Genomic DNA, 144,179 nt, shown 5'->3' on the forward strand with positions numbered 1-144,179 from the left:
CCGCCTTGGTGCTGCCGACCATCTGGACCTTGCAGATGTTAGCCCTTCCGCATACAACTCCTCCTCCTCTACTTCCTCCACCTCCTCTTGTGCCACCACCTGACTCCGAATTCTGTTTAACATGTGCTCCAGCATGTAAATCACCGGAATAGTCATGCTGATAATGGCATCGTCAGCACTAAACATCTTCGTCGCCATTTCAAAACTGTGCAGAAGGGTGCATAGCTCCCTGATCTGAGACCACTCCTCCAGCGTGATTTGCCCCACCTCTGGATCTCGTTGGCCCAGGCTATACGTCAGAACGTATTGCACCAGGGCTTGTCGGTGCTGCCACAGTCGCTGCAACATGTGCAGAGTTGAATTCCACCGGGTAGGCACATCGCATTTTAGCCGGTGAAGTGGCAGGCCCAACGACTTCTGTAGAGATGTAAGTCGCTGAGCTGCGGGATGCGAACGGCGGAAGTGAGCACACAGCGACCATGCCCTCTGCAGAAGGCCATCTAGTCTGGGATAGTGGGCTAAAAATTGCTGGACAACCAGGTTCAACACGTGAGCCATACAAGGCACGTGTGTGACATTGCCCCGGCGAAGGGCCGCACCCAGGTTTGCAGCATTGTCGCACACGGCCATCCCTGGTTTCAGGTCCAGTGGAAACAACCATTCATGAAATTGGTTCTCCAGAGCTGACCACAACTCCTCAGCTGTGTGACTCACATTTCCCAGACATTTCAAAGTAAAAACCGCCTGATGACGTTGAGCCCTACTGCCAGCATAGTAAGGAGGTGTGCAGGATCCCATCTGCGCAGTTAGAAAGCTTGTGGCATGACCAGACAGGCTTTGGGTGCAGGTGGAAGACCGAGAGGAGGTTGAGGAGGCAGAAGCAGTGGAGGAACTTTGACATAAAGAGGATTGACGCACAACTCGTGGGGACGGCAAGACTTGGACAGCAGCCCCTTGTCCTGCTGTCACCATAGTTACCCAGTGCCCAGTCAGCGACATGTAACGCCCCTGTCCATGCCTACTCGTCCAAGTGTCTGTGGTGAAATGCACCCTGTCACACACAGAGTTTCTCAAAGAAGCAGTGATGTTGTGTGCGACATGCTGGTGGAGCGCAGGCACACCTTTCTTTGAGAAGTAGTGCCGACTGGGCATCTGGTACTGGGGCACTGCGACGGACATAAGGTCTCGAAAATCCTCTGTGTCCACCAGGTGGAAAGGCAGCATTTCTGTAGCCAAGAGCTTGCAGATGGTGAAATTCAACCTCTTAGCTTTCTCATGGCTAGGAGGAAATGGTCTTTTACTTGTCCACATCTGAGGGACCGAGGGCTGGCTATTGTGCTTAGACGGGGTTGATAAGGGTGTCCCCGGCAAACTGCCGGTCTGTGAGGAAGATGCAGGCGGACATGTTAGGTTGCCTTGATCCAAAGGTGGTGCTATCGATGTCGGACAGCACTCAACACCAGCTGGTGTTACCACCTCCAAAGAAAATGATGACCTGCCAATCACGCTGGCTGTTGCGGGTAAAGAGGTGGCAGGTCTGCGCCCCAAAACAGGTGTGACTGCTGTCCCCCCAGTCACAGAGGATGAAGAGGCCGCGGATGCACAAGATATGGCAGACGGTGGTTGGCCCGGCCGGCTAGGCCGCATTGTAGCACACTGAGCTTCCCACTGCAACTTATGCTTCATGTCCATGTGCCGGTTCATGCATGAAGTACTCAAACTATGTATTTTTTTGCCTCTACTTAGCTTTTGCTGACAAATGTTACAGATAACACGAGTTGGGTCATCTTTATCGATCTGAAAAAATGCCCAGGCTATGCAAGGCTTAGCACCCATGCGACCTGAAGAGCCACCACGACTTGTGGTGAGAGGCAGAGTTGTGTTTGAGGATGCAGTTGTTGACGTGCTTCCAGTACTACGTCTCTGTCCAGGAAGGCGCAACCTGACCTTGTCGTCACTAGCATCTTCCTTCACCTCCTCTGCTGACCTCATCTCTTGGCTGACTGTGGGTTGACAGGAAGTGGGATCTCCAACCTCATCATCATCACCCTGTGCGTTATCACACCCGTCGTCCTCAGAGCCAACCTGTTCCTGCCCTGACAAAAAACTAAAGTTGTCGCTCCAATCAGGTATTTGAGTCTCATCATCGTCTTCCTCATTGTCTCCACCAACAGGAGTTACAGTTTGGGAATGAGGGTCTACATTATGGTCAGAACCTTCTGCGTCTGGTCCTGGATCCGACTCATAAAGATTCTGGGCATCAGTGCAGATCATTTCCTCGTCTGGATTCACAGAAGCGCTGGAGTCGACCTCTGATTCCCAGGCTACAGTATGAGTAAACAGCTCTGCAGACTCAACCATCTGTTCTACCTCATACGCAGATGGGCAGCTGGAGATTTGGGAGCTGTGAGGAAGCAAGTGCGATTGGGGTGACACCTTTGAGGACTGGAGTATTTGTGATGTTGAAGTTGATGTGGAGGAGAGCCCACTTAAAGGAGCACTTGATATCCGTTGAAGCACCTGCTGTTTTTGTGCCTCATCTGGAATTTGTAGCGATTGGCGTGGCCGTAAGAAAGGGATCTTATCACATTGTCCGCTAAAAGAAGTAGACAAGTAGACATTTTAGTTTGGCTGGAAGATGGTCTTTCTTCTGCAGATGTTACTGTTGCTTTAACACCTACCCCACGGACACAACCTTTTTTCCCCTTCCCAACACGCCTATTCCCCTTTCCACCAGCAGCAGGCCTTTTTCCACTCATTTTGGTGGTTAACTAATTCACAACTCTGGAGTTGTTTGCACAAAAAAACAATGGATGGGAACCGAGCAGAGCTGAGTGGCCAAACTGTGGTATTAGGCCAAAACTATTGGCTGGGTTAGATGCAGAAAAAAATTATATTCAATTTGCAACCTGATGGAGGTCAGTATAGATGGACTAATAGAACAAGTCCCACACACAGCTAGAAGCCCAAATATTTTTTCAGAGATAGATGCAGAAAAAAAAATATTCAGTTTGCAACCTGATGGAGGTCAGTATAGATGGACTAATAGAGAAAGTCCCACACACTGCTAGAAGGCCAAATATTTTTTCAGAGCTAGATGCAGAAAAAATTATATTCAGTTTGCAACCTGATGAAGGTCAGTATAGATGGATTAATAGAACAAGTCCCACACACAGCTAGAAGCCCAAATATTTTTTCAGAGGTAGATGCAGAAAAAAAAATATTCAGTTTGCAACCTGATGGAGGTCAGTATAGATGGACTAATAGAGAAAGTCCCACACACTGCTAGAAGGCCAAATATTTTTTCAGAGCTAGATGCAGAAAAAAATTATATTCAGTTTGCAACCTGATGGAGGTCTGTATAGATGGATTAATAGAACAAGTCCCACACACAGCTAGAAGCCCAATATTTTTTCAGAGGTAGATGCAGAAAAAATTATATTCAGTTTGCAACCTGATGGAGGTCAGTATAGATGGACTAATACATCAAGTTCCACACACAGCTAGAAGCCCAATATTTTTTCAGAGCTAGATGCATAAAAAAATTATATTCAATTTGCAACCTGATGGAGGTCAGTATAGATGGAGTAATAGAACAAGTCCCACACACTGCTAGAAGCCCAAATATTTTTTCAGAGGTAGATGCAGATAAAAATTATTTTTAATTTGCAACCTGATGGAGGTCAGTATAGATGGACTAATAGAGAAAGTCCCACACACTGCTAGAAGGCCAAATATTTTTTCAGAGCTAGATGCAGAAAAAAATTATATTCAGTTTGCAACCTGATGGAGGTCAGTATAGATGGATTAATAGAACAAGTCCCACACACTGCTAGAAGCCCAAATATTTTTTCAGAGCTAGATGCAGATAAAAATTATTTTTAATTTGCAACCTGATGGAGGTCAGTATAGATGGACTAATAGAGAAAGTCCCACACACTGCTAGAAGGCCAAATATTTTTGCAGAGCTAGATGCAGAAAAAAATTATATTCAGTTTGCAACCTGATGGAGGTCAGTATAGATGGACTAATAGAGAAAGTCCCACACACAGCTAGAAGGCCAAATATTTTTTCAGAGCTAGATGCAGAAAAAAATTATATTCAGTTTGCAACCTGATGGAAGTCTGTATAGATGGATTAATAGAACAAGTCCCACACACAGCTAGAAGCCCAATATTTTTTCAGAGGTAGATGCAGAAAAAAATATATTCAGTTTGCAACCTGATGGAGATCAGTATAGATGGACTAATACAACAAGTCCCACACACAGCTAGAAGCCCAATATTTTTTCAGAGCTAGATGCAGAAAAAAATTATATTCAATTTGCAACCTGATGGAGGTCAGTATAGATGGAGTAATAGAACAAGTCCCACACACAGCTAGAAGCCCAAATATTTTTCAGAGCTAGATGCAGATATAAATTATTTTTAATTTGCAACCTGATGGAGGTCAGTATAGATGGACTAATAGAGAAAGTCCCACACACTGCTAGAAGGCCAAATATTTTTTCAGAGCTAGATGCAGAAAAAAATTATATTCAGTTTGCAACCTGATGGAGGTCAGTATAGATGGATTAATAGAACAAGTCCCACACACAGCTAGAAGCCCAATATTTTTTCAGAGCTAGATGCAGAAAAAAATTATATTCAATTTGCAACCTGATGGAGGTCAGTATAGATGGAGTAATAGAACAAATCCCACACACAGCTAGAAGCCCAAATATTTTTTCAGAGGTAGATGCAGAAAAAAATTATATTCAGTTTGCAACCTGATGGAGGTCTGTATAGATGGATTAATAGAAAAAGTCCCACACACAGCTACAAGCCCAATATTTTTTCAGAGGTAGATGCAGAAAAAAATATATTCAGTTTGCAACCTGATGGAGGTCAGTATAGATGGACTAATAGAGAAAGTCCCACACACTGCTAGAAGGCCAAATATTTTTTCAGAGCTAGATGCAGAAAAAAATTATATTCAATTTACAACCTGATGGAGGTCAGTATAGATGGACTAATAGAATGATGCTATGCCCAAAAGATTTTACTTCACTAGGTGCAGTAAAAAAATTGGTATTCTATACACAGGTGGTATATCTTGCAACACAGATAGGCTACTCCACTGACTAACACACTCTGCAATAGGCCAAAAATGATTAGCTTTGCTAGATTCAGCCAAATGCTGTGAAAAAAACTTGCACAGCACTGGCACAGACCTGCCTGGCAAAAACTGATAGGAACTGATGTAACCTAGTCCTGAAAAGGACTCCAATTACAATTAGTCTTTACTCCCACAACCTACCTATTTAAGAGCACAGACCTCCCTGATAAAAGTCGTAGGAAATGCTGTAACCTAGTCCTTAAAAGGACTGCAATCACAACTATTCCCTACTCCCAAGCTATCTGTAGATTTGTGCGAAAATTGGCTTGAAATTAACAAGGTATAGCGCACACAGCAACAGCGGTGCCGTCTAACACGCAGCTGCAGCAGTGAGAAAATGGTGGCGACGGGGAAAATGGCTTGGTCTTATAGGGCAAGGACATGTGACATACACTGCCAATGACACATGCCCTTGCTTGTGTGAAAAAAAGCACTTTGCTCCGTGTGTGCGCTGCTGATAGGCTGACAGATTGCACCTCCCCACTGTAAATGCGGGAAAGAGAAAAAAAAATGGAGATCTTCATTGTTCCTGCAGAGATCCATCCCCTGCCCCTCCCCCCACCCCGCTGTACACTCAAACTGCGTATTAACATTAATTTTCATCATTACTGAGAAAAAATCCAGTTATGATTTTGGTGCATGAACAGTTATCGAACATAACCTTGAACAGCCGAATTTTTCTCAAATCGTTCGTGTTCGCCGAACGGCTCGAACACCGCCCAAAACAGCTCGAATTTGAGATTGGCGAACAGTTCGAGTAGAACAACGCTCATCTCTAGTCCCAAGCCCGTAGCCTCAGATCTTGTCGGGCGACCTGCAGTCCCCTGGACCCTCTGTGGCCACCTTTTCGGCGATGTAATTGTGGTGGTTGGCAGCTGCACCTTGCAAGTACAGCAGCCTCCGGTTTCTAGCTGAGCCTTGCAGTTCCCCACTAGTTAGGGGCCGGTCACCTCTGCGGCCTGATCCCTCCATGTTCCTGCAGATTCGAGTGCATCCTGCTCTTCTCGTGCCCCTGGGATACCCTCACTCCTGGAGCCTTCCCTCTGCTCCTGTCCTTTTCCAGCCTTTCCTCCTGGGCCTCTCAACTCAGGCCCGCTCCTCTCCTCTGAGCAGAGCTCCTACAGAGCTCCTGCTCCCACTCCTTCTCCTCAGACTGAACACTCTCTCAAGATGGCTCCCCTTTTTATACACCTACTGAAGTGCTCCCCCAAACTACTTCCTCCACCCACATCCACTACATGGTTCCACCCTCCAGCCAGGGACCAGGGACTGTGCTCTCCCTTAGGAGCAATCTCGCCCTTCCCTCTGAAGTGGAGTGTAATGGATGCAAGTGTGTGGGTCCCGGGCAGTACTCCATCCTTACCTGAGAGTGGGATACCACACCTCTGGTTGAGATGCAGTACCTCTGTGGCGACTGAACCCGCAGGGGTGCCACACCAGCATTCTCTCTGAACCTGTCTTTAGTGCTGCTGGTCGTGTCTTGACGGATAAGTGCACCCGGCTGTCCCCTGAAAGTGTAGACTGCCTAACTTTCATCAAGATGAACAATTCATGGATCTCCAAGGATTTTTGCACCCCAATTGCAGACTGTACAGAGTAGGCGATGTTGTCGTTTTGAGTGTGCTGCATTGATCTCTTGAAATTGCAGTCTGTGATATGGCTTCTGTGCCTGCTCTGGCTGCTGCTGCAGGTTTTGGGCCCTAATTTTGGGAAATGTAGAGAATTCTGATTGTGTCTCCATCCATTGGGTTGTCTATAGTGGGAAAGGTTTGGGTCTGCGTTAAACTACTTGTAGTCTGATGACATTGAGGCCACTTTGGTTGTGCTAGGCCCTCATTTAGGGCAATGTGAACACTCCTGGTTAGGTCTCCATCTCCTGGGTTGGCTGTGCTGGAAGAGGTGTGGGTCTTATTTACACTATTTTTACTGTAGTGAAATTGATTAGACATTGCTAGTGTCTGCCACTAATTTTTGAAATGTAGAAAATCATGATTGGGTCTCCATCTATTGGGTTGGCTGTAGAGGAACTGGTTTTGGCCTCCTTTTCAATACTTATACCTTAGTGAAATTGATGCCACTTCGGTGGTGTTAGGCCCTCATTTAGGGCAATGTGAACACTCCTGGTTAGGTCTCCATCTCCTGAGTTGGCTGTAAAGGAAGAGGTGTGGGTCTTATTTACAATATTTCTACTGTAGTGAAATTGATTAGACATTGCTAGTATCTGCCACTAATATTTGGAAATGTGGGGAATCCTGAATGGGGCTCCATCCATTGGGTTGACTGTAGTGGAAGAGGTTTTGGTCTCCATGCATTTCTATAGTTATATTGTAGTGAAACTGAGCATTTGGTGCAGATATTGTTCTCTCCAAACGGGTACGCAAAAGTGATAAACTCTAAATTGATTTTCAATAAACAACCATCATCCGCCCCATAAAACACCTCTGCTGCTTTTTCCTCCTCCTCTGTTACCGTGCCAAGTTGTGTCACGCAGGTGTCCGACAGAACCAGCTTTATACCCGCTGCAGTTAGGCTGAGTGACAGCCCGTCAGCCGTAAGTGAAGCGGACATGTCTGCTGTGTCTATTTCTCTGAGCACACCACACGTTTCTCAATCCACCGTAACAATTCCGCCTGCATCTCACTCACGGTCTGTCGGTTTGTCCGCTTCACCGTACTCCCCCTCTCTCAGCACTGCAGCCAGCCCTCAATCCCGCTGTTGTGGTCACGTAAAAAATTGTTTCATCCTACACATAACAAAGCTAAGAGTTTGAACACCACCATCTACAATCTGTTGGCCACGGAAATGGTGGTCTTAGGCCCTATTTTTTTAAATGTAAACACTTCCGTGTCGAGAGACGCAGAAGTCTCATTGACAGCTACAGAAATCGTTTGATTGCAGTGATTGCCTGAAAAGGTTGTTCAACAAAATATTAAGTTAAGAAGAACCATCATTTCTGTCCGGGCCTATTTCATGAGTTTAATTTTTTATAAATTTCTGTGGAAGCAGGGTTGAAAAGCAATGTCTGACTTTCATTTGTTCATTTTCATAGATTTTTAATTTATTATTACTTTTGTCAGATTAAAGTTATTTCTGTGACCATTGTGGATTATTCTTTCATTAAACGAGGGGTACCAACAATTTTGACCACGTGTGTACAGTGGTGGCCAAAAGTATTGGCACCCCTGCAATTCTGTCAGATAATACTCAGTTTCTTCCTGAAAATGATTGCAATCACAAATTCTTTGGTATTATTATCGTCATTTAATTTGTCTTCAATGAAAAAACACAAAAAGAATTGTCCTAAAGCCAAAATGGATATAATTCCACACCAAACCTAAAAAAGGGGGTGGACAAAAGTATTGGCACTGTTTGAAAAATCATGTAATGCTTTTCTAATTCGTGTAATTAACAGCACCTGTAACTTACCTGTGGCACCTAACAGGTGTTGGCAATAACTAAATCACACTTGCAGCCAGTTAACATGGATTAAAGTTGACTCAACCTCTGTCCTGTGTCCTTGTGTGTACCACACTGAGCATGGAGAAAAGAAAGAAGACCAAAGAACTGTCTGAGGACTTGAGAAACCAAATTGTGAGGAAGCATGAGCAATCTCAAGGCTACAAGTTCATCTCCAAAGACCTGAATGTTCCTGTGTCTTCCGTGCGCAGTGTCATCAAGAAGTTTAAAGCCCATGGCACTGTGGCTAACCTCCCTAGATGTGGACGGAAAAGAAAAATTGACGAGAGATTTCAAGGCAAGATTGTGCGGATGGTGGATAAAGAAACTCGACTAACATCCAAACAGGTTCAAGCTGCCCTGCAGTCTGAGGGTACAACAGTGTCAACCCGTACTATCCGTCGGCGTCTGAATGAAAAGGGACTGTATGGTAGGATACCCAGGAAGACCCCACTTCTTACCCCGAGACATAAAAAAGCCAGGCTGGAGTTTGCCAAAACTTACCTGAGAAAGCCTAAAACGTTTTGGAAGAATGTTCTCTGGTCAGATGAGACAAAAGTCGAGCTTTTTGGCGAAAAGCATCAACATAGAGTGTACAGGAAAAAAAAAGAGGCATTCAAAGAAAAGAACATGGTCCCTACAGTCAAACATGGCGGAGGTTCCCTGATGTTTTGGGGTTGCTTTGCTGCCTCTGGCACTGGACTGCTTGACCGTGTGCATGGCATTATGAAGTCAGAAGACTACAAACAAATTTTGCAGCATAATGTAGGGCCCAGTGTGAGAAAGCTGGGTCTCCCTCAGAGGTCATGGGTCTTCCAGCAGGACAATGACCCAAAACACACTTCCAAAAGCACTATAAAATGGTTTGAGAGAAAGCACTGGAGACTTCTAAGGAGGCCAGCAATGAGTCCAGACCTGAATCCCATAGAACACCTGTGGACAGATCTCAAAATGGCAGTTTGGAGAAGGCACCCATCAAATATCAGGGACCTGGAGCAGTTTGCCAAAGAAGAATGGTCTACAATTCCAGCAGAGCATTGTAAGAAACTCATTGATGGTTACCGGGAGCGGTTGTTCGCAGTTATTTTGGCTAAAGGTTGTGCAACCAAGTATTAGGCTGAGGGTGCCAATACTTTTGTCTGGCCCTTTTTTGGAGTTTTGTGTGAAATGAGCAATGATTTGATTTTTGCTTCATTCTCTTTTGTGTTTTTTCCTTGCAAGCAAATTAAATGAAGATAATAAGACCAAAGAATTTGTGATTGCAATCATTTTCAGGAAGAAACTGAGTATTATCTGACAGAATTGCAGGGGTGCCAATACTTTTGGCCACCACTGTATGTGGTGCTGCTGCTGGAGCCATCAGTTGCTGGCTTTACATAAGAAAACAGCTCCTTTCCTGTCCCATCATATACTGCACTGTGCAGTTGCTCCCACTGCTACTGCCATTAGACAACCACACACCTCCTGCCTGACTATCATGTTATAATGTCTTGTATTGGTTCATTGTCTCTCTTCCAAAAAATTATAAAAATAAACAGAAAACAACCAATTTCTTAAAACATTTTTTATTGCAAGAGATTGATATTTAGGCTAGATCTTTGTGTGGACTTTATCACACAAAAAATCTAAAGGTGAGAAGGGCATGGGATTTCTTAAGTTTGCTATGACATTCAAATGCATGGTAAGTTTCAGTCATGTAGGCAGAAAGAATGCTCTGAGCTCCACCATGGTCAAAGGTGAAGACCTACCAGAAAAGTTGCATCACATAAGTCTTCAAATTTCTGAGTAAAAGCCACTCAACTTATCTTTTATTATAACTTTTTTTTTGTTTTATTATTTTGATACATTAGTATTAGTGTTGAGTGAGTATGTTCTGTCTGAGTATGCTCGGGCCGAGCTCCGAGTATTTACAGCTGCTCGGTGATGTGGTTGAATCGCTCCCGTGTGCATGATTTGCAACTGTTTGGCAGTTTTATTACATGTGAGGAATGTGTAAGAAATAGACATTCCTCCCATGTAATAAAACTGTCAAACAGTCGCAAATCATGCACACGGGAGCGATTCAACCAGATCACCGAGCAGCTGTAAATACTCGGAGCTCGGCCCGAGCATACTCGGCGAAAGGGTTAATAGAACATACTCGCTCAACACTAATTAGTATCTTGTATTAAAAATTCTACTTCACAAAAACCAGTCCCACTTCCCTTGTGTGGATTGTAAAGAATAATGCTTGTTGGGCCTGTTATTCATTCCAAGTTCACCAGAGCTCGGCTTTAGAGATGAGCAAGGACATTTTCAGGACCCTAGTCCAGTGGCTTTATCAGTAGTCCTTGGATTTGGAGTGGTAGCTCTGCAAACCTCCTACTACTTGCCAGCATCCCCAGCACCATTTCTGATTTATTTTGTGGTTCAATAAAAGGTTCGTTATTATTCATCCATTACAGTGTGTTTGTAACACGGGTACTTTAGATGCAGCGACACAGAAACACAGAGCAGCCAATACGGGGTTAATAAACAGGGGAGGTTTATGATAACAGGGTCAATCTCCACGCAGGGAGTAACAGGGGAAAATATGGGGGAAAAACAACGGAAGTAGCAGGCAAAAGTCTATTACTGACCTTTCACAGTTTAACTAGATGTAGGAGAGTCGAACTGGATGTAATCAACAGTTTTTTCACTTAGCTGACTCTGGCTCCTCAGAAGGCAGTTGCCAGCTTGATTTCTTTCAGGCTTCCCCGCCCAAACAATGCTCCGTCTTCTGGCGGCAGCGGGCGGTCTCCGGTTTTACCCGCTGAGCCCCTAGTCCATAACACGGCACCTCACGTGCTCGGCTCCACGGACCCTGTGTCTCTTCTCCCTCTAGTCGGCTTGACTCCTCCGGTCCACTGCACCCTCTCACACTGCTCTGCTGTACAGGACCCAGTTCCCCTTTCCCCCGAAAACGTCCTCGTCTCTTCCTCTCTCTAGCCACGCCACCAGTTCCCAGGTCACCTGACCTCCCAGCTCTCACTCTGGACACGCCCACAGCTTCCCAGTCACCTGACTCCTGCTCTCGCAGTCTGTCTTCCCCCTGCAACCAGAGGCACGGCCCCGGCAGTTCTGGATCCCTTGATCTGAAAGTACTTACACCCTGGTCTTCCCCCTTACATGTTCTCTAGACATAGCGCTCCTCCAACTGACCACAAATATTTTTCCTTTAAATTTCTGATTTATAGACCTAGCACTACAACATTGTTGCTACATAACGCACACATGATGTCCTACCATGAAGAGGTGAAGAGAATTGTGGCAAGTAGGAGGTGGCTCACAGGATTCCAGACCCGACAGCTACCTACCATTGCTGTTGTCACTAGAGATGAACATATCTATTCAAATTATCTTGCTTTGCAGCATTTACCCCCAAAAAACTGATTTGTAGCAAATATTTATTTTTTCTGTATTTTGTGGTAAACCCTGCAATTATGGCAAAATTAATAGGGTTTCCCATAGCAGTGATTACTTTCCTGATCTAACTTTTTTCCCTGTGATAAATCTTTTGTTATTCATTTCTGGCTGCAGTAAAATAATATAACACTTTGGAAAGAAAATACAGACAAGTAGCCCGGAACTGGATGATATGATGGCGAATATCTCCACTGCCACCATGTTTTTTCCCTTGGTGCTCAGATAAGCTGGAACAAATGTAATCCATACACTAGCAAACACCAGCATACTGAAGGTAATAAACTTAGTCTCATTAAATGTATCCGGAAGGTTTCTGGCTAAAAAGGCGACAAGAAGGCTGACGGAGGCCAAAAGTCCCATGTAGCCCAAGACACATGCAAAAAACACGTTGGACCCTTCATTACATTCAATAACTATGGTTCCAAGCTCAGCCATCATGTTGAACTCTTCAAAAGGAGAAGAGCTACATAACCAGACTAAGCAAAGGACTATTTGGATCACTGTACAGGAGGGGACAATGTATACCGGAATTCTCAGCCCGACAAATCTCTTTAATTGACTGTCTGGATTTGTAGCACTGAATACCAGGATGACCGTTATAGTCTTGGCCAGTATTGCCGACAGACAGAGAGAGAATATGATGCCAAACAATACTTGTCGCAGCATACAAGTAACTATATTGGGGCGTCCAATGAATACTAAAGAACATAGGAAACAAAACATTAGCGATATCAGAAGTAGATAACTTAGTTCTCGGTTGTTGGCCTTGACGATCGGTGTATTGTGCTTGATAATGAACAAGCAAAGCACGGAAAATGTGACAGCACAGCAGATGATGGAGATGCAAGCTAGTGATGAACCCAACAACTCATCGTAAGCAAGGAACTGAATGGATTTTGGCACACATTTCTCCTTAGATTGATTTGGCCATTGGTCTCCTGGACATGTTAGACATTTGGAACCATCTAAAATGAAAAACGATTGGAATTTTATATATTTATGGTACACATGACTTTTTACAGAATATGTCAACTACTATAGATATGTACTATCTACTCATGTTGCAAAAGTTATCTTGACTCACACTTGACTCCATGACTCACACTTGACTTATCATGACTCCACCAACTATAACTGATAATAGCTTGACCACTAGTAGAGTCCATCACCTGCTACTTTATGCTGCTGTCAGATCACATAGCAAAATGACGCTGGCAGATTCCTTTTAACCCCTTCACGACCATAGACGTATGTATACATCCAGGTTGGGAAGGACTAACCAGCCTTGGATGTATAGATACGTCCTAGCGAGTTTGCGTGCCCAGCCCCTGCGTGCTCGATTGCCTCCGGGTGTTCAGCGAATCTGACAGCTCACACCCAGCTCTCACTGACAGAAGCAGTGCCTGCACTGCTCCCGACAGTTTATCCCCCTAAATGCGGAGATCGATATAGATTGCAGCACTTTAGAAGACAGGAAGAGGAAGGGGGTGCCCCCTGTCCTCCAATCGGCACACCGGCGAGGTCATCGCGAAGGACTGATCGCTGCCATGGTGACCCGACGTCGTCAAACTATTTATTTAAAAATCACAAAATAATAATAGTAATATATGTGTATTGTACCAATAAATAATTTTTTTTATGAAAAAAAAAGTACATATATTTGGTATCATTGCATCGGGAACGACCCGACCTATAAAACTGTCCCACTAGATAACCCCTTCAGTGAACACCATGAAAAAATCAGTAAAAAACAAGGCAAAAAAACAATGCTTTTTCATCATATCACTGAACAAAAAGTGGAATAAAATGCGATTGAAAAGACAAATGTAAATAAAAATGGTATCTCTGAAAATGTCATCTTGTCCCTCGACAAACAAGCTGCAACACAGCTCCATCAACAGAAAAATAAAATTACAGCTCGCAAATTAAAGCGATGCAAAAATAATTATTTTTTTCTATAAAATAGGATTTATTGTGTAAAAGTGCCAAAACATAAAAAAATTATATAAATGTGGTATCACCGTAATTGTTCTGACCCGAAGAATTAAGTTGTTTTATAGATTTTACCACACGTGCAACAGCAAAACAAAAAACAAGAAAAAAAAATCCTGAATTGCAGTTTTTTATTCATTCTGCCTCCCAAAAATTGGAATAGAAAACAATCATTAATACCAATATAAATCTGATATCGCTGCAATTGCACCGACCCAAAGAATAAAGTCGTCTAATCTCTCTTACCGCATGAGGAACGGTGTACAAAATAAATAAAACCAATTCTTCACCTTCTGTTGATTTGTTCATTCTGCCTCCCAAAGATCGCAGTAAGGCTCGGCTCAAATTTATCCTGCGCTCTACGTTAAGCACTTACACCAGGGTTTCCATATACATCTCTGAAATATGTGATTCAGATGAAACCCTGGTGGAAGATTCCCTATAATGAGGCAGATGGAGTCAATTTCGACGTTGTCTGGCCTAAGATCTGGCATTGTCTGTCTTTTTAGGCGTGCATAAAAGTGTGGCCCGCCACAGTTTTGTGTACTTCTGAAAAGAAGGACACAGATGAACAGAGGCCATACGGAATCCAGAGTAAGTCTGTTGCCTCATTAAGATGAATAGATCCCTCGGGGGTTTCATCTGAATAATGTAATTCGGAGATTTAGATGGAAAACCCGATGTAAGTGCTCAGTGTAGAGCACCAGATAAATGTGATCCCAAATGTTATGTAAAACGTTCCCAATAAAAGCGTCAGCTCAATCCACAAAAAAAGCAAGTCCCCACTCAGGTTCATCATCTGTTTAGAGAAATATAGGGGGCTTCCACTTAACTGGTAGTACAAAGGCTCTGGAAAAGCGATATGGCTCCTCACCCCCGAAAAGAAATCTAGCGAATTCTGAACTCCCAAATTCAAATGCCCCCCTCCCTTCTGAGACCCACAGAGTTTATTTAGAGGTGTTGTTTGTAAAATGGGGTCAGTTATGGGGGGTTCTGCTGTTCTAGCACCTCAGAGGCTCTTCCAGAGGGTCATGGCACCCACAAAGCATAGCATGAAAATATGCGCTAAATTATGGTGCTTCTTTCTTTCTGAGTTTTTCACTGTGCCTCAAAAGTTGTTCCCAATTAAATGTAGGGTATTGGCGTACTCAGTAGAAATTGCACAACAAACTGAGAGGTCCATTTTTTTTCTATTGGCCCTTATAAAAGTTAAAATTTGGGGACTAAAACAATATTTTAGTTTTAAAAATGTAATTATTCTTTCTTCACCACCCAATCATATAAATTTCTGTGAGGCACGTGTGGTGTCAACATGCTCATTGCACCACTACATTGAGAACTGTAGTTTGTAAAATAATGTTATTTATGGGGGGTTTCTGCTGTTCTCGCACCTCAGAGGCTCTGCCAATGTAACATGGCACCCTCAAACCATTCCAGCATAATCTGAACTCCAATTCTTCCCTTCGAGCTTTGCACTGTGCCTCAAAAGTAGTTTTCAATCACATAAGGGGTATCACTGTACTCAGGAGAAATTGCACAACAAATTGTATGGTCCACTATGCTCCTGTTACCCTTGTGAAAATGAAAAATTTGGGGAAAAAACACCATTTTTGCTGGAAAAATTTAGTTTTTCATTTTCACAGTTCACGTTATATATTGCTGTTAAACACCTGGGGGTTCAATGTGCTCACTACACATCTAGATAAATAGTTTCCAAAATAGCATCACTACTGGGTGCTTTCCACTGTTTAGGCACATCAGTGGCTCTCCCCACTCGACATGGCGTCCAGCCAATTTTGCGTTCAGAAAGTAAAATAGTGCTTCTTCCCTTCCAAGCCCTGCCGTGTGCCCAAACAGTAGTTTTGCCCCACATATGGGGTATCATCGTACACAGGATGAATTGCACAACAAATTGTATGGTACAAGCTCTTTTGTTGCTATTGTGAAAATGCAAAACTTGGGCCTTAAAGCAACATTTTTGTGAGAAAATGCGATTTTTTATTTTCACGTTATTTTTGTTATAAACTTCTGTGAAGCACCTGGAAGTTCAAGTGCTCACCACAAATCTAGATAAGTTCTTTGAGGGGTCTGGTTTCCAAAATAGGGTCTCTTGTGGGTGGGTTTCCACTGTTTAGGCACATCAGGAGTTCTCCAAATGCGACATGACATCTGGTCTCGATTCCAGTCATTTTTGCGTTCAAGAAGTCAATCGGTGCTCCTTCCCTTCCAAGCACTGCCAGGCGTCCAAACAGTAGCTTCCCCCCATATATAAGGTATTAGTGTACTCAGTAGAAATTGAACAACAAATTATGGGGTTTATTTTTTTATGTCACCTTTGTGAAAATAAAAAGTTTGGCGCTAAATTACATTTTGTGAAAAAAAGTAAAATGTTCATTTTTTTCCTTGTACATTGAATTAATTCCTTTGAAGCACCTGAAAGGTTAATAAACTTCTTGAATGTGATTTTGAGGACTTTGAAGGATGCAGTTTTTAGATGGTGTCACTTTTGGGTATTTTCTGTCATATAGGTCCCCCAAAGATACTTCAAATGTTGTGTGGTTCCTATAATAATGGTTTTGTATATTTTGTTGGAAACATGAGAAATCTTTGGTCAATTTTTAACTATTCTAACTTCCTAATAAAAAAAAAATTGTTTAAAATATTGTGCTGATATAAAACAGACATGTGTGAAATGTTATTTATTAATTATTGTGTGTGACATACCATATTTTTCGGACTATAAGACGCACTGGACCATAAGGCGCACCTAGGTTTTAGAGGAGGAAAATAAAAAAAAATTTAAGCAAAAAATGTGTTCATGAATCAATTTTAAGGGGGAGGGGGTCATCTGCTGACACTGGTATAGGGGTAATGTCCCCCAATTCTGACAATATCCCCCATCCTGGTATATATGCCGCCCCCTTCCTTTTATACGTGGTCCCCATCCCCATCCTGATATGCCTGGCATCCCTCATCCTTATCCTGGTATGCATAACAAACCTCATCCCTGTCTTGGTATGTATGGCACCCCTCATCCCTGTCCTGGTATGCATGGCACCCCTAATCCCTATCCTGGTATGCATGGCACCCCTAATCCCTATCCTGGCATGCATGGCACAGCAATCCCCATCCTGGTATGCATGGTACCCCTCATCCCTATCCTGATTTGCATGGCATCCCTCATCCCTATCCTGATATGCTTGGCACCCCTCATCCCTATCCTGGCATGCATGGCACCCTCATCCCTATCTTGGTATGCATGGCACCCCTCATCCTTTTCCTGGCATGTATGGCCCCTCATCCTTATCCTGGTATGTATGGCCCCCTCATCCTTATCCTGGTATGTATGGCCCCCTCATCTTTATCCTGTTATGTATGCCCCCCTCAGCTTTATCCTGGTATTTATGGCCCCCTACTAACCTTTCTTCTCTCCGCCAGCGCTGCGTCCTGTCTGCCCGCACTGATCTCTCCATGTGAGTCGCGCATGGCGTCACTGCCATGCACGGCTCACAAGGAGAGATCAGCTGCCGGAAGTCACTGCTCCCCACGCCGGGACTGTGTGCGCGGGGAGCAGTGACTTCATTCTCCTTAATAGTGGCACACAGTGTAGCCGCAGCGCTGCTCCTGCTGCTGCCCGGCTATTGCGTGTGCCCGCTTATTAAAGGGCATGAATATTCACCCCCTCCCCATGTCCATGGGCGTGGAGAAAGGTTGAATATTTATGCCCTTTAACAGCAGGCACAGGCGATTCCGGCAACAGCTGGAGCCATGCTGCAGCTACACTGTGTGCCGCTATTAAGGAGCATGAATATTCACTGCTCCCCACGCCCCATGGGTACCATGCATACCAGGATAGGAATGCGTGGTACCATGCATACCAGGATGAAAGATTTGGTGCCAAGCATACCAGGATGAGGGGTACCATGCATACCAGAATAGGGATGAGGGGTACAATGTATATCAGAATAAGGATGAGGGTCACCATGCATACCAGGATAAGGGATGGGGTGCCATGCATACCAGGATTGGGGATGAGGAGGCCATACATACCAGGATTGGGGGATGAGGGGTGCCATACATACCAGAATAGAGATGAGGGGTGCCATGTATACCAGGATGAGGGGTACCATACATACCAGAATATGGATGCGGGGGTACCATGCATACCAGAATGAGGGATGGGGTGCCATGCATACCAGGCTGAGGGGTACCATACATACTAGGATAGGGATGAGGGCTATCATACATATCAGGATGAGGGATGGGGTTCCATGCATACCAGGATTGGGGGATGAGGAGTGCCATGCATACCAGTATTGGGGGATGAGGAAGCTATGCATACCAGGATGAGGGATTGGGTACCATACATACCAGGATTGGGGGATGAGGGGTGCCCTGTATACCAAATTTGGGATGAGGGGGCCATGCATACCAGGATGAAAGTTGGAGTGCCATGCATACCAGGATTGGGACGAGGGGTGCCATGCATACCAGGATTGGGGATGAGGGGTGCCATGCATACCAGGATTTGGGATAAGGAGTGCCATGCATACCAGGATTGGAGATGAGGGGTGCCATTCATACCAGAATAGGGAAGCGGGGTACCATGCATACCAGGATGAGGGATGGGGTGCCATGCATACCAGGCTGAGGGGTACCATACATACCAGGATAGGGATGAAGGCTATCATACATATCAGGATGAGGGATGAGGAGTGCCATGCATACCATGATTGGGGGATGAGGAAGCTATGCATACCAGGATGAGGGATTGGGTGTCATACATACCAGGATTGGGATGAGAGGTGCAATGTATACCAAATTTGGGATAAGGGGGCCATGCATACCAGGATGAAAGATGGGGTGCCATGCATACCAGGATTAGGATGAGGGGTGCAATGTACATCAGATTTGGAATGAGGGGTGCCATGCATAACAGGATTGGGGATGAGGGAAGTCATGCATACCAGGATTGGGGATGACGGGTGCCATGCATACCAGGATTATGTATGAGGAGTGCCATGCATACCAGGATTGGAGATGAGGGGTGCCATTCATACCAGGATTGGGGATGAGATGTGCCATGCATACCAGGATTGGGAATGAGGGTTGCCATGCATACCATGATTGGGGATGAGGAGTGCTATGCATACCAGGATTGGGGATGATGGGTGCCATGCATACCAGGATTGTGGATAAAGGGGCCATGCATACCAGGATGAGGGATGGGGCCCAAATGCATACAAGGATTGGGATGAGGGGTGCCATGTATACCAAATTTGGAATGAGGGGTGCCATACGTACCAGGATTGGGGATGAGGGGTGCCATGTGTACCAGGATAGGGGATGAGGGGTGCCATGCGTACCAGGATTGGAGATGAGGGGTGCCAAGCATACCAGGATTGGGGATCAGGGGTGTCATGCATACCAAGATAGGGGATGAGGGGTGCCATGCATACCAGGATAGGGATGTGACGGGGCCATGCATACCAGGATTCGGATGAGGGGCCATGTATACCAGGATTAGGATGAAGGGTACCATGAATACCAGGATGAGGGATGGGGTGCCATGCATACCAGGATTGGGGATGAGGGGTACCATCCATACAAGAATGAGGGGTACCATACATACCAAGATAGGGATGAGGAGTGCCATGCATACTAGGATGGGGGTGAGGCACCCATGCATACCAGGATAAGGCTGAGGGTGCCATGCATAACAGGATTGGGTATGAGGAAGCCATGCATACCAGATTGAGGGATGAGGGGCTCCATGCATACCAGGATTGGGATGAGGGGTGCCATGCATACCAGGATTGGGGGTGAGGGGTGCCATGCATACCAGGATTGGGGGTGAGGGGTACCATGCATATCAGGATTCGGGGTGAGGGGTGCCATGCATACCAGGATTTGGGATAAGGGGTGCCATGCATACCAGCATTGGGGGATGATGGGTGCCATGCATTCCAGGATTGGGATGAGGGGTGCCATGCATACCAGGATAGGATGAGGGCAGCACATAACAGCATGGGGGAACAGGATTGGGGAGCATAAATACCAGGTTGGGGGCTGCACAAATACCAGGAGGGGGGCAGCACATACTGTACCAGCATGGGAGACCATATATCAATAAAAATGCTCGCCACCCGGGCGTAGAACGGGTTCAATAGAAAGTATATATATATGTGTGTGTATATATACATATATATATATATATATATATATATATATATATATATATATATATATATATACAGTTAGGTCCATATATATTTGGACAGAGACATTTTTCTAATTTTGGTTCTAGACATTACCACAATGGATTTTAAACAAAACAATTCAGATGCAGTTGAAGTTCAGACTTTCAGCTTTCATTTGAGGGGATCCACATTAAAATTGGATGAAGGGTTTAGGAGTTTCAGCTCCTTAACATGTGCCACCCTGTTTTTAAAGGGACCAAAAGTAATTGGACAATTGACTCCAAGGCTATTTCATGGACAGGTGTGGGCAATCCCTTCGTTATGTCATTCTCAATTAAGCAGATAAAAGGCCTGGAGTTGATTTGAGGTGTGGTGCTTGCATTTGGAAGGTTTTGCTGTGAAGTAAACATGCGGTCAAAGGAGCTCTCCATGCAGGTGAAACAAGCCATCCTTAAGCTGCAAAAACAGAAAAAACCCATCCGAGAAATTGCTACAATATTTGGAGTGGCAAAATATACAGTTTGGTACATCCTGAGAAAGAAAGAAAGCACTGGTGAATTCATCAATGCAAAAAGACCTGGGCGCTCACGTAAGACAACAGTGGTGGATGATCGCAGAATAATCTCCATAGAGAAGAGAAACCCCTTCACAACAGCCAACCAAGTGAACAACACTCTCCAGGAGGTAGGCGTATCAATATCCAAATCTACCATAAAGAGAAGACTGCATGAAAGTAAATACCGAGGGTTCAGTGCACGGTGCAAGCCACTCATAAGCATCAAGAATAAAAAGGCTAGACTGGACTTTGCTAAAAAAACATCTAAAAAAGCCAGCACAGTTCTGGAAGAACATTCTTTGGACAGATGAAACCAAGATCAACCTCTACCAGAATGATGGAAAGAGAAAAGTATAGCGAAGGCGTGGTACAGCTCATCATCCAAAGCATACCACATCATCTGGAAAACACGGCGGAGGCAGTGTGATGGCTTGGGCATGCATGGCTGCCAGTGGCACTTGGTCACTAGTGTTTATTGATGATGTGACACAGGACAGAAGCAGCCGAATGAATTCTGATGTATTCAGAGCCATACTGTGTGCTCAGATCCAGCCAAATGCAGCCAAACTGATTGGTCGTCGTTTCATACTACAGATGAACAATGACCCAAAACATAAAGCCAAAGAAACCCAGGAGTTTATTAAAGCAAAGAAGCGGAATATTCTTGAATGGCCAAGTCAGTCACCTGATCTCAACTCAATTGAGCATGCATTTCACTTGTTAAAGACTAAACTTCAGACAGAAAGGCCCACAAACAAACAGCAACTGAAAACCACCGCAGAGAAGGCCTGGCTGAGCATCAAAAAGGAGGAAACACAGCGTCTGGTGATGTCCATGAGTTCAAGACTTCAGGCAGTCATTGCCAACAAAGAGTTTTCAACCAAGTACTAGAAATGAACATTTAAGTTACAATTATTTAATCTGTCCAATTACTTTTGGTCCCTTTAAAAACAGGGTGGCACATGTTAAGGAGCTGAAACTACTAAACCCTTCTTCCAATGTTAATGTGGATACCCTCAAATGAAAGCTGAAAGTCTGAACTTCAACTGCATCTGAATTGTTTTGTTTAAAATTCATTGTGGTAATGTCTAGAACCAAAATTAGAAAAATGTTGTCTCTGTCCAAATATATATGGACCTAACTGTATATATATTCACATATAAACCTCAGTACAGTCATTCCCAACTCTACTATTACCCAAGAACCTTCTAGCTGTCACAACCAATTGTTTTACAGGCCGATTGGCCACCCGTTACAAGTAACATATGGCTTCAGGGGTGCGGTTTACAGAGCAAAAAGGAACAGAGTTATTACATTTTATATTTAATTAAGAAAGATAGGCAGTGTTTATAAAAAAATGTGCAAAAGATTTTAGTAAATCTGTGACAGAAGCAATCCAATTGGGAAATGGACAGAACCTTCACAGCAAGCTATGTCTGTCTAGGTACTGACTGTTGATCCAGACCTAGGTCCTCCGTTTTATTAGCTGCTAAGTTGCATCCACACACCTTCCTTAATAACATCATGTGGGTCGGATTGTGGGATATTCAGGTTTTGTTAGAATCTTTTGAAAGATGCTGAACATTTTGACACAAACCCCAATATTCATATCCAACCATTGGAGACAGCGGGTCTGCAAACTTAACCTGGGAATGGAAGCTTTGCGCCTGGGAAAGCATAATTCTCCTCCCATGTGTAAACACACGTCAGCCTGGTTGTCATTTTACCAGAAAAGATATCCTGTTCCCCACAATAGATATCCTGTTTTAATCACCTGGGCAGTGCAGGGAGCCGCGGACTCAAAATGGATTTTAATTAGTTTTTGTCACTTCTTAGCTATAGTAAACCCTTAACATAAGTATGACTTACCATTTGGATTGAGGATCTCTCCATCTGAACACGAGACACAATCAAAGCAACAAATCTTCTGTCCCTCTTGTGTAGCTCTTCTAAAACCTTTCGGGCATGGATTATTGCACAAAGAAACTGGGGGCTAAAAAGTAAAAATATAGCAGTAAATTAATCAAAGCATGTATTATGTATTTAACGCACCACTCATCATATTATATAGCACTCAGATAAGAGGAAAAACAGCGACATAAAGTCCCAAAGTTAATAAGTATAACATGTAGGACATGCAAACCACCCAGGAGCAGGCACTTGGAGTAACAAATGGTGAATAACCCACTCACAGTGATCCTAGCCAGTATACAGTTGTGCCTGTGAGAATTTTTACAATTGGGCATTTTAGTAGAAATCCTGATATTTACCTTAAGGGGAACTGGAGCAGTGCTGCTTACTGGGTGGGCGCACATCCACTCCAACGCGCGTTTCGGAGAAACTTAAATGCCCAATTGTAAAAATTCTCACAGGCACCATCTGTTACTCCAAGTGCCTGCTCCTGGGTGGTTTGCAAGTCCTGTCTGTTGTCGAACATGTTTTTCCTTTCCATTTGTTTTCCACTAAGATATGTATTTTGATAAATTATATGTCAATATAAAGTTTCTATTTTTGTATTTATTAAATTTGGAGCTTTATGTCGCTGTTTTTCCTCTTATCTGATTGTTGTCTTTTAGCGATGCCCTTTGTACAGGGGTCCATAGCATATTCCACTGGGGTTTAATTCATCTCTTGACATTATACTTATCTGTTTGTGGTATATTTCAATATTATATAGCACTGTGTACTTACAATTGCTCATTTTGCCTTTCTACTCAGTTAATTATTCTGTTTTCTCTGCTGTATGTATAAACAGGAAGCCTCTTGTCCCTGCCTTTTTCATTCCCCTCTTTAACCCCTGACCCAGCTGCTCCCTCCTCTCCCCTGCCAGGGACTTTTGCAGTGACTCATGACTTGTGCAGGCAAAATTGACCGCCTGTTTGTACATAAAAAAATCACTTCTCCAAAAATATGATATTGTTGCTTTTTCATAGATTAACGTCTTAATGACTTGGCAATGTTTTCAGTTTTGCTCTTTCGTTTTTTCCCCACCCACTTTCAAAAGCCATAACTTTTTTTTAATTTTGAAGATAACATAATTGTATTAGGTCTTGTTTCTGGTGGAAGAGGTGTAGTTTTGTGCAATACTGTTCACTTTACCAAATAATGTGCTGTAAAACATGTGGTGAAATTGCAGAAAAGAGCAATTCCTCACTTGTTTTTGTGTTTTGCTCTTAAATAGTGATGAGCGAGCACTAAAATGCTCGGATACTCGTTGCTCGGGTCGAGCAAATTGGAATACTCGGGTGCTCGACCCGAGCAACGAGCCCAATGTAAGTCTATGGGAAACTCGAGCATTTATCCGGCGGCTTCCCCCTGCGGTCTGCAGAGGGCCTAAAAATTGCCCAAATCGATGGGAACAGTGCTCAAATGACATGAGAACAGCATGGGGAAGACCCCTGGAAGCATCTCTGACTCCCAGATCACTGCTGTCAGCAACGTGGTCAGAGTATTGCGCCACTTTTACGGACTCACAATAAAACATACAAAAACTAAACCAAAATGGATTTTCCTGGGAAATATGCTAAGGAACATCCTTTCCAGGGTAATGACTTGTATATAAGGCAAAATAAATAACCAAAAACAAAAATACTCCTCCACAACTTGGGCTAGGTTCACACGTAGCGTTTTTGATGCGTTTTTGCACTTTTGAATTGCTTTCAACAAAGACAAATGCATTCACCAGGAAATGTAATTTTAACATTTTACAACCTTATCTGGCCATGTGGTGTGTGACACATAATCAGACACATGCATACAGTGCTGAAAAGACATGGGAACAGCATGGGGAAGACCTCTGGAAGCATCTCTGACTCCCATGTCACTGCCTAAAAGTATGCCCATCATAAGTGATCCTTGGCGCATGCGAAGATGCCTCCAGCCATGCACCTGTCGTTACAGACTTGCAACAATCACCGTCCACGTTCTTGTCCCACTGCAGCGTTCAGTTGTACCTACCCCATTCCTTGGAATGCAAGCGCAAGTATGCAGGCAGCCATCCACCCACCCACAGGCTGCAATACTATACTGCCAAATTTTTGACAGCTGCTTGCACTTGAAATGTGGCCTTTTAGGCTCGTGGAGGTGGAAGCTTTTCACAACCTCATGCCGGCGGCGGCCGGGTGTCCATACTCGGTCCCCAGCCGCCACTATGTTTCCCGGTATCGCCTCCGCCTTCCACAAGCACGGGTCCCACAACATTACCCGTGCCCTCCCCAGTGCACTTACTGGGAAAGACCGCCTAACCACAAACATGTGGACAGGTGACTGTGGCCAGGGACGGTATGGAGCCAGTCCACAACTTTTTTTGCTAAGAGTTGTATTTAGCTCGGTGAAAGGACTCGCATAGAGGGAAACCGTATCTACCCTGCGTGTCATTTCTCCCAGGAAGTCCTGTAATTGAGCTTGCTGCAGAAGCAATGGCAGCTCATCCAAAATCAACTTGCACTTGTCGGTGATGCTTTGACACACACACACATCTTTCTTTGCGCATTTAATTTCTTGAATACAGAGTTGGACAATGGCCTGATCTGTAATGCGTTTTGAGAAATAACATGCATAAGCATAGCTGATCCACTTTAAAAAAAAGCAGCCATAGAGTGTCCGGGAACCTTCCCCCACACTTTTCTTAGCCAGGGCTGCTTTTCGGCAGGGTTGGACAGGCTCACCAGAGAACCGAAGACTCCTCCGGCGAGCCCTGGCATCTCCTTCAGGAGAGTTCATAGTGCCGAGGTGAGGCCATGATGAAGATAGAGGCCACCATCTGCTTAGTTTTCTGTTCCTTGGAATGCAAGTGCAAGTATGCAGCCAGCCACCCACCCACCCACAGGCCACAACACTAAACTGCCAGATTTCTGGGTAGCTCTTTGTACTTGAAATATGGCCTTTTAAGCTCGTGGAGGCGGAAGCTTTTCACAACCTCAAGCCGGCGGCGGCCGGGTGTCCATACTCGGTCCCCAGCCGCCACTATATTTCCCGGTATCGCCTCCGCCTTCCACAAGCACGGATCCCACAACATTACCCGTGCCCTCCCCAGTGCACTTACTGGGAAGCACCGCCTAACCAGAAACACGTGGACAGGTGAATGTGGCCAGGGACGGTACGGAGCCAGTCCACAACTTTTTTTGCTGACAGTTGCATTTTGCTCGGTGAAAGGACTGGCATAGAGGGAAACCGTATCTACCCTGCGTGTCATTTCTCCCAGGAAGTCCTGTAATTGAGCTTGTTGCAGAAGCAATGGCAGCCCGTCCAACATCAACTCGCTCTTGTTGGTGGTGCTTTGACACACACACACATCTTTCTTTGTGCATTAAATTTCTTGAATACAGAGTTGGACAATGACCTGATCTGTAATGTGGTTTGAGAAATAACATGCATAAGCATGGCCGATCCACATTAAAAAGCAGCCATAGAGTGTCCGGGAACCATCCCCCACACTTTTCTTAGCCAGAGCTGCTTTTCGGCAGGGTTGGACGGGCTCACCAGAGAACCCGAGACTCCTCCGGCGGGGCTTGGCTTCTCCTTCAGGAGAGTTCATAGTGCCGAGGTGAGGCCATGATGATGATAGAGGCCACCATCTGCTTAGTTTTCTGTTACTTGGAATGCAAGTGCAAGTATGCAGCCAGCCACTCACCCACCCACAGGCCGCAACACTAAACTGCCAGATTTCTGGGCAGCTCTTTGCACTTGAAATATGGCCTTTTAAGCTCGTGGAGGCGGAAGCTTTTCACAACCTCATGCCGGCAGCGGCTGGGTGTCCATACTCTGTCCTCAGCCGCCACTATATTTCCCGGTGTCGCCTCCGCCTTCCACAAGCACGGGTCCCACAGCATTACCCGTGCCCTTCCCAGTGCACTTACTGGGAAGGACCGCCTAACCACAAACACGTGGACAGGTGAATGTGGCCAGGGACGGTACGGAGCCAGTCCACAACTTTTTTGCCGACAGTTGTATTTAGCTCGGTGAAAGGACTCGCATAGAGGGAAACCGTATCTACCCTGCGTATCATTTCTCCCAGGAAGTCCTCTAAAGCTGCTTGCACTTGAAATGTGGCCTGAGCATTACTGCTGGTACTTTTCTGTGGGAATTTGCTTGCTTCCTACCAGCCTGGAATATTTCCAGCAAACTATGGTACGACGTCATGGTATTAGCACTGCCCACAGTACCAGTAGCGAAGTCATCCCCAATTTCCTTCTCAGGAATTTTATTTGGTAGACTGAGTGACTGCCTAAATACATTTTCTCACAAAGGAGCTGAAGATAGAGTGGCAGTAGGTGCAAGTTTCTCCAGCCTGTTAGATATTAGAGGGTGAATGGCAGCACATTGGATCAGTGCTAAGCACTGAAGCCTTGCAGCGCTGGGATCCTGGGTTCAAATCCCAGCAAGGACAACATCTGCAAGGACTTTGTATGTTCTCCCCATGTTTGCGTGTGTTTCCTTCTCAGTAAAAAATCAGACATAGAGTGTCCAGGAACCTTCCCACACACTTTTCTTAGCCAAGACTGCTTCTCGGCAAGGTTGGACGGTCCCACCAGAGAATGCACTGGTGGGCCCTGGCTTCTACCTCAGGAGAGTTCATGATAGCGCTAACTTTGCAGCTGCTGTGGGGCTCTTGATCGGGTGAGAAAGGTTAGCCCTCAGAATCAAATCCTCTGGTGGGCACAATGTTTTTCAATCTGAAACAGCTTCTCAGTGGGAGTTGTATTTCACCACAGCCATATTCTTTAGCTCACTGAAAAGACATGCTGCAGGCACGATCCAGGATACTCCGGGCGAAGGGTGCACTTTTGGACTCTCCCCAGTGAGCGGGTATAGGGCCTCCTGATCCGTGGCTTTTCTCGTTAAGCTTCTGGCCTGCCTGGAACTAGGCCTAGCTTGGTCACTGTCTCTCTCTCCCTTGCGCCTGCAGACCTGGTGGTAGGGCCTTCTTTTGGAGATCACTCTCCCTGGACGTTGGGGCCTCCGTGACTCCTAGCCCTGGTACTGTAGTCAGCGTTTGGCAAACATGAGACCTGTAGTCCTCCAGGGGTTCCGGTGGTCCCTACTGGGTGTAAAGAGTTCCTGTAGGCGTGGACCCGGTGTCCGGTATATATCTCGGGGTGAGCCTGGTATGCTCCTCTGCCCCCTTGCTACTTCTTCCTTCTCCTCTCTTCCTCTCGCCTTCGGCCACACTCAGGGCTCTCACTAGGCTTCACCTTATGCTGTAGGCCTTGGCTCGCCTAAGCACGGCAGCCAGCGTGCTGCCTCTTCGCTGCTCTCTGAGCGTCAGCACGCTCTCAGCTCACTCTGAGCTCTGTTTCTCTCTGTCTCTAAACACTAAACAACTCCCTGAGCTGCCTGGCTCCACCCTCCCTATATAAGTCCCTAACTGGCTCCCTCTGGTGGTCTGAGGTGTTAGGGTGGAGGTGTATGAATGTGTGAGGGCCTCTTGTGGAGAAGTCCATCCATGCACCTTTCTGGGTTCTGTGGCACCAATGCGCAGCAGGGCGCCACAATTGCGCATCCAGTGATTGCAAGGGCTGCCAAAAATTTGGACGCAACCCAATACCCCTTTGAAGAAACATAGAGGACGTTCTCAGTAAAAAAAATGTTCCCATTATAAAGGAGTGGGTCTCCTATAGTATTAATGCCCATGCTGTGACTGCAAGGGCTGCCAAAATTTGGGAAAAACCCCACTAAGAATTTAAAGACTCACGGAGCAGGGCCACAGTAACAAGGTACGACATGTTCCCATTAGAAAGGAGAGGGTCTGCTATACAGTTATAGGATATGCAGTGAGTAAAACGGCTGATCAAATTTGGGAAAACCCCACTAAGAATTTAAAGACACACAGAGCAGGGCCAAAGTAACAAGGTACGACATGTTCCCATTAGAAAGGAGAGGGTCTGCTATACAGTTATAGGGTATGCAGTGAGTCCAACGGCTGACCAATTTTAGGAAAAACCCCACTAAGAATTTAAAGACACATGGAGCAGGGCCACAGTAACAAGGTACGACATTTTCCCATTAGAAAGGGAAAGAGTCTGCTATACAGTTATAGGGTATTCAGTGAGTCCAACGGCTGACCACTTTTAGGAAAAACCCCACTAAGAATTTAAAGACACACAGAGCATGGCCACAGTAACGACAAATTCCCATTAGAAAGGAGAGAGTCTCCCATAGTGTTGGCCTATGCAGTGAATGCAAGGGCTGCCAAAAATTTGGAGGCACTTCAATGACCTTTGGAAGAGACGTGGAGGAGAGCTGTAGCACCCTGAGGATTCGGCTGCTACAGGGGTATTGCACCTCAACCCAGAGGTGTGATATTCCACTCCCGGGTAAGGATGGAGTGTGGAACTGAGCTCAGTTAGCTGCATGCACTACACACATCCCATTTCCGAGGAACAGACCGACGGTACTCCCACTTAATAAATGTGCAGGTACGTCCGAGTCTGTCCTTGGCTGGAGTGGGAGGGGGGGTGGAACATCCCAGTAGTGTAGGGGCAGATAGGGGGAGCAGCCTGGGTAAAGCTAGGAGCTCATTGGGTGCTGGTCACCTGAGCTCACACATAGAGGGAGTATATAAGGTGGGCACCATCTTAGATCAGGGTCAGTCAGTCAGTTGTCAGTCAGCCAGTCAGACAGTCTGTCTGAGAGCCTGAGAAGCAGAGCAGAGGAGAAGGAAGAGGGACCCAGAGGCGCAGGAAGAGGGGACCCCAAGAGCCCATAAGAGAGCTAATAGGGTGAAGGGTCGGCAACAGGGTACCGGATCCCAAGCTGGTGGAGGCTACAGCACTAATCCTCAGCCAGAGACAGGAGGTCGTGGGCAGGATCTGCCACGACCACCCACTAAATCCACCCGGAAGGCAGACCAAGAATAGGGTCAGGGAACCCAGAGACAAGGGTTTACCAACAAGAGGCCCGAGGGAGCCGGACTTAGGTGGATCCCTGGTGGGAACGGCCAGAAGAAGGGAGAGTCAGAAAGGAGCTCAGGACCACACTCCGGAGTTGCCTGGGAGTTGACCGAGTCCAGGACCTGGTGGACGCAGCACGGCTCGGGTGGTCACTGCTGTACACAGTGACCCGAGCAACACCAGTAAGTAAAACCCTGGAACTGCATTTTATGCCTCTGAGTCTCTTTGCTGCACCTTCACAACCACCATCCTCCACGGCTGACCCCCTGAGGCTATACCCCTCCCGTTGGGGGTTATACTACCCAAAGCTGCACACACACCACCAGCCTCAGCGGACCCTGCTGCAGCGGCGGCCGTAGTGACCGCAAATCAACGGGTGGCGTAGTCGACATAAAAGAACATCTAGTAACATCTATAAGGACTGCCACACACTGAGTTTGACACCCTGGGCACGGACCGGGTCACAGCCACTCGGAGACTACAACCCCCATCTGATCCGGCTCCGGGTATTCCCTAACAGCACTGGCCCAGGGGGCGCGTCAGAGCCTCCTGAAAAAATGTTCCCATTAGAAAGGAGCGGGCCTCCTATACTTGTAAGTGTATGGGCTGACAAACATTTACCCCTGGTGGGTATACATGAACATACTGTATAAAAAATTTTTTTACAGGCATCATAAACACCCTTTAAAAAAAATTATGTGGGTGTTGCATCACGGACCACGGTCACCCTGGTGATATGGTGGTGGAGGATGAGGAGAAGGAGGAGGGCAAGAGCAAATAGACAAAATCAGGAAGCGTATACCCATGTGTGGGTGTGAAAAGGTGCACCTCCCAAGAAAAGACACTGGATTTGAGTTTATGTTACGCTGCTATCATTCGGTGGTGTTGAGAAGTCTGGCCCAATCCAGCCCTTGTTCATTTTTAGAAGAGTCAGCCTGTCAGCATTTTCAGTTGACAGGCGGATGCGCTTATCATTTATAATTCCACCAGCGGCACTAAAAACCCACTCTGATAAAACGCTGGCCAGGACCTCCAAGGCATAGAGAGCCAGTTCATTCCACGTATCCAGCTTGGATGCCCAATAATTTAAAGGCACAAAGGAATCACGGAGGACGTTGGTACTGTCGGCATGGTACCCTCTCAGCTTCTTCCCATACTTTGCACTCCTTGTTAGCGTACCCAACGCCTCAGGGCCTGTACGATGGGAGGGTCTGAGAAAACTCTCCCAGAACTTTGACAGTGTTCCCCTGCCTCTGCTGGATTGAAGTTGTTTCTCTCTCGCCTGTACTCCTTGGTTGTCCAACGAAGTGTGCCCTCTGCCGGCAGCGTTTTCAGATGGGAATTTTTTTAATAGGTCCGCAACAAGGGCCTTCTGGTACTGCCCCATTTTTTTAGACCTGTCCGCCTCAGGAATAAGAGATATAAAGTTCTCCTTGTAGCGTGGGTCTAGAAGTGTCACCAACCAGTAATGACTGTCACCCAAAATTTTGAGAACGCGAGGGTCATGGGAAAGGCAGCGTAACATAAACTCAGCCATGCATGCCAGACTACTAACATGCAAGACTTCTGTGTCCTCACCAAGAGGATGACTGACCATGCTCTCCTCCTCCTCTCTGTCCTCTGGCCATCCATGCTGAACAGACGGTATGACAGCTGTGCAGGTATTACCATCTATAGTGCATGAAACTAGCTCCTGTCCTTCCCCCCCTTCCTCCTCTTACTCATTGTCATCCAATCCACGTTGGGATGAGATGAGGCTTGGCTGTGTGTAATCACCCTTTATGGTTCCTTGCTCCATCTCATCATTTTCCGCCTGCAATGCATCCTCTTTGATTGTGAGCAGAAAGCGTTTCAGAAGACAGAGAAGCGGGATGGTGACAATAATTATGCCGTCATCGCCGCTCACTTTCTTGGTGGAGTGCTCAAAGTTTTGGAGGATGGTACATATGTCTGACATCCATGTCCACTCCTGAGGTCTTATGTGTGGAGTCTGAACTGAATACCGATGGCCTTTTTGATGCTGGTACTCAACAACTGCCCTTTTTTGCTCACAAATCCTTCACAAAATCTGCAGTGTAGTGTTCCAATGCGTGGGGACATCACACACCAATCTGTGAGCCGGAAGCTGCAAACGCTGCTGAAACACTGCAAGGGCGGCGGAAGCTGTAGCTGACTTTCTAAAATGGGCACACAGGCGGCGTACTTTAAAAAGCAGATCCGGCAGCTCAGGGAAGGATTTGAGAAACCGCTGAACCACGAGGTTAAGCACATGGGCCAGGCATGGTACGTGTGTGAGCTCGCCTCACCTCAGAGCCGCCACCAGGTTCCGGCCATTGTCACACACGACCATGCCTGGCTGTAGGTTCAGCGGTGTGAGCCACAGATCTGCCTGCTCTTCCAGAGCTGTCCACAACCCTTCAGCATTGTGCGTTTTTTTCACCTAAGCATATTAGCTTGCCGCTTGGCCGAGGCAGTGCTGCAGTGCTTCCAGCTTGTGACTGATCTGGTCATTTCGGAGATGGAGGCTGAAGAGGAGGAGGAGGCTGAGGAGGATGACGTGCAGGAGCTGTAGACCGTGGGGGCAACCCTGACTGACCTAGGGCCCGCCATCCTTGGCATGTTCCGTCCCAAGGTCCGACTGGGTCCCGGCTTCCAATATGTTAACCCAGTGTGCCGTCAGCGAGATGTACCGTCCCTGCCCACAAGCACTTGTCCACGTGTCCGTGGTTAGGTGGACTTTACCGGTAACTGCGTTGTTGAAAGCACGGCTAATGTTTTGCAACACGTGCTTGTGTAATGTGGGGAAGGCACACCGGGAGAAATAGTGGCGGCTGGGGACTGAGTACCGAGGGACGGCCGCCGCCATCAGGTTGTTGAATGCTTCCATCTCCACGAGCCTAAAGGGCAACATTTCGAGCGCAAGCAGTCATGAAATGTGAGAATTTAGAAGTGTGGCCTGTGGGGCGTTGGCTGCATACTTGAGCTAGCGTTTCAAGGACTGGGGTATGGAGAACTGAACGCTGCACTGGGACAAGGATATGGATGTGCTTCCTGATGCTGCTACTTGAGAGTGTGCAACGACAGGTGCAGGGCAGGAGGCGTCTTCACATGCACCATGGACAGGGGATTGGCTTGCAAGCACAACAGCGGAAGAAGCAATGCTGCCACCCGCAGACACTGTATCTGGACCCTGGGGTTCGGCCCACAAAGTCTGGTGCTTCGCTGCCATGTGCCTGATCATGCTGGTGGTGGTCAGGCTGGTAGTTTTGCCACCCCTGCTAATGCTTGCCTGGCCGGTGGTGCAAATGGCCTTTTTGGGGTTATCGGCAAAGTCTTTAAAAAACAACTAGACCTAACAATTGTACTGGCAACTTCCTTTGAGCTGTTGTTACGGGGAATGGTTGCCTGCCTTCTGTCTGCGGCCACCACACTGCTTCTTCCTGCCTGTTGGGGTGCTCTGCCTCACTCCCCCTGTGTGCTGCTGTCCTCGCTCTGCATGTCCTCCTGCCAGGTTGGGTCAGTTACTATATCATCCACCACCTCATCTTCCACTTCCGCACCCTGGTCCTCCTCCTGACTTTCTGGCAATTGTGTCTCATCATCGTCCACCTCTTGTGACACTTTCCCACCGTCGCCTTCGTGTGACCGTGGCTGCTCAAATATTTGGGCATCGCTACACGCGATCTCCTCTTGCCCCGTGTAACGGGTCTGGGAGGCGGAACCTCTGAGCAACTATACAAGGGGGCGGCCCTTGAAAGGAAGCGGGTGGCGCCCAGGGAAGACGGGCAGGTAGTCACAGCAAGTGACAGGGACAGTCTCTGGGTAAACGGGCAGGAGGTCACGGCAAGTGACCGGGACAGTCTCTGGGTAAACAGGCAGGTGGTCACGGCAAGTGACCGGGACAGTCTCTGGGTAAACGGGCAGGTGGTCACGGCAAGTGACCGGGACAGTCTCTGGGTAAACGGGCAGGGGGTCACAGCAAGTGACCGGGACAGTCTCTTGACAGGCGGGTGGTCACGGCAAGTGACGGCAGAGCCTCCAGGTAGGCAAGCAGACAGGTAGCAGGTGAGCGCTCCCAGGTGAGCGGGCAAGAGTCTCTGGACAGGCAGGTGGTCACAGCACGTGACGGCGGAGCCTCCAGGTAGGCTAGCAGGCAGGTAGCAGATGTGCGCTCCCAGGTGAGCGGGCAGACGGATCCATAGACAGACTGGCAGGGCTGGTAGGCAGACTGTCGGACCGCAGGAATAGCAGCAGGTTGACACGAGACAGGCAGGTATCAGACAGGAAACTGGCAGGTAACTGGCAGGTAACTGGAAACGGGACCTGAGGGCTGAAGCAGAGTGATGAACTGTGCTACAACATTGCTCGGGCAATTATATATGGTGAAGTCCTCCGGCCATTGGCCGGGGACTCCTTAGGACGGCGCGCGCGGCCCCTTTAAGAGAGGGGGAGCGCGCGCGCCCTAAGCACCGTGTCCGGGAAGGAGCGCGCGCTGCTAGCAGAGCGGGAGGAAGACGCCGGGCACGGAGCGGAGAGGTGAGGGGAACAGCGTCCCTGCCTAGCAGGAGGCAGGGACGTCGACGCTACACCCCGCTTCAAGTGGACCGGGCGAGAGGCCCGAATCTATAAATGGAAAAGTGAACAGCTCTACAGAGTGTCCAAGTGTGGGATCAGTTGTCTCTGGGTACTCGGCATGGTGGGAGGAAGGAGAATCAGGGTGAGGAACATGTGGTCCAGACTCATGGCTACTGAGACTTGACCGTGTGGAAGACAGGGTGGTGGTGGTGGTGGCTAAGTGACTGGAAGCATTATCCTCTATCCAACCAACAACCTTTTGACACTGCTCTGGGTTCAATAGTGGTGTGCTGCGGTCCCCTAGAAATGGGTACAGGAAGGTCAGGCCAGAAGATGTGTTTGTTGTGGCACAATTTCGGCTTGCCCACGGCCTTGTCCTCGGCCTCTGCATGCACCATTACCATCACGTCCCTTGCCACGTGCCTTGCCCTTTTTAAATGGAGGACAGTATCTTCCACGCTCACTACAAATGACTTTGTTTAGAGCGAACTTATATATAATCCGTGTGATAGAGAAAACAGAGTTTTAAATACCTGGCCTGTAGGTAAGTAGTTTGAAAAGCAAACTCGTGTGAATTGCTTCACTGACACACTAAAGGAAATTTTTAATGGTGGCCGGAAATGGCAGTATTTTCTGACAATGTATATGTGATCCTTTTGACTGAGAAAACAGAGTTTTAAATAGCTGGATTTTTAGCGCTGTAATATGGAAAGAACCTGGCTGTATTCTGCAGTGCCAACAAGCAAATGGCGCAGAAAAACTGTGTTCTCTGGATTGCTTTTTAAGCAAATAATGAGGATTACGATCCAAAGAAAAGTATTCCTGGCCCCTGAGTCCTGGGCCTTTGTATAGAAATATCTAACAGCAGCAGAAGGCAGAATTGGAATGGAGCCTCTTGTGCTATATGCACTGCAGTCTGCTATATACACTGCCTGCCCATATACCCTGCCTGCCTGATATCTCTGCGGATAGATTAGTCCTCAGAAGGACTGTTTGTTAAGATGGATATGTGTAATGTACGGTTTTTCTCCCTACACTACCTAATACACAAGCAAATCTCTCCCTGACTCAGCAGCAGCTCTCCCTACACTGTCTGATTCCGGAGTGACTGTCACGAGCACAGCGGCGCCAGGTCCGATAAAGACCTGATGACGCTGTGCGGCCAGCCAATCACTGTAATGCCACAACCAACATGGCTGCGTCATTACAGTGAGTGGCAGGCAATCCCTGCATGTTCATTGGCTCTCTAAAGAGCGCCAAACATGTAGGGAGGGGACCCGAGTTCCCACCCGAGCAACCCGGAAATACTTGGAGAGCGCCGAGTATCTCGAGCAATAGCGAGCATGCTCGCTCAACACTATTCTTAAAGCATTCCTTGTACTGTGAAAATGACGTGGCAGTATGATTAGGTTTGTATGATTATGACAATACTAAATTTGCAAAATGTTATTTTATTTTAGTTGTAAAAAAAATCTGAAGTTTTGTAAAAAATGTTTTTTTGGCTTCTGTTATTATTTTCTGAGACCCATTAAGTTTTTATTTTCCTATCGATGGAGCTGTGTGAGAGCTTGTGTTTTCATCCTGAGCTAACAGCTTTATTAGTACTAATTTGGGGTACATTCAACATTTTAATAGCTTTTTATTGCATTTTTTGAGTAAGTGTGGTGACTGAAAAACTGCAATTCTAGCATTTTCCTATATTTTTCGGTTTACAGTGTTTACTAAGCAGGTTAATTATTTTTACATTTTGATAGATCAGAATTTTATGGATGCAGAAACACCAAATATGTCTTTTTGTTTATTTTATATTGTTAATTTTTGATGGGAGGAAAAGCAAGGTGATTGAAATGTTTATATTTTTTATTTTCGTATATATTTTTAAAGGGGATCTATCAGGACTGCAGAATTTCACCCCCAAAACCTATTTACATGCGTATATAGCTGTTAGGGTTACATGACAGTATTTTCTCTCATCCAAGAAAATCAGCCCAATTATGCTATTCACACTCTGATCACAGTTTGATTGAGTGTGATCGGAGTGTGGTCAGTGTGATTGGAGTGTGATCCGATTAACTGATGTAGAGCTTATGGAAAAACATTTTTTTACATCTACTCCATTCGGTAAGTCCACACTCAGGTGTCATCCGACTGTGGTTTGATTTTTTTGATGGATCCATTGACTCACATGGCCAAGTGCAATGGAAATCGTGCATCCTGCAATTTTTTTCCTTGGACAGACTCGGCCCAAGGAAAAAATTTGGACATGTGCAAAGCCCCATAGAATAACAATGGTCTGACTGCGATCCCGTACACTCCTGCCCCAGGTTTCTCCCTTTACCTCGGTCTGCTGCCCTCTGCTGAGCTCCATGTCTGGTTTTTCAAGTTGCCCGGTGTGGATCTATGACATCATCTCCCTTGACCTATTTAAGGCCCATAAGGACACACACCTGTGTCTTCAGATTGTGATTCAAGACTCCAGTTTGGTATATCACATTCCTGCTTATATCATGCTAACGTGCTTCATTTCCTGCTGCCCTGTTGACGTCTCTTCATTCGATCTGCTGCTCTCAGGACGCCTGTGTGTGATACCTGGACCTAGGGCTTAGCGGGTCTACTTCGCAAAGAGACCATAGCAGTAGCTTTTTTTGAGAAATGGTAAGTTTGTTCCTCTGTTACTGAGAATTCAGCATTTGACTTGATATGCAAAAGAGGCTGAAGAGCTATTTGTAGATCTGAAATCTCTGTCACTCCAGCTCTATTCCCCACCCAGCGCTGCCTCCTCCTGCTTGACTGAAAACCTCTATGCTGTGTGACTTCAGGCAAAGTAGCCATCAGTCATGAAGAAGGAGGCGGCGCTGGGTGGGGAATAGAGCTGGAATGACAGAAGATTCAGATCTACCATAGCACTTCAGCCTCATTTGCATATCAATTCAGACACTGATTTATCAGAAGAGTGGGCTTGCCATGTAAAGGTATTTCTAGAATTGTCTTTGAAAGAGCTACATGCACTAAATAGTTTGGGGAGTGAAATCCTGCTGACATATTCCTTTTAAAACTTTATTTTTCATTTTTTACTTTATTTTTATTTACCTCAAGGGACTTGAATCTCTGATTGTTTAATTGCTTATACTATGTACATACTAAGTACTGTATGTAGAGTAAATTGCTGTCTCCTTGTCACAACGGTAACTGCATCCCCCCTCAGTGCCCCTTTACTCACCATGCTTTTTCTCCCCGCGTCAGGCCATTCTGCTAGTCTGATTCACACTGCATCTGCTTGTGCCATTCATTAGCCTTAGGGGGTCATGGCCGGTCTCTGCAGGAATTTAACCCTGCTGGGTCCTGCAGAGATTAGTTTCCACGGCCTATCCCGGGGCCTTTATTAGGCAGCTACCCACCCAAATGTTGATTCCTGCTCTGACAGCACACGTGTATGCATTCTCTTGCATTCCACTTCCCGTTAATGACCCTGCCTGTTTACCCATCCTGCTTAACCTCTCTGCTCCTGACCTCAGCTATGTTTTCTGATCCTGTGCTGCCTGCGTGAACCTCGGACTATCTGTATAAGCCTCTGTCTCGCTCCTTTGTATCACGTATTCGCGCCTCTGACCTTTTGGTCAGCTGCTTTAAATCCGGGGACCGCCTTGGAGTGGTACCTGGTGACTACCAGCGGCAAAGCCTATCCTTGCCATCAGAGGCTCTGCCCATGGCACAGTGGGTCCACACCCACTAGCGTTACATTAGATAACCCCAAAAGGATTAACAGACTATTTACTTTATTGTAAGGACACCAATTGGACACAACAGCATAAAAGAAAAATAAACAAGGCAATAATTAAAAAAAACACAATATTATTTTAAAAAAGAAAGAAGGCGGAGGAACATAAACACTATGAACCATGCATGGTTATGTATCAGCAATATAATGAGTAAATATATTCATATATAAAGTGCAAGTGCAAATAGTGTATATAAAGATAATAATATTTAACAAAAGTAAAGGATGAATTTCAAAACTGCAAATGTGAATCATTAAAAAATGAGTGAGAAAAAATTACTGACCCGGGTTCATGGTGGAGATGCTTCCGCCGCCCAACTCTCCAACGCGCTTTTCACACTAGCTAGCTTCTTCATCACTCCCTAATGGTCAGCTGCTGCAGACCCGAGGACTTCCATGGAGTGGTACCTGGTGACTATCAGCAGCAAAGCCTATCCTCACCATCAGAGGCTCTATAAAATACCCGGTAGTCACTTAACTATGTCCTTGCAAGGTAAGCCCGGCCCGTGGAGCAGTGGGTCCACACCCACCAACGTTACATTCCTTTAAAGGAAACTTGTGGCAATGCTACATAGATGCCTAGAGAGGATGCTCATGCATATAATAATAAGACAGCTAGAGCCCACCAAAAAAACAATATAGTTCTCTGTTCGTACAAGGAGGTCTTGAGATCAGGAACCCCCATCAATAATATCCATATGACCTAATGAGATATATTGACAGGGTTTGTTATAAAAAAAAAAACCTTTAATTTCATTACATTTGTGTTATTTTTACCACTTAGCTCAACATTTTAGTTTTACCATCCTCTAGATGACCACAATATGAAAATGTTGTGTATGCATCATGATTAGTGTTGAGTGAGTATGTTCTGTCCGAGTATGCTCGGGCCGAGCTCCGAGTATTTACAGCTGCTCGGTGATATGGTTGAATCGCTCCCGTGTGCATGATTTGCGACTGTTTGACAGTTTTATTACATGTGAGGAATGTGTAAGAAATAGACATTCCTCACATGTAATAAAGCTGTCAAACAGTTGACAATCATGCCAACGGGAGCGATTCAACCATATCACCGAGCAGCTATAAATACTCGGAGCTCGGCCTGAGCATACTCGGACAGAACATACTCACTCAACACTAATCATGATTTAAAACCAAAAGCCAAAACTTACATGACCATGAACGTTCCAAACAATCTTCTCTTCCTCAATCTGCAGTTGATTCCCTTTTTCAATTTTGCCAATGTTAATGTACTGATTGCTACCGTTGGGATAAAGCTGCCAGTTAAGTATATCCAATGAGAGAGGAATGTCTCCATTCTTGTCAAAGTAGATTTGCTCCCCGGCTGTATTTAGAAAGTTTACCTTTTTAACATAATACCACAGCTAAAAGAAAAAAAAAAACATTAAAATGTATGTAATATATATACTTCATTGTTCTATGTTCTAAAGCAATTCTATCACTGAGTTTAATAAGGTTACGACACAATACACTTAGGCTGCGTGCACACAATGCGTTTTTCATGCGTTTATGCTGCGGAATTTCCGCAGCGGAAACGCATCAAAAACGCATGGTAATCCGCACCCCATGGTCCCCAATGGCATTCCGCAATGTCAATGCACATGCTGCGGATTTTTCCGCAGCTTTTCCGCAGCGCAAATAAATCCGCAGCATGTTCATTAATTTTGCGGAAGCGCAGCGGAAGCGCCGCCATTGACTTGCATTGAGACGCATAGAATCCGTGTCTGTACATTTGTACAAGCGGCTTCTATGCGTCTCTATGTGCGGTTAGTACCCAGTTCTGGAGGAGAGAAGACTCTCCTCCAGACCTGGGTACCATTGTGCCTGTAAAAAAAAGAATAAAATAAAAAATAAAGTTTATATTCACCTGTCCGGCGGCACCTGCAGCGCTTCTCCTTCTAGGACCTGAGATGACGTCGCGGTCATGTGACCGCAGGCTGTCTCGCGATGTGCCGGCAACCCGGAAGAAGCCAGGACGAGCGCTGCAGCACACGCCGGGGCATCAGGGGTAAGTATAGCTTTAATTTTTTTATTTTTACGGTCACACTGTATAAATCCATGCCGTTTGCATGGATTTATACAGTGTGACCTAGTAGTCAAGCACTTTCCAAGTGATGCTATCGCCTGGAAAGTGCTGGTCAGTCCGCATGCGGAAACACATGCGTTAACGCATGTGGATACGCATGTGAATCTGCATGTATTCCGCATGTATTCTGCAGGAAAAACGCATGCACAATCTGCATGCGTTTTTTCTGCCAGGGAGATGCAGAAATGCTGCAGAAATTTTCTGCTTCATTTCTGCATCGTGGGCATGTAGAACGAGCAAAAAAGCTTGTAAAAGAACTTCAACATGACGTTTCAAGGATGGAGCGAGACTGCCATCTACTGGCCAGAGACAGTAAAGCGGAACCAAAATATACAAAGGAAGTTGCAGGGAGGGCAGATTCAGAGGCTGGACCCGATCAGGTGACTTCCAGGAAGGAGTTCAGAGAGATAAGAGGCCAGCGCGCCAAACCTGAGGGGTCTTTGGCGCCAAGCAGCCGACGTGCTCCCTGCGTCCTGAGAAACCCTGCGTGACAGGCCAAATCCAGAGGCCTGAGAGGTGCTCTAGCCGGGCACCGGTAAAAGAACTCCGGATCCCTCACAGTTGTGACCCGAGTGCTGTGCCTGCTGATGAGACTAGGAACCTGATCGCGGTGCTGAGTGAGTTCGCGGAACCCGACGTCGGCCGCCGACAGACGAGGCCTGGACTCCCCTATCCAAGACTCGAGAGACTGCCCCCAACAGCCAAGCAGAGAGGAGCTGCATACGTGAGCAGGGCCGTCACTTCCACTGCTCACCCACGGTATCAGGGACAATTGGGTTTAAGTACTCAGGTTGGGAGGGGGACGGTTGGGGCTAAAGTAGCACAACGTGATTTAATTGAATTCATCCGGAAAGAGACTCACGGCCTAGCGGGAATAACCGGTGACCCCCGCTAGGGCCAAAATTAACGGTTAAAGAACTTGTGTGGTGCTTCTCATGCTTGAGGGCATCACCTTACTTTAAGAGACTGCGCCTTATTTTAAGAGACTGCGCCTTATTTTAAGAGACTGCGCCTTATTTTGAGAAATTTCGTATTTTTCTGATATTTCAAACCACTGTTCATTACCCTTGTTGCTAATCCCTTTCTTCAGTATACCTGTTGTATAAAACTGTTTACAAACATCTCTGACTGTTCTCGCCTTGTGTCTCTGTGCGTTGCATTCCGGTACCTGCATTACAGGCACATAGCCTTAGCAGTAAAAAAAAGTATGTTGTGAACTCACCACGTTGCATATACTTGACTCCGCTTATCGTATGAGACCTGCTTCTTCTGCTGGTAGCAGAAATGATAGGAAATGTGGTATGTGAAAGAACAGGTACAACCACTTACTAAAATATAACAATTAGTGTTGAGCGAGTATGCTCTATTAACCCTTTCGCCGAGTATGCTCGGGCCGAGCTCCGAGTAGTTACAGCTGCTCGGTGATATGGTTGAATCGCTCCCATGTGCATGATTTGCAACTGTTTGACAGTTTTATTACATGGGAGGAATGTCTATTTCTTACACATTCCTCACATGTAATAAAACTGTCAAACAGTTGCAAATCATGCACACGGGAGCGATTCAACCACATCACCGAGCAGCTGTAAATACCCGGAGCTCGCCCGAGCATACTCGGACAGAACATACTCGCTCAACCCTAATAACAATGTCAGCACAATTTAGCAATGATTAGTTAAGGCATAGCCATAATGTCACTGTTATACTGATTATATTGATACCTTTGGTGAAGAAATTTGCTCTGTGGTTCTTGCTTAATCAGCATTTAAAATTTTCTTCTAATGCGATTTTTGTGCACTAGGGCGGGACTGTGGGTAGGGTCTTCTCCACCTTCCTTCGGTGTTTCAATGACAAGCCACAGATTTTTCAGTGACCTGACTCCTGTTTTAATGCGCAGATCGAGATTGTGGCTCAATGATGTCTCCATTGAGTCGAGATCTCGACCTGGTCATGTGTCGCCTCCAGAGCCATTTTATTGAAGACAAAAAGAGCAGCTCGTGTAAACTTAAAACAGGAGGCATGTCATTGAAAAATCAGTAACCTGTCATTGAAACAATGTGGTCAGGCAGAAGGGCCGAGCAGGAGAAGACCATACCCAAAGTCCTGCACTTCTCATTAAAAGAAAACTTCTAATGCTGATTAAACAAGCACCGCAGAGTGGACTTCTTCACCAGAGGTGGTACATTATAGCCATATCTTTACATTACTTTGCTAAGTCGAGCTGACAGGTTCTCTTTAAGCCCTATGCCCCATTTAGACTGACAGACCATGACAATTAAATGACTTCTGGTACCAGACATGAAAGCCAATTGATGGTCATTTAATGGAGAGGCAACCAATACTTTCATATGCACAAAATGATCTTTAATACAATCAATCTTCACAAATAAAACATAATGCTTTTGGCAGCACATTCTGTTTGCACCAGACAATGTGCTTCCGATTAATGATAAGCGAACCCATGGATGTTCGGGTTCACCGGGTTTAGGTGGACTTTTTAAAAAGTCTGGTTCGGGACCTGAACTCGACCCCTGACACAGAACTGCATATTGGTCAATGGGGACTGGAACTTCAGTGCTGTAAAATGGCTGTAAAATGGTCAGAGTAAGGGCTAGGGGGCTGAAAAAGGAAGAAAAATGGGAGTAGGAGCAGGATAATTACACTGCAAACAAATGTGGAAAGGGAGATGACTTAAAAGGGTTCTGTCACCATCAAACATGGTAAAATAGGAAGTAAATTAATAACATAAAAATTTTAACAGTGCCCTCACAGAGACTGAGGTTCGCTACAGACAGTCCAGTTAAAAATTTCACCCACAGAGCATGGGGCACAGTACCCCGACAGCTCCAAAATGTCTGCTCCAGTAGCGTTTATTACCAATGTAAAGCTGTTAGTATAATCTTGGATGGAGCAGGCGGTCCGCAGCGAGGCTTTCTACTGGCAGTCCAGTTAAAAATTTCACCCAGAGAGCATGTTTCCACATTTATAACTGTTAGCACCTCACACGCCTCCGGCGTGTCACTTCACTCACCAGCGCTGCAGTCGGTGATTCTCTTCCCCATGCTCTGCCTACTTTCAGGAGGGCTTCCAGCCATGTCCCTAGGGCACGCCCGTGTGAGCTCCCACCATCTTAAAGGGTCAACACGTGCACTTGCTATTACGTGCCCAGCCAGTGGATGTGGGACATTACACATATATTGCTTCTGCCCCACTGGGGAGGTGCCTGAGCAACCTTCCTGTTGTGCAGTCTAAGTTGTTAAGGTTGCTTACCAGTCCTTGCTGCTGCACTCTGGTGCAGATCCTGCCTGCTGCACTCTGGTGCAGATCCTGCCTTCTGCACTCTGGTGCAAATCCTGCCTGCTGCACTCTGGTGCAAATCCTGCCTGCTGTATTCTGGTGCAAATCCTGCCTGCTGCACTCTGGTGCAAATCCTGCCTGCTGCACTCTGGTGCAAATCCTGCCTGCTGCACTCTGATATAAACCCAGCTCGCTGCACTCCGGTGTAAGCCTAGCATGCTGCACCATCCAGTCTGTCCTGGAGTGGCACCTGGCGTTCATTGGGAGCCAAGTCAAACCTCACCATCAGAGGCTCTAGTAAACAGTCCGGTGCTCGCTTAGTCATGCCCCTCCAGGCTATCCGTGGCACAGTGGTTCCACAAACCACGTCCATGAAAGTTTGCTCAAGCCATGAACCCCGCTGGACCCCGGATCCCGCCTGATTAGACCATATACCAAGAGCTCTGCCGACAGAAAGGCGTGCAGGAAAAGTTGTCGATGCAGTTGCAGTCCCTGACTACCAAGTTGGAGGCTTTAAACATCTCTCCAGAGTCCACTCATGCTCAAGCAGCTGTGTCTTCTCCGGAAACTTCTCAGACTGTTTGCTTAGTTCGAGGTTCAGGCCCCCGACTCGCAGCTCCACCACGCTTTGACTGCAATCCGAAGCTCTGCTGCGGGTTCATCAATCAGTGCCGGCTACATTTTGAACTTCTTCCTCTCCAATTCCCATCAGACCGAACTGTGGTACGCCAGAGGTCCGGTTGCCACAGTGGCATTGCCTCCCTCACAAGGGGTGAAGCCATGCCTGGAAGCAAGGGGGGTCCCCTAATCAGGTTTACCAGCATACAACACTTTCCTGGCTCCAGACCAGAAAGGGGAGCTCCTCCCCTTGACAACTGGAATCTGGAGGCGGGGTTAGTAAGAGTGAGTTAAGAGGAGTTGAATACTGGACAGCGACAAGGAAGGACCTGGGGAAGGGAGCTGTGTACAAGCTCGTCCCAGAGGAGAGAAGCGCAGAAGAACCAGACACCAGAGTCTGAGGTTGTTGGGCACTGAAGGTCCAGCAGCAGAAACCGGAGGGCAGGAGACTGCAGGTCTCTTGGCCCCACCAGACGCCCGGTGGCACAGCAGCACCATAGCGCCCAGCACCGACACGTGGGAGCAACACTTGAGGAAGGCCCGAGCTGACTGCCATGCAGGTGAGGAAAAAGAGGTTTTACTCAGGGACGAGGGCCGCAGCATAGCTTCAAGCAGCAGGGCCAAAGAGAATAGCGCAGAGAGAAGGCCAACAACTACACTTGGCGAGGTGGATCCCCAACTTGCTTCCAGGCCGCCCAGACCTCCACTACCAGCTAGTACCTGTGCCCCGGTCTGCTCTGTCAAACCGCAAGTAAAGGTACAGGAAACCGCCATTAATGTGTTGTCTGTTCATTACCTACGCCCTCAGCCCTGCAAGACACTGTCCATGCCGACAACATCTACTCTTCAAATCATCTACACTGCCCTGGAGCTTAGCTCTGCCTGTGGAGAGCTGAACCAACTCTGCTGCATCACCATCAGCTTCAGTGGATCTGCACCGCAGCGGCGGCCCCATATAGCCGCATACCACAGGTGGCATCACAAACATTATCTCTAAAAACTTTATTCCCCTTTTACTTTCCCTTTAATAGACCACCCTGGGTTACGGACCGGGTCACTGCCACCGTGACATCCCCCAGCACCGACCGGCCCAGCTACCGAGTACCCCACGGCCCAGGGGGCATGTCAGAGCAAAGGTAGAATTCCTTATGTTGCACATTGGAAGCGAGGCCCTGTCATGGTTGAAGCCATTATGGGAGAGAGAGGACCCGATCATCTACAATTTACCGGTATTCTTGGAGGCTTTTCGCAAAGTATTTGATGAACCCAGGTGAACCACCTCTTCAGCTTCAGCTCTTCTCCGTTTACATCAGTCCAATTCATCTGTGGGACAATATGCGGTATGCTTCCGCACTCTGGCGTCTGAACTCGGATGGAATAACAAAGCTTTGGTGGTGACATTCTGGGAGGGGCTTTCTAGAAACATTAAGGATGAGGTAGCTGGTCGAGACCCACCAAAAACCTTCGACGACCTAATCTCCCTTGCCATCCTTATAGACCTTCATTTCTGAGAGCATGCCCGTGAGGTGGCACGTGAAAGAGGATCGCGGCGCCTGGCTCCGTCCTTTCAAAGGTCGCTTGTTCCTTTGCCCTTCCCTGTCGAGGCCTCACCTGAACCCATGCAGGTCGACCGCTTTGCCCTCGCCAGTCATGGGTCACTTCATTCGCGCCTGTCCGGTGAAGCTGGAAAACTCCAGCGTCTAGGGTCGGTAGGAGAGGCCTCCATAGATGGAAAAGACACCTCTCAACCCCTGACCCTTACTGTAGCTGTGACAACTAGAGAAGCCCAGTTTATTGAGACAGCGTATTTGGATTCCTGGGCAGCAGGAAATTTTATCCTCCAGGCTGTAGTGGATCGCTTCCAAATCGCAGTTCGTCTGCCCCAAAACTCTCTAGCTATAATATCTGTCGATGGGAGAAATCTCCCGGAGACGGTTCATCTGACTACTGAGCCACTTGAAGGCCATATTTGGATGCTTCATACTGAGAAGAAAGTCTTCTATATTCTTTCCCACATGTCTCACACCTTTGTCTTAGACCTACCATTGCTACGACAGCACGAACCTGTGTTGGACTGGAGGACTGGAGAGGTGCTCCACTGGGGACATTCCTGTCATGAGAATTGTCTGGCTCCAGTATGTCCGGCTAAGGTCCCATCTTCTCCAGTATCGCTTCCTGGTTTGCCATCTTCCTATTGGTCCTTTGCTGATGTATTCAACAAAAAGTAAGCCGAGACTTTGCCACCTCATGAGCCGTATGACTGTCCTATCGACTTGATTCCTGGATCTACACCCCCTAGAGGCCAAATTTACCCTCTGTCACTAGCTGAATGATCTCTAAGTTGTTTGACCGATTAAGGGTGCCAGGATCTTCACCAAATTAGATTTAAGAGATGCCTACAATCTAATCCAAATTTGCCAAGGAGACGAGTGGAAGACGGTCTTCAACACCAGGGACAGACATTATGAATACCGAGTGATGTCCTTCGGTTTCAGTAATGCACCGGCAGTCTTTCAAGAGTTTGTCAATGATATCTTCTGGGACCTGCTTTATTCCTGCGTTGTTGTGTATCTGGACGATATTTTGGTATTTTCCCCAGATGTGGCTTCCCACAGACGAGCAGTTCGGCAAGTTCTTCAGCATCTTAGGGAGAATCAACTCTACGCTAAGCATGAGATGAGAAATGCGTTTTCTAACAGTCCACCCTTCCCTTCTTGGGTTACATTATCTCAGATACCGGACTCAGGAAGGATCCTGAGAAAGTCTCTTCCATCCTTAAATAGCCGCTGCTCGTTGGAGTCAAAGCAATACAGAGATTCCTTGGCTTTGCTAACTATTACCGACAATTCATTCCTCACTTCTCCACTCTTAGGCTGTGTGCCCACGATGCGTTTTTTAATTTCCGCTGCGGATTATCATTGCGGAAAAAAAGCACTACCAATTATTTTACGGAAGTGCTGCATTTTCGCCACCATTGACTTGCATTGGAGCGCATGGATTACGCATCACTGCATCTGTACATGCGGATTCCATGCGTTCCAATGTGCAGATGGTACCCAGGTCTAGAGGAGAGGAGACTCTCCTCCGGACCCGGGTACCATAGAAACTGTGAAAAAAAGAGTAAAACAAAAAATAAATGTTATATTTACCTTCTGACGGCCCACTCTCTCCTTGTCTTCACTTGCCGGCAGCTCGCGATGGACTGGAGGACCTGCGCTGACGTCATAGTCATGTGACGGGTCACGCGACGCTGACGTCGGCAGGTCCTTCAGTGTACCGCGATCTGCCGGCAAGGGAGAACGGAAGGAAGCAAGACTGCGGGGGCCACCGGAAGGTAAGTATAGATTTATTTTTTTATTTTTAAACATTCTTTACGGTCACACTATATAAATCCATGCTGTTTGCATGGATTTATATAGTGTGACCAAGTTGACAAGCACTTTCCAAGTGATGCTAAAATCGCTTGGAAAGCGCTTGTCAACCCACATGCGGAAATGCATGTGAAAAACGCTTCACATCCGCTTGTCCCTGGCAGGAAAAATGCATGTAAAATCCGCATGTACAATCCGCATGCGTTTTTTCTGCCAGGGAGACGCAGAAATGCTCAGGAAAAATCCGGAGCATTTCTGCATCGTGGGCACATAGCCTTACCGCTCCCATCTCTGCCTTACCCGAAAAAGAGCTGATCCAAAGAACTGGTCCTCTGAGGCTGTGGAAGCCTTCTGCTCTCTTAAACGGTCCTTCTCCACCGCTCCCATTCTGCATCGCCCGGATTTGAACAAACAGTTCTTCCAAGAAGTGGACGCATCCTCGTTAGGGTATGGGGCTGTGCTCACTTAGAAATCTTCCTCGGGTCGCTGGGTGTCCTGCGGTTTCTTCTGTAAGGCCTTCTCCGCTCCAGAGCATAACTACTCCATCGGTGACCGGGAGTTACTCGCCATTAAGATGGCTTTGGAAGAGTGGTGATACCTGCTAGAGGGCACAGTCTATCCAGTGATCATCTAGACGGACCATAAGAACCTGGCGTATCTTCAGTCCGCCCAGGGACTTAATCCATGCCAGGCCAGGTGGTCTTTGTTTTTTGCCTGCTTTAACTTTTTGTTACTTTTCAGGTGACAAGAATGTCAGAGCTCATGCCCTCTCTTACTTATTTCTGTCCGGGGACCAAGAGGAGGATCCTCAATTTATCATTGAACCGTCCAAGATGGTTACTGTCGCTCCAGTCAGCCTGTCGCGAATTCCCCCAGGAAAAACCCGTATAGCTGAATCCGAGAAGGAGCGAGTTTTGTCATGGGGCCACTCGTCCAAGGTGGCTGGTCACGCGGGACAAAGGAATAAGCTACAATTGATTTCTCGCTACTACTGGTGGCCATCCATGAGGAGAGATCTATGCTTACATGGCTGCCTGTCCGATTTGAGCCCGCAATAAAGTCTCCAGACGACTTCCCACCGGTTCTCTCCTGCCGCTACCCATGCCATCCAGTCCATGGCAGCATATATCAATGGACTTCATTACAGATCTGCCAGTATCCGAGGGTTGCACCGTCATCTGGGTAGTTGTAGATCGTTTCTCCAAAATGGCACATTTTACCCCTTTGTCTGCTCTACCGTCTGCTCCCGAACTGGTGGACAGTTTCATCAAACATATTTTACGCCTGATTGTGTGTGATCGATGTTCGCAGTTCATTTCCACATTCTGACGAGCTCTCTGTAAGCATCTGGATATCGTCCTGGATTTCTTCTCGGCCTATAACCCTCAGTCGAATAGGCAAGTGGAGCCTGTCAACCAGGTCCTGGGCAACTACATGCGACACTTCATCAATGCCCACCACAATGATTGGGTGAAATTACTTCCCTGGGCCAAGTTCTCGTACAACAATCACGTTGGTGAAGCCTCGGAAGAGTCTCCGTTCTACATGGTTTTCGGTCGGCAACCCGAGGTTCCCCTTCCCGTGATGGTTTCTTCTGATGTTCGGGCGGCAGATATCCTCTCCAAGGATTTTGTAAAGTTGTGGGAGGACACCAAAGCCACTCTAGAAGTATCCTCCACTCGTATGAAGAGACATGCAGACAAAAGACTCCTGGACCCTCCGTGCTTCCGCCCTGGCGACAAGGTATGGCTCTCAGCCAGGTACGTCCGGCTGAAGGTTCCCTCGTACAAGTTGAGTCCTCGTTTTATCGGTCTTTTCAAACTACTGAAGCGATCAACGAGTTCTTCTATAAACTGAAGTTGCCTCCTTCATTATGGATTTCCAATTCTTTCCACGTATCTCAGCTGAAGCCGGTCATCCTGAGCCCCTTGTTCAAGGATCCTAATACCTCACCCACACCAACCGCATCGGATGATGTTTTTGAGGTGGAGAACATCTTTGCCATGAAGAAGGTGAGAGGCAAGACCATCTTCCTTGTCAACTGGAAGGGATTTGGTCTTGAAGAGAGATCCTGGGAGCCTAAGGAGAATATTCACGCTTCAATTCTCCTCTGGAACTTCCTTGATGGCCTGAAGAGGAGGGGGCGTAAAGGGGGGGGTACTGTTAGCACCACGCCGGATCCCTGCTCTGACAGGCAGAGCCTCCGGCGTGTCACTTCACTCACCCGCGCTGCGGTCGGTGCTTCCCTTCCCCGTGCTCTGCCTGCTTCCAGCCATCTCCCGCCATCTTAAAGGGACAGCGCGTGCACTTGCTATTACATCCCCAGCCAATGGCTGTGGGATATTACATATATATTGATTCCTCCCCACTGTTGAGGTGCCTGAGCAACCTTCCTGTTGTGCAGTCTAAGTTGTTAAGGTTGCGTTCCAGTCCTTGCTGCTCTGTGGTGCAGATCCCACCTGCTGCACTCTGATGCAAACTCTGCCTGCTGCATTCTGGTGCAAATCCTGCCTGCTGTACTTTGGTGCAAACCTTGCCTGCTGCACTCCAATGTAAGCCCAGCCTGCTGCACCTTCCAGTCTGTCCTAGTGGGTCTAGCTGCTGCGTGGCCGTTGGTCTGTCCTGGAGTGGCACCTGGCATTCATTGGGAGTCAAGTCTAACCTCACCATCAGAGACTCTAGTGAACAGTCCAGTGCTCGCTTAGTCATGCCCCTCCAGGCTCTCCGCTGTCCGTGGCACAGTGGTTCCACAAACCACGTTCGTGACAATACCTCAGAAGCTGATAACAAATGTCAGCCGCAGACCATGTTTCCACATTTCCCTGGGAAAGTAGATTAAAAAGTTCACACCCAGACAATGGGACACAGTACCCCCACAGGCAAGGTTGAAGAGTACACACAGCAGATTAAAGGCACAGTACTCCCACAGACATGGGTTATAGAATACATACAGTGGCTTTAGGCAAAGTACTTCCACAGATATGATTTACCCTTTCACCCTGAAGCCTGTTTTCACCTTGCTGACCAGGCCAATTTTTTTTAATTCTGAACAGTATCAATTTATGTGGTAATAGCTCTGGAACACTTCAACGAATCCCAGTGATTCTGAGATTGTTTTTTTCTAGACATATGGTTCTTCATGATACTGGTAAAATTTATTTGATATGACTTGCGTTTATTTGTGAAAAAATCAGAAATATTTAAAATTTTTAAATATTTTAAATTTAGCAATTTTCAAAATGTTAATTTTTATGCCCAGTGGTAGATCCGTTCACTGAGCTGCACATGGAGGTGAATGCGGAACACTGTCTCTTTAAATTTCAGTTGGTTTATTCAGCGGCATAAATCAATGCAAAGTTCATGAAAATAAACATAGCCCATCTGGCAGAACGGCAAAACAAAATAAGAAAATGTCCAGCAAAGTCCTTGCAACGGCCTTGGTCCGGCGACTCAGGTTTAGCAAAAACAAATCACACAGTTCAGCTCTGCACAATAACACAAGCTCCTCTCCCTGGAGCTGGTCTCCAGGTACTGAACACTTTCTGAGTCCACAGACTGGCTCTTTATAGCCCCCAAACCACGCCCTGGTGTCACGCCAGGTGTGAGTGCAACACAGAGAGTCACGCCAGGCGTGAGTGCAACACAGAGGGGAAAGGGAAAGGGAGCCCAGACACTAGGGAAAGGGGAAAGAGGTGACCACCTAATCTGGACTAGCGTCACCCTGTCTCCCCCTAAAGTCCCTATACTGCCTCCGCAGCTGTCACCGATCACGTGCCTCGCCCTACTATCCCTGACGTAAGGCTATAGCTGTAGGGGGAAAGAGATGAGCACTAGTCGATCTCCGCTAGCACTCTAAAGACAAAAGGGGAAGACAACACAGAGGAACAACAACTCAGCTTTAGAAGAACTCCAACAGGGCACAGTGTAAGACTCCAGAGAGGACGTGATGCTGATGCAGCCAAGTTCCAAGTAGAAATGAATATAACCAGCGACACCCACCTAGACACACCAGGTATATAAACACCCAGACTAAATGGAGGTAGTCTTTGGGTCCTAAACACAGCCTCCTATCTAGGCAGCTGTCTTCATTGCCAAACGTGGAGATCTCCTGCAAACCATTGCAGGGCGACAGTCTGTCACCTCTGACACACCCGTGACAGTACCCCCCTCTACGAGTGGCCTCCGGACACTCAGGACCAGGTTTCTCAGTAAAAGAGGTGTGAAAAGAGTGAACTAATCTGGGAGCATTTGACTAGCCCAGGGGGATAGGGACGACTCGGTACCCGGGCCTTTTACCTGACCTTGGGGGTGTCGCGGTGGTCGGCTCCCGGGCCCGTACCCTGGGGTCAGCTTTTAAAAAGGGATTATTTGTTAATTTTATGAAAGTTCGTGACACCACCTGTGATTTCTGGTGAGAATCACCAGCGCTGCGGCAGTCCACTGAGGCCGGTGATAATGCAGCTTGATGGTACAGCTCCCCACAGGTGGAGCTTGGCCTCAGGGCAGCGTATGAAGGGGAAATGCAGGACAGGGGAGACCCAGCCGGGCCTATGGTAAGACAGGCAAACACACAGTTCTCTTCAGTACCTTTTACTGGTGGAAATTCAGGCACATGTAGGGTGAAGAGTGCATTTCAGGATCCTCCCCAATGAGCGGATGTAGGGCCTTCTGTTTCTTGCCTTTGCGTAGTAAGTTTCTGACTTGCCTGGAGCTAGGCCTAACTTTGTCTCTGTCCTGCACCGGCTGACCTTGTGGTAGGGCCTTCTCTTGGAGTACACGCTCCCAGCTTGCGGGGCCTATGCATCTCCTGGCTCTGGTACGTATCAGCTTTCTGGTGATCCTGGGACCTGTAGTTCTCCAGGGATTCCGGTTATGCCTTACTGGGTCTTGGAGATCCCGGTAAGCTCGGACCCGGTGTCCGGTAAATTCTTAGGGGTGAGCTGGTTAAGCTCCTCTGCCCCCTATGTTACAAACTCTCCACTCTCCTTCGGCCTACTCGGGGCCCTCACTAAGCTATACACACTAGCGGCAGCTTGCCGCGCTTCACCGATCTTATGGCGCCGGCACGCCTTAAGCTCACTAACCTGAGCTAGGTGACTCTGGACTGGGTTTCAGGACTGCTGGAGGCCTAGACTTCCTCGACAGCAACTTGCATGATCCACGATCAGCTCCTTGCTCTCTGTACGCTCCAGTCTGACTGACCAACTGACTTAACTGACTAACTGACTGGCTCCACCTTCCCTTTATATATCCCTCTGGTGGTCGGAGGTGGAAGGTGGAGGTGTGTGTATGCTGCGGGGGCCTCTTGTGGAGGAATCCTTCAATGCACACTTCTAGGATCTGTGATACCAAGCGCAGCTGGGCGTCACATTCCCCCCTAGCAAAGCTCAGCAATCCCGGGCTGAAGTACATTTTGGAAACAACAATAATAAACATTAACAATAACAGTCTTCCCTTTATGGGAGGTACCAAGCTTAAACGTTACATAGCAAAACATAAACAGATATAAAGCGTCCTCAGAATTCAAGTCTCTTATGGTGAGGTTCCCAGACAGGATATCCATCTCACAGGGTAGAGTACTTGGTAGTTTGAGGGACCTGTCCCAAACCCTCAATGTAGGCCCTGGGGTGGCTGCAGGGCATGGAGATCCTGCATTGGACCTCTGGTAGAGCCTCTCCAGACAGGTTTTCCTTCCGAGGTCACCTAAAGGGGTGCTCCAGGGAGTACAATTATATACAATAAGTAGTTTTTGGGCTGCACACAGTCCTCAGCCACGAAGTTCTTAGATAAACAATAAAGGAAGCTATTAAGCAAAGTGTCCATATCACTTGAATAGTTCAATAATGAAGCAAAGCACAAAATAATGTACATATGCATGAAAATATACAATAATACAGTACAATAATATACAATACTATATAATACCCCAGGGGTAACTTTCTACGTTAATAGAGTTTTAACTTTCTTACTGAGTGTATCTGACTGGGGGTTTACCTCTAGTTGTACGTATAGATCTGCGTATTGCAGTGGTCTGTGTGGTAACAGAGTCTGTATTGTCAGCTACCCTACCAGTTCTACGTGTGACTAAGTTGTAAAACTGCCTTAACCTCTCTCTGGAACTGGCAAGTCTACCATTGGCTGGGCCTTCCTGCTCTACTCCTGCCGGGGATCCTTCGTCCGGGGATTCTTCTTGAGCTGGCTCTTCTGCGGCACTAGGCTCTTCTGCAGCACTTACAGGTTCAACTTGCTGTGGAGGGTCTTCTGGCTGTTCAAAGAATTGGAGTACTGGGATGATTACTGCTCCTCCTATTTGGGGCCAATCTGCCGGGAAATCTCCTAAGTCAGTGTGTATCACTGTTTCTTTAGGCTCCTCCGGTGCGGTGAGAGGCACTTCTTCTTGGGGTTTCAGTAGATCTGGACACAACTTTAGATGATCCCTAGATACAGTTGCTGATGTTTTCCCTCCGTCTCTACTAATTAGGCAGGTCTTCTTTTTGTCAAATCTTGTATTCAACACAGTGTAGGGTTCCCTCTCCCACTGGTCATCAAGTTTGTGGTTCCGTCGCTTCCTTTTCACTACTATTTCACCAGGTGTGAAAGGTTCTGCGGGCGCACTTTTGTTGTAGTGGGCCTCCTGCTTATCCCTCGCTCGAGTGAGACTGTCCTCGACACAGGCTTGTACCCTTCTGTACTGCTCCTGTCTGGTCGTGTCCCAGTCCTCAGTGGTCACATCTGCTTCTGGTTCTACTACACCAAGCTCTAGGTCCATGGGCAACTTCCCAGGTCTTGCACGCATAAGGTATGCCGGAGTACAATTGGTGGAACTCACGGGTATGTGGTTGTACAGATCCACTAGGTCAGGTAGTAGGTCTGGCCACTGATTTCTCTCCTCAAGTGGTATGGTCTTCAGCAGGTCGATGATGATGTTATTCATCTTCTCACAGAGACCATTAGTTTGGGGGTGGTATGGTGTAGTTCCTATTTTCTTACACCCGTAGAGATGGCTGAACTCTTTGAACAGCTCAGCCTCAAAGGCTGGGCCTTGGTCCGTCAGCACCTGCTCAGGGTACCCATGGGGTCTGCAGAAACACGCCTGGAACGTTTTTGCTGCTGTCTCTGCCGTCAGGTCCTTGACGGGGGCGACCACCAAGAACCTAGAGTAGTGAGTGAGGGCATAGGAGTCCAGGGCCACGATCTCCAGGGGTCGAGTCGTCTTGATTGGTTGCAGGGGTGCCTTCTGGCTTCTGTAGTCTTTTCTTCTGAGGCCAAAGGGCCACAGTCTCGGCACCATCGCTCAATGGAGCTGCGCATTTCTACCCAGTAGAATCGACACTTCAGCAGGGTCTCTAGCTTTTTCCAGCCAAAGTGCCCCGTCTGATCATGGTAGGCCTCCAACACCATTTGGATGTCTGTCTTCAGGACCACTATCTGCCATACCATCTCATGGGTTTTTGGATTAACATATCTCCGGCACAGCTTCTCACGGTAGATAAACAGCCGGCATCTCTCGTTCCACAGCTGCTTTGCTTGCAGAGACCCTTCTTTTTCCAGGGAGGAACCTTCTTGGGTTATCAGTTCCTTGATGCGGCTGACAACCGGGTCACTGTCCTGGGTCTCTTTCCAGCTGTGGTGTGGCAGAGGGTTTAACGTCTTCCCACGCTGCCTCCTGGAGGCTTGTTGCTCGTGGATCATCCCATTCCGGTGAAAAGCAGGTAGCTCTATCTCTTCCAGGTCATCCACTTCTTCTTCTGTGTCTGACTGGTGAGGCATCCTGGACAGGGCATCGGCGTTGGCGTTCTTGCGGCCCACCCGATATTTAATTGTAAATTGGTAATTTGACAGCCGAGCCATCCATCGTTGTTCTAGGGCTCCTAGCTTGGCTGTTTCAAGATGGGTTAAGGGGTTATTGTCTGTGTAGGCAGTGAACTTGCTGGAGGCCAAGTAGTGCTTAAATCTTTCAGTGATGGCCCAGACCAAGGCCAGGAACTCCAAATTGAAGCTGCTATAGTTCTCTGGGTTCCTCTCAGAATTTATATGAAACCTCTAACGGATCGATTCATTATAACGAGGGAGTAAAGTTACTTTTGACTTCCTCTAGCCTCTGTTCAGCAGTGCCTTTCTTTTCAGAAGTGCACAAAATTGTGGTTGACCGTGCTTTTATGCATGCTTAAGAAGACAGACACCGCTGGATCATAGTCCAGACAGTGTCCACGGTGTCCCCATCTGCTTCATTATAGGGAATCTTCTTCCAGTTGTTTCTTGTGAATCACGTATTTCAGAGAGTTACATGGAAACCCCGGTGTAAGTGACGCACCCCCTGGGCCACGTGGGGGAACCCAGAACCGGGCCTTTTTGTGGGATGCTGGGGGTTGTAGTCACTGTGGCGGCGACCCGGTCCCGTGGCTCAGGGTAGTCAAACCAATGGCAGTCTATTTATGGGGTTTTTGTGGTTTAATGTCCGACTGCGCCACCCATGGATTGCGGCCAGGATGAACCGCCGCTGCAGGGCAGACCGCTGAGGCTGGTGTTGTGGGTGCAGCAAAGTGTAGTACAACTCCACACGGGAGGAGTATAGCCTCAGGGCAGTGTAGAGTGAAGATGGTGGTTGTGGTGCGGGGCGTCCTAGTACTAGTAGTGCTGACGCGGTGAGAAAGCACAGAGACAAGGTGTTGCAGTTCAGGTTCTTTACTCACAGTTCTCATCCAGGTCACTTGTGCACAGGTAGGACCGCCTGAGCCGTGCTGCGTCCACCAGGCAGGGGGCTCGATCAACCCCCAGGTAATTCCGGAGTGTGGTACAGGACTCCCTTCTATCCTTTCGTCAGCCGTGCCCCACTAGTGACACTACTTCTGTCCAGCTGCCTCGGGTCTTCTCCTGTGAGGGCTGGATGCCCACTTCCCTGACCCTGAGTGGTGTGCCTTCCTAGTAGGTGTAGTGAGTGGTCGCACCAGTAAATGATCACGACCTCCCGTTCTTGGATAAGGATTAGTCACCTCCGCCAACTTGGGATCCGGTACCCTGTTCTGCCAACCCGTCACCCGTAATCTCCTGGGTCCTTAGGGTTCCTTCTGCCTTTGTGTCTCTGGGCCTCTCTTGGTGTTCTGTTCCTTCTTACTTTCCTTTCTGTTCTCCTCTCGGGCCCCGGCCTCTACTCTAGGCCTGGCCCTGGAGCAGAGCTCCTGCAGAGCCTCTCCTCACAGACTGCACTTCTCCTCTGCACGACTGAACTCTCTCTCTGTCCTAAGATGGTGCCCACCTCTTATACCTCCCTCTCTGTGTATTAGCCCAGGTGACTTGCAACCAATGGGCTCCTACCTATGTCCAGAAACCGTCCCCTCCTGCTCCTACATCACTGGGTTTTCCTCCCCCCTCCCCACTCCAGCCAGGGACATGTTCTTTCGTGCCTGCATTACTGTACTAATGGGAGCACCGTTGAGCTGTCCCCCGGAAATGGGGTGTGTGTGATGCATGCAGTTAACTGAGTCCCGGTCCACACACCATCCTTACCCGGGAGTGGGATATCACACCTCTGGGTGAGGTGCAATACCTCTGTAGCGACCGAACCCTCGGGGTGCTACATAAGCGCTCAGCGCAGAGCGCAGGATAAATGTGAGCCGAGCCTTACTGCGATCTTTGGGAGGCAATGTGAACAAATCAAAAGTTGGACAAGAATTGGTTTTATTTTTTACACCATTTCTCGGTATAAGTGATTAGATGACTTTATTCTTTGGGTCGGTGCGATTACAGAGATACCAGACTTATATTGTTTTTTATGTTTGGCTGCTGTCACACACTAAAAGATGTTTTTTTTTTTTTGCAAAAGCTAGTTTTTGCATCGCCATATTTTGAGAACTATAATTTTTCCATATTTCTGCTGACAGAGTCATGTGATGGCTTTTGTGGGACGAAACAGTGTATTTATGGATACCATTTTCGGGCACATAACATTTTTTGATCACTTTCTATTGAGATTTTTGGAAGGCAAAATAGACAAAAACAAGCAGCTCAGGAATTTTTTTTATACCATTCCCCATGTGGTAAAAGTAATAAGGCAGTTTTATTCTTCGAGTCAGTATGATTACAGCAATACCACATTTATATATATACTGTATATATGTTATGTTTTGCTGCTTTTACACAATAGAAACCATTTTATAGGAAAAAGAATGGTTTTTGCATCTCTGTATTCTGATAGCTATAGCTTTTTTATTTCTCCGCTGATGGAGCTGTATGGCAGCTTATTTTTTGCTGGACAAGATAAAATTTTCAGCGTTACAATTTTTAATTACATTTGACTTTTCGATTGCAATTTATTCCACTTTTTGTTCAGCAGTATGATGAAAAAGCATAGTTGTTTGCTACGTTTTTTTATGACCTGGAGGTCATTTTGACGACGTCGGGTTGCCATGATGACCATTTGGCCCTCACGGTGAGGTCGCGAGGGTGCTAATCCTCTCCTAGCCTCCTAAATATTGCAATCTAGGGGCAGTGGGGGCTAAACATTTAGGGGGTTAAACAATGCGGTCACCATTCCTGGCAATGTCAGCCAGGTCTTTGTTATTACGTAAGCTGATCTAGTGGCGACGTTCGCCTGACACAACTCCTGTGCTACGCACGATCGCCATGACGTAGCTTTACGTCATCTGTCGGGAACTCCTATCCGACCATGAGTTCTAGATATGTCAAATGTCGTAAAGGAGTTAAAAAGTTGTAGAATTGATGTTTTTTAGTCATCCTTCCCAAATAGTAGATGAAATTGATCAGAAAGTTTAATATATTCCACAAAGTAGCGATAAAAACTACATAGCTCCATTGATAGTTACATGAAAAACGTACGAGTTTCATCATATTTCAGGAAAATCCTATATTTATTTTAAGATTTCCTTTTAGTAAAAGTACGGTAATATAAAAAAAACACTAACTTTGGATACCACAGCAATCACACTGAGCTGCAGCATAAAGTAGTATCGTTATGACTGTGCAAAAAAAGTTGTGATATTGATAGGCTTTTTCAATTCACTCCTCAAAAGTTTTTTTCTTTTTTTCCAAAATGTTATATGATAAATTTATTTGAAATAGAAATGAGCAAATTAAAAAATTCACATTCTTCCAAATGCAAAGTTTTATGATTCACTTTGCACAAATTTCTGCAAAATGGTGATCATTATGCTGATTTGTGAAGGGCCCCGATAGAGGTGAAAAAAGATAATGCTCATCTTGCCAGTCCCAGAGTGAAGATGGAGAAAGATGGTGTTGCATGTGGTGCAGAATTAAAGACGGGGCTAGAGGAAACTGTGCAAAGAATTACATGGAAGGGTGTGATAGCGGGACAGGGGATTAGTAAGGTGAGTATTACTAGTAATTTTCTTTCACCATATATTTATGTTTGGGGTAAAATAATAATAAGGAACATTTCATTTGCATTGAAGAAATTCAATGCAAATTGAATTTACTTGCAAAATTTGAGCAAACTGTTGAATTTTAATTTTCGGCACACTCACTAATTAATCGGTAGTATCATCGAAGGATGAAACTTGTCATATGAAAAACAAGCCAACAGAAAAAAAAATATGGCTTTTGGGATGAAGCGATGAAGAAATAAGAGGAATAATTAATAAAACAGTCATGGTGTAGGTTTCTTAAAAGTTTCAAAAAAACATTTTAAAACATCTTAAAATGAGTCATTAAATTTATTGACGTACACTCATTGAAACTTAACATCAGCAAAAGATAACACCTAGCTTCTTGTAACCTAACTTACCTGCCAAGGTTTATGACTCAAGACATCTGCACATGATCCATTGAGGAAGGGTCCTTGTCCTGGTGTACATGCATGCATCTGGTGCAATGCTTGGGCGATAGCAAAAACGGAATTATGGATCTTGTAGGTATATCTAAAGTTGTAAACATCATATATATTGGGATCAATACTGTCCACCTTCTCTTCTCCTGTGCACCAAGCACTTGGATCTTCAGATGTATTTAAAGAAGAATAATTATTATAAAGGTTTCCCATTGGCCAAACACAGTCGAAAGCCTCTTCCCAAAATGTCTTGATAAACATGTCATTGGGAAATTTAGAAGGGTGTACACTCTGAAGGAATTCTTTAAAACCTGGAATTTTCCCACTTGGTTGTGCATAGCCTAGACTTCCATTTAAAGTCGTCAATATATTGACTCTTGGGAAGTCGGAAGTGATGGACCAACTGGAAGTGGCAAACCATATTTTATCTGTAATATTGTTAAAAGAGGCTTCCTCCATGAGAGAAATAAGGTTTTCCATTGTGGAATATACAATAATTGCTGTGGCTTTTGAATTCTTGATCACATCTATGATCTGTAAAACTGACTCCATTGAGTTTTGGATTGGAAGAATTTCCAAGAAAGCGACGCAACCTCTATTCTGCTCTACCTTCTTGATTAGTAACTGAGAGCCCGTGCGCCCCAATTCATTGTCCGAAGTTAGGATCCCCACCCAGGTCCAGTTAAAATAACTCACCAAATGAGCCATTTCAATAACTTCATAATCATCATTGGGTATGGTTCTAAAGAAAGATGGGAACTGCAATTTATCACTTAGAATAGGATGTGCTGAGGAATAGCTTACCTTGAAAAAGGAAAGAAATGGAAACAAGTGGTAAAAACATAAAAACATATACTACCATGTAGACAATAGAAAAGCATGTTGAAGTAACTTTTAAAATGGTCTTGATTAACAATACCATACCATTTTTGATCTATAAATCCTTTACAATTCAAAATGTCTACGCGTTTAACAGCTATAGACGCCTTTGAGATTGAAAAAATGATATTATATGTCTTAGTGGTTACTTTGCGCTTAAAAGTTGCATGAAGTTAGAATCTACAATCAGTATTCTTTCAATCATTTTCAAAACTCAAAACACCAGATGTGCATTTTGTAACTTGTTCCCAGCTTCAGATTTTTCATTCATTTTGATGTCCTTCCCAATGATAAATGATGGATATGTGGTATATCTGTCCAGAATGCTGCTGTCTTCACATGCTCTAAAACAGTACATCAAAACAAAATCATTCCTGGAGTAATTTTCATTTAAATGCTTTCCTTCCTATCTACAGTCTGTTTTCTCTGGCCTCCCCGAGACTGTAGATGCTTTACCCCTTCTCCACACTCTGATATATGTACAGTCTTCTTCTCAATCCTGATTACATCACTAACGCTGAAATAAGGAAGGTGTACATAACCATTCCCCTCTTCCAATTAAAGCTAGTATTGATGTTTATGCCAAAGCATTTTTTCATTGTTGAATTAGAGAAGCCATATTTTCTTAATTTTCTTATTGATGTAGCTATATGAATGCTTGTGTGAAGACATGGGGTCTTCCGTGAGCATTATACTAATCAGACAACACAGGGTGAGGGTAAAACAGTGTGGCAATACTTTTTTGAGCCACCAAACAGAAAATAAGCATATAGAGCAGTCCCAGCAAATACCCAAGATGGTGCAAAATTACACAGTCTCACCCTTCCGCTGGCCCACCCGGAATAGAGCAGCTGCGACTTTGGGACTTTCAGAGCCAACTACCTCAACCAGTGCCACCCCGCTTTGGGTGGAGTTAGCGGCAAGCTTATATGAAGCTGAGAGTCCATTGGGGTACAAGGCCAGAAGACCCGAGAGTCCTACCCTGGCTTCTCCGAACATATCCATGGAAACAGGTGACTAGTGTTGAGCCACCCCCGTAGTGTTCGAGTTCGGTTCGGTTCGTCGAACACCCGTGTGTTCGCCGAACTGTTCGTCGAACTGTTCGTCGAACACCTTCGAACACCGTTAAAACCAATGGCAGGCAAACAAAAACACATAGAAACACATAGAAAACACCTTCAAAGGTGTCCAAAAGCTGACAAACTGCTCAGAAGACACAACTAACACATGGAAAAGTGACAAGTACATATAGTCATGCGAAAAGAAAAGAGGTGGAGGAGTAAAAGGAGGGGGAGACACAGATATAGGCATGTCATGCCCTTCTAAAATCCAAAAAGTGAGAAGCCGACACGTTCAGTCCGCTCCTGCCCGTGCCACCTCCGCGTCGCCGGGTTTGTGCCAGAGCCGCGGTGAACCCTGACGGCCAGCAACCCTCTCCCAATACTGGTGCATGTCCGCTGGTGGGTCGAGCGAGCCCCCCTGTGGTGGAGGCAGCTCTAAGCTTTTTAATTTAAATTGTCTCTCTAATTTGAATGAATACACTTTAAATCCATTTACAAGGATCTATTGGAGGGCAAGTCTCATGCCAGCAGCCGCGTAATTCCAGCTCCAGTAGCGTCCACTAAAGCTGCTGCAGTTAAAAAGCTTTTATAAGGATCGAGCTCGGCTGTCCACAGCAAGGCATCCTACTGCCAGTCCCAGCCCCTATGCCTTGGGGTGCCTCCTGATGCTCTTCACTGAGTATCCAGTGGTCCCGAAGCATTTCCTTTGAAAAAATTAAGTGTCCAAACTACAGGTGGTGTAGCTTGCTTATCAGCCGGGATAATCCGCTGACTAGCAGACACTGCTACTAGGCACAAAGTATTTGCTGTGCTAGATGCAGTTAAAAATTTGTAATTAGATACTCTCGTTGGATGCTGAGAAATCATTCCATAGAGTCTCCTGGCACGCCATATATGATTCTCTTAAAAAGCTTGGGGTAGGGGTCTAGGGGACCCTTTTATAGCCAAAATCACGGCCCTGTATCGCAATACGTCACCTAGGCTGAAGATAAATGGAACTGTAGCACCCTGAGGGCTCGGTTGCTACAGAGGTATTGCACCTCACCCAGAGGTGTGATATCTCACTCTCAGGTAAGGATGTAGTGTGGATCAGGACCCGACACCTGCATGCATTACACCACATTGCCGTGGGGCAGGGCGACCAATATGCCCCTGAGATGGGCACGACAGTCCCTGTCCCTGGCTGGAGTGGGGGGAGGGAACACTGAGGAAGGGGAACCCTGTAGTGCAGGAGCAGGGAGGAAGCAGTTCCTGGGTGCATTGAGAAGGGAGAATAAAAGGTGGGCACCATCTTAGTTCAGTGCAGAGAAGTCTGAGCAGAAGTGGCAGGGAGCAGGGGCTCTGCATGAGCTCTGCTCCGGAGGCGGGCCTAGTAACAGAGGCCCAGGCCTGGAAGAGGGAGAAGGAAGGAAGAGGAGCGGAGAAGGCTCCAGGAACGAGGAACGAAGGGATCCCAGGGGTGCGGACGGGCGAGTCGCCACCGCACGCCCGAATCCACCTGCGTGGAGGGGTCAGGCCAAAGGGGGAGACCGGTCCCCGAAACTAGTGGAGGCAGGAAACGACCCTCAGCTAGAAACAGGAGGCTGTGACATTTTATGTGGCGCAGCCCCTCGCTACACCCGCTAGGAAGGCACCACATAGGGTCAGGGAAACTGGCGCCAAGTTTACCAAGAGGAGGCCCGAGGCAGCCGGACAGAAGGGTTGGTAAGAAAGGCCAGACAAAGGACACACAAAGGTGGTCCTGTGAAGCGCTCCAAAGTTATCTGGGAGTTGTCTGAGCCCCTCACCTGGTGAGCACAGTACGACGTGGGCAGCCGTTACCTGCAGACGTGGTCTGGATAATAAGAACTGTGAGTAAAGGCCCTGGACTGCATCACTGACTCCGTGTCGTTACTGCTGCTGCCCTGCACCATCACCCCCATCCTCCGCATACACTGCCCTGAGGCTATACTCCTCCCGTGGGGAGTTATGCTACGCTCTGCTGCACCCACAACACCAGCCTCAGCGGTCTGCCCTGGAGCGGCGGTTCACTATGACCGCAATCCACGGGTGGCGTAGTCGGACATTCAAACATCAAAACCACATAAATAGTTCCGCCACTGGTTTGACCGCCCTGAGCCACGGAACCGGGTCGCCGCCACGGAGACTACAACCACCAGCATCCACCAAAAAGGGTCCGGCTCCGGGTGTCCCAAGGCCCAGGGGGCGCGTCAGAACATTTTCATCACCTTTCACAATCACCAATGGGACAAGGCAGGGATGTTCTCTGTCCCCTCTCTTATACATCCTAGTGACGGAGCACCTGCTCTCATCAATTCGCCATAACCCCAATATTAGGTGGATTGAGGTGGGAGGCACCGAGTACAAGTGCTCTATATTTGCTGATGATGTCCTAGTATATATCACTCAATCACATATATCCATCCATGCTGTTATGGCTGAAATAGATCACTTTGTTACATGATCAAATTTTAAAATCAATGCAGCGAAGTCTGAGGCCCTCGATGTCTCCCTCCCCAAATCCATATAGGATTCCATCCAGTCCAACTTTCCCTTTGCCTGGCCCTCACAGGGTATCAAATACTTAGGAATTCCTATTCATAGAGACCTCTCCCATCTATGTTATCTTAATTTTGGGCCCTTTATTGAACAACTCCATACAGACCACGGTTGGCAAGTTAGAACTGTAAGATTCACTACGTGAACCACTGGTGTTTTGTGGAAAAGCACATGTACACTGTGTTCCAAATTATTATGCAAAAAGTGTTTAGGAGTGATAAGGGAAGAATTTGTTTGTTTGTCAGTTAAACTCATTGATGGTGATGTGTGTCAGGGCTCTTTATATCACTGTAAGCAATTGCAGACACCTGTGCTAATTAGTTTGGCAGGTGTGTCCAATGAAAGGCAAGACTACTTAAGAAGGCTGTCTCACATTATTAAGCAGCCTACATTTTCTGCCAAAATGGGAAAGAAAAAGGATGTGTCGGCTGCTGAGAAGCAACAAATTGTGGAGTGTTTAGGTCAAGGCATGACTACAATCAACATTGTGCGATGATCAGGATAAAGTGTCTTGGCAATCAAGAAGTATGTAGCTGATTCACAGTACACACGTGTGCGTGCTGATAAGGGCAAATTGAGGACTCTTTCCTACAGGCAATTACGTCAGGTTGAAAGAGCAGCGGCAAAAAAGCCTTGTCATAGCAGCAGACAAGTTTTTGAAGCTGCTGGTGCCTCCAACGTCCCCCGAACAACAAGATGCAGGGTCCTTCAGAGGTTTGCAGCTGTGCATACGCCATCCTGTCGACCTCCTCTATCCACTTCACACAAGCAGAAACGGCTCCAGTGGGCCAAACATTACATGAAGACTGATTTCAAAACTGTTTTGTTCACGGATGAGTGCCGTGCAGCGCTCGATGGTCCAGATGGATGGAGTGGAGGATGGCTGGTTGATGGACACCCCACGCAAACACGGCTACAGCGCCAACAAGGAGGAGGTGGAGTAATGTTTTGGGCTGGAATCATGGGGAGAGAGATTGTCGGCCCCTTTAGGATCCCTGAAGGCGCTAAAGATGAACTCCATAATGTATGTGGATTTTCTCAAACAGCACTTCCTGCCATGGTTCAAGAAGAAGAACCGTGTATTTCACAGCAAGATCATTTTTTTGCATGATAATGCACCATCTCATGCTGCACATAAAACATCTGCATCTCTGGCTGATATGGGCATAAAAGGGGACAAACTTATGGTGTGACCCCCATGCTCCCCTGACCTCTACCCCATTCAGAACCTTTGGAGCATCATTAAAAGGAGTGTCTATGATGGCGGGAGGCAGTTCACATCTAAGCAACAGCTCTGGGAGGGTATTCTGTCCTCATGCAAAACAATTGAAGCAGAAACCATCCAAAACCTGACAAATTCAATGGACGAGAGAGTTCAGAAGCTCCTTTCAAACAAGGGGTCCTATGTGAAAATGTAACATCACCTAGAATAAAGTTTTGAGTTGAAAACTGTTTGATTTCAGTTTCTAACAACCTGCTAATGCTTATAATTTCAAAAATGACCATTTTTTTGGTCTTTATTAAAATGAAAAGGTTGATCGAAAAGTTTGGTGGATCTAAGAGTGTGGCAACCCAGTAGTCATGATTACTTCGAATTCTGACAATATGAGGGTCATGCTGCAGGTAGTGCAGCAAGAAGGCACTTATGTGTCTTGTGCATCTCGGAGCCCCAAAATTATTTTCCGGGCTAGATGCAGCTAAAAATTATTATTAATTTTAAATCTGGTGAAGCTTTAGTATAGATGGCCTAATAGGATCAGTGCTGCACACTGCTACAAAGCCCAAATAATTTTCCAGTCAAGATACAGATAAACATGATTAGTAATTTTAAATCTGGTGGAGCTTATTATAGATGGCCCAATAGAATCAGTGCTGCACACTGCTACAAAGCCCAAATTATTTTCCAGCCAAGATACAGATAAACATGATTAGTAATTTGAAAGCTTAAAACGGTTGGTAGGGTGATTTTAACCAATCATCAAGCTTTTACTCTCCCCAGGATGACACAGGGGTAGAAAAGTCGTTTCGGATCCATGATTTGTTCATCTTTATGAACGTGAGTCTGTCTACATTATCAGTGGAGAGCCGCGTGCGCTTATCTGTCAGCACACCACCAGCAGCGCTGAACACACGTTCAGACAGAACGCTGGCTGCGGGGCATGACAAGATTTCCAAGGCGTAAGTGGCTAGCTCCGGCCATTTATCCAGATTGGAAGCCCAAAAAGAGCAAGGGTCCAGTGACACAGTCATGGCTTCAATGTTTACTTGGAGATACTCCTGTACCATCGTCTCTAGGCGTTGACTATGTGTCAGACTTCTTGTCTCCTGTGGCCTTGCAAAGGATGGGCTAAAAAAGTGGTGAAATGATTCCGCAAAATTGATGTTACCAGCAGATACTGTGGTTCTGTTACGGTTTGAGTGCTGAACACTTGACGGTCCCACGGTTGGCAAGTTGGAACTGTGAGATTCACTACGTGCACCACTGGTATTTTGTGGAAAAGCACATGTAAGATTCTGCAACAGTCTCTGCTGATACTCCTGCATCCCTTTCTATGGCAGGAATAATTTCTGCAAATTTACTTTTGTACCGGGGATCTAACAGTGTGGCAACCCAGTAGTCAGGATTATTTCTAATTCTCACAATTCGAGGGTCATGTTGCAGGTAGTGCAGCAAAAAGGCACTCATGTGTGTTGCGCATCCAGGAGCACCAAGTCCCTGTTGTGTTGGTGGCGAGGTAACAATCATGCTTCCTTCCTCTGTCCTCTCCCCCCAACCTCGCACAACAGAAATGTGATCAATAGAGATGAGCGTTGTTCTACTCGAACTGTTCGCCAATCTCAAATTCGAGCTGTTTTGGGCGGTGTTCGAGCCGTTCGGCGAACACGAACAATTTGAGAAAAATTCGGCTGTTCGAGGTTATGTTCGATAACTGTTCGTGCACCAAAATCATAACTGGATTTTTTCTCAGTAATGATGAAAATTAATGTTAATACGCAGTTTGAGTGTACAGCGGGGCGGGGGGAGGGGCAGGGGATGGATCTCTGCAGGAACAATGAAGATCTCCATTTTTTTTTTCTCTTTCCCGCATTTACAGTGGGGAGGTGTAATCTGTCAGCCTATCAGCAGCGCACACACGGAGCGAAGTGCTTTTTTTCACACAAGCAAGGGCATGTGTCATTGGCAGTGTATGTCACATGTCCTTGCCCTATAAGACCCAGCCATTTTCCCCGTCGCCACCATTTTCTCACTGCTGCAGCTGCGTGTTAGACGGCACCGCTGTTGCTGTGTGCGCTATACCTTGTTAATTTCAAGCCAATTTTCACACAAATCTACAGATAGCTTGGGAGTAGGGAATAGTTGTGATTGCAGTCCTTTTAAGGACTAGGTTACAGCATTTCCTACGACTTTTATCAGGCAGGTCTGTGCTCTTAAATAGATAGGTTGTGGGAGTAAAGACTAATTGTAATTGGAGTCCTTTTCAGGACTAGGTTACATCAGTTCCTATCAGTTTTTGCCAGGCAGGTCTGTGCCAGTGCTGTGCAAGTTTTTTTCACAGCATTTGGCTGAATCTAGCAAAGCTAATCCTTTTTGGCCTATTGCAGAGTGTGTTAGTCAGTGGAGTAGCCTATCTGTGTTGCAAGATATACCACCTGTGTATAGAATACCAATTTTTTTACTGCACCTAGTGAAGTAAAATCTTTTGGGCATAGCATCATTCTATTAGTCCATCTATACTGACCTCCATCAGGTTGCAAATTGAATATAATTTTTTTCTGCATCTAGCTCGGAAAAAATATTGGGCTTCCAGCTGTGTGTGGGACTTGTTGTATTAGTCCATCTATACTGACCTCCATCAGGTTGCAAACTGCATATATTTTTTTCTTCATCTACCTCTGAAAAAATATTGGGCTTCTAGCTGTGTGTGGGACTTGTTCTATTAATCCATCTATACAGACCTCCATCAGGTTGCAAACTGAATATATTTTTTTCTGCATCTACCTCTGAAAAAATATTGGGCTTCTAGCTGTGTGTGGGACTTGTTCTATTAATCCATCTATACAGACCTCCATCAGGTTGCAAACTGAATATATTTTTTTCTGCATCTACCTCTGAAAAAATATTGGGCTTCTAGCTGTGTGTGGGACTTGTTGTATTAGTCCATCTATACTGACCTCCATCAGGTTGCAAACTGAATATATTTTTTTCTGCATCTACCTCTGAAAAAATATTGGGCTTCTAGCTGTGCGTGGGACTTGTTGTATTAGTCCATCTATACAGACCTCCATCAGGTTGCAAACTGAATATATTTTTTTCTGCATCTACCTCTGAAAAAATATTGGGCTTCTAGCTGTGTGTGGGACTTGTTGTATTAGTCCATCTATACTGACCTCCATCAGGTTGCAAACTGAATATATTTTTTTCTGCATCTACCTCTGAAAAAATATTGGGCTTCTAGCTGTGTGTGGGACTTGTTCTATTAATCCATCTATACAGACCTCCATCAGGTTGCAAACTGAATATATTTTTTTCTGCATCTACCTCTGAAAAAATATTGGGCTTCTAGCTGTGTGTGGGATTTGTTGTATTAGTCCATCTATACTGACCTCCATCAGGTTGCAAACTGAATATATTTTTTTCTGCATCTACCTCTGAAAAAATATTGGGCTTCTAGCTGTGTGTGGGACTTTCTCTATTAGTCCATCTATACTGACCTCCATCAGGTTGCAAATTGAATATAATTTTTTTCTGCATCTAACCCAGCCAATAGTTTTGGCCTAATACCACAGTTTGGCCACTCAGCTCTGCTCGGTTCCCATCCATTGTTTTTTTGTGCAAACAACTCCAGAGTTGTTAATTAGTTAACCACCAAAATGAGTGGAAAAAGGCCTGCTGCTGGTGGAAAGGGGAATAGGCGTGTTGGGAAGGGGAAAAAAGGTTGTGTCCGTGGGGTAGGTGTTAAAGCAACAGTAACATCTGCAGAAGAAAGACCATCTTCCAGCCAAACTAAAATGTCTACTTCTTTTAGCGGACAATGTGATAAGATCCCTTTCTTACGGCCACGCCAATCGCTACAAATTCCAGATGAGGCACAAAAACAGCAGGTGCTTCAACGGATATCAAGTGCTCCTTTAAGTGGGCTCTCCTCCACATCAACTTCAACATCACAAATACTCCAGTCCTCAAAGGTGTCACCCCAATCGCACTTGCTTCCTCACAGCTCCCAAATCTCCAGCTGCCCGTCTGAGTATGAGGTAGAACAGATGGTTGAGTCTGCAGAGCTGTTTACTCATACTATAGCCTGGGAATCAGAGGTCGACTCCAGCGCTTCTGTGAATCCAGACGAGGAAATGATCTGCACTGATGCCCAGAATCTTGACGAGTCGAATCCAGGACCAGACGCAGAAGGTTCTGACCATAATGTAGACCCTCATTCCCAAACTGTAACTCCTGTTGGTGGAGACAATGAGGAAGACGATGATAAGACTCAAATACCTGATTGGAGCGACAACTTTAGTTTTTTGTCAGGGCAGGAACAGGTTGGCTCTGAGGACGACGGGTGTGATAACGCACAGGGTGATGATGATGAGGTTGGAGATCCCACTTACTGTCAACCCACAGTCAGCCAAGAGATGAGGTCAGCAGAGGAGGTGGAGGAAGATGCTAGTGACGACGAGGTCAGGTTGCGCCTTCCTGGACAGACACGTAGTACTGGAAGCACGTCAACAACTGCATCCTCAAACACAACTCTGCCTCTCACCACAAGTCGTGGTGGCTCTTCAGGTCGCATGGGTGCTAAGCCTTGCATAGCCTGGGCATTTTTTCAGATCGATAAAGATGACCCAACTCGTGTTATCTGTAACATTTGTCAGCAAAAGCTAAGTAGAGGCCAAAAAATACATAGTTTGAGTACTTCATGCATGAACCGGCACATGGACATGAAGCATAAGTTGCAGTGGGAAGCTCAGTGTGCTACAATGCGGCCTAGCCAGCCGGGCCAACCACCGTCTGCCATATCTTGTGCATCCGCGGCCTCTTCATCCTCTGTGACTGGGGGGACAGCAGTCACACCTGTTTTGGGGCGCAGACCTGCCACCTCTTTACCCGCAACAGCCAGCGTGATTGGCAGGTCATCATTTTCTTTGGAGGTGGTAACACCAGCTGGTGTTGAGTGCTGTCCGACATCGATAGCACCACCTTTGGATCAAGGCAACCTAACATGTCCGCCTGCATCTTCTTCACAGACCGGCAGTTTGCCGGGGACACCCTTATCAACCCCGTATAAGCACAATAGCTAGCCCTCGGTCCCTCAGATGTGGACAAGTAAAAGACCATTTCCTCCTAGCCATGAGAAAGCTAAGAGGTTGAATTTCACCATCTGCAAGTTCTTGGCTACAGAAATGCGGCCTTTCCGCCTGGTGGACACAGAGGATTTTCGAGACATTATGTCCGTCGCAATGCCCCAGTACCAGATGCCCAGTCGGCACTACTTCTCAAAGAAAGGTGTGCCTGCGCTCCACCAGCATGTCGCACACAACATCACCGCTTCTTTGAGAAACTCTGTGTGTGACAGGGTGCATTTCACCACAGACACTTGGACGAGTAGGCATGGACAGGGGCGTTACATGTCGCTGACTGGGCACTGGGTAACTATGGTGACAGCAGGACAAGGGGCTGCTGTCCAAGTCTTGCCGTCCCCACGAGTTGTGCGTCAATCCTCTTTATGTCAAAGTTCCTCCACTGCTTCTGCCTCCTCAACCTCCTTACGGTCTTCCACCTGCACCCAAAGCCTGTCTGGTCATGCCACAAGCTTTCTAACTGCGCAGAAGGGATCCTGCACACCTCCTTACTATGCTGGCAGTAGGGCTCAACGTCATCAGGCGGTTTTTACATTGAAATGTCTGGGAAATGTGAGTCACACAGCTGAGGAGTTGTGGTCAGCTCTGGAGAACCAATTTCATGAATGGTTGTCTCCACTGGACCTGAAACCAGGGAAGGCCGTGTACGACAATGCTGCAAACCTGGGTGCGGCCCTTCGCCGGGGCAATGTCACACACGTGCCTTGTATGGCTCACGTGTTGAACCTGGTTGTCCAGCAATTTTTAGCCCACTATCCCAGACTAGATGGCCTTCTGCAGAGGGCACGGTCGCTGTGTGCTCACTTTCGCCGTTCGCATCCCGCAGCTCAGCGACTTACATCTCTACAGAAGTCGTTGGGCCTGCCACTTCACCGGCTAAAATGCGATGTGCCTACCCTGTGGAATTCAACTCTGCACATGTTGCAGCGACTGTGGCAGCACCGACAAGCCCTGGTGCAATACGTTCTGACGTATAGCCTGGGCCAACGAGATCCAGAGGTGGGGCAAATCACGCTGGAGGAGTGGTCTCAGATCAGGGACCTATGCACCCTTCTGCACAGTTTTGAAATGGCGACGAAGATGTTTAGTGCTGACGATGCCATTATCAGCATGACTATTCCGGTGATTTACATGCTGGAGCACATGTTAAACAGAATTCGGAGTCAGGTGGTGGCACAAGAGGAGGTGGAGGAAGTAGAGGAGGAGGAGTTGTATGCGGAAGGGCTAACATCTGCAAGGTCCAGACGGTCGGCAGCACCAAGGTGGCAGGCATGTGAGGGTGGGGGAGATGGTTTTACCAGGGCGCATGGTAGCAGCCAAACTAGTGAGGAAGGTGCAGGAGCCCAGGAAGAAGTGGAGGACGAACTGATGGAAGACTCATCAGATGAGGGAGACCTTGATCACATTTCTGTTTTGCGAGGTTGGGGGGAGAGGACAGAGGAAGGAAGCATGATTGTTACCTCGCCACCAACACAACAGGGACTTGGTGCTCCTGGATGCGCAACACACATGAGTGCCTTCTTGCTGCACTACCTGCAACATGACCCTCGAATTGTGAGAATTAGAAATAATCCTGACTACTGGGTTGCCACACTGTTAGATCCCCGGTACAAAAGTAAATTTGCAGAAATTATTCCTGCCATAGAAATGGATGCACGCATGCAGGAGTATCAGCAGAGACTGTTGCAGAATCTTACATGTGCTTTTCCACAAAATACCAGTGGTGCACGTAGTGAATCTTACAGTTCCAACTTGCCAACCGTGGGACCGTCAAGTGTTCAGCACTCAAACCGTAACAGAACCACAGTATCTGCTGGTAATATCAATTTTGCGGAATCATTTCACCACTTTTTTAGCCCATCCTTTGCAAGGCCACAGGAGACAAGAAGTCTGACACATAGTCAACGCCTAGAGACGATGGTACAGGAGTATCTCCAAGTAAACATTGAAGCCACGACTGTGTCACTGGACCCTTGCTCTTTTTGGGCTTCCAATCTGGATAAATGGCCGGAGCTAGCCACTTACGCCTTGGAGATCTTGTCATGCCCCGCAGCCAGCGTTCTGTCTGAACGTGTGTTCAGCGCTGCTGGTGTTGTGCTGACAGATAAGCGCACGCGGCTCTCCACTGATAATGTAGACAGACTCACGTTCATAAAGATGAACAAATCATGGATCCGAAACGACTTTTCTACCCCTGTGTCATCCTGGGGAGAGTAAAAGCTTGATGATTGGTTAAAATCACCCTACCAACCGTTTTAAGCTTTCAAATTACTAATCATGTTTATCTGTATCTTGGCTGGAAAATAATTTGGGCTTTGTAGCAGTGTGCAGCACTGATTCTATTAGGCCATCTATAATAAGCTCCACCAGATTTAAAATTACTAATCATGTTTATCTGTATCTTGACTGGAAAATAATTTGGGCTTTGTAGCAGTGTGCAGCACTGATCCTATTAGGCCATCTATACTAAAGCTTCACCAGATTTAAAATTAATAATAATTTTTAGCTGCATCTAGCCCGGAAAATAATTTTGGGGCTCCGAGATGCGCAAGACACATAAGTGCCTTCTTGCTGCACTACCTGCAGCATGACTCTCATATTGTCAGAATTCGAAGTAATCATGACTACTGGGTTGCCACACTCTTAGATCCCCCAAACTTTTCGATCAACCTTTTCATTTTAATAAAGACCAAAAAAATGGTCATTTTTGAAATTATAAGCATTAGCAGGTTGTTAGAAACTGAAATCAAACAGTTTTCAACTCAAAACTTTATTCTAGGTGATGTTACATTTTCACATAGGACCCCTTGTTCGAAAGGAGCTTCTGAACTCTCTCGTCCATTGAATTTGTCAGGTTTTGGATGGTTTCTGCTTCAATTGTTTTGCATGAGGACAGAATACCCTCCCAGAGCTGTTGCTTAGATGTGAACTGCCTCCCGCCATCATAGACACTCCTTTTAATGATGCTCCAAAGGTTCTGAATGGGGTAGAGGTCAGGGGAGCATGGGGGTCACACCATAAGTTTGTCCCCTTTTATGCCCATATCAGCCAGAGATGCAGATGTTTTATGTGCAGCATGAGATGGTGCATTATCATGCAGAAAAATGATCTTGCTGTGAAATACACGGTTCTTCTTCTTGAACCATGGCAGGAAGTGCTGTTTGAGAAAATCCACATACATTATGGAGTTCATCTTTAGCGCCTTCAGGGATCCTAAAGGGGCCGACAATCTCTCTCCCCATGATTCCAGCCCAAAACATTAATCCACCTCCTCCTTGTTGGCGCTGTAGCCGTGTTTGCGTGGGGTGTCCATCAACCAGCCATCCTCCACTCCATCCATCTGGACCATCGAGCGCTGCACGGCACTCATCCGTGAACAAAACAGTTTTGAAATCAGTCTTCATGTAATGTTTGGCCCACTGGAGCCATTTCTGCTTGTGTGAAGTGGATAGAGGAGGTCGACAGGATGGCGTATGCACAGCTGCAAACCTCTGAAGGACCCTGCATCTTGTTGTTCGGGGGACGTTGGAGGCACAAGCAGCTTCAAAAACTTGTCTGCTGCTATGACAAGGCTTTTTTGCCGCTGCTCTTTCAACCTGACGTAATTGCCTGTAGGAAAGAGTCCTCAATTTGCCCTTATCAGCACGCACACGTGTGTACTGTGAATCAGCTACATACTTCTTGATTGCCAAGACACTTCATCCTGATCATCGCACAATGTTGATTGTAGTCATGCCTTGACCTAAACACTCCACAATTTGTTGCTTCTCAGCAGCCGACACATCCTTTTTCTTTCCCATTTTGGCAGAAAATGTAGGCTGCTTAATAATGTGAGACAGCCTTCTTAAGTAGTCTTGCCTTTCATTGGACACACCTGCCAAACTAATTAGCACAGGTGTCTGCAATTGCTTACAGTGATATAAAGAGCCCTGACACACATCACCATCAATGAGTTTAACTGACAAACAAACAAATTCTTCCCTTATCACTCCTAAACACTTTTTGCATAATAATTTGGAACACAGTGTACATGTGCTTTTCCACAAAACACCAGTGGTTCACGTAGTGAATCTTACAGTTCTAACTTGCCAACCGTGGTCTGTATGGAGTTGTTCAATAAAGGGCCCAAAATTAAGATAACATAGATGGGAGAGGTCTCTATGAATAGGAATTCCTAAGCATTTGATACCCTGTGAGGGCCAGGCAAAGGGAAAGTTGGACTGGATGGAATCCTATATGGATTTGGGGAGGGAGACATCGAGGGCCTCAGACTTCGCTGCATTGATTTTAAAATTTGACCATGTAACAAAGTGATCTATTTCAGCCATAACAGCATGGATGGATATATGTGATTGAGTGATATATACTAGGACATCATCAGCAAATAGAGAGCACTTGTACTCGGTGCCTCCCACCTCAATCCACCTAATATTGGGGTTATGGCGAATTGATGAGAGCAGGTGCTCCGTCACTAGGATGTATAAGAGAGGGGACAGAGAACATCCCTGCCTTGTCCCATTGGTGATTGTGAATGGTGATGAAAATGTTCTGACGCGCCCCCTGGGCCTTGGGACACCCGGAGCCGGACCCTTTTTGGTGGATGCTGGTGGTTGTAGTCTCCGTGGCGGCAACAGAGCGTAGCATAACTCCCCACGGGAGGAGTATAGCCTCAGGGCAGTGTATGCGGAGGATGGGGGTGATGGTGCAGGGCAGCAGCAGTAATGACACGGAGTCAGTGATGCAGTCCAGGGCCTTTACTCACAGTTCTTATTATCCAGACCACGTCTGCAGGTAACGGCTGCCCACGTCGTACTGTGCTCACCAGGTGAGGGGCTCAGACAACTCCCAGATAACTTTGGAGTGCTTCACAGGACCCCCTTTGTGTGTCCTTTGTCTGGCCTTTCTTACCAACCCTTCTGTCCGGCTGCCTCGGGCCTCCTCTTGGTAAACTTGGCGCCAGTTTCCCTGACCCTATGTGGTGCCTTCCTAGCGGGTGTAGCGAGGGGCTGCGCCACATAAAATGTCACAGCCTCCTGTTTCTAGCTGAGGGTCGTTTCCTGCCTCCACTAGTTTCGGGGACCGGTCTCCCCCTTTGGCCTGACCCCTCCACGCAGGTGGATTCGGGGGTGCGGTGGCAACTCGCCCGTCCGCACCCCTGAGATCCCTTCGTTCCTCGTTCCTGGAGCCTTCTCCGCTCCTCTTCCTTCCTTCTCCCTCTTCCAGGCCTGGGCCTCTGTTACTAGGCCCGCCTCCGGAGCAGAGCTCATGCAGAGCCCCTGCTCCCTGCCACTTCTGCTCAGACTTCTCTGCACTGAACTAAGATGGTGCCCACCTTTTATACTCCCTTCTCAATGCACCCAGGAACTGCTTCCTCCCTGCTCCTGCACTACAGGGTTCCCCTTCCTCAGTGTTCCCTCCCCCCACTCCAGCCAGGGACAGGGACTGTCGTGCCCATCTCAGGGGCATATTGGTCGCCCTGCCCCACGGCAATGTGGTGTAATGCATGCAGGTGTCGGGTCCTGATCCACACTACATCCTTACCTGAGAGTGAGATATCACACCTCTGGGTGAGGTGCAATACCTCTGTAGCAACCAAGCCCTCAGGGTGCTACAGTTCCATTTATCTTCAGCCTAGGTGACGTATTGCGATACAGGGCCGTGATTTTGGCTATAAAAGGGTCCCCTAGACCCCTACCCCAAGCTTTTTAAGAGAATCATATATGGCGTGCCAGGAGACTCTATGGAATGCTTTCTCAGCATCCAACGAGAGTATCTAATTACAAATTTTTAACTGCATCTAGCCCAGGAAATACTTTGTGCCTAGTAGCAGTGTCTGCTAGTCAGCGGATTATCCCGGCTGTTAAGCAAGCTACACCACCTGTAGTTTGGACACTTCATTTTTTCAAAGGAAATGCTTCAGGACCACGGGATACTCAGTGAAGAGCATCAGGAGGCACCCCAAGGCATAGGGGCTCGGACTGGCAGTAGGATGCCTTGCGGTGGACAGCCGAGCTCGATCCTTATAAAAGCTTTTTAACTGCAGCAGCTTTAGTGGACGCTACTGGAGCTGGAATTACGCGGCTGCTGGCATGAGACTTGCCCTCCAATAGATCCTTGTAAATGGATTTAAAGTGTATTTATTCAAATTAGAGAGACAATTTAAATTAAAAAGCTTAGAGCTGCCTCCACCACAGGGGGGCTCGCTCGACCCACCAGCGGACAGGCACCAGTATTGGGAGAGGGGGGCTGGCCGTCAGGGTTCACCGCGGCTCTGGCACAAACCCGGCGACACGGAGGTGGCACGGGCAGGAGCGGACTGAACGTGTCGGCTTCTCACTTTTTGGATTTTAGAAGGGCATGACATGCCTATATCTGTGTCTCCCCCTCCTTTTACTCCTCCACCTCTTTTCTTTTCGCATGACTATATGTACTTGTCACTTTTCCATGTGTTAGTTGTGTCTTCTGAGCAGTTTGTCAGCTTTTGGACACCTTTGAAGGTGTTTTCTATGTGTTTCTATGTGTTTTTGTTTGCCTGCCATTGGTTTTAACGATGTTCGAAGGTGTTCGACGAACAGTTCGACGAACAGTTCGGCGAACACACGGGTGTTCGACGAACCGAACCGAACTCGAACACTACGGGGGTGGCTCAACACTAGTGATCAAGGTCTCCCTCATCTGATGAGTCTTCCATCAGATCGTCCTCCACTTCTTCCTGGGCTCCTGCACCTTCCTCACTAGTTTGGCTGCTACCATGCGCCCTGGTAAAACCATCTCCCCCACCCTCACATGCCTGCCGCCTTGGTGCTGCCGACCGTCTGGACCTTGCAGATGTTAGCCCTTCCGCATACAACTCCTCCTCCTCTATTTCCTCCACCTCCTCTTGTGCCACCACCTGACTCCGAATTCTGTTTAACATGTGCTCCAGCATGTAAATCACCGGAATAGTCATGCTGATAATGGCATCGTCAGCACTAAACATCTTCGTCGCCATTTCAAAACTGTGCAGAAGGGTGCATAGGTCCCTGATCTGAGACCACTCCTCCAGCGTGATTTGCCCCACCTCTGGATCTCGTTGGCCCAGGCTATACGTCAGAACGTATTGCACCAGGGCTTGTCGGTGCTGCCACAGTCGCTGCAACATGTGCAGAGTTGAATTCCACCGGGTAGGCACATCGCATTTTAGCCGGTGAAGTGGCAGGCCCAACGACTTCTGTAGAGATGTAAGTCGCTGAGCTGCGGGATGCGAACGGCGGAAGTGAGCACACAGCGACCGTGCCCTCTGCAGAAGGCCATCTAGTCTGGGATAGTGGGCTAAAAATTGCTGGACAACCAGGTTCAACACGTGAGCCATACAAGGCACGTGTGTGACATTGCCCCAGCGAAGGGCCGCACCCAGGTTTGCAGCATTGTCGCACACGGCCTTCCCTGGTTTCAGGTCCAGTGGAGACAACCATTTCATGAAATTGGTTCTCCAGAGCTGACCACAACTCCTCAGCTGTGTGACTCACATTTCCCAGACATTTCAATGTAAAAATCGCCTGATGACGTTGTGCCCTACTGCCAGCATAGTAAGGAGGTGTGCAGGATCCCTTCTGCGCAGTTAGAAAGCTTGTGGCATGACCAGACAGGCTTTGCGTGCAGGTGGAAGACCGAGAGGTGGTTGAGGAGGCAGAAGCAGTGGAGGAACTTTGACATAAAGAGGATTGACGCACAACTCGTGGGGACGGCAAGACTTTGACAGCAGCCCCTTGTCCTGCTGTCACCATAGTTACCCAGTGCCCAGTCAGCGACATGTAACGTCCCTGTCCATGCCTACTCGTTCAAGTGTCTGTGGTGAAATGCACCCTGTCACACACAGAGTTTCTCAAAGAAGCGGTGATGTTGTGTGCGACATGCTGGTGGAGCGCAGGCACACCTTTCTTTGAGAAGTAGTGCCGACTGGGCATCTGGTACTGGGGCACTGCGACAGACATAAGGTCTCGAAAATCCTCTGTGTCTACCAGGCGGAAAGGCAGCATTTCTGTAGCCAAGAGCTTGCAGATGGTGAAATTCAACCTCTTAGCTTTCTCATGGCTAGGAGGAAATGGTCTTTTACTTGTCCACATCTGAGGGACCGAGGGCTGGCTATTGTGCTTAGACGGGGTTGATAAGGGTGTCCCCGGCAAACTGCTGGTCTGTGAGGAAGATGCAGGCAGACATGTTAGGTTGCCTTGATCCAAAGGTGGTGCTATCGATGTCGGACAGCGCTCAACACCAGCTGGTGTTACCACCTCCAAAGAAAATGATGACCTGCCAATCACGCTGGCTGTTGCGGGTAAAGAGGTGGCAGGTCTGCGCCCCAAAACAGGTGTGACTGCTGTCCCCCCAGTCACAGAGGATGAAGAGGCCGCGGATGCACAAGATATGGCAGACGGCGGTTGGCCCGGCCGGCTAGGCCGCATTGTAGCACACTGAGCTTCCCACTGCAACTTATGCTTCATGTCCATGTGCCGGTTCATGCATGAAGTACTCAAACTATGTATTTTTTGGCCTCTACTTAGCTTTTGCTGACAAATGTTACAGATAACACGAGTTGGGTCATCTTTATCGATCTGAAAAAATGCCCAGGCTATGCAAGGCTTAGCACACATGCGACCTGAAGAGCCACCACGACTTGTGGTGAGAGGCAGAGTTGTGTTTGAGGATGCAGTTGTTGACGTGCTTCCAGTACTATGTCTCTGTCCAGGAAGGCGCAACCTGACCTCGTCGTCACTAGCATCTTCCTCCACCTCCTCTGCTGACCTCATCTCTTGGCTGACTGTGGGTTGACAGTAAGTGGGATCTCCAACCTCATCATCATCACCCTGTGCATTATCACACCCGTCGTCCTCAGAGCCAACCTGTTCCTGCCCTGACAAAAAACTAAAGTTGTCGCTCCAATCAGGTATTTGAGTCTTATCATCGTCTTCCTCATTGTCTCCAGCAACAGGAGTTACAGTTTGGGAATGAGGGTCTACATTATGGTCAGAAACTTCTGCGTCTGGTCCTGGATCCGACTCATAAAGATTCTGGGCATCAGTGCAGATCATTTCCTCGTCTGGATTCACAGAAGCGCTGGAGTCAACCTCTGATTCCCAGGCTATAGTATGAGTAAACAGCTCTGCAGACTCAACCATCTGTTCTACCTCATACTCAGACGGGCAGCTGGAGATTTGGGAGCTGTGAGGAAGCAAGTGCGATTGGGGTGACACCTTTGAGGACTGGAGTATTTGTGATGTTGAAGTTGATGTGGAGGAGAGCCCACTTAAAGGAGCACTTGATATCCGTTGAAGCACCTGCTGTTTTTGTGCCTCATCTGGAATTTGTAGCGATTGGCGTGGCCGTAAGAAAGGGATCTTATCACATTGTCCGCTAAAAGAAGTAGACATTTTAGTTTGGCTGGAAGATGGTCTTTCTTCTGCAGATGTTACTGTTGCTTTAACACCTACCCCACGGACACAACCTTTTTTCCCCTTCCCAACACGCCTATTCCCCTTTCCACCAGCAGCAGGCCTTTTTCCACTCATTTTGGTGGTTAACTAATTCACAACTCTGGAGTTGTTTGCACAAAAAAACAATGGATGGGAACCGAGCAGAGCTGAGTGGCCAAACTGTGGTATTAGGCCAAAACTATTGGCTGGGTTAGATGCAGAAAAAAATTATATTCAATTTGCTGATGGAGGTCAGTATAGATGGACTAATAGAGAAAGTCCCACACACTGCTAGAAGGCCAAATATTTTTTCAGAGCTAGATGCAGATAAAAATTATTTTTAATTTGCAACCTGATGGAGGTCAGTATAGATGGACTAATAGAGAAAGTCCCACACACTGCTGGAAGGCCAAATATTTTTTCAGAGCTAGATGCAGATAAAAATTATATTCAATTTGCAACCTTATGGAGGTCAGTATAGATGGACTAATCGAGCAAGTCCCACACACAGCTAGAAGCCCAAATATTTTTTCAGAGGTACTGTAGATGCAGTTAAAAATTATTTTTAATTTGCAACCTGATGGAGGTCAGTATAGATGGACTAATAGAGAAAGTCCCACACACTGCTAGAAGGCCAAATATTTTTTCAGAGCTAGATGCAGATAAAAATTATTTTGAATTTGCAACCTGATGGAGGTCAGTATAGATGGACTAATAAAGAAAGTCCCACACACTGCTAGAAGGCCAAATATTTTTTCAGAGCTAGATGCAGAAAAAAATTATATTCAGTTTGCAACCTGATAGAGGTCAGTATAGATGCAGAAAAAAATTATATTCAATTTGCTGATGGAGGTCAGTATAGATGGACTAATAGAGAAAGTCCCACACACTGCTAGAAGGCCAAATATTTTTTCAGAGCTAGATGCAGATAAAAATTATTTTTAATTTGCAACCTGATGGAGGTCAGTATAGATGGACTAATAGAGAAAGTCCCACACACTGCTAGAAGGCCAAATATTTTTTCAGAGCTAGATGCAGATAAAAATGATTTTTAATTTGCAACCTGATGGAGGTCAGTATAGATGGACTAATAGAGAAAGTCCCACACACTGCTAGAAGGCCAAATATTTTTTCAGAGCTAGATGCAGATAAAAATTATTTTTAATTTGCAACCTGATGGAGGTCAGTATAGATGGACTAATAGAACAAGTCCCACTGTAACGGGTCTGGGAGGCGGAACCTCTGAGCTACTATACAAGGGGGCAGTCCTTGTAAGGGAGCGGGTGTCGACCAGGGAAGACGGGCAAGAGGTCACAGCAGGTGACCGGGACAGTCTCTGAGTGAACGGGCTGGAGGTCACGGCAAGTGACCGGGACAGTCTCTGGATGAACGGGCTGATGGTCACAGCAGGTGACCGGGACAGTCTCTGAGTGAACGGGCTGGAGGTCACGGCAAGTGACCGGGGCAGTCTCTGGATGAACGGGCTGATGGTCACGGCAAGTGACCGGGGCAGTCTCTGGGTAAAGGGTTGGTACGACCTGTGGCGGCTGATGATAGACGTGAGCTCCCAGGTGAGCAGACGAGAGTCTCTGGATGAACGGGTGGTCACAGCATGTGACGGCGGAGCCTCCAGGAAGATCAACAGACAGGCGGCAGATGAGCGCTCCCAGGTGAGCGGGCAGAAGTCTCTGGACAGGCGGGTGGTCACAGCACGTGACGGCAGAGCCTCCAGGTAGGCTAGTAGACAGGCAGCTGATGAGCGCTCCCAGGTGAGCGAGCAGGAGTCACTGGACAGGCAGGTGGTCACAGCACGTGACGGCGGAGCCTCCAGGTAGACTAGCAGGCAGGTAGCAGGTGTGTGCTCCCAGGTGAGCGGGCAAGCTGGTCCATAGACAGACTGACAGGAGTTGGAAGGCAGACCGTCGGACCTCAGACTAGCAGGCAGGTAGCAGATAATCAGACAGGAATCTAGCAGGTAACTGGCAGGTAACTGGCAGGTAACTGGCAGGTAACTGGCAACGGGACCTGAGGGCTGAAGCAGAGTAGTGAACAGTGCAACAACATTGCTCGGGCACCTCCATTTTGGAGGAGGTGCCTTATATATGGTGAAGTCCTCCGGCCATTGGCCGGGGACTCCTTAGGACGGCGCGCGCGGCCCCTTTAAGAGGGAGGGAGAGCGCGAGCGCGCGCCCTAAGCACAGTGGCCGGGAAGGAGCGCGCGCTGCCAGCAGAGCGGGAGGAGGACGCCGGGCACGGAGCAGAGAGGTGAGGGGAACAGCGTCCCTGCCTAGCAGAGGGCAGGGACGCCGGCGCTACAGTACCCCCCCCTTTAGGCCCCCCCTTTTTTAGGCCAGACAGAAATTTAGCTAGGATAAGAGGGGCATGGATGTTCTCCCGGGGCTCCCACGTTCTCTCCTCAGGACCAAACCCCTTCCAATCTACTAGAAAAAAGGTCTTTCCTCTTACCCTTTTGGTGGCACGAATGTTCTCTACCTCAAACTCGTCCTCAGCAGAAACCGGAGCAGGAGGTGTACCTGTAGACTTGGAAAAAGAGTTAAGTACCACAGGTTTGAGGAGAGATACATGGAAGGAGTTAGGGATCCGTAAGTTGGCCGGGAGTTTCAATTTATAGGCCACCGGGTTGATCTGACTAATGACCTCCAGAGGACCGATGAACCGAGGCCCTAACTTGTAAGAAGGTATCTTGAGTCGGACATATTTAGATGAGAGCCAGACTTTATCTCCAGGATGAAATTGTGGAGGATCCAGGCGTTTTTTGTCAGCGTGTCTTTTCATCCGTTCAGACGACTGAAGGAGTGCGGATCGGGTACTCTCCCAAATGGAGGAAAATTTGCTAACGAGAGATTCCGCAGCCGGGTTGTCCACAGAGGTGGAGACAGGAAAAGGAATCCAAGGATGCTGACCGAAGACTACAAAAAACGGGGATTTGGAGGAGCATTCGCTCTCGTGATTGTTATAGGAGAACTCGGCCCAAGGTAGGAGATCCACCCAGTCTGAATGGTGGGCATTAACGAAGTGCCGGAGGTAACTGGTCAGGTTCTGATTGATCCGCTCCACTTGACCATTGGACTGTGGGTGGTAAGCGGAAGAGAAGTCCAGGGTGACGTCTAGCAGTTTACAAGTGGCTCTCCAGAAACGTGAGGTGAACTGTACCCCACGATCCGACACGATGTGGAGGGGCAGGCCATGAAGACGGAAGATGTGGCGGATAAAGTCTTTAGCCAGCTCAGGTGCAGACGGGAGGCCTGGCAGGGGAATAAAGTGAGCCATCTTGGAAAAGCGGTCAGCGACCACCCAAATGACCGTACAACCGGCAGAGACGGGGAGATCAGTTATGAAGTCCATAGCAATATGCTGCCAGGGGGCAGCAGGCACAGGAAGTGGAAGAAGGCGACCGGCTGGCAGGTGTCTCGGGACTTTGTTGCGGGCGCAGGACACACAGGCAGAAACAAAGTCTATTACGTCCTTGTGCAGGGTAGGCCACCAGTAGTGCCGGGCAATAAGCTGGAGGGTCTTTTTCTGACCGGCGTGGCCAGCTAGTTTAGACGAGTGACCCCAGTGTAGGATCTTCTCCCGATCAGGTACTGATACGAACGTCTTACCGGGAGGGAGACGATTTAGACTCACGGGAGCCACTTGCATTACTCTGGCGGGATCGATGATATGTTTAGGTTCTTCCTCGAGATCGGACACCAGAAAGGATTGGGACAAGGCATCTGCTTTGACGTTTTTGTCAGCCGGGCGAAAATGAAGAACAAAATCAAAGCGAGCGAAAAACAAGGACCACCGGGCTTGGCGCGGGTTAAGTCTCTGGGCATGCTGGAGGTAAGCCAAGTTCTTGTGGTCAGTGTAAATTATTACCGGGTGGAGAGCCCCCTCGAGTAGGTAACGCCACTCCTCCAATGCCAGCTTGATGGCCAATAACTCTCGGTCTCCTATGGAATAGTTGCGCTCAGAAGAGGAGAAGAGTTTGGAGAAGAAGCCACAAGTTACCATTCTCCCGGAAGATGATTTTTGAGTAAGTACCACTCTGGCTCCAGAGGAGGAGGCGTCAACTTCCAGGAAGAACTGCTTGTTGCCATCCGGGCGATGCAGCACCGGGGCGGAAGAGAAGGCCTGTTTTAGGGAAAGAAAGGCCTCCTCTGCTTCGGGCGGCCACTCTTTGGGATTAGTACCCTTACGGGTGAGCGCGGAAATTGGGGCAGTCCGGGAAGAGAAGTGTGGTATGAAGAGGCGGTAGTAGTTGGCGAAGCCCAGGAATCGCTGAATGGCCTTCAACCCCTCCGGTCGAGGCCATTTCTCGATGGCAGACAGTTTCTCTGGATCCACTCGTAGGCCGGTCTGAGAAATAATGTAGCCCAAAAACGGAAGCGAGGTCTGCTCAAAGAGGCACTTCTCGTATTTAGCGAAGAGGTGATTCTGCCTGAGCCTGAGCAGGACCTGACGAACGTCCCTCCGGTGAGTCTGGAGATCCGGAGAGAAGACCAAGATGTCGTCCAGGTACACCACTACGCAGGAGTAGAGAAGGTCCCGGAAGATGTCGTTGACCAACTCTTGAAAGACGGCAGGAGCGTTACAGAGACCAAAGGACATTACCAGATATTCATAGTGGCCGCCCCGGGTGTTGAATGCCGTCTTCCATTCATCCCCCTGACGGATACGAACCAGGTTGTACGCCCCACGGAGGTCCAGTTTGGTGAAGATTCTAGCCCCCCTCAGATGATCAAATAACTCCGGAATGAGCGGAAGGGGGTACTTATTCTTCACCGTGATCTGGTTAAGGCCTCTATAGTCTATACAGGGACGGAGAGAGCCGTCCTTCTTTTTGACGAAAAAGAAGCCTGCTCCCGCCGGGGAGGTAGATTTCCGGATGAATCCCCTGGCCAGATTCTCCTCAATATATTCAGACATCGACCGGGTCTCAGCAGCGGATAATGGATAAATACGCCCACGGGGAGGAGTAGTACCAGGTAACAGGTCGATAGGGCAGTCGTATGGTCTATGAGGGGGTAGTGTCTCTGCTTCCTTTTTATTAAAGACATCAGCATAAGACCAATAAGGAATCGGAAGTCCGGGTAGATTAGCTGGGGTAGGAGAACGACGGACGGGATGGACGGGAACCAGACAGGTCTTATGGCAGTCCTGTCCCCAGCGAAGGACTTCTCCGGTCTGCCAGTCTAGCACGGGTGCATGTCTCTGGAGCCAAGGTAGGCCTAGCAAGAGGGTGTGAGAGAGTTCAGGCAGAACATGAAAGGAGATACTCTCAGAATGCAGCATTCCCACCTGCAGAGTAATGGATTCGGTGATGAGTTAGATGGGGCGTGGTAAGAGACCCCCATCCACGGCAGCAACAGACAAGGGTACAGCCAGAGGTTTGGTGGGGATGCGGTATTTCTCTACCAGGTACTGTGAAATGAGATTTCCGGCTGCTCCAGAGTCAAGTTGGGCTAGTTCGAAATAACGGTTCTCCCCGCAGACGATTGAGACTGACAACAGCAGAGATGGAGAGGATTTATTCTTGTCTAGGTCGACCTCTCTGAGCGAACCTAGACACAGGCGTTTCCCGACCTCTCTGGGCAGGCACGGATCCGGTGCTCCTTACTGCCACAGTAGAAGCAGCTCCCCTCGGCACGGCGTAAGTCCTGACGGGTTTTGACCATCTTGGTCTGGTCGACCTGCATAGGCTCAGGAGAGTGTACCTGGGTAGAGACGGAGGGAGTGACGGGTTTCTGAAAAGTAGGAGCTAGACGTGGTAACCTCCTCTCACGGGTGACTTCTTTGGCACGCTCCTGGAACCGTAGGTCAATCCGGGTGGCAAGAGTTATTAGGTCATCGAGAGTGGTAGGAATGTCCCGACCGGCAAGTTCATCTTTAATACGGCCGGACAGACCCTCCCAGAAGACGGATACCAGAGCGTCGTTATCCCAGGCCAGCTCCGAGGCAAGGGTACGGAACTGTATGGCATATTGGCCCACGGTGAGACTTCCCTGACGGAGGCGTAGCAGTGATGATGCGGATGAGGTCTTCCGTCCGGGTTCGTCGAAGACTTTCCGGAAAGCCATGAGAAAAGCAGGCAAGTTGGACACCAGGGGGTCTCCTCTCTCCCATAGAGGATTTAGCCAGGCCAGGGCCTCCCCGGTGAGATGGGACATGATGAATGCAATCTTGGCCCGGTCGGAGTTAAACTGGTAGGACAATAGTTCAAAATGCAGGGTGCACTGATTTATGAAGCCCCGAGCCTGGGCGGAGTCGCCTCCGAAGCGAGGAGGTGCAGAAAGCCGGGGTCCGGGGTAGGATACCATGGTATTAGTGGGCAGCGAAGCTGCCGGACTGCGAGACATGGCACTGGCGGAGGTTGCTGGTGGAGCAGTCAGAGTGTCCAGGCGAGTATTGACATTCCGCAGGTGACCCAGGATGGACTCCTGTTGGGACCTTTGACGGGACAGTTCATGACACAGGTCCGAGAGCGAGGGAGCTTGGGTGCCACCGGGTTCCATGGCCCGAGCAAACTGTAACGGGTCTGGGAGGCGGAACCTCTGAGCTACTATACAAGGGGGCAGTCCTTGTAAGGGAGCGGGTGGCGACCAGGGAAGACGGGCAGGAGGTCACAGCAGGTGACCGGGACAGTCTCTGAGTGAACGGGCTGGAGGTCACGGCAAGTGACCGGGACAGTCTCTGGATGAACGGGCTGATGGTCACAGCAGGTGACCGGGACAGTCTCTGAGTGAACGGGCTGGAGGTCACGGCAAGTGACCGGGGCAGTCTCTGGATGAACGGGCTGATGGTCACGGCAAGTGACCGGGGCAGTCTCTGGGTAAAGGGTTGGTACGACCTGTGGCGGCTGATGATAGACGTGAGCTCCCAGGTGAGCAGGCGAGAGTCTCTGGATGAACGGGTGGTCACAGCATGTGACGGCGGAGCCTCCAGGAAGACCAACAGACAGGCGGCAGATGAGCGCTCCCAGGTGAGCGGGCAGAAGTCTCTGGACAGGCGGGTGGTCACAGCACGTGACGGCGGAGCCTCCAGGTAGACTAGCAGGCAGGTAGCAGGTGTGTGCTCCCAGGTGAGCGGGCAAGCTGGTCTATAGACAGACTGACAGGAGTTGGAAGGCAGACCGTCGGACCTCAGACTAGCAGGCAGGTAGCAGATAATCAGGCAGGAATCTAGCAGGTAACTGGCAGGTAACTGGCAGGTAACTGGCAGGTAACTGGCAGGTAACTGGCAACGGGACCTGAGGGCTGAAGCAGAGTAGTGAACAGTGCAACAACATTGCTCGGGCACCTCCATTTTGGAGGAGGTGCCTTATATATGGTGAAGTCCTCCGGCCATTGGCCGGGGACTCCTTAGGACGGCGGCCTTAGGACGGCGGCCTCTCCCTCCTTAGGGAGGGAGAGCGCGCGCGCCCTAAGCACAGTGGCCGGGAAGGAGCGCGCGCTGCCAGCAGAGCGGGAGGAGGACGCCAGGCACGGATCAGAGAGGTGAGGGGAACAGCGTCCCTGCCTAGCAGAGGGCAGGGACGCCGGCGCTACACCCACACACAGCTAGAAGCCCAAATATTTTTTCAGAGGTAGATGCAGAAAAAAATGATATTCAATTTGAAACCTGATGGAGGTCAGTATAGATGGACTAATAGAGAAAGTCCCACACACTGCTAGAAGGCCAAATATTTTTTCAGAGCTAGATGCAGATAAAAATTATATTCAATTTGCAACCTGATGGAGGTCAGTATAGATGGACTAATAGAACAAGTCCCACACACAGCTAGAAGCCCAAATATTTTTTCAGAGGTACTGTAGATGCAGATAAAAATTATTTTTAATTTGCAACCTGATGGAGGTCAGTATAGATGGACTAATAGAGAAAGTCCCACACACTGCTAGAAGGCCAAATATTTTTTCAGAGCTAGATGCAGAAAAAAATTATATTCAGTTTGCAACCTGATGGAGGTCAGTATAGGTGGACTAATAGAGAAAGTCCCACACACTGCTAGAAGGCCAAATATTTTTTCAGAGCTAGATGCAGATAAAAATTATTTTTAATTTGCAACCTGATGGAGGTCAGTATAGATGGACTAATAGAGAAAGTCCCACACACTGCTAGAAGGCCAAATATTTTTTCAGAGCTAGATGCAGATAAAAATTATATTTAATTTGCAACCTGATGGAGGTCAGTATAGATGGACTAATAGAACAAGTCCCACACACAGCTAGAAGCCCAAATATTTTTTCAGAGGTACTGTAGATGCAGATAAAAATTATTTTTAATTTGCAACCTGATGGAGGTCAGTATAGATGGATTAATAGAACAAGTCCCACACACAGCTAGAAGCCCAATATTTTTTCAGAGGTAGATGCAGAAAAAAATATATTCAGTTTGCAACCTGATGGAGGTCTGTATAGATGGATTAATAGAACAAGTGCCACACACAGCTAAAAGCCCAATATTTTTTCAGAGGTAGATGCAGAAAAAAATATATTCAGTTTGCAACCTGATGGAGGTCAGTATAGATGGACTAATACAACAAGTCCCACACACAGCTAGAAGCCCAATATTTTTTCAGAGGTAGATGCAGAAAAAAATATATTCAGTTTGCAACCTGATGGAGGTCTGTATAGATGGATTAATAGAACAAGTCCCACACACCTAGAAGCCCAATATTTTTTCAGAGGTAGATGCAGAAAAAAATATATTCAGTTTGCAACCTGATGGAGGTCAGTATAGATGGACTAATACAACAAGTCCCACACACAGCTAGAAGCCCAATATTTTTTCAGAGGTAGATGCAGAAAAAAATATATTCAGTTTGCAACCTGATGGAGGTCTGTATAGATGGATTAATAGAACAAGTCCCACACACAGCTAGAAGCCCAATATTTTTTCAGAGGTAGATGCAGAAAAAATATATTCAGTTTGCAACCTGATGGAGGTCTGTATAGATGGATTAATAGAACAAGTCCCACACACAGCTAGAAGCCCAATATTTTTTCAGAGGTAGATGCAGAAAAAAATATATTCAGTTTGCAACCTGATGGAGGTCTGTATAGATGGATTAATAGAACAAGTCCCACACACAGCTAGAAGCCCAATATTTTTTCAGAGGTAGATGCAGAAAAAAATATATTCAGTTTGCAACCTGATGGAGGTCAGTATAGATGGAATAATACAACAAGTCCCACACACAGCTAGAAGCCCAATATTTTTTCAGAGGTAGATGCAGAAAAAAATATATTCAGTTTGCAACCTGATGGAGGTCTGTATAGATGGATTAATAGAACAAGTCCCACACACAGCTAGAAGCCCAATATTTTTTCAGAGGTAGATGCAGAAAAAAATATATTCAGTTTGCAACCTGATGGAGGTTAGTATAGATGGACTAATACAACAAGTCCAACACACCTAGAAGCCCAATATTTTTTCAGAGGTAGATGCAGAAAAAAATATATTCAGTTTGCAACCTGATGGAGGTCAGTATAGATGGACTAATACAACAAGTCCCACACACAGCTAGAAGCCCAATATTTTTTCAGAGGTAGATGCAGAAAAAAATATATTCAGTTTGCAACCTGATGGAGGTCTGTATAGATGGATTAATAGAACAAGTCCCACACACAGCTAGAAGCCCAATATTTTTTCAGAGGTAGATGCAGAAAAAAATATATTCAGTTTGCAACCTGATGGAGGTCTGTATAGATGGATTAATAGAACAAGTCCCACACAGAGCTAGAAGCCCAATATTTTTTCAGAGGTAGATGCAGAAAAAAATATATTCAGTTTGCAACCTGATGGAGGTCTGTATAGATGGATTAATAGAACAAGTCCCACACACAGCTAGAAGCCCAATATTTTTTCAGAGGTAGATGCAGAAAAAAATATATTCAGTTTGCAACCTGATGGAGGTCAGTATAGATGGAATAATACAACAAGTCCCACACACAGCTAGAAGCCCAATATTTTTTCAGAGGTAGATGCAGAAAAAAATATATTCAGTTTGCAACCTGATGGAGGTCTGTATAGATGGATTAATAGAACAAGTCCCACACACAGCTAGAAGCCCAATATTTTTTCAGAGGTAGATGCAGAAAAAAATATATTCAGTTTGCAACCTGATGGAGGTTAGTATAGATGGACTAATACAACAAGTCCCACACACAGCTAGAAGCCCAATATTTTTTCAGAGGTAGATGCAGAAAAAAATATATTCAGTTTGCAACCTGATGGAGGTCAGTATAGATGGAATAATACAACAAGTCCAACACACAGCTAGAAGCCCAATATTTTTTCAGAGGTAGATGCAGAAAAAAATATATTCAGTTTGCAACCTGATGGAGGTCTGTATAGATGGATTAATAGAACAAGTCCCACACACAGCTAGAAGCCCAATATTTTTTCAGAGGTAGATGCAGAAAAAAATATATTCAGTTTGCAACCTGATGGAGGTCAGTATAGATGGACTAATACAACAAGTCCCACACACAGCTAGAAGCCCAATATTTTTTCAGAGCTAGATGCAGAAAAAAATTATATTCAATTTGCAACCTGATGGAGGTCAGTATAGATGGACTAATAGAATGATGCTATGCCCAAAAGATTTTACTTCACTAGGTGCAGTAAAAAAATTGGTATTCTATACACAGGTGGTATATCTTGCAACACAGATAGGCTACTCCACTGACTAACACACTCTGCAATAGGCCAAAAAGGATTAGCTTTGCTAGATTCAGTCAAATGCTGTGAAAAAACTTGCACAGCACTGGCACAGACCTGCCTGGCAAAAACTGATAGGAACTGATGTAACCTAGTCCTGAAAAGGACTCCAATTACAATTAGTCTTTACTCCCACAATCTCTCTATTTAAGAGCACAGACCTGCCTGATAAAAGTCGTATGAAATGCTGTAACCTAGTCCTTAAAAGGACTGCAATCACAACTATTCCCTACTCCCAAGCTATCTGTAGATTTGTGCGAAAATTGGCTTGAAATTAACAAGGTATAGCGCACACAGCAACAGCGGTGCCATCTAACACGCAGCTGCAGCAGTGAGAAAATGGTGGCGACGGGGAAAATGGCTTGGTCTTATAGGGCAAGGACATGTGACATACACTGCCAATGACACATGCCCTTGCTTGTGTGAAAAAAAGCACTTCGCTCCGTGTGTGCGCTGCTGATAGGCTGACAGATTGCACCTCCCCACTGTAAATGCGGGAAAGAGAAAAAAAAATGGAGATCTTCATTGTTCCTGCAGAGATCCATCCCCTGCCCCTCCCCCCACCCCGCTGTACACTCAAACTGCGTATTAATATTAATTTTCATCATTACTGAGAAAAAATCCAGTTATGATTTTGGTGCACGAACAGTTATCGAACATAACCTCGAACAGCCGAATTTTTCTCAAATTGTTCGTGTTCGCCGAACGGCTCGAACACCACCCAAAACAGCTCGAATTTGAGATTGGCGAACAGTTCGAGTAGAACAACGCTCATCTCTACAGGTGACCGAATGGTTTCAATCTGACTTTCTCCGAGTGTATCCATGGGTTCCAGGTGACTGGAGGGTCCAAACCTTGCTACCCCAAACATATCCATGGGGCCAAGTGACCGGATAGTTCCAACCTGGCTTTTCAGAACATATCCATGGAACCAGGTGACCAGAGGGTCACAATCCTGGCTTCCCCAAATATTTCCATGGGGCCAAGCAACTGGGTGGTTCCAAACTGGCTTCTCCAAACATATCCAATTGACCAGGTTACCGGAGGGTCACAATCATGGCTTTCCCATACATCTCCATGGATCCAGGCGACAGGATGGTCCCAACCTGGCTTTCTCTGAGTGTATCCATGGATTCCAGGTGACTGGAGGGTCCCAACCCGGCTACCCCAAACAAATCCATGGGGCCAGGTGACCAGATGGTCCAAATCTGGCTTCTCAGAACAAAGCCATGGAACCAGGTGACCGGAGGGTCACAATCCTTGCTTCCCCAAACGTCTCCATAGGGTCAGTGATGGTCAATGGAGCAGATTTGTATCCCTTCAGGTGGGGCCGGGGTCTCCTAAGCTGAGATTCTGTAAAGTCAAATCTGTATTCCTCTTGATGGAGCCATGTGTCCTACCTGCTGTTCTGAAGGGTCTCTCTGATTCTCCTTGCAGCACGATAGAAATCCCTTTTTATATTTACATCTGTGGCTCAGGCTATCATTCACAGGTCAGGGGGGAAGGTGGCAGCGCGTGTCTCATTGGTTGAACATTTAATCAATTTGCATAATTTGTATCCCCTGCTCTGTAGATCAACAAACTAGCTGGCCTAGTACAATATGTAATTAGCATATTAGCAAACATTATTGTTCCCTAACCCTGAGTCACTGTTCTCCATACAATAAGTTGCAGTAAATATCAACTCACGTGTCAACATTCAGGTTTATACAAATATTAGTGGAACATGCCAGGCGGCGTACTGGCATGGCTTACCATCTCCCACCATGCAAGACCGCCAACTTACCTACCAGTCCAGGTTGTGCACTGTCCTTCTCTGCTTGTTGTGTGCATGTCTCTTGTCTGCTGGCTTAGGGGGGCGGCGCTGGCACTTCCTGATTCTTAAAGTTACAGTGTGCGCAGTCCTAATGTGTCCCCAGCCTATTGCTGTGAGTCACTGGATACTTAAACCTCCTCCACCCAGTAGGAGGTGCCTGAGGAACACTTTCTATTAGTGTGTTCTGTGCAACTGAGTTGCCAGGTCCTGTCCTGTATCTTGTCTGTTTCCGCCACCCTGGGGGCTGAGTACCCAGGCCCGTTACCTGTATCTGTGACTTCTAGTCTTTTCCGCCACCCTGGGGGCTGTATGCCCAGGATTTTTCCTGTACCTCGTTCCAGTGTCAGTTCCTGTCTGAACTGTGTCCTAGTCCATTACCTGTTTGTCTCTATGTCCGATCCTTCCCTTTTTCTGCAGTATCTGAACTAGTACGTAACTCCTACTGGTTGTCTCTGTACTTCTGCTTGTGAGTTTTGTGTCCACTCGCTACTTCATTGCAAGTACTTTGAGTGTATCTGCTTCTGCTTGTCCCGTTTCCCTGCCTCCATATTTTCCTCCTATGTTTCTAGCTATCTTCCTGTGTTTCCCAGTCTGTTCCATGTGAACAGAGCCCTGTCCTGTCCTCCGCACCCGTGGCTCTGCTCTGCTCCGCTTGTCCTCCGTACCTGCGGCTCTGCTCTGCTCGGCTTGTCCTCCGCACCTGCGGCTCTGCTCCACTTGTCCTCCGCACCTGTGGCTCTGCTCTGCTCCGCTTGTCCTCCGCACCTGCAGCTCTGCTCTTCTGTGCTTCGCTAGTCCTGCGCACCTGCGGCTCTTCTCTGCTTTGCTCTGCTTGTCCTCCGCACCTGCAGCTCTGCTCTCCTCTGCTCTGCTTGTCCTCCGCACCTGCGGTTCTGTTCCTGTATCCCAGTCTTTACTGGTCCCTATCCAGCCTGTTTTCCTATCTGCCATTACCAACCTGTCTCTATACCAGCCGAGCCTGCCAGTACCCATCCGTCTGTATACCAGCCGTACCTGCCTGTACCCGCCTGTCTGCATACCAGCCGTGCCTGCCAGTAACCGCCTGTCTGCATACCAGCCAAACCTGCCCTTTCCTGCATTCCCCGGTGTGGGTCAACAGCTGTGACCGGGGCCTGACCTGGAGTAGCACCTGGGCCACCTCCCACGTCTCTCTCCTCGGACCACGGAGTCGATTAAGCCGCCGTGTGTTCGTGATTGGATCTGGCGAGGCCCCTAGTCACGCCCCTCCAGGCACTCCTCGGTTCGTGGCCCAGTGGGACCACTAACCACGCTCACATAAGTCAGTCCGGGCGTGAGCGTAACAATTAGTCTGTCCTTCTTGACCCATCAAACAAAAACACATAAATTCTAAAGTCAATATAAACATATTTCTCTTGGCCTACGGAATTTAAACATCTGGATAATTAAGATTAAAATCTGTATCGTCACAACTTGTTTTATCCAGGATGAGTTGTATCTGTTAGAGACATTATATGAGGTACAAACAGTAGAACTTAATAACAAACTTTATTATTTTTTTTAAGAGGAGGAATATATACATATCAGAAATTCTTCAACTTATTTATTACATTTTAAAGGGGTTTTCCCATGAACAAAAGTTCATTTTAATCAATAGATCTTGAAATAATAATAACTTCCACAATTGTATGTGTTTAAATTCAATGTTCCTGTGCTGAGATAATCTTATAAATATGCCTCTGCTGTGTACTGTGTAATGGCTGTGTCTGACTGTACAGGTACATGGTCTGATCATACCACAGCTCCTGGGCAGGGGAGGAAGCAAAAGAGTATACAGGCAGGACAGCACAGGATCACAGCTGATTATTTTTGTGAGGTTAAACAATGTTTTACTTCAAAGAAATAATCAGCTGTGATCCCGTGCTGTAATGTCCGTATACTCTTTTGCTTCCCCCTCTGCCCAGGAGATGTGGTATGATCAGATTATGTTCCTGTATGGTCAGACACAGCCATTACACAGTACAGTCATGGCCAAAAGTTTTGAGAATGACACCAAAATTATATTTTCACATGATCTGCTGGCCTCTGGTTTTTATTAGTGTTTGTCTGATGTTTATATCACATACAGAAATATAATTGCAATCATATTATGAGTACCAATAGGTTATATTGACAGTTAGAATGAGTTAATGCAGCAAGTCAATATTTGCAGTGTTGCCCCTTCTTCTTCAAGACCTCTGTAATTCTCCCTGGCATGCTCTCAATCAACTTTTGGACCAAATCCTGACTGATAGCAGTCTATTCTTGCATAATCAATGCTTGCATTTTGCCAGAATTTGTTGGTTTTTGTTTGTCCACCCGTCTCTTGATGATTGACCACAAGTTCTCAATGGGATTAAGATCTGGGGAGTTTCCAGGCCATGGACCCAAAATCTCTATGTTTTGTTCCATGAGCCATTTAGTTATCACCTTTGCTTTATGGCAAGGTGCTCCATCATGCTGGAAAAGGCATTGTTGGGCGCCAAACTACTCTTGGACGGTTGGGAGAAGTTGCTCTTGGAGGACATTCTGGTACTATTCTTTATTCATGGCTGTGTTTTTAGGCAAGACTGTGAGTGAGCCGATTCCCTTGGCTGAGAAGCAACCCCACACATGAATGGTTTCAAGATGCTTTACAGTTGGCATGAGACAAGACTGGTGGTAGCGCTCACCTCTTCTTCTCCGAATAAGCTGTTTTCCAGATGTCCCAAACAATCGAAAAGGGGATTCATCAGAGAAAATTACTTTGCCCCAGTCCTCAGCAGTCCACTCCCTGTACCTTTTGCAGAATATCAGTCGGTCCCTGATGTTTTTTCTGGAGAGAAGTGGCTTCTTTGCTGCCCTCCTTGAAACCAGCCCTTGCTCAAAGAGTCTCCGCCTCACAGTGCGTGCAGAAGCACTCACACCAGCCTTCTGCCATTCCTGAGCAAGCTCGGCACTGCTGGTAGTCCGATCCCGCAGCTGAAACAGTTTTAAGATATGGTCCTGGCGCTTGCTGGTCTTTCTTCGGCGCCCTGGAGCCTTTTTGACAACAATGGAAGCTCTCTCCTTGAAGTTCTTGATGATGCAATAGATTGTTGACTGAGGTGCAATCTTTGTAGCTGCGATACTCTTCCCTGTTAGGCCATTTTTGTGCAGTGCAATGATGGCTGCACGTGTTTCTTTAGAGATAACCATGGTTAACTGAAGAGAAACAATGATACCAAGAACCAGCCTCCTTTTAAAGTGTCCAGTGATGTCATTCTTACTTAATCATGACTGATTGATCGCCAGCCCTGTCCTCATCAACACCCACACCTGTGTTAATGGATCAATCACTAAAACGATGTTAGCTGCTCCTTTTAAGGCAGGACTGCAATGATGTTGAAATGTGTTTTGGGGGTTAAAGTTCATTTTCTGGGCAAATATTGACTTTGCAAGTACAGTAATTGCAGTTAACTGATCACTCTTTGACATTCAGGAGTATATGCAAATTGCCATTACAAAAAATGAAGCAGTAAACTTTGGAAAAATTACTATTTGTCTCATTCTCAATACTTTTGGCCATGACTGTACACAGCAGGGGCACATGTATAAGATTATATCAGCACAGGAACAGTTTATTTAAATACATTCAATTGTGGAACTTATTATTATTCCAAGATCTATTGAGTAAAATTAACTTTTGTTCCTGGGACATCCCTTTTAAATTCTAGGGTATTTGTCATACTGAACACATTAAAGAAGCACTCTTCCTCCTCCCATCAAAATTTGTAATCTAATTTGTAATCTAATATATTGCATCATATTATATGGCACTGTGTACTTAAAATCGCTCATTTTATTTTTCTAACTAGTCTAATGCAGCGGCTTGCTGCATTGCTAAAATGTCCAGGGGGTGTTTTCTGGCTGACCACGTACCTCCCCTTCAGGTGACTGATCACATGACTGTGACATCATTACAGGTCCTGTGTGCACAGAAGGATATATAAATCCTGGTGGTTTTGAAACAGGGAGATGCCTGGTGAGGCCTGGTCCCTGTGTCTGGGCCTCCACTAGCCTGGAAGGCAAGAGGCTGGAACCCTGTGTCTGAGATACCAGTAGCCTTGGAAGGCCAGAGGCCTGGTCCCTGTGTCTGGGCCTCCACTAGCCTGGAAGGCAAGAGGCTGGATCCCTGTGTCTGAGATACCAGTAGCCTTGGAAGGCCAGAGGCCTGGTCCCTGTGTCTGGGCCTCCACTAGCCTGGAAGGCAAGAGGCTGGATCCCTGTGTCTGAGATACCAGTAGCCTTGGAAGGCACGTGGCCTGGAGACTACGTCTGGGGAGCCTTAAAGCCACAACAGTGGCAGAACAGAGCTGATAGAAGCAGCTGAGACCCGGCAAAGGTAAATCGGCGCTTTAAATGAATATTGTTGCTGTACCTTGCTGAAGTCTGTATCTGTAGCCAAGCGGGCATAGCTGCCACTGAAAAGGCTCGAGGATATACATGTGTAACATTCCTGCGAGCCATTGAGATGGACTATGTTATAAACAGTTTATGAGGTGTAATAAACTGCTGGACTAAATATTACTGGAAAACGTTGCATGTTTGCTTTAATTGACCCATTGAAGCGAGTGCCCTCAGCGTGATGAATAGCGCTACCGTACACTAGTTAATCTTTCCCTTTTGCATTAGGAATCCTTCTAAGCTCTATATAAAAACAGGAGGTCAATTTTCCCTATATGAGTCAATAGTTACCTCAAAAGTCCCTGTCCCTGGCGGGTGGGAAGGAAGGGGGAGCAGATGGGTCAGGAATTGGATACAGAAATGATAAATGCAGTGACAAGAGACTTCCTGTTTCTACATAGAGCAGAGAAAAGAGAAGAATTAGCTGGGTAGAAGCCAAAAATGAGCAATTGTAAGTATACAGTGCTATATGATATGATGACTGCAATATAGTAAGAGAAAAAAAACTTTGATGGCAGGAGTACTTCTTTAAATTTCAACTTTATTTCGTGGGTCTGCTCAATTACTGCAATATGAAATGTATATAGTTTTATTTGTGTTATATTATATATGTATAGTAAATATGCTCTTCGAAAAAAAGTTTTTATGTCAGCATATTCCGAATGCCATAAGTTTTACATTTTTGTTGTTGTTGTGCAAGCTGCAGAGCAGGAGGCTCTGTGAACACAGAGCCATGGAAAGCATCTGACGCACCTCAGAGTGAAACGGCACTGCCATCGCCCCACGGCATCAAGTGTATATGGACTGTTTGGACAACCCGGCTGCGATCTGGAGGACATCGTTTGCATTTAAGCTGTGAGTTTTGCAAATAAATACATTTTAGTTGAACTTTTCTTGGGTCACTGCCTCATTGCCACACAGTGTGAACACCGCTGCTCTGGAGTGTTTGTAAAGTGATATGAACAAAACCAGCAATCCTGGCATTTTTTTTAATAACTTTCAGCATGTTGTATAAGGAATAAAATTACACATTTTGAATGCAGCAATGTGCTTTTTTGTGAGGGCCTTTTCACAAAAACAAACTTTCATCACTAAAAGTGGGATTTATGTTATTTTTTGTCTTTTTTTTACACGTATCCCCTAGGATGCGCATAGAGGTATATTGAACCAGCTGGAGTGCATTGCAATCAAAGCCACTACTTTGGTTGCAGTGTAAAATAAAAGTAAGTTTGGACTTGATCAAGCTATTTGACCAAGTTGGATTTAATAAAACATGACATGGGCTTTTATTTTTGGAGTGATCTACAGGATGGTAGTGGGGCTGGTCACTCCCTCCAGCCCGGGTCTTAGGAGTAGCCCATGCCAAGATTCACATTTAAACCTACAGCAAAGGTTTGGGTGCGTCAGTGTTTTGTATTGCAAACTGCAGAGCAGGAGGCTATGCGCAGTGCAGGCCTGTGTGAGGTGAACACAGAGACACGGAAAGCATCTGATGCACCTCAGAGTGAAACGGCACTGCCATCGCCCATGGCAACAAGTTTATACGGACTGTTTGGACAACCCGGCTGTAATCCAGAGGACATTGTTTGCATTTAAGTTGTTAATTTTGCAAACAAAGGCATTTAAGTTGAACTTTTCTTGGGTCACTGCCGCATTGCTGCACAGTGTGAACAATGCTACTCTGCATATGGTGGAAAAGGTGGACATTGTGAACTAAGGCATGCCCCAACACCAGCTGCATGTCAGTCATAAAGCCTGCAATTCTACAGTCCAAGCCCGCCAACAAGCAGCTGGCCCTCTCTCAGGCACAGCAGCAGAAACTGCAGGAGTTTTAGCACAGCAGCTGCATCATCACCAGCAGATGAACAATATGATGCTGCAGCAGATTGCGGCCCCCATCATCGAACCCGGTTCGTCATGAGGCCCAGGACTAAGTCCTCAAGAAGGAAAGAATTGTGCGGTGTTAGGGAAGCACTAGAACAACTAGACATGGAATTAAGGTTATAAAACACAAACCTTTTATTGTTTAATACGCTGTCTAACTCCACGACGGGTTTCGATAGCAGAAACTATCTTCTTCAGGTAGATAGCTTTTGCTATCGAAACGCGTCCTGGTGTTAGAGAGCGCATTAAATAATAAAAGGTTTGTGTTTTATAACCTTAATCCCCTGTCTAGTTGTTCTAGCGCTTCACTAACACCGCACAATTCCTACCTTCTTGATTGCTAATCTCCCTTGTGGAGAGTGGTGGAAGCTGCTCTGTTTACAACTAGTTTACAACAGGACCTGCCGTGATGTCATTGTAGAAAGCCCACTTCAGTCACACGGTCCCGGTCATGTGACCGCTGAAGCAGGAAGAAACTCCTTACAGCAGTCCCTGTTAAGCTGCGGTCATCATACAGACTCCCACCTGGAAGCATTTTCCCTTGCTGTGTGGGGCTCCTTGGCACAACAGGAACAGGTGAGTGGTCACAACATCTCCCCCTTAACCACCCCCCCAAACCTCAGGCTCTTCACCATTGGCGCTCCAACTGTTTTTGTTTTCCGGGACAAAGTCCTATCAGCATTGAGGAAGTTGAGTCCGGAAGATAACGTGGAAGTCTTCCTCACAGTCAACGAAAGCACCGAAGAGGGGGCGAAATTGCTAACTTCCCAGTGGGCTGAAGTAGTGGCCCCATTACTGAGGGGAAATGCCCAGAGGGCCTACTTTATATGTAAAGAGAGGAGAGAACAAGACGCAATGGGTGACTCAGTATTGCAATTGTAGGAGGGGTGTGGGGATGGCTACTAACCTTATGAAGTTGTGCACCTCTGCACAACCCCAGTGTAAAGCTCCACAAGCTCCGCTCTGTTGGTGGCTGTCATCTATTTCCAGCGGCGTTCACAGATCCTGATCTCTCGGTGGTGGGTCACGTGGTCAGGTTAGTAGCATGTAATGCCGAGATAGACGCCCAGCTTCACCAACACCCCCGGCAGGGTTCCGGAGGGGTTAGGGCAGCGCAGCTTGGAAAACCAGGGTAGTAATTCTAATTAAATTCCTCCCACAGGTGAAAGAACAATAAATTAAAGGCAGCTCTACCACACCCCAACAGGGGGAAAGGGACAATCAGTGAATATGAATAGCGGTACCAGAGCGCCAATAACAGGGCAAAAATATTAAAATGACTGATTTATTAATACACACAATGCATTTCGGTGGACACAGCCACCTTCATCAGGTGTGACAAGCAGCAAACAATTGATCCTTATATACATTTGACCAGGTATACAATTACTTCAAAGGGGCGGGGCCAGATACAGAGTAATACCTCTATATTAACCCCTTGAGTTCATATATGCTCAATAAAGTAAAAAGGATTGTTATAAATTAATACCAAATGAAGCATATAGGGTTCTTATAAAAAGGATTCGCTGTATAAAAACTTGTGAATCCTATAATCATAAATAATAATTTTTACATACAACATAAAACAATGTATAAATATAAAGTTATAAAATTACAATCAGTTTCTATCATTATAATTAGGGAAATATAGTAGACGAAGAAAGGAAAGAGAAGAAAAAAAAAATAAAAAATAAAAAAATATTAAAAAAAAAAATTAAAAAAAAAAAAAAATTATACATTTTTTCTCTTTTCTTTCTCTCCTCCCTCCTCCCTTCCCTCTCTCCTTTCCCCTCTTCCCTCCTTCTCTCCTTCTCTCTCTCCTCCCCCCTCCTCCTCCATATAAAAGATATATATAATAAATTTGCTAAAATATAAAAACAATTATTTAAAAAGTTGTCTTCTCTATATTAAGGTTCAAACCTTCAGGAGACAAGGTTCCCATCTTGAAACTCCAATAATTTTCACGTGTAATAAGACGATTTAGTCTATCATGATGTGTATCAACTATATGATCATTGATAGTTAGTTTTAGGTTATTAGGATTTTTTTGATGTTCTTTTAAGAAATGATTAGAAACACTATGTAGGGGAAAGCCGTTTCTAATATTTTGGTGCTGTTTATTTAATCTGGAGTGCATTTCCTGGATAGTGCGGCCAATGTATTGCAGGCCGCAGGTGCACTGGAGCAGATATATCACATATGAGGACTGACATGTAAGTCTAAAGTGAATGGGATATATCTCTCCAGTGACCGCAGAGACGAATGTTTTAGCTCCGTTATCAATGGATTGACAGCATAAGCATTTAGGGACGTTACATTTATAACATCCATTATTGCTAGTAGGAGCTGAATTTAAATGGTTCGGTCTTCTACCAATAGTTGTGTTGCTGGGGGCTATATAGTTTCCTAAATTTTTACTCCTCCGATATATGACATGAGGAAATTCCGGTAAATGACCAGTCAATACCGGATCGTTCCTTAAAATGAACCAGTATTTTTTTAATAAACTGGATAACACTTGCGTAGGTTTACCATAAGTAGTAATCAGATTTAAACTGAAATCGTTGTATGGCTCTTGGCTGGTATTCTTGGATTTGTGGATACACAAGTTCTGTGATAAGGATCTAGTTTTGGAGAAAGCATTCTTTAATAATTTCTGGGGGTATCCCTTAGCTCTAAAGCGTTTTTGTAAAACCTTAGATTCCAGAAAAAAATCCGAATCATGTGTACAATTTTTTCCGACACGCCAATATTGACCGTATGGAATATTTCTAATCCAGCTGGGTAGATGGCCGCTGTCAAATTCAAGATAGCTATTTACATCCACTTCCTTAAAGTGGGTAGATGTGGATATTTTACCCGAATTGTCTATATTTATCTGAAGGTCAAGATATTGAATATTACTCTCAGATATGGTAGAGGTAAAGGAAAGACCCCAGTCGTTAGAATTTAATTCATCAATAAATTTGGCAGCCTCCACAGTATTTCCCCTCAATATGATAAACAGATCATCTATAAAGCGGCGGTACATAATGATGGGTTTATCGGCGCCGAGGGATTGCGCGATGTGGATAGACTCGAATGCCCCCATATATAGATTTGCATGACTGGGGACAAACCTCGTCCCCAACGCGCAGCCCCTCAGCTGCCAATATTGAGCATATATGAACTCAAGGGGTTAATATAGAGGTATTACTCTGTATCTGGCCCCGCCCCTTTGAAGTAATTGTATACCTGGTCAAATGTATATAAGGATCAATTGTTTGCTGCTTGTCACACCTGATGAAGGTGGCTGTGTCCACCGAAACGCGTTGTGTGTATTAATAAATCAGTCCTTTTAATATTTTTGCCCTGTTATTGGCGCTCTGGTACCGCTATTCATATTCACTGATTGTCCCTTTCCCCCTGTTGGGGTGCGGTAGAGCTGCCTTTAATTTATTGTTCTTTCACCTGTGGGAGGAATTTAATTAGAACCCAGGTTTTCCAAGCTGCGCTGCCCTAACCCCTCCGGAACGCTGCCGGGGGTGTTGGTGAAGCTGGGCGTCCATCTCGGCGTTACATGCAACTAACCTGACCACGTGATATACCATCAAGAGATCAGGATCTGTGAACGCCGCTGGAAATAGATGAAAGCCATCAACAGAGCGGAGCTTGTGGAGCTTTACACTGGGGTTGAGCAGAGGTGCACAACTTCATAAGGTTAGTAGCCATCCCCACACCCCTCTAACAATTGCAATACTGAGTCACCCATTGTGCCTTGTTCTCTCCTCTCTCTACATATTGAGTCTGCTATTGCTGGGGGCTTAGCCTCAAGACCAGGAGCTGCAAATTGGGCGACTCAGATTATTCAACACATCGAGAGACGGAAAAACCTTGCAGAATCGTCAACAGATAAGAACTGTGTTTAAGACTTTAATATCTAAATTGCTGGATCATTATGGACTTTTATGTGACCAATAGAGAGAAATTTAGATTATCTCTGATCAATACAGCCCTTAGTAAAGACTCTAAAGATGGCGACAGATGCATATATAATAATCCAACTATGCTGAATGATACAGATCAAAAAAGGTTACGTGGACTGTTTTTGAACTTAGAAAATAATAGCAAAATAGAAATAACTAATCACATAGACACGATGTTTTTAGAACATTACATTAAGGATAACATAATACCTAAGGGATTGAGAATGAATCTCAATTCATCCTTTCCTCAGGATATTGTTTTTACTGAAAGATGGGACAGGTGTATTTCTGATTGCTCAACAACACTGATCAGATTGTTGATTGATAAAAGGAATACTCTGGCTATGCATGCTTTAGAAACAATAGCTACAATTATAGGGGATTTGCAGTTCTTTTCCTCATCTGCGGAATATTTTGCCACAGATAATGAGGTAAAACTAAAACTGGCTAAGTTTGAAAATGATTTAATAAATAAAAAAGCAAAAAAATATGAAAGAGATATAAAAGACTCTAGAAAAGAAAAAATCCAATCACCACTTCAAATTTCACCTGTTCCCATCATCTCCATGCAGAGAACAACTAGGGATAATCCATCATCCCCTATTCTAAGCAATGATCCTGATAACCATACAAAACAAGTGAATAGTTTTCAAAAACAGTTTTTTATGAATAAAAAACAACAAGCAATATATGAGACTCATAAGAAGAAGTTATCCATTAACAATAATTACAAGAAAAATACTGCATTTAATTCTAATTTGGAAAAAAATAATGACCTTATAATAGAGGGAATGTGTATGGAAATTACTCCTCCCTCCATACTGATTACTAATCCACCTATTTTATCCACACAAGCAGCAGATGTAGAATTTATTGCTAATCCGTCTACTATTTCCACACAAGTAGCAGATATTGATGAACTGAACTTCACATCACATATTAACACACAGGAGATATCCCATAGTGGATCTAATATCTCAGAGCTTTCTAGTGCAATACAGATTCCTATTGCTGGGGAGTCATCTGGACAGATCCCGTTAGCGGATACACTGAATATTTTAAATCAAGGGAGAACTTGTGATAAAACAAGTGGTATAAACCACATAAAACCCCCTATAAACAGAATGACATCCTTGGAATTATCTCCGATTTTGAATGAGAATAGTATCTTGATAAATCCTCAAACACAGAATGCAGTTGCATCCCAAACTAATAAAAACGAAAATTACACATTTTTTTCACGTGGTCCCCGGACGTTGTCCAAAACGAAAAAGAAATTTAGGGGATGTAGAGGGAGTGGAAAAACCCGAGGCCTCAATAACAAAAATAGTCCAAATGCCGAAATTGAGACACAATCCAAATATAAAGAAAATGAAATCTTGCCAATGAACCAGAATACAAATTCCCTGCAGATAGAAACCCCTATCGGTTGTGGGGGTATTTTTAATATTTCTAGCTATGTGCTATCTGAAGCTGAACGATCCTTGTTAGGTCGAGGATTATCTTTCTGTCCAGCTGTCCCATTTAATAATTTCACTTTGTTCTGTGATTTAAATGAATTTATAAGGAAATTGACACTAAAAAGACATTTTCTATTGGAAGATAAGAGAAAATCACATCCTATTAGTTCATGCTCAACAGTATCCCCCTCCATTCAAGAATCTAATATACCAGGCCCCCATTACTGGACCCTTTCACTCATGTAAATGTGAAGGGGAAAAATAATTTCTATCCATTACATCATAAAGGTTCACACCTTGAAACTTTCCAACAATTAATTTTGAGGGACCTTAGGACATTCCCCCCAATTTCAAAAAAAGTGAACAACTTGAGCTACCAGGAGAAATGTGCATTAAAAACCCTTCAGGATAATAAAGAAATAATTATAAAGAGAGCAGATAAGGAAGGGGGGACTGTGATAATGAACAGGGGCTGGTACATCAAGGAGGGCCTCAGAATCCTAGACCACTCAAACTACTACTTGAAATTAGAAGCAGACCCATCTGTAACCATTTTTTTGGAGTACAAAGGACTTGTAGCAGGGGCCTCTACAGCTGGCTTCCTCAATAAAAAAGAAAAATCCTTTTTAGACATTAAAAAATTCAAAGTCCCTTATTTTTATTTTTTACCCAAAATTCATAAAGATAAATTTAATCCCCGTGGACGTCCTATTATTTCTGGTATCAATTCTATCACATCCAACCTATCCTACTATATTGATCTTTTTTTACAGAAGTAAGTTTTATCCCTAGATTCTCATTTAAAGGATTCCACACATTTAATTAGACTATTGAGAGAATTACCCCCTCTTCCAGGCTGTCTTCTTATTACACTCGATATAAGCTCTCTTTATTCCAATATCACACATGTATTGGGTTTACAGGCAATTAAAAAATTCCTAGATGAGGACCCTAACTTACAAGATCCTCAAAAAAACTTTTTATTGAGGGGTATAACTTTCATTCTTAAGAACAATGTATTTTCTTTTGAGGGGGTGATGTAATGGCAGCTGAGGGGCTGCGCGATGGGGACGAGGTTTGCCCCCAGTTATGTAAATCTATATATGGGGGCATTCGAGTCTATCCACATCGCGCAATCCCTCGGCGCCGATAAACCCATCATCATGTACCGCCGCTTTATAGATGATCTGTTTATCATATGGAGGGGGAATACTGTGGAGGCTGCCAAATTTATTGATGAATTAAATTCTAATGACTGGGGTCTTTCCTTTACCTCTACCATATCTGAGAGTAATATTCAATATCTTGACCTTCAGATAAATATAGACTATTCGGGCAAAATATCTACATCTACCCACTTTAAGGAAGTGGATGTAAATAGCTATCTTGAATTTGACAGTGGCCATCTACCCATCTGGATTAGAAATATTCCATACGGTCAATATTGGCGTGTCAGAAAAAATTGTACACATGATTCAGATTTTTTTCTGGAATCTAAGGTTTTACAAAAACGCTTTAGAGCTAAGGGATACCCCCGGAAATTATTAGAGGATGCTTTCTCCAAAACTAGATCCCTATCACAGAACTTGTGTATCAAGAAATCCAAGAATACCAGCCAAGAGCCAAACAACGATTTCAGTTTAAATCTGATTACTACTTATGGTAAACCTACGCAAGTGTTATCCAGTTTATTAAAAAAATACTGGTTCATTTTAAGGAACGATCCAATATTAACTGGTCATTTACCGGAATTTCCTCATGTCGTATATCGGAGGAGTAAAAATTTAGGAAACTATATAGCCCCTAGCAATACAACAATTGGTAGAAGATCGAACCATTTAAATTCAGCTCCTACTAGCAATAATGGATGTTATAAATGTAATGTCCCTAAATGCTTATGCTGTCAATCCATTGATAACGGAGCTAAAACATTTGTCTCTGCGATTACTGGAGAGATATATCCCATTCGCTTTAGACTTACATGTCAGTCCTCATATGTGATATATCTGCTCCAGTGCACCTGCGGCCTGCAATACATTGGCCGCACTATCCAGGAAATGCACTCCAGATTAAAGAAACATCGCCAAAATATTAGAAACGGCTTTCCTTTACATAGCGTTTCTAATCATTTCTTAAAAGAACATCAAAAAAATCCTAATAACCTAAAACTAACTATCATTGATCATATAGTTGATGCACATCATGATAGACTAAATCGCCTTATTACACGTGAAAATTATTGGATTTTCAAAATGGGAACCTTGTCTCCTGAAGGTTTGAACCTTAATATAGAGAAGAGAACTTTTTAAATAATTGTTTTTATATTTTAGCAAATTTATTATATATATCTTTTATATGGAGGAGGAGGTGGGAGGAGAGAGAGAATGAGAGAAGGAGGGAAGAGGGGAAAGGAGAGAGGGAAGGGAGGAGGGAGGAGAGAAAGAAAAGAGAAAAAATGTATAATTTTTTTTTTCTTCTCTTTCCTTTCTTCGTCTACTATATTTCCCTAATTATAATGATATAAACTGATTGTAATTTTATAACTTTATATTTATACATTGTTTTATGTTTTATGTAACAATTATTATTATTTTTTTTTATAATATAAAATCTAGGGTGGTAGATAACAATATATCCTATTAAGTATTGTGATTATAGGATTCACAAGTTTTTATACAGCGAATCCTTTTTATAAGAACCCTATATGCTTCATTTGGTATTAATTTATAACAATCCTTTTTACTTTATTGAGCATATATGAACTCAAGGGGTTAATATAGAGGTATTACTCTGTATCTGGCCCCGCCCCTTTGAAGTAATTGTATACCTGGTCAAATGTATATAAGGATCAATTGTTTGCTGCTTGTCACACCTGATGAAGGTGGCTGTGTCCACCGAAACTCGTTGTGTGTATTAATAAATCAGTCCTTTTAATATTTTTGCCCTGTTATTGGCGCTCTGGTACCGCTATTCATATTCACAGAGGGCCTACTTTGACCTCAGTCGGGAGGATGCCCATACATAATACATATGTGCGAGCCCAACGTGTGTTTTATTTCAATGGACCTTTGTGGAGGCACGACCCGCCAGGTCTCAGGCTTATGACTTGCTGCAGCCAGTCAAAAGATGTCTCCAGCCTGAGACCTTGACTCCATCTCAGATGGTAGAAAGGGTGGTGTTCGACTGGCTTGTGAGAACTCTGCCAACAGCTATTCAGCGTTGGGTGGGGCAAAGGGATCCTGGCAACCAGGTGGTTATCCTGATCGAGCGGTATATGGCTACTCAGGATTTCATACGGGACTCTGCCCCTCTACGGTGGCCCCTGCAAGCCCAGTAGCCTGGGAAAGGGACACAATCCTCTGCTGGGGTCAGTCAGGACAGAGTTCGTACTGAGGGTGGATGGAGACCAGTTACCCCTAGGCTGGTCTCGTAGTCAAGCGGTGCCACCGCTATCATGTGCTGGTGGTGCAAAGGGCCAGGACATGTGGCTGCCAACTTCCCCCTGACTGTTGAACCCATGGACTGCGGGTTTACTTGCCACATGTCAAAGTAAGTCCAGGCTGTCTGCACCAAGAATGCAGATGCTACGCACTGTGAAGCTCAACTGTGTCAGGTACATGTCAACAGGTACCCGACAGAGGCTCTATTTGACTCAGGGAGCCTAGTGATACTTGTCCATGGGCCATTGGTTGCTGAGGACAACCCCAATGGTCAGAAAGTGGAGGTTATTTGTATACATGGGGACCTCCGAGAGTGTCCAACAGCGGAGGTTAGCTTTTCCATCCCATGTGTGGAGATGAAACATGTGGTGGGAGTGGTGAAGACCCTTCCTTATGGGACTGTTTTGGGAAGAGAGTTGCACCTGTTCTGGTCCATGTGGGAAAATAAAACTAACCATCCCAGGGTAAATGTCTTTCCAGACGCAGACCCCGAAGATCCCAAATCAGGGATACCTGCTGTAGGTGTTACCTACTTACAGAAAGAGTGTGATCCTGATAGGTTTCCCCTAGAGATCTTGGCAGGAGAGGTCAAGGAGACCACATTAGTTCTAGAGATGGAAGTGTCCCCTTGTACTTTTTGGACAGCTCAGATCCAGGATCACACTCTATCCCAGGCACGAGAACGGGTGATAATGATAAATAGGGTGGCTCAGCAACCTTATGCGGAGCCAGTTTTTCCTCATATGGCGGTCAACCAGGAGTTGTTATACCAGGTTGACAAAATCCGCAATGAAATAATAGAGCAACTGGTAGTGCCCCAATCATACTGCCACAAGGTGCTTGAGATGGCCCACAAACATGTGCTTGGGTGTCATATGGGAGCTAAAAAAACACAACAGCGTATTCTACAGCGGTTCTTTTGGTCTGGGGTTTATGCTGAGGTTCAGAGGTTTCGTGAGCTGTGCCCAGAGTGTCAGCTGACCGCATCCACAGCAAACTTCTGTAGTCCACTGGTTCCTCTACCTGTTACAGAGGTACCTTTTGAGCAAATTGCTATGGATCTGGTAAAGCCAATAGCGAAATCAGCTTCTGGTCACCAACATATATTGGTCAAAGTGGATAATGAGTCTCGTTACCCAGAAGTGATTCCCCTCCGTCATACCTCGGCAAAACTTATTGCCCGGGAGCTGTTTGCCATGTTCTGCCGCCGTTGATTAGCAAAGGAGATCCTTACGGCTCATGGGACTCTTTTTATGTCCAAGGTCACTAAGGAGTTGTGTAAACTGCTGCAGATCAAATAGTTGTGCACATCAGTCTACCACCCACAGAAGATGGTCTAGTAGAAAGATTTAATAAAACCCTAAAATCCATGTTAAAAAAGGTGGCAGCTAAAGATGGGAAGGACTGGGATATGTTGCTGTATCTAATGTTCACCATCCGGAGGTACTGCAGTCTTCAACTGGGTTCTCTCTGTCAAATTATTATATGGTAGACATCCCAGGGGCCTGCTGGACATTGCCAAAGAGACATGGGAACAGGAGCCCACCCCTCATAAAAACATTACAGAGCATGTGGTGAGTATGCAGGACCAGATTACGTCAATCATGCCTATTGTAAAGGAACATCTCCTGAATGCCCAGGTAGCTCAGAGCTGAGGTTACAATAGGGGAGGATCGAGTGCTGGTTACATTACCCACCGCAGAAAGTTCTTGGCCAGGTGGCAAGGCCCATATGAAGTCCAGGAAAAGTTTGGGGAGGTGAATTACATAGTCTACCACCCAGAGAAGAGAAAATCCTAACAACTGTATCATGTAAATTTGCTAAAAGTGGGGAAAGACCAGGAATGTATGATTATGGATGCGTCTCCGGTCGTATTATCTGGGGACCCTCCGACACCGACCCGGATGGAGGCCGGGAGAGAGGTTAAGATAAGCAATGCTCTCTCTAAACAGCAGTGATGGGAGGCTCGGAAATTGGTGCAGCAGAATACGGACGTATTCTCGGAACTGCCCGGTTGCACATCAGTGATCCGACATGACATTGCTACTAAGCCTCAGGTAAGGGTACGAATTAAAACGTACTGTGTGCCAGAGGCCTGGAGGCAAGCCATTCCGGCAGAGGTAAAACCAATGCTCCAGCTAGGAGTTATTGAGCAGTCCAGGAGCAAGTGGACTAGCCCCATAATACTGATTCCAAAGCTTGACGGATCGTTACGATTTTGTAACGACTTCCAAAAATTGAATAAAGTGTCAAAGTTTGACCTTTATCCAATGCCCCTTGTGGACGAGCTGATTGAGAGACTGGGGCAGGCCCAGTACTTCACCACACTTGAATGTGCAAGGGTTACTGGTAGGTGTCTCTGACAGAGTCAGCAAAAGAAAAGACCGCTGTTATAACGTCGGAAGGTCTCTATCACAATGTAGTCTTTCCTTTTGGGTTACATGGGGCCCTGGCCACATTTCAGATCCTGATGGACATAGTGTTAGAACATGATCAGAAGTATTCTTCTGCTTACTTAGATGATAGTAGCGATTGGCATACCCACTTGTCTCAGGTACAAGAGATAGTGGATTCACACAGAGCTGCGGGCTTGACAGCAAATCCCAAAAAATGTACCATAGCTCTTGAGGAAGCCCGGTATTTGGGGTACGTGATTGGTCGTGGAATTATCAAACCCCAAATAAATAAAATTGAAGCCATTCAGAACGTGCCCCTGCCTCTCACAATGAAACAGGTGAGAGCGGTCCTCTGCATCATTTGATATTATAGACGGTTTGTACCTAATTTTGCTGGGAGACTGGTACCACTGACCAATCTCTTAAAGGGACGGAAGTCAGTAATAGTTCGGTGGAATTCTCAGGCGGAGGACAATTTGCAGTCCATGAAGTTGTCAAGTGTTTTGTTGAGCAAGCTGCAGAGCAGGAGGCTCTGTGAACACAGCCACGGAAAGCATCTGACACACCTCAGAGTAAAACGGCACTGCCATCGCCCAAGGCAACAAGTTTATACGGACTGTTTGGACAACCCGGCTGCGCTCTGGAAGACATCATCCTAAGTTGTTATTTTTGCAAATAGACATTTAAGTTGAACTTTTCTTGGGTCACTGCCTCATTGCAGCACATTATGAACACCGCTGCTCTGCAGTGTTTGTAAAGTGATATGCCAGCAATCCTGGCATTTTTGTAATAACATTCGGCATGTTGGATAAGGATTAAAATTACGCATTTTGAATGCAGCAATGTGTCCTTTTTGTGAGGGCCGTTTCACAAAAACAAATTTTTTACCACTAAATGTGGGATTTATGGAATTTTTTGTCTCTTTATTTTTACTTTTTTTTTACACTTAAAAATCTTTGTTTTATAATACTTATGATTTTGACAAGGGGACTTGAACAAGGATTCTTTGATCACATTGTTAACACAATGCACTGCCTATGGAATTTGTGCAACTATATACTAGCCTAAGTAATGGAGAAACCAATGGGTTAATTTTGCGCTGACATGGAAGAAAGGATGAAGGATGCCAATTCGAGTATAAGTGGTTTATTTATCAATGTTTTGCGAAGTATACAACTTCTTCATCAGGACAACCGTGATAGAGATACAATCAGTATGAGTAGTACTGATGAAGGGCGCACCGAAATGCACGTCGGGGCGAGCGCCACACTAGGAGCAGGACCATTGAGCCCAGAGCTATTGCGACACGAGCATACACTATATACCAGGTATGAATGAATCAAATACAACATTATTGCTACTTGGGAATTAACCTACTTGGATATAATACATCCCTTGATATGTATATACCAAAATGTCATTATCTTGGGAATGCCTACATTGGCTTTTATTACTTAGGATTATATCCTTTTACTATGTGACCTAGGATATACTATTAGTATGCATTAGCACAATTGGAGCTACTACTATCTAGCCCTGGTGTCTCTGCAATTCAAATATTTACATTATATCTCCCCACTATTATATGGTATCACTATATATATGTGTGTGCGCTCTTTTCTTTGCCGCCATGTACCTAAATTGTTATAATAAAGGTCTTTTTTAACACATTAACCCTTTGTCGGATATATTATATATTGGTTGTTGATAATCAGTATGAGTAGGTATAAATATAAGTTGGTGTGCATGCTGCATGTAAGTGCATGTTTACACTGGCCATGTTTGTCAAGTGACATGCATGTGGATAAGGGTTGAGAAGGTCTGAACTCGGCTAGTGCACACCTATATACGTAGCCTATTAGACCCCACCTCTGGTCAGATCTGAAAGCTTTGCTCATCACTAACATACACTCTTATATTTCCATCTATATAGTAACATAGTTTTTAAGGTTGAAGGAAGACTAAGTCCATCTAGTTCAACCCATAGCCCAACATGTTGATCCAGAGGAAGGCAAAAATAACCCATGTGGCAAACACTAAGCTCCACATTGGGGGAAAAAAATTGTCTGGATGTATATGCAGAAGGCACAGGTTTGTATATTCTTTCTTCATATACTTACCTGAGGATATCTGTAGAGGCCGAGCATCCTAGCCATCGGTATGGAGGCCTTTGATGTCATGTCCCCAATTATTGCAGAGGGCATCCTCTCCTTGTGGCAGTTGAAGTTTGTCACCATTTGCTCTTTTCCGGATAAGATCAGTGTTGTCTCAATCAATGATCTCACATGATTATAGCAGGAATCGTACAATTTGAAACCCAATGTGATATTTGGAAGAATATCAGATGACTGGTTGATTTCCTGTATAGCAAAAACCATAGCCAGGAGGAAGCGGTAATATCTTATGTGAAATCTGTAAAAAACAGTGTCCTTTATTTGATTATTATTATTATTATGTAGCATTCTATGTTAAGAAGCTTGAATGAAATAATCTAATAAGTATATTAAATCTGCATATGAAGATCATTTGCACGGAGCCATAATGGGACTACTATACAGCACTATATTACGAAGGTAAAATACAGCCCACCGACCATAATAGGTTTTCTAGTCTGTGTAGTCTATAGATTCTTAACTAATTATTTCCCCATTACTGTCATAAAGAACATGGCTGTCAAAGAAAATACAGAAATAAATCCTTCCTTTCTGCATTATTGTTTGTTCTGCATATTCTTCACTTAGAAATGTGGAACTTACGATGGTTGGCTAGCATTCCCAATAATTGCTAAGAAAAGATTTACTTAACCCCTTTACCCCCCGAGGGTGGTTTGCACGTTAATGACCGGGCCAATTTTTACAATTCTGACCACTGTCACTTTATGATGTAATTACTCTGGAACGCTTCAATGGATCCCCCTGTTTCTGAGATTGTTTTTTCGAGACATAATGTACTTCATGCTAGTGGTAACATTTATTCGATATCACTTGCGTTTATTTGTGAAAAAAATGGAAATTTAGAAAATTACAGTTTTCAAACTTTGAATTTTTGTGCCCTTAAATCAGAGAGATTTGTCGCACAAAATAGTTAATAAATAACATTTCCCACATGTCTACTTTACATCAGCACAATTTTGGAACCAACATTTTTTTTTGGTTAGGGAGCTATAAGGGTTAAAAGTCGACCAGCGATTTCTCATTTTTACAACAAAATTTGCAAAACCATTTGTTTTAGGGACCACATCACACTTGAAGTGCCTTTGAGGGGTCTATATGAAAGAAAATAACCAAAAGTGACACTATTCTAAAAACTACACCCCTCAAAGTGCTCAAAACCACATTCAAAAAGCTTATTAACCCTTCAAGCGCTTCACAGCAATTAATTGAATGTGAAAGAAAAAATTAACTTGTAACTTTTTTTCACTAAAATTTTAATTAGACCCCAATTTTTTTATTTTCACAAGGGTACCAGGAGAAGTTGAACCCCAAAAGTTTTTTTGCAATTTCTCCTGAGTACGCAGATACCCCATATGTGGGGGAAAGCCATTGTTTGGGCGCACGGCAGGGCTCAGAAGGGAAGGAGCGCCATTTGACTTTTTCAATGCAAAACTCGCTGGAATTGACAGCGGACCCCATGTCGCGTTTGGAGAGCCCTTGATGTGCCTGAACAGTGGAAACACCCCCACAAGTGACCCCATTTTGGAAACTAGAACCCTTAAGGAACTTACTTAGATGTGTGGTGAGCACTTTGAACCCCAAAGTGTTTTGCAAAAGTTTATAACGTAGAGCCATAAAAAAGAATCCTTTTTTTCAACAAAAATGATTTTTAGCCGCAATTTTTTTCTTTTCATGAGGGTACCAGGAGAAATTGAACCCCAAAAGTTGTTTTTCAATGTCTCCTGAGTATGCTGGTACCCCATATGTGGAAAGTCATTGTTTGGGTGCAAGGGAGGGCTCGGAAGGGAAGGAATGCCATTTGACATTTTCAATGCAAAACTCGCTGGAATTGACAGTGGACCCCATGTCGCGTTTGGAGAGCCCCTGAGACCCCATTTTGGAAACTTGACCCCTTAAGGAACTTATTTAGATGTGTGGTGAGCACTTTGAACCCACAAGTGTTTGTCAGAAGTTTGTGTCTAGTGATGAGTGAGCACTAAAATGCTCGGGTACTCGTTCGAGTCAAGCAAATTGGATTTCTCGAGTGCTCGGTCCAAGTAACGAGCCCAATGTAAGTTTATGAGAAACTCGAGAATTTTTCCGGCTGGTCCCCCCGGCAATCTGCAGAGGGCCTAAATATTGCCCAAATCAATGGGAACAGTGCTCAAATTACATGGGAACAGCATGGGGAAGACCCCTGGAAGCATTTATGACTCTCAGGTCACTGCTGTCAACAACGTTGTCAGAGTATTACACCACTTTTACAAACTCACAATAAAACAAAAATGAAACCTAAATGGATTTTCCTGGGAAATATGTTAAGGAACATCCTTTCCAAGATAATTAATTGTACATAAGGCAAAATAAATATACAAAAACAAAAATGCTCCTCCTCACCTTGGGCTATGTTCACACGTAGCGTTTTTGATGCGTTTCTGCTCTTTTGTATTGCTTTCAACCTAGACAAATGCATTCACCAGGAAATGTAATTTAAACATTTTACAACCTTATCTAGCTATGTGGTGTGTAAAGTGGGAACAGCGGTATGGTGGAGCGAGGGTTACTGAAGATTGTACGCATGTTGCAAGAGGTGGGAGTTCAGCTTCCTTTTAAAGGTTTCAACAGTAGGCGAGAGTCAGAAATGGTGGGGTAGAGACTTCCAGAGAAGGGGGATGCACGGGAGAAATCTTATATGCGATTGTAGGAAGAGGAGATAAGATGGGAGTTGAGAAGGAGATCTTGTGAGGATCAGAGGTTGCGTGCAGGTAAGTATTGGGAGACTAGGTCATAGATGTATGGAGGAGAAAGGTTGTGGATAGCTTTGCATTCCAAGGTTAGGGTTTTGAACGGGAGTCTCTGTGTAATGGGGAGCTAGTGAAGTGATTGACAGAGTGGAGAGGCCAGGGAATAGCGAGAGGACAGGTGGATAAGTTGGGCAACAGAGTTTAGGATAGATTGGAGGAATGCAAGAGTGTTAGAAGGGAGGCCACAGAGCAGGAGGTTGCAGTCGTCGAGAAGGGAGATGATGAGCGCGTGCACTAGTGTTGTTGTAGATTTGTGGTAGAGGAATGGGCGGATCCGGGAGATTCCTCACTCTGATCCTCCTTCCTCCCACCATTCTGAGTGCCCGGAGACAACTGATCTCACACTTGGACACTTCGAAGAGCTGTTTTGTTCATATTTCCATTTATAGATTCTGGCCTCTCGCTCAGTCTGCTTGGAAGTGGAAAGAGCTTGGATATGTGGTTTGAAGGAGAGATTAGAGTTCAGGGTTACCCCAAGAGCTGTTCACTTTTCCATCAATAAATTTGGGCCTCTCGACCGGCCAGCTTCAAGTAGGGCAACAGAAAATCACATGTAGCGATTTGACAAGCCATGGTCACCTGAAGGTGACTGTAGGAAAGTGCACATACTGTTGCAAGAGGTGGATAATGATGAGACACAATGGACAGAAAGTCAAGAGGAGGACCAGGGTGCGAAAGTGGAAAACGAAGCGGTGGACGATGAAGTCACTAACCCAACCTGTCAAGGGGACATGTAGAGCGAGGACAGCTGCATACAGGGGGAGGGAGGCATAGCACCACTACAGGCAGGAACAAGCAGTGTGGTGGCCACAGACACAAGGCGGGCAACTCCTCCCCAGAACTTCAACATGACGGAAGTCGCCAGTACAACTGTTAGTCTTTAAAAAAGAACCAGACTAGGCGAGACCTATTTAGATAAACCCAAAAAGGCCATTTGCAACATCTGCTAGGCCAGCAACAGCAAAAGCACCAAAACTACCAGCCTGACCACCACCAGCATGCTCAGGCGCATGAGAGCAAAGCACCTGACATGCTTGGCCAAACACCAAGGTCCAGAAACAGTGTCTGCGGGTGACATCAGTGCCTCTTCCGCTGTTGTGCATGCACGCCAATCCCCTGTCCATGGCGCTTGAGAAGATGCCTCCAACCCTGCACCTGTCATTGCAGACTTTCAACCTTCACCATTCATGTCCTTGTCACTTTGCAGCATTCAGTTGTCCCTACCACAGTTCTTGGAATGCAAGAGCAAGTATGTAGCCAGAACAGGCCGCAATACTAAACTGCTACATTTCTGGACTGCTTGCACTTGAAATGTTGCCTTTTAGGCTCGTGAAGGTGGAAGCTTTCCACAACCTCATAGCAGGGCGGCCGGGTGTCCATACTTAGTCGCCAGCCACCACTATTTCTCCCAGTATCGTCTCCGCCTTCCACAAGTACGGGTCCCAGAAAATTACCTGTGCCCTTTCCAGTGTACTTAAGTGGGAAGGACCGCCTAACCACAAACAAGTGGACAAGTGAATGTGGCCAGGGACGGTACATCTCACTGACACATGTCACTGGGTTAATATTGTGCTCGGTCTCCTAGGCAATGAACAAATTATTCATGATGGTTGGATCATTCATCTCCATAGCTTCGTGTTTCTTGGAATGCAAGCGCAAGTATGCAGCCAAGCACCCACCCACAGGCCGCAATACTAACCTGCCACATTTCTGGACTGCTAGCTAGCACTTAAAGTGTTGCCATTTAGGCTCGTGGAGGCAGAAGCTTTTCACAACCTCATGCCAGGTGTCCATACTCGCTCCCCAGCCGCCAATATTTCTCCCGGTATCATCTCCATATTCCACAAGTGCGGGTCCCTGAAAATTACCCGTGCCCTCCCCAGTGCACTCACAAACAGGTGGACAGGTGAATGTGGCCAGGGACGGTAAGTAGCCAGTCCACAGTTAAAGCAAAAAATCAGCCATAGAGAGCCTGAGAACCTTCCAACACACTTTTCTTAGCTAGGGCTGCTTCTCGGCAGGGATAGAAGGGCCCACAAGAGAACCGGAGACTCCTCCAGTGGGCCCTGGCTTCTCCATCAGGAGAGTTCATAGTGCTGAGGTGAGGTTGTGATGATTAGAGGCTACCGTCTCCTTAGCTTGCTGCTGGTACTTTTCTGTGGGAATGAGCTTAGCTCCAATCAGCCTGGAATATTTCCATTGGTTTTGAATTGGCACCCATTACCAGAAGGGAAGCCATCCACAATTTCCTTCTCAGGAATTTTATTTGGCAGACTGGATGGCTGCCAAAATACATTAGCTTCTCACAAAGGACCTGAAGATACTGAGTGGCAATAGGTGCAAGTTTGTCCAGCATGTTAGATATCAGAGGGAGAATAGAGAGGACAGCACAGTGGTTCAGTGATTGCACTTGAGAGCCTTGCAATGCTGGCGTCCAGGGTTCAAATCCCACCAAGGACAACATCTGCAAGGATTTTGTATGTTCTTCCCGTGTGTTTCCTCCTCAGTAAAAAAGCAGCCATAGAGTGTCCAGGAACCTTCCAACACACCTTTCTTAGCCAGGGTTGGACGGGCCCACCAGAGAACCGGAGAATCCACCAGTGGGCCCTGGCTTCTCCTTCAGGAGAGTTCATAGTGCTGAGGTGATGTCATGATGATTACAGAGGCCACAATCTACTTAGTTTTCTGTTACTTGGAATGCAAGCGCAAGTATGTAGCCAGTCACCCACCACCCACAGGCCGCAATACTAAACTGCCACATTTCTGGACAGATGCTTACACTTGAAATGTTGCCTTTTAGGCTCGTGGAGGTGGAAGATTTCCACAATCTCATGGCGGCGGCTTATATCGTCTGCGCCTTCCACAAGCGCGAGTCCCAGAACATTACTCCAGAACATTACTTGTGCCCTCCCCAATGCACTTAAGTGGGAAGGACCACCTAACCACAAACACGTTGACAAGTTAATGTGGCCAGGGACGGTTTATCTCACTGACGCATTCCACTGGTTTAATATTGTGGAAGCCAGGAACCAGTGGGACTCTGAGACGGAACACGCCCTCCCGACACAGAGGATTGTGGGCCATGGGTCAATCAGGGTTAACCCTACATTCTACAGCTCCTGCACCACCTCCTCCTCTTCAGCCTCCATCTCCATCACTTGATTCATTTTTTCAGGACATATTCCAGATAATTTACTTAAACTTCATGTGCTACAATAACAATAAGCAGGACTTTATGCTTAGGCGACAAACCGCACACCTTTGCAGAGTTGTTGAAAGCGGCATCAGAGAGCCTGGTGTCAGCTCTGAAGCTAGGCAAGCTCACACATGTACCATGTCGGGCCCATGTGCTCAACTTAGTGGTTCTGCAGTTTCTCAAAATCTACATGGATTTGCCAGATCTGCTTGTGAAAGTATACCGCATGTGTGCCCATTTCAGAAAGTCAGCTATAGCTTCCGCCGCCCTGGCAGAGCTTCAGTAGCGTTTGCAGCTTCCAGCTCACCGACTGGTGTGCGATGTGACTACGAAATCAACGTTGCAGATATTTGGAATGATTTTGAGCATCAGAGAGCAGTTGTTGAGTACAAGCTTCAACACGTCCGTCGGCGTTCAGGTCAGCCGACGCACATAAGAGCTGATGAGTGGGCATGGATGGCTGACATCTGTGCCGTCCTACAAAACTTTGAGGACTCCACTGAGATGGTGAGTGGCAATGATGCCATAATTAGCGTCACCATCCAGCTTCTCTGTCTACTGAAACGCTCGTTGCTCTCAATTAAAGAGGAGGCATTGCAAGGAACTGTACAGAGTGATGCTACCCAGCCCAGCCTCATCTCAGCGCAGATTGGGTGATAATGAGGAGGAGGAAGATTATATAGACAGTAATACTCTTGGTGAGAACAGGGAAGTCTTGGCTGTTAGCAGCCTGGCACACATGGCAAACTTTATGTTCCCCTGCCTTTACCGTGACCATCGCTTTGTACACATTTTGGGCATTACAGAAAACTGGCATGGTACAAGAGAATTCTTGGAGATGGAGGTGTGAGGTTTGATTAAGGAGGATGTCTGTCTTAGATCAGTTGCAGAACGGAGGGCACAGGAGGGGTGATACACAGAAATGAGGGAAGAGATATAGGCCAGTGCAGAACTGTGGACAGCTTGGTGGGTGAGAGATATGAGTTTGTACTGTATTCCTTAGTGACTGTTTAACCTAACACGTGCAATGACTGGCACAGGGTAGAGGCGTCGATGAAGCGGCTTGATAGAAATATGATCCTGGTTGCTGCATTCAGAAGGGATTGGAGAGGAGACAGTTTGTTTAGAGGGAGACCGATTAGAAGAGAGTAGCACTAGTGAATAAGAGTGACAGTAAGAGTTTTTGCAGTGTCAAAGGTGAGAAAAGGTGACTTCTGGAGAAATTTTTAAGGTGTAGGTGATATGAGCGAGAGAGTGATTTTCCAATTTGAATAAAGGAAAGTTGTGTGTCAAATATGACTCCAAGATAGCAGGCGTGTCTAGTGGGAGTTATGGTGGCAGCACCTAAAAGAAATTGCAAGTATAGGTAGATTAGTAGGGGGGGAAACCGAAGGAGTTCATTTTGAGAGATATTAAGATCAGGCTCTTGATGAAGAATTCTAACAAAACAAAAATTCACATCTGACAACGCCGGCGGCTGAGGTCACAGTCAGACAGTTCATTGGACAACCAAGGAGTACAAGCGAGGAAGACACAAACCAGATGCGGCAGAGGCAGGAGAACGCTGTCAAAGATCTGGGTCAGTTTTCTCCGACCCTCCCAGCACCCAGGCCGTGATACATGGGATACTCTGACATAGAGGGAAAAGTTTTGGAAGATGTAAGCTGGATACCTGGCATGAACTGTCTTTCTACGTCTTGGCCGCTAGCGTTTTGTCAGAGATATTTATAATGCCCCCGGCGGCACTAAAAACTGATAAAACTGATAGGCACATCCGCCTGTCAACTGAAAATGCTGACAGGCTGACTCTTATAAAAATTAACAATAGCTGAATTGGGCCAGACTTCTCAACACCACCAGATGATAGCATCAACATAAACTCAAATCCAGTGGTTATTTTGTCAGGGGTCTATTCCCATGCACCCCTTCACACCCAAACATGGGTATATGACGCGCCCCCTGGGCCAGTGCTGTTTAGGGATACCCGGAGCCGGATCAGATGGGGGTTGTAGTCTCCGAGTGGCTGTGACCCGGTCCGTGCCCAGGGTGTCAAGCTCAGTGTGTGGCAGTCCTTACTGATGTTACTAAAGTTCTTTATGTCGACTACGCCACCCGTTGAATTGCGGTCACTACGGCCGCCGCTGCAGCAGGGTCCGCTGAGGCTGATGGTGTTTGTGCAGCTTAGGTAGTATAACCCCCAACGGGAGGGGTATAGCCTCAGGGGGTCAGGTGCAGAGGATGGTGGTTGTGGAAGTGCAGGGAAGATGGTAATGAGAGTCAGAGTCGGGTTGTGCAGTTCAGGGTTCTTTACTTACTGCTGTTCTTGTACCGGTCACTCCGGCCTTGAGTGACCACCCGAGCCGTGCTGCGTCCACCAGGTCCTGGACTCGGCCAACCCCCAAGTAGTTCTGGAGCGTGGTTCTGAGCTCCCTTTCTGTCCTGTCCTCGTCTCTGGCCTTCCCCACCAGGGATCCACCTATGTCCGGCTCCCTCGGGCCTCTTGTTGGTGAACCCTTGTCTCTGGGTTCCCTGACCCTATGCGTGGTCTGCCTTCCGGGTGGATATAGTGGGTGGCCGTGGCAGATTCTGCCCACGGCCTCCGGTTCCTGGCTAAGGTGTGCGGTAGCCTCTGCCAGCTTGGGATCCGGTACCCTGTTGCCAACTCTTCACCCTCTGGTCTAATTTGGGCTCTTGGAGTTCCTTCTTTCTCCCCCTCTGGGTCTTTCGTTCTCTCCTCTCTCACTCTGGCTCTGGGGCTGCTCTGCTCCTCTGCTCTCTTCCTCTACTGCTCTGCAAAGACTTACTGACTGACTTCTCACAGACTGACCCTGATCTAAGATGGTGCCCACCTTATATACTCCCTCTATGTGTGAGCTCAGGTGACCAGCACCCAATGAGCTCCTAGCTTTACCCAGGCTGCTCCCCCTATCTGCCCCTACACTACTGGGATGGTCCACCCCCCTCCCACTCCAGCCAAGGACAGACTCGGTCGTACCTGCACATTTCTAAGTGGGAGTACCGTTGGTCTGCCCTCCGGAAATGGGATGTGTGTAGTGCATGCAGCCTTCTGAGCTCAGCTCCACACTCCATCCTTACCCGGGAGTGGAATACCACACCTCTGGCTGAGGTGCAATACCCCTGTAGCAGCCGAATCCTCAGGGTGCTACATTCCCCCCTGGTAAATCACAGCACGCCCTCGGGCTGTAAGATATAAACATCCACAAACATACATTTTTTTTTTATAAACATAAACATATAAAACATATAAAACATCATCAGCAGCAATAAACTTTTCATATAAACATTCTTGTTTCTGGTACCTCCGGTCACGGTGCAACTTGTGACCGGGTAAAGTGCGACAGTCTCCTGAAGAAACACGGTTTCCTATAAAACCGGTAGGGGGCGCTTTAGGAAGCGCAACTATATACAAGGGAATTATGGCCGCTCTCAGTCCTCGGCCAGGTATTAGGAATAGGGACACATGGGCATCAGTTCACACTTTGTCCCAACGGGGAACATATTTTAAATAAGTAACAGTTCTTGGTACCCCGACGGGCAACTTTATACAGTCTCTCTCTACCGTACTCAACGACGGCGTCCTCCTGCTCTTTCTTTGTGGACAGTTTCAGTTTCAGACCCGTCCAGGCACGTATGCTGGGCAAATAGATTTTCACCCAGGTGCGGCACTCTAGATGTTGAGGGCGCGTTGATGGCAGTAGCGCCCGGGTCGACCAGGCCTTGCGACCAGGCCTGGGGCACTTTGAAAGTAAAGGGCACCGTAAGGACGGCGGCGCCCTGTGTTACTTGGCCCTGCGACCAGGCCGGTGGCTCCGCGGAGGTAGGGGGCGCTGTTGGTATTGCGGCGCCCGGGGGTACTAGGCCTTGCGACCAGGCCGATGGTACTTCCTGCTTGGTCACGCTCGGGGTCGAGGCGTGTGACGTCACAGGGGTCGCGGCTCCCGTTTGAGGCCTAGTCTGCGGCGGTGACGTTGCAGCGACGGGCACGGCAGGGGGTACTTTGGGCTCTGCGACGGGGAGCTGGGGCAGGCACGCGGTTTCCCGGCTCGGGGTAGTGACGTCCCCTTTACCTGCCTCCATTCGTTCGGCTCCCCTCTCGGCGCCGTCTCCGGCCTTCAGTCCTCCTGCGCCATCCTCAGAGGCGGTCTGTCTCCTCGTCTCGGGTGGCGTGCTCCGCTGACGGGTTCTTGTCTGCTGGGCCATCTCACGGCTCCATTCTGCTAACGTCTCTCGCTGCACCCGGGCCATCCTCCGTGCGAGGCCCTCCAGCGCAGTCTGTGCACACTCCCGATCTCGGGGGAGCTGTGCCAAGACCTCCACTAAGCCTAGTGGGGTCGTTGCTTCTAGCAGGCTCCTGACCAACGGGTCGGTGCTGCTCTGCTCTCCTCCCGCTGTCTCCAGCCGGCCTTCTGGAATGGCGACCGGCAACAGGCTCCTGACCACTGGGTCGGTGCTGCCTGGAGTAGCGGCCCGCATCAGGCTCCTGACCGCTGGGTCGGTGCTGCCTGGCTCTCCCTCCATCTCCGGGTAGGCTCTCTCTGGACTCTCTTCCAGACGTCTTGTCTCCGGGTGCGCTCTCTCCAGACTGCTCCAGGCGACACCCATCTTTGTTCTCTTGTTCTGTCTCCGCCCACATTCAGGGTGGTCCCGGGGCAACTTCAGTTCCAGAGGCAGTTCTCTCACGCTGATGGACACTTCCAGCATCACAGTCTCTGTTGGTGGGCGCGGTTTCCGCTTTTGGCGCCATTCTTCGACCTGGCCCACGATGGGAGGTGGCCTCTTGCCACCCTCTGGCACGCCCATAATGGCGTCCGCTCTTCCAAGGCGGAAAATCTTCGGAAATGGCGGGAATCGTCTCCCAGTGGCGGGAAACTCCATGGATGGCGGGAAAAAGCTGCAAATGGCGGACAACCGGCGGGAAACGACCTGTGATGGGGCCCGATGGCGGGGACCCTCCGGAACCGGCAGGAGACTTCTTTTTGAGGTAACGGTGAACTTTTCTTCAGGCACGCAGTACCCGGTTGTTGCGGGCACGTAATCCTGCCGACTACGCCAAAATTGACGCGCCCCTTGGGCCAGTGCTGTTTAGGGATACCCGGAGCCGGATCAGATGGGGGTTGTAGTCTCCGAGTGGCTGTGACCCGGTCCGTGCCCAGGGTGTCAAGCTCAGTGTGTGGCAGTCCTTACTGATGTTACTAAAGTTCTTTATGTCGACTACGCCACCCGTTGAATTGCGGTCACTACGGCCGCCGCTGCAGCAGGGTCCGCTGAGGCTGATGGTGTTTGTGCAGCTTAGGTAGTATAACCCCCAACGGGAGGGGTATAGCCTCAGGGGGTCAGGTGCAGAGGATGGTGGTTGTGGAAGTGCAGGGAAGATGGTAATGAGAGTCAGAGTCGGGTTGTGCAGTTCAGGGTTCTTTACTTACTGCTGTTCTTGTACCGGTCACTCCGGCCTTGAGTGACCACCCGAGCCGTGCTGCGTCCACCAGGTCCTGGACTCGGCCAACCCCCAAGTAGTTCTGGAGCGTGGTTCTGAGCTCCCTTTCTGTCCTGTCCTCGTCTCTGGCCTTCCCCACCAGGGATCCACCTATGTCCGGCTCCCTCGGGCCTCTTGTTGGTGAACCCTTGTCTCTGGGTCCCCTGACCCTATGCGTGGTCTGCCTTCCGGGTGGATATAGTGGGTGGCCGTGGCAGATTCTGCCCACGGCCTCCGGTTCCTGGCTAAGGTGTGCTGTAGCCTCTGCCAGCTTGGGATCCGGTACCCTGTTGCCAACTCTTCACCCTCTGGTCTAATTTGGGCTCTTGGAGTTCCTTCTTTCTCCCCCTCTGGGTCTTTCGTTCTCTCCTCTCTCACTCTGGCTCTGGGGCTGCTCTGCTCCTCTGCTCTCTTCCTCTACTGCTCTGCAAAGACTTACTGACTGACTTCTCACAGACTGACCCTGATCTAAGATGGTGCCCACCTTATATACTCCCTCTATGTGTGAGCTCAGGTGACCAGCACCCAATGAGCTCCTAGCTTTACCCAGGCTGCTCCCCCTATCTGCCCCTACACTACTGGGATGGTCCACCCCCCTCCCACTCCAGCCAAGGACAGACTCGGTCGTACCTGCACATTTCTAAGTGGGAGTACCGTTGGTCTGCCCTCCGGAAATGGGATGTGTGTAGTGCATGCAGCCTTCTGAGCTCAGCTCCACACTCCATCCTTACCCGGGAGTGGAATACCACACCTCTGGCTGAGGTGCAATACCCCTGTAGCAGCCGAATCCTCAGGGTGCTACATATACACTTCAGGAATTGTTCTATTTTATGTCGCCCTTCTCCTTCTCCTCATCCTCCACTACCATATCACCAAGGAGACCGTGATGCAACACCCACATAATTTTTTTAAAGATGTTTCTGATTAGAGACAAGGAAATATTTCAATATTCATTTCGGATTACAATCACCGTTTTTGCAATATTCGCCAATGTAATTGTCGAATATGCGATGAACATTGCCAAACGCCATTGGATTCAATGGGTGCCAAAACCAAACGTATACACAACACCTTCAAACGGGACCAAAAGCTGCCAAAACTCATTAATTTAGGGGCAGTTACCAGGAAATTTGACCCAGAGTACAAGTAGTATAATTATTATTATTCATTATTATAGCACCATTTATTCCATTGCGCTTTACATGTGAAAAGAAGTCACTGACTGGTACAAGAGCAGAGAAGACCCTGCCCGTGAGGGCACACAAACAGTCTATAAGGGATGGGTGAGGATACAGTAGGTGAGGGTACAGTTGGTCGTGCAGCTGTATGGTGGAGCGAGGGTTATTGCAGGTTGTAGGCTTGTTGGAAGAGGTGGGTCTTCAGCTTGCTTTTAAAGGTTTCAACAGTAGGCGAGAGTCTGATATGTTGGCGTACACAGTTCAAGAGTAGAAGGAATGCACAGGAAAAATCTTGTATGCGATTGTGGGAAGAGGAGAGAAGATGGGGGTAGAGAAGGAGATCCCGTGAGGATCGGAGGTTGTGTGCTGGTATGTATCAAGAGAGCAAGTCACAGATATATGGAGCAGACAGGTTGTGGATGGCTTTGCATGTCATGGTTATGGTTTTGAACTGAAGTCTCTGGCCAATGGGAAGCCAGTGAAGGAATCATAGATTGCAATATTATAGATTGCTGGAGCCAGTCCACAGTAAAAAAGCAGCCATAAAGTGTCCAGGAACCTTCCCACACACTTTTCTTAGCCATGGCTGCTTCTCGGCAGGGTTTTACAGGTCCACCAGAGAATCCTTGGGTGGGCCCTTGCTTCTTTATCAGGAGAGTTCATGATGGCACAAACTTTGCAGCTGCTATGGGGCTCTTGAGCGGGGGAGAAAGGTGGGCCCTCAAAATCAAATCCTCTGGTGGGACCAATGTTGTATTTCACCACAGCCATATTCTTTAGCTCAGTGAAAGGACTGTCATAGAGGGAAACTGTATCTACTCCGAATGCCGTTTCTCCACCTCCAGGTTCCACCTATTGTCACACATGATCATGCCTGGCTGTATGTTCAGTGGAGAGAACCACAGATCAGGTTGCTGTGTTACACCTTTCAACAACTTCTGCAGCGGTGGGCGGTTTGTCATCTAAGCATTAAGAATATTATTTTCAGCACAGCCTGTTGCCGCTTTGCCAAAGCAGTGCTGCAGTGCTTCCAGCTTGTGACTGATGTGGTCATTTTGGAGATGGAGGCCGAACCGGAGGAGAAGGTGCAGGAGCTGGACAATGTGATTACTTTTAGGTTACATTGGCGAGTCTGGTTTTTATACTAAAGAAAGATCCTTCTGTGTTTTTATTTATTCTTTATTTTTTCTTTACGTCTCTTCAAATGTGTATTGGAGTGCATCCTAATTTTTGGCAGCTCTTGAAATTGTTGCATATGCAATAACAGTATAGGAGACACACTCCTTAATAATGGGAAGGACAATTCAAATAGATGCTATGTTCTAGAATATTAACTATCTTATCTGAAATTCTTTTACGGGTGTGGTATCGCAGTATAGATAGCGTATTACACCTTTCTAGCCAGGTATTATTTCCTTATACTGCGTGCTGCTGGTGCTGCCCCAAAAAAACTAAAATCTATTCTATTCCCTATCGATAACTCTCTCAGATGCATTTACAATAGGAACAGGTGCTGCATGGTCAGTATAATCACCATCTACACATAAGTGTTCATTCTGGTCACATAAATGTCTTCCACAGTCCATAACTTTATTTTTTTTTATTTCTTTGGTCTTATATACAAGTCATTACCCTGGAAAGAATGTTTCTTAACATTTTTTCCATTTTAGCTTGTTTTTTGTGTTTTTTTTTTGTCAGTCTGCAAAAGTGGCGTAATACTCTGACAACATTGCTCACAGATATGCTATTTGTCAGCGGCCAACTGAGAATAGGTTTGAACGCACAACTGCAATACTTTAAGTGGAGTGTAATATTTGACATGCTCACAATAATTGCTGGATTATTAGGGCAGTCATATGGAATAACGTCTGATGGCGTTTCAGGCAGTTGCCTAATAGTATATATATTTGTCAGCGACCAAGTGTCAACTGGTTTAACAAAACACGGGTGGCTGACTTTAAAAGCAGTGTAATGTTTGGCACGCTCCATAAAATTTCTGCATTATTATGGCAGTCATATGGATCACGTGTGTCTGATCATTGTAAAAAGTTCCTCTGCTTCCACAATACAGTAATATGAATAAAACAAAAAAATCTGTCTGTATTCTACGATCAAGCAAATGGAGCTGTAAAATGGTGTACACTGACACTGCTACAATCTATAAATGGAGGACAATATTTTCCACGTTCACTACAAATGGCTGGATTTGAACCGCAGTTATATGTGATGCGTCTGACAGAGAACCACGATTTTAAAAAGCGGGCCTGAAATTTACTAATACTATTCTTCACAGACACCTAGTGTGAATAGCTTGACCGACAAAATGAAAATGGAAGAAATGTCTGATTTTGGAACACTCTTATAGGTGTAATGTCTGACAGAGAATCACGGTTTTAAATAGCAGGCCTGTAATTTGCTATGATACAAAAAACACTGAATAAAGCAACACAAATAACCGACCATACTTTGGCCCCGCAGATCACCAGGTCCATAAATACTAGTGTGCTTACTATATGGACCAATTTGGAATGGCAGACCATTCGGTAAGACACATGACAAGAAGAGAACCACCGAATGATAGGTCCAAAGAGACAAAGTAATTTTCATAAACAACCTTTATTGTGAAGTTATGGTTAAGTGGCACTACATGCACAAGCATGACCGCACTCCATTGCCAAACATAATGTACAAAAAAATATATATCATTGTTGTCACTATTGTACTACAGTCATGTGCTGGACAAAATGGCAAAGAAAATTGTAGAAAAGAAGAAAAACATGCAAGTAGCAGGTAGATATCCAGGATGGAAGATCATGAATAGATGCTCTATGAGCCAAGGCATGCAATGCACATATATTATAATTGAATAGATTGTTTAACTATTCATGTGTAACAGGTAAATAGCCAGAATGAATGATCCTAAATAGATACTCTAAGAGCCAAGGCATATAATACACATATATTATAATTGAATAAATTGATTAACTATTCATGTGTCTCGCATGCCTGGGCGTAAGTACTTATGTTAAATTCATGGCATCATATCCTGTAAAAGGAAGAAACGGTTCTATACCTGCATTAGTTATTTGCTAATACTATCCTTCAGACACCTAGTGTGAATAGCTTGACAGACACACTGCAATAGAATGGAAAAGGAGGCCAATATTTTCCAGGTTCAGTTTAAATTTCTGAATTTTTATCGCTGAAATATGGAACAGATCTGGCTTTATTCTGCAGTGAGAACAAGCAAATGAGCAGAAAAATGGTGTACTCTGGATTGCTTTTTAAGAAAATAACCAGGATCAAGATAAAAAAAAAATTTCCCTGGCCCCTGATATCTGGGGCTGTGTCTACAAATATCTGTAAGAGCAACAGTAGCAGCAGGAACGTTCAATGGACCCTCTTGCACTATATGAACTGCAGTCTGCCACATACACCGCCTGCGTGCCTAATTCCTGCTATCACCACTGAATATATGCAGCTGGATTAGTCCTCAGAAGCACTGTTAATTCAGATGGATATATATATATATAATATATATATATATATATATATATATATATATATATACACAGTGCCTACAAGTAGTATTCAACCCCCTGCAGATTTAGCTGGTTGACACATGCGGAATTAACTTGGCATTGTGACATTTGTACTGTAGATCAGCCTGGAAGTGGGAAATGCACTGCAGCAAATTTTTTTTTTTTTTTTTTTTTTTTTAAACGTAAAAAGTTAATTCAGAGTGTCATTTATTATTCAACCCCTCAAACCACAAGAATTCTGTTTGGTCCCCCTAAAGTATTAAGAAGTAGTTCAGGCACCAAGAATAATGAGCTTCACATGTGTAGATTAAAGATCTCTTTTGCCAGCCTTTTCTGACTATTTAAGACCCTCTCCAAACTTGTGAACAGCACTCAGACATGGTCAACATGGGAAAGACAAAGGAGCATTCCAAGGCCATCAGAGACAAGATCATGGAGGGTCACAAGGCTGGCAAGGGGTACAAAACCCTTTCCAAGGAGTTGGGCCTACCTGTCTCCACTGTTGGGAGCATCATCCGTAAGTGGAAGACTTATGGAACTACTGTTAGCCTTCCATGGCCAGGACAGCCTTTGAAAGTGTCCTCCCGTGCCGAGGCCAGGCTTGTCCGAAGAGTCAAGGCTAACCCAAGGACAACAAGGAAGGAGCTCCGGGAAGATCTCATGGCAGTGGGGACATTGGTTTCAGTCAATACCATAAGTAACGTACTCCACCGCAATGGTCTCCGTTCCAGACGAGCCCGTAAGGTACCTTTACTTTCAAAGCGTCATGTCAAGGCTCGTCTACAGTTTGCTCATGATCACTTGGAGGACTCTGAGACAGACTGGTTCAAGGTTCTATGGTCTGATGAGACCAAGATCGAGATCTTTGGTGCCAACCACACACGTGACGTTTGGAGACTGGATGGCACTGCATACGACCCCAAGAATACCATCCCTACAGTCAAGCATGGTGGTGGCAGCATCATGCTGTGGGGCTGTTTCTCTGCCAAGGGGCCTGGCCATCTGGTCCGCATCCATGGGAAGATGGATAGCACGGCCTACCTGGAGATTTTGGCCAAGAACCTCCGCTCCTCCATCAAGGATCTTAAGATGGGTCGTAATTTCATCTTCCAACAAGACAACGACCCAAAGCACACAGCCAAGAAAACCAAGGCCTGGTTCAATAGGGAAAAAGTCAAGGTGTTGGAGTGGCCTAGTCAGTCTCCTGACCTTAACCCAATTGAAAACTTGTGGAAGGAGCTCAAGAATAAAGTCCACATGAGACACCCAAAGAACCTAGATAACTTGGAGAAGATCGGCATGGAGGAGAGGGCCAAGATAACTCCACAGACCTGTGTCGGTCTGATCAGGTCTTATAAAAGACGATTATTAGCTGTAATTGCAAACAAGGGTTATTCCACAAAATATTAAACATAGGGGTTGTATAATAATTGACCCACACTTTTATGTTTAAAATTTAATAAAATTCAACTGAGCAACATAACTTTTTGGTTTGTAAGATTTATGCTTCTGTTCATAAAACCTACTCTCGTTTGCAGTTTGAAGGCTCTAACTTATTTGCATCTTATCAAACCAGCTAAATCTGCAGGGGGTTGAATACTACTTGTAGGTGTAACGGGCCTGGGAGGCGGAACCTCTGAGCTACTATACAAGGGGGCGGTCCTTGTAAGGGAGCGGGTGGCGACCAGGGTAGACGGGCAGGCAGTCACAGCAGGTGACTGGGACAGTCTCTGAATGAACGGACAGGAGGTCACGGCAAGTGACCGGGGCAGTCTCTGGATGAACGGGCAGGAGGTCACGGCAAGTGACCGGGGCAGTCTCTGGAAGAACGGGCAGGAGGTCACGGCAAGTGACCGGGGCAGTCTCTGGATGAACGGGCAGGAGGTCACGGCAAGTGACCGGGGCAGTCTCTGGGTAAAGGATTGGTACGACCTGTGGCGGCAGATGATGGACGTGAGCTCCCAGGTGAGCAGGCGAGAGTCTGGATAATCGGGTGGTCACAGCATGTGACGGCGGAGCCTCCAGTAAGATCAACAGACAGGTAGCAGATGAGCGCTCCCAGGTGAGCGGGCAAGAGTCTCTGGAATAGCAGGTGGTCACAGCACGTGACGGCGGAGCCTCCAGGTAGGCAAGCAGGCAGGTAGCGGAGGAGCGCTCCCAGGTGAGCGGGCAGGAGTCTCTGGAATAGCAGGTGGTCACAGCACGTGACGGCGGAGCCTCCAGGAAGGCTAGCAGGCAGGAAGCGGAGGAGCGCTCCCAGGTGAGCGGCCAAGCTGGTCCATAGACAGACTGACAGGAGTAGGAAGGCAGACCGTCGGACCTCAGGCTGGCAAGCAGGTAGCAGGAATATCAGGCAGGAAACAGACAGCAAACTGGCAGGACTCTGGCAGGAATCAGGCAGGTAACTGGCAACGGGACTTGAGGGCTGAAGCAGAGTAGTGAACAGTGCAACAACATTGCTCGGGCACCTCCATTTTGGAGGAGGTGCCTTATATATGGTGAAGTCCTCCGGCCATTGGCCGGGGACTCCTTAGGACGGCGCGCGCGGCCCCTTTAAGAGGGAGGGAGGACGCCGGGCTCGGAGCAGAGAGGTGAGGGGAACAGCGTCCCTGCCTAGCAGAGGGCAGGGACGCCGACGCTACAGTAGGCACTGTATATATATATACGTTGTGGAATGCCTATACTAACGGGACGTTCAATGGACCCTCTTGTGCTGTATCATGCACTGCATTCTGCCACATGCACTGCCTGCCTGCCTCCTGCTATCACCACTAAATATATGCAGCTGGATTAGTCCTCAGAAGGACTGTTAGTTCAGCTGTGTATATATATATATATATATATATATATATATATATTTATATATATATACACATATATATATACATGTATATATATATATGTACACTACCGTTCAAGAGTTTGGGGTCAATTAGAAATTTCATTATTTTTTCAAGAAAAGCACATATTTTTTCACTGAAGCTAGCATTAAATGAATCAGAAGTACACTCTATACATTGTTAATGTGGTAAATGACTATTCTAGCTGCAAACGTCTTGTTTTTATTGCAATATCTACATAGGTGTATAGAGGCCCATTTCCAACAACCACCACTCCAGTGTTTTAATGGTACATTGTGTTTGCTAACTGTGTAAGAAGGCTAATGGATGTTTAGAAAACCCTAGAAAACCCTTGCACAAATATGTTAGCCCAGCTGAAAACGGTTTGGCTGATTTGAGAAGCTATAACATTGTCCTTCCTTTGAGCTAGTTGAGAAACTTGAGCATTACATTTGTTTGTTCTATGAAACTCTCAAAATGGCCTGAAAAAGAGAACTTTCAAGTCAAACTCGACAGTCTATTCTTGTTCTTAGAAATGAAGGCTATTCCATGCGAGAAGTTGCCAAGAAGCTGAAGATTTCCTACAACGGTGACTCCTTACGGCGGCGCGCGCGGCCGCTTTAAGAGGGAGGGAGCGCGCGCGCGCGCGTGCCCTAAGCACAGTGGCCGGGAAGGAGCGCGCGCTGCCAGCAGAGCGGGAGGAGGACGCCGGGCTCGGAGCAGAGAGGTGAGGGGAACAGAGTCCCTGCCTAGCAGAGGGCAGGGACGCCGACGCTACAGTACCCCCCCCTTTAGGCCCCCCCTTTTTTAGGCCAGACAGAAATTTAGCAAGGATGAGAGGGGCATGGATGTTCTCCCGGGGCTCCCACGTTCTCTCTTCAGGACCAAACCCCTTCCAATCTACTAGAAAAAAGATCTTCCCTCTTACCCTTTTGGTGGCCAGAATGTTCTCTACCTCAAATTCGTTTTCAGCGGAAACCGGAGCAGGAGGCGTGCCTGTAGACTTGGAAAAAGAGTTAAGTACCACAGGTTTGAGGAGAGATACATGGAAGGAGTTAGGGATCCGCAAGTTGGCCGGGAGTTTCAATTTATAGGCCACCGGGTTGATCTGACTGATGACCTCCAGAGGACCGATGAACCAAGGCCCTAACTTATAGGAAGGAATCTTGAGCCGGACATACTTGGACGAGAGCCAGACCTTATCCCCTGGACGGAATTGAGGAGGATCCAGACGTTTTTTGTCAGCATGTCTTTTCATACGCTCGGAAGACAGAAGGAGTGCGGACCGGGTACTCTCCCATGTGGAGGAAAATTTGTTAACAAGAGATTCCGCAGCCGGATTGTCCACCGAGGTGGAGACGGGAAACGGGATCCGAGGATGCTGACCGAAGACTACAAAAAACGGGGATTTGGAGGAAGATTCGCTCTCGTGATTGTTGTACGAGAATTCGGCCCATGGCAGGAGATCCACCCAGTCAGAATGGTGGGCATTAACGAAGTGCCGGAGGTAACTGGTCAGGATCTGATTGATCCGCTCCACTTGACCATTAGACTGTGGGTGGTAAGCGGAGGAGAAGTCCAGGGTGACGTCTAGCAATTTACAAGTGGCTCTCCAGAAACGGGAAGTGAACTGTACCCCACGATCCGACACGATGTGACGGGGCAGGCCATGAAGACGGAAGATGTGGCGGATAAAGTCTTTAGCCAGCTCGGGTGCAGACGGGAGGCCTGGCAGGGGAATGAAGTGAGCCATCTTGGAAAAGCGGTCAGCGACCACCCAAATGACCGTACAACCGGCAGAGACGGGAAGATCAGTTATGAAGTCCATCGCTATATGCTGCCAGGGGGCAGCAGGTACTGGCAGAGGAAGAAGGCGACCGGCTGGCAGGTGTCTCGGAACTTTGTTGCGGGCACAGGACACACAGGCAGAAACAAAGTCTATTACATCCTTGCTTAGGTTAGGCCACCAGTAGTGCCGGGAAATAAGCTGGAGGGTCTTTTTCTGACCGGCGTGGCCAGCTAGTTTAGACGAATGACCCCAGTGAAGGATCTTCTCCCGATCAGGTACCGATACGAACGTCTTACCGGGAGGGAGACGATTTAGACTCACGGGAGCCACCTGCATTACTCTGGCGGGATCGATGATATGTTTAGGTTCTTCCTCGAGATCAGATACCAGAAAGGATCGGGACAAGGCGTCTGCTTTGATGTTCTTGTCAGCCGGGCGAAAATGTAGAACAAAATCAAAGCGAGCAAAAAACAAGTACCACCGGGCTTGGCGCGGATTAAGTCTCTGGGCATGCTGGAGATAAGCCAAGTTCTTGTGGTCAGTGTAAATTATTACCGGATGAAGAGCCCCCTCGAGTAGGTAACGGCACTCCTCCAATGCCAGCTTGATGGCCAATAACTCTCGGTCTCCTATGGAATAATTGCGCTCAGAAGAGGAGAAGAGTTTGGAGAAGAAGCCGCAAGTTACCATCCTCCCGGAAGAAGATTTTTGAGTAAGTACAGCTCCGGCTCCAGAGGAGGAGGCGTCAACCTCCAGAAAGAACTGCTTGTTGCCGTCCGGGCGATGCAGCACCGGGGCGGAAGAGAAGGCCTGTTTTAAGGAAAGAAAGGCCTCCTCTGCTTCGGGCGGCCACTCTTTGGGATTAGTACCCTTACGGGTGAGCGCGGAAATTGGGGCAGTCCGGGAAGAGAAGTGCGGTATGAAGAGGCGGTAGTAGTTGGCGAAGCCCAGGAACCGCTGAATGGCCTTCAACCCCTCCGGTCGGGGCCATTTCTCGATGGCAGACAGTTTCTCTGGATCCATTCGTAGGCCGGTCTGAGAAATAATGTAGCCCAAAAACGGAAGCGAGGTCTGCTCAAAGAGGCACTTCTCATATTTAGCGAAGAGGTGGTTCTGCCTGAGCCTGAGCAGGACCTGACGAACGTCCCTCCGGTGAGTCTGGAGATCCGGAGAGAAGACCAAGATGTCGTCCAGGTACACCACAACGCAGGAGTAGAGAAGGTCCCGGAAGATGTCATTGACCAACTCTTGAAAGACGGCAGGAGCGTTACAGAGACCAAAGGACATTACCAGATATTCATAGTGGCCGTCCCGGGTGTTGAATGCAGTCTTCCATTCATCCCCTTGACGGATACGGATCAGGTTGTACGCCCCACGGAGGTCCAGTTTGGTGAAGACTCTAGCCCCCCTCAGGCGATCAAATAATTCTGGAATGAGCGGAAGGGGGTACTTATTCTTCACCGTGATCTGGTTAAGGCCTCTATAGTCTATACAGGGATGGAGAGAGCCGTCCTTCTTTTTTACGAAGAAGAAGCCTGCTCCCGCCGGGGAGGTAGATTTCCGGATGAATCCCCTGGCCAAATTCTCCTCAATATATTCGGACATCGAACGGGTCTCAGCAGCGGACAATGGGTAAATACGCCCACGGGGAGGAGTAGTACCGGGTAACAGGTCGATAGGACAATCGTATGGTCTATGAGGGGGTAATGTCTCTGCCTCCTTTTTATTAAAGACATCAGCAAATGACCAATAGGGAATCGGAAGTCCAGGTGGATTAGTTGGGGTAGGAGAAGGACGGACGGGATGAACAGGAACCAAACAAGTCTTATGACAGTCCTGTCCCCAGCGAAGGACTTCTCCGGTCTGCCAGTCAAGCACGGGTGCATGTCTCTGGAGCCAAGGTAGACCTAGTAAGAGGGCGTGAGAGAGTCCAGGCAGAACATGAAAAGAGATGCTCTCAGAATGCAGCATTCCCACCTGCAGAGTTACGGATTCGGTGATGAGTTGGATAGGACGTGGTAAGAGGCCCCCATCCACAGCAGCGACAGATAATGGTACAGCCAGAGGTTTGGTGGGAATGCGGTATTTTTCTACCAGGGACTGTGAGATAAGATTCCCGGCCGCTCCAGAGTCAAGTTGGGCTAGTTCGAAATAACGATTCTCCCCGCAGATAATAGAGACTGACAGTAGCAGAGATGGAGAGGATTTATTCTTGTCTAGGTTGACCTCTCTGAGCGAACCTAGACACAGGCGTTTCCCGACCTCTCCGGGCAGGTACGGATCCGGTGCTCCTTACTGCCACAGTAGAAGCAGCTCCCTTCGGCACGGCGTAAGTCCTGATGGGTTTTGACCATCTTGGTCTGGTCGACCTGCATAGACTCAGGAGAGTGTACCTGGGGAGAGACGGATTTCTGAAAAGTAGGAGCTAGACGTGGAAACCTCCTCTCACGGGTGACCTCTTTGGCACGCTCCTGGAACCGTAGGTCAATCCGGGTGGCAAGAGTTATTAGGTCATCGAGAGTGGTAGGAATGTCCCGACCGGCAAGTTCATCTTTAATACGGCCGGACAGACCCTCCCAGAAGACGGATACCAGAGCGTCGTTATCCCAGGCCAGCTCCGAGGCAAGGGTACGGAACCGTATGGCATATTGGCCCACGGTGAGATTTCCCTGACGGAGGCGTAGCAGAGATGATGCGGATGAGGTCTTCCGTCCGGGTTCGTCGAAGACTTTCCGGAAAGCCATGAGAAAGGCAGGCAAGTCGGACACCAGGGGGTCTCCTCTCTCCCATAGAGGATTTAGCCAGGCCAGGGCCTCCTCGGTGAGATGGGACATGATGAAGGCAATTTTGGCCCGGTCGGAGTTAAACTGGTGGGACAGGAGTTCAAAGTGCAGGATGCACTGATTTATGAAGCCCCGAGCCTGGGCGAAGTCGCCTCCGAAGCGAGGAGGTGCAGAAAGCCGGGGTCCGGGGTAGGATACCATGGTATTGGTGGGCAGCGGAGCTGCCGGGTTGCGAGTCATGGCACTGGCGGTGGTTGCTGGTGGAGCAGTCAGAGTGTCCAGGCGAGAATTGACATTCCGCAGGTGACCCAGGATGGACTCCTTTTGGGACCTCTGACGGGACAGTTCATGACAGAGGTCTGAGAGCGAGGGAGCTTGGGTGCCACCGGGTTCCATGGCCCGAGCAAACTGTAACGGGTCTGGGAGGCGGAACCTCTGAGCTACTATACAAGGGGGCGGTCCTTGTAAGGGAGCGGGTGGCGACCAGGGTAGACGGGCAGGCAGTCACAGCAGGTGACTGGGACAGTCTCTGAATGAACGGACAGGAGGTCACGGCAAGTGACCGGGGCAGTCTCTGGATGAACGGGCAGGAGGTCACGGCAAGTGACCGGGGCAGTCTCTGGAAGAACGGGCAGGAGGTCACGGCAAGTGACCGGGGCAGTCTCTGGATGAGCGGGCAGGAGGTCACGGCAAGTGACCGGGGCAGTCTCTGGGTAAAGGATTGGTACGACCTGTGGCGGCAGATGATGGACGTGAGCTTCCAGGTGAGCAGGCGAGAGTCTCTGGATAATCGGGTGGTCACAGCATGTGACGGCGGAGCCTCCAGGAAGATCAACAGACAGGTAGCAGATGAGCGCTCCCAGGTGAGCGGGCAAGAGTCTCTGGAATAGCAGGTGGTCACAGCACGTGACGGCGGAGCCTCCAGGTAGGCAAGCAGGCAGGTAGCGGAGGAGCGCTCCCAGGTGAGCGGGCAGGAGTCTCTGGAATAGCAGGTGGTCACAGCACATGACGGCGGAGCCTCCAGGAAGGCTAGCAGGCAGGTAGCGGAGGAGCGCTCCCAGGTGAGCGGGCAGGAGTCTCTGGAATAGCAGGTGGTCACAGCACGTGACGGCCGAGCCTCCAGGAAGGCTAGCAGGCAGGTAGCAGAGGAGCGCTCCCAGGTGAGCGGGCAGGAGTCTCTGGAATAGCAGGTGGTCACAGCACGTGACGGCGGATCCTCCAGGAAGGCTAGCAGGCAGGTAGCAGATGTGCGCTCCCAGGTGAGCAGGCAGGAGTCTCTGGAACAGAAGGTGGTCACAGCACGTGACGGCAGAGCCTCCAGGAAGGCTAGCAGGCAGGTAGCAGATGTGCGCTCCCAGGTGAGCGGCCAAGCTGGTCCATAGACAGACTGACAGGAGTAGGAACGCAGACCGTCGGACCTCAGGCTGGCAAGCAGGTAGCAGGAATATCAGGCAGTAAACAGACAGCAAACTGGCAGGACTCTGGCAGGAATCAGGCAGGTAACTGGCAACGGGACCTGAGGGCTGAAGCAGAGTAGTGAACAGTTCAACAACATTGCTCGGGCACCTCCATTTTGGAGGAGGTGCCTTATATATGGTGAAGTCCTCCGGCCATTGGCCGGGGACTCCTTAGGACGGCGCGCGCGGCCCCTTTAAGAGGGAGGGAGCGCGCGCGCGCCCTAAGCACAGTGGCCGGGAAGGAGCGCGCGCTGCCAGCAGAGCGGGAGGAGGACGCCGGGCTCGGAGCAGAGAGGTGAGGGGAACAGCGTCCCTGCCTAGCAGAGGGCAGGGACGCCGACGCTACAGTAGGCACTGTATATATATACGTTGTGAAATGCCTATACTAACGGGACGTTCAATGGACCCTCTTGTGCTGTATCATGCACTGCATTCTGCCACATGCACTGCCTGCCTGCCTCCTGCTATCACCACTAAATATATGCAGCTGGATTAGTCCTCAGAAGGACTGTTAGTTCAGCTGTGTATATATATATATATATATATATATATATATATATATTTATATATATATACACATATATATATATACATGTATATATATATGTACACTACCGTTCAAGAGTTTGGGGTCAATTAGAAATTTCATTATTTTTTCAAGAAAACCACATATTTTTTCACTGAAGCTAACATTAAATGAATCAGAAGTACACTCTATACATTGTTAATGTGGTAAATGACTATTCTAGCTGCAAACGTCTTGTTTTTATTGCAATATCTACATAGGTGTATAGAGGCCCATTTCCAACAACCACCACTCCAGTGTTTTAATGGTACATTGTGTTTGCTAACTGTGTAAGAAGGCTAATGGATGTTTAGAAAACCCTAGAAAACCCTTGCACAAATATGTTAGCCCAGCTGAAAACGGTTTGGCTGATTTGAGAAGCTATAACATTGTCCTTCCTTTGAGCTAGTTGAGAAACTTGAGCATTACATTTGTTTGTTCTATGAAACTCTCAAAATGGCCTGAAAAAGAGAACTTTCAAGTCAAACTCGACAGTTTATTCTTGTTCTTAGAAATGAAGGCTATTCCATGCGAGAAGTTGCCAAGAAGCTGAAGATTTCCTACAACGGTGTGTACTACTCCCTTCAGAAGAGAGCACAAACAGGCTCTAACCAGAGTAGAAAAAGAAGTGGGAGGCCTCGCTGCACAAATGAGCAACAAGACAAGGACATTAGAGTCTCCAGTGTGAGAAATCGACGTCTCACAGCTCCTCAACTGGCAGCTTCATTAAATAGTACATATACAGCAAAAAATGGCAGAATTAAAATATAACTTTTAATGGGATAATTAAAATCTAAAATAGTATCTAGATACACACAAACAAACATAAATAGGGATGTTATTCACCCAGTGGGGTGGACTAGTTCAGAAAAAACAACAGGAGATATATGTTCCTTAATTTACTACAATAATGTTTACTCCTTAATAATAGAGAGAGACTATCATATGCAAACAGTGGAAATTCATAAGTAGAAAGGAAAGGAACAATCTCACCGATCCTGCAGCACGAATTTCTCCACAGAATAACACAGGGTTAATCCAGCGGTCATCCACCTCTGACCCTATAATGCCCTGTTCTCATATGCTGTCCCTAGGACTCCAAAGCTCCCGCCCTAACAAGGGCAGTCCACAGCTGACCCTAAAGATCTGATCAGCCCTACATAGACCCTACAGAAGTTTCCCAACGCGTTTCCTCACCATCAAGTGATTCATCAGGGGAGTAACAGAAAAATTATTATCAATGGTCTAGGGTATGGTAACCCTCCATGCAGGTATATAGAAAAGGCAGTGGCAAAATGGCCACAGGTTGATTGCCTTAAGTATGTTCAGGTACAATTAATCCAAATAATTCCCATGTGTGTACCTTGAGACACATCTGGTCTCATTGGATAACACCGTAAATAGCAGCGAACTTTAGCCAATTAAAGCTCGTATATGCAAATGCCCCCTGCAGGAGCTAAACCCACACACACATACATGCCCCAGCGATCCACAAACGCCCCATAAAGGGCAGACAGCAATCCCCTACCCCCCAAGGCAGGATCCCCCCGAGGAGACACATCTAAGACCCCCACAAAGAAAAATCCATTATAAGACCCCCTGAAAATGAGACAATCTAACACTTCCCATGCAGTATGCTCCATTTCCACACCGTGGAACGCTGTTTGCGCTCCACCAATGTCACTTCCGGTCATGTGATCCACACCGCGGCGTCACTTCCAGTTTCTTGGAACGCAAGCCTGCACTCCACCGCCGTCATTTCCGGTTTCGTGGAACGCAAGCCTGCGCTCCACCGCCCCATAGCCATCTCACAGACCCAAAATCAGTATGGCAGGTTTTCTCTCCATGAATTTTGACACAGAACAGTGGCTAGTGGAGGCTAAGGAGGTCTTTTCAGAACAAGTGTTTACTCAAAAGAAATATACACCCACGTATAAGGCTGCATTCAGAGAGCTGACTAGGGCCTATAAGGATAAAATATCCTCTTGGTGGGAAGTACAGAGTTTGGATAACTATATCAAGGCAGGGATTGTACCAAGGGGACTTAGAATCACTCTTAATCCGGGCAATAGACACAGAAATACAGGGTTTATCTCTAGATGGGAACGGGAGGTGACTGCTAGCTCCCTACGTCTTATGACATTATTGTTGGAGGAGGAGAAACAAACCTTACTGACTCTCGATGATAAATTGAGGGAGCAAATAGAACTCACCAAAAAATTCTCACAGGAGACTGACTTTGGGACAAGGGAGGCTAAACTTCAAGCTGATATTGAAAGGTTCCAGTATCATATTAAAGAAAGGAAACACAAACAATTTCTGAGAGATTCACAGGACTTTAAAGAAAATAAGGCCTACCTTTTTCTGAATAATAAACCTGTATCGGTTGAACGAGAGACAGATATCTCCTCTACTGATACTGAATTCTCAGATACTGATAGTAGGAGTAAATCAGGTAGGGGGCGACAGAGGGTTGGGGGACGTGCTCGTGGTCCGGGCAGGGGGAGACAACAATATGTAGTACAAAATACTCATTTTTTAGATTCAACATACCCCCTGAGGAATCGGATCAATCAGGGAAGACCCTAACCTCTGAATAGGATACAAGAGTTATAAATCTCTCATCGAGAACATTGAGATCCGTGGAATTAGCAGTACTTAATAAGGGTCTCTCATTTGTGCCCACCTCTGATTTTGATAACTTTGAATATATAAAGGACCTGCATCTCTTTGCGAGGAAATTGAGGTGGCGAAAATTCTTCGCAAGACAGGATCAAAAATCGTGTGAGGAGTTTGATATTCCTCTTGATATCTTGCCTGATGTGCGCCTCCTCAGTAACCTAGAAATCCCCGAACCTAATTCTAGGGGACTGGGACCTTTCTCTACCCTTAAGAAGAAGAGTACTAGGATGCCACCTGTACAGAGAGACGTGTCTTCAATTGACACGTTTGTGAATATGGTTACTAGAGAACTGTTGGCACTTGATAGAACAAACACATTCTATAAGTATAACTGTAGTAGAGATGAAATAATGGCTATTAGACATCTTGAACAGGACCACCACATTGTTATCAAACCTTCAGATAAAGGGGGTAATGTGGTGGTCATGGATGTCGAAAAATACTGTAGGATGTGTTTGGATTTGTTAAAGGACAGGCAGGGGTATGCGATCCTTTCTGAAAACCCAATGTCGGCCTTTCTGGGTGAATTAACAGAGTTATTGAAAAAAGGCCTGAGAGATAAACTGATTGACAAAAATGAATTTGATTTTATGCTGCCTCAACATCCGGTGATGGCGACATTCTATTGCCTACCTAAAATACACAAAGGAATTAATCCCCTTAGAGGTAGGCCGATAGTATCGGGGGTGGGTGGTCTTTGTCAGAACCTAGGCATATACCTCGATCAGGTGCTACGCCCTTTTGTTCTTGCATTACCATCTTACACCAGAGATACAGCAGACTTGCTTCGTAAGTTGGATGGGGTGACACTGGGACTCGAGGTCATTTTGGCAAGTGTGGATGTAGAGGCACTGTATTCCTCCATACCACATGATATGGGTCTGAAGGCAGTACAGTACTATCTATCCACAAGGAGTATGCAGTGTCGGGCCCATAATGGGTTTCTGCTGAAAGCGCTTGAATTTTGTTTGACTAAAAATTTCTTTACTTTTGACCATAAGTACTTCCACCAGCTCAGGGGCACTGCGATGGGTAGCCCTTGTGCGCCTACCTACGCTAATCTGCTCCTGGGCTGGTGGGAGGAAACAATGGTCTTTGGGGAGGGAGTCTGCTCAGGCGTAGAGAGGATTGAAATGTGGGCACGGTATTTAGATGACGTATTTGTCATATATAGGGGCTCCGTTCAGGAATTTCAGCTCCTCGTTGAGGGGCTTAATAAAAATCCCATTGGCCTGAGATTTACGTGTGAAGCAGACTCTACTTGTCTTCCTTTTCTTGACGTTTTGATTCGCAAGGGTAGAGGTGGTCTTGTGGAAACGAGTACGTTTCGAAAACCTACAGCGACCAACTCGTTGCTTCGATGGGAAAGTCATCATCCTGTTCCCCTGAAGAGAGGTATCCCTACAGGCCAATATCTGCGAGTTCGCAGAAATTGTACCACCAATCTTGCTTTTGAGGAGCAGGCTGCCGACCTCCACAATAGATTCCATGAAAGGGGTTACCCTAGAGATGTGGTACATCAAGCAAACCTCAAGAGTAGGTCCAGAAGAAGGTCCAGCCTGTTGACTTCTAAACCTAAGGGTGATGATGGAGAAGTGGTTAGGTTTATTACAACCTTTAGAAACGGAGCTAGGGAGGCGAAGGAGATCCTTAACAAGTATTGGCCTATCTTGGAAATGGATGGAGATATATCTCCATACCTTGGGGGGTTCCCCCATGTTACATATAAAAAAGGCCGCTCTCTCCGGGACCGTTTGGTACATAGTCACTACTCTGCACCTAGACAGGATAATTGGCTTGGCTCTTTGACTAAGGGATGCTATAAATGTGGAAAATGTGTGGTCTGCTCATCGATACAGTGTGGTAAAACATTCCGAGGCAATAACATTGACAGGGAATTTCGGGTGCTGGACTTTATTAACTGCCGTACACAAGGGGTGGTTTATAAAGGTACCTGTAAATGCGGCCTTGAGTACGTTGGTAAAACAAAACGTGAATTGAGACGGAGGATAGGCGAGCATCTGGGGGACATCGAACATCATAGGGAAACACCCATTGCGAGACACGTTAATGAGTTTCATGGAGGGGACAAGAAGGCCATTTTGTTCATGGGGATAGAAAAGGTCCCTAAACCCCATAGGGGAGGTAACTGGGATCGTGTAATCCTACAGAAGGAAACAAGGTGGATTTTCCGACTTAAAACTATGGCCCCTATGGGGCTGAATGAACACTTACATTCAACTGCTTTATAGATGAGTAAACTCTTGTATTTTTCTCCCGATACTGCTGGCTTCCTTAGCCTTGGACTTTCTTTTACTCTTTGGAACTAGATATTACATAACCTTCTTTTGAACCTGCTTAAAAAAAATTATGGCAGGTTTTCATTAAATAGTACACGCAAAACGCTAGTGTCAACGTCTTCAGTGAAGAGGCAACTCCGGGATGCTGGCCTTCAGGGCAAAGTGGCTAAGAAAAAGCCATATCTGAGACTGGCTAATAAAAGGAAAAGATTAATATGGGAAAAAGAACACAGACATTGGACAGAGGAAGATTGGAAAAAAGTTTTATAGACAGACGAATCTTCTCGTAAGTTTGAGGTGTTTGGATCAGACAGAAGAACATTTGTGAGACGCAGAACAACTGAAAAGATGCTGGAAGAGTGCCTGACGCCATCTGTCAAGCATGGTGGAGGTAATGTGATGGTCTGGGGTTGCTTTGGTGCTGGTAAAGTGGGAGATTTGTACAAGGTAAATGGGATTTTGAATAAGGAAGGCTATCACTCCATTTTGCAACGCCATGCCATACCCTGTGGACAGCGCTTGATTGGAGCCAATTTCATCCTACAACAGGACAATGACCCAAAGCACACCTCCAAATTATGCATGAACTATTTAGGGAAGAAGCAGGCGGCTGGTATTCTATCTGCAATGGAGTGGCCAGTGCAGTCACCAGATCTCACCCCCATTTAGCTTTTGTGGGAGCAGCTTGACCGTATGGTACGCAAAAAGTTCCCTTCAAGCCAATCCACCTTGTGGGAGGGGCTTCAGGAAGCATGGGGGGAAATTTCTCAAGATTACCTCAGCTAATTAACAGCTAGAATGCCAAAGGTCTGCAATGCTCTAATTGCTGCAAAGGGAGCATTCTTTGACGAAAGCAAAAAGTTTGAAGGTGAAAATTATTCTTTCTGATAACAATCATTATTTCTAACCTTGTCATTGTCTGGACTATATTTTCTTTTCGTTTTGCAACTCATTTGATAAATAAAAGTATGAGTTTTCATGGAAAACCCAAAATTGTCTGAGTGACCCCAAACTTTTGAACGGTAGTGTACACTGTGTTCCAAATTATTATGCAAATAATATTTTCTCACATTTTCCAAAATTACCTATATGAATTGCAGTCATTGTAATTTTCCAGTCAAATAACTATTAGAGTACAATTGAAAGGTTTTTGTACAAACTGCCTATGATAACAGGATATTTTTAAAAAAATAAAACACTCAAACTCCACTCAAAATGCATGTTCCAAATTATTATGCACAGCAGAGTTTTCAACCTTTTCATTTTACTAAAGAACAAAAAAATGGTCATTTTTGAAATTATAAGCATTAGCAGGTTATTACAAACTGAAATCAAACAGTTTTCAACTCAAAACTTTATTCCAGGTGATGTTACATTTGCACATAGGACCCCTTGTTCGAAAGGAGCTTCTGAACTCTCTCGTCCATTGAATTTGTCAGGTTTTGGATGGTTTCTGCTTCAATTGTTTTGCATGAGGACAGAAAACCCTCCCAGAGCTGTTGCTTAGATGTGAACTGCCTCCCGCCATCATAGACACTCCTTTTGATGATGCTCCAGAGGTTCTCAATGGGGTTGAGGTCAGGGGAGCATGGGGGCCACAACATAAGTTTGTCCCCTTTTATGCCCACAGCAGTCAGAGATGCAGATGAGTTATGTGCAGCATAACTCATCTGCATCTCTGGCTGATATGGGCATAAAAGGGGACAAACTTATGGTG

At 46.6% G+C, this 144,179-nt stretch overlaps 1 protein-coding gene across 1 annotated transcript; it reads right to left on the bottom strand.

Moving 5' to 3' along the window:
* Nucleotides 1-11,049: 11,049 nt before the first annotated feature.
* On the bottom strand, nucleotides 11,050-112,068 carry LOC141152644 (extracellular calcium-sensing receptor-like). Its single transcript, XM_073637201.1, has 6 exons — nucleotides 111,800-112,068; nucleotides 59,204-60,049; nucleotides 39,234-39,434; nucleotides 28,141-28,155; nucleotides 22,675-22,798; nucleotides 11,050-13,022 (listed from the first exon to the last, which is right to left on the bottom strand). The coding sequence occupies exons 1-6, from the start codon at nucleotides 112,055-112,057 to the stop codon at nucleotides 12,109-12,111; spliced, it is 2,358 nt and encodes a 785-aa protein (XP_073493302.1). The 5' UTR covers nucleotides 112,058-112,068; the 3' UTR covers nucleotides 11,050-12,108.
* Between the last annotated feature and the right edge of the window lie 32,111 nt (nucleotides 112,069-144,179).

This window comes from Phyllobates terribilis, unplaced genomic scaffold (genome assembly GCF_046119375.1).
Source record: "Phyllobates terribilis strain yellow unplaced genomic scaffold, ASM4611937v1 Scaffold_6__1_contigs__length_29720123, whole genome shotgun sequence".
In the NCBI taxonomy this organism is placed as follows: Eukaryota; Metazoa; Chordata; class Amphibia; order Anura; family Dendrobatidae; genus Phyllobates; species Phyllobates terribilis.

Excerpts from the sequence above, each read along its gene's own strand:
- LOC141152644 (XM_073637201.1), bottom strand. The coding sequence starts at position 112,057 with ATGGTTTTTGCTATACAGGAAATCAACCAGTCATCTGATATTCTTCCA. Across the intron at positions 39,435-59,203 it reads TGAGTCATAAACCTTGGCAG|CTGTGGTATTATGTTAAAAA; the intron begins GTAAGTTAGGTT and ends TTTTTCTTTTAG. Across the intron at positions 13,023-22,674 it reads AGAGATCCTCAATCCAAATG|ATGGTTCCAAATGTCTAACA; the intron begins GTAAGTCATACT and ends TTTTCATTTTAG.